The 110,017-nt window shown below is 37.4% G+C and overlaps 18 protein-coding genes and 1 long non-coding RNA gene across 30 annotated transcripts; 9 read left to right on the plus strand and 10 right to left on the minus strand.

Moving 5' to 3' along the window:
• The first annotated feature begins 1,284 nt into the window (after window positions 1-1,284).
• LOC111793833 (basic leucine zipper 61-like) lies at window positions 1,285-4,128 on the plus strand. The gene is made up of 4 exons (XM_023675891.1): window positions 1,285-2,013; window positions 2,115-2,205; window positions 2,285-2,411; window positions 3,613-4,128. Exons 1-4 carry the CDS (start codon window positions 1,496-1,498, stop codon window positions 3,792-3,794), a joined length of 918 nt encoding a protein of 305 aa, XP_023531659.1. The 5' UTR covers window positions 1,285-1,495; the 3' UTR covers window positions 3,795-4,128.
• An 8,094-nt stretch (window positions 4,129-12,222) lies between these two features.
• LOC111792192 (homeobox protein knotted-1-like LET6) lies at window positions 12,223-15,802 on the plus strand. Its single transcript, XM_023673533.1, has 4 exons — window positions 12,223-12,796; window positions 12,900-13,140; window positions 15,036-15,283; window positions 15,376-15,802. Exons 1-4 carry the CDS (start codon window positions 12,614-12,616, stop codon window positions 15,577-15,579), a joined length of 876 nt encoding a protein of 291 aa, XP_023529301.1. The 5' UTR covers window positions 12,223-12,613; the 3' UTR covers window positions 15,580-15,802.
• Window positions 15,803-17,572: 1,770 nt separating this feature from the next.
• Window positions 17,573-21,212, plus strand: LOC111793328 (chromatin remodeling protein EBS-like). The gene is made up of 6 exons (XM_023675167.1): window positions 17,573-17,991; window positions 18,168-18,510; window positions 18,627-18,695; window positions 18,993-19,131; window positions 20,267-20,327; window positions 20,817-21,212. Exons 1-5 carry the CDS (start codon window positions 17,919-17,921, stop codon window positions 20,291-20,293), a joined length of 651 nt encoding a protein of 216 aa, XP_023530935.1. The 5' UTR covers window positions 17,573-17,918; the 3' UTR covers window positions 20,294-20,327; window positions 20,817-21,212.
• A 1,350-nt stretch (window positions 21,213-22,562) lies between these two features.
• LOC111793329 lies at window positions 22,563-24,249 on the minus strand. Its single transcript, XM_023675168.1, has 2 exons — window positions 24,153-24,249; window positions 22,563-23,417 (listed from the first exon to the last, which is right to left on the minus strand). The coding sequence occupies exon 2, from the start codon at window positions 23,349-23,351 to the stop codon at window positions 22,917-22,919; it is 435 nt and encodes a 144-aa protein (XP_023530936.1). The 5' UTR covers window positions 23,352-23,417; window positions 24,153-24,249; the 3' UTR covers window positions 22,563-22,916.
• A 1,093-nt stretch (window positions 24,250-25,342) lies between these two features.
• On the minus strand, window positions 25,343-27,662 carry LOC111793948. Its single transcript, XM_023676033.1, has 5 exons — window positions 27,273-27,662; window positions 26,031-26,152; window positions 25,865-25,956; window positions 25,684-25,770; window positions 25,343-25,598 (listed from the first exon to the last, which is right to left on the minus strand). The coding sequence occupies exons 1-5, from the start codon at window positions 27,629-27,631 to the stop codon at window positions 25,491-25,493; spliced, it is 768 nt and encodes a 255-aa protein (XP_023531801.1). The 5' UTR covers window positions 27,632-27,662; the 3' UTR covers window positions 25,343-25,490.
• A 7,858-nt stretch (window positions 27,663-35,520) lies between these two features.
• On the plus strand, window positions 35,521-40,818 carry LOC111792343 (lysM domain receptor-like kinase 3). The gene is made up of 12 exons (XM_023673740.1): window positions 35,521-36,466; window positions 37,158-37,191; window positions 37,286-37,290; window positions 37,431-37,586; window positions 37,673-37,878; window positions 38,722-38,811; window positions 39,007-39,100; window positions 39,185-39,336; window positions 39,417-39,508; window positions 40,075-40,219; window positions 40,299-40,397; window positions 40,486-40,818. Exons 1-12 carry the CDS (start codon window positions 35,854-35,856, stop codon window positions 40,648-40,650), a joined length of 1,851 nt encoding a protein of 616 aa, XP_023529508.1. The 5' UTR covers window positions 35,521-35,853; the 3' UTR covers window positions 40,651-40,818.
• LOC111792346 lies at window positions 40,779-43,233 on the minus strand. 4 transcript variants are annotated; one of them, XM_023673744.1, is made up of 4 exons: window positions 43,132-43,233; window positions 42,629-42,861; window positions 42,348-42,371; window positions 40,876-41,455 (listed from the first exon to the last, which is right to left on the minus strand). In XM_023673744.1, the coding sequence occupies exons 2-4, from the start codon at window positions 42,837-42,839 to the stop codon at window positions 41,109-41,111; spliced, it is 582 nt and encodes a 193-aa protein (XP_023529512.1). In that variant the 5' UTR covers window positions 42,840-42,861; window positions 43,132-43,233; the 3' UTR covers window positions 40,876-41,108. The 4 variants fall into 4 exon arrangements, with proteins under 4 accessions (XP_023529511.1, XP_023529512.1, XP_023529513.1 ...); XM_023673743.1 differs by lacking the exon at window positions 43,132-43,233 and having other exon boundaries at window positions 40,779-41,455; window positions 42,629-42,965; XM_023673745.1 differs by lacking the exon at window positions 43,132-43,233 and having other exon boundaries at window positions 40,876-41,462; window positions 42,355-42,371; window positions 42,629-42,974.
• A 152-nt stretch (window positions 43,234-43,385) lies between these two features.
• Window positions 43,386-45,141, minus strand: LOC111792344 (putative pentatricopeptide repeat-containing protein At1g10330). The gene is made up of 2 exons (XM_023673741.1): window positions 43,676-45,141; window positions 43,386-43,478 (listed from the first exon to the last, which is right to left on the minus strand). The coding sequence occupies exon 1, from the start codon at window positions 45,115-45,117 to the stop codon at window positions 43,690-43,692; it is 1,428 nt and encodes a 475-aa protein (XP_023529509.1). The 5' UTR covers window positions 45,118-45,141; the 3' UTR covers window positions 43,386-43,478; window positions 43,676-43,689.
• Window positions 45,115-48,617, plus strand: LOC111792345 (protein usf-like). Its single transcript, XM_023673742.1, has 5 exons — window positions 45,115-45,487; window positions 46,624-46,766; window positions 46,885-47,014; window positions 47,088-47,279; window positions 48,136-48,617. Exons 1-5 carry the CDS (start codon window positions 45,155-45,157, stop codon window positions 48,343-48,345), a joined length of 1,008 nt encoding a protein of 335 aa, XP_023529510.1. The 5' UTR covers window positions 45,115-45,154; the 3' UTR covers window positions 48,346-48,617.
• A 1,617-nt stretch (window positions 48,618-50,234) lies between these two features.
• Window positions 50,235-53,064, plus strand: LOC111793788 (probable WRKY transcription factor 31). 2 transcript variants are annotated; one of them, XM_023675829.1, is made up of 5 exons: window positions 50,235-50,675; window positions 50,774-50,872; window positions 50,964-51,461; window positions 51,547-51,660; window positions 52,300-53,064. In XM_023675829.1, the coding sequence occupies exons 1-5, from the start codon at window positions 50,364-50,366 to the stop codon at window positions 52,915-52,917; spliced, it is 1,641 nt and encodes a 546-aa protein (XP_023531597.1). In that variant the 5' UTR covers window positions 50,235-50,363; the 3' UTR covers window positions 52,918-53,064. The 2 variants fall into 2 exon arrangements, with proteins under 2 accessions (XP_023531597.1, XP_023531598.1); XM_023675830.1 differs by having other exon boundaries at window positions 50,235-50,651.
• A 4,826-nt stretch (window positions 53,065-57,890) lies between these two features.
• Window positions 57,891-59,112, plus strand: LOC111793903 (mitogen-activated protein kinase kinase kinase 18-like). Its single transcript, XM_023675972.1, has one exon. It carries the CDS (start codon window positions 57,891-57,893, stop codon window positions 58,980-58,982), a length of 1,092 nt encoding a protein of 363 aa, XP_023531740.1. The 3' UTR covers window positions 58,983-59,112.
• Window positions 59,113-60,900: 1,788 nt separating this feature from the next.
• Window positions 60,901-61,962, minus strand: LOC111793826 (S-type anion channel SLAH1-like). The gene has a single exon (XM_023675877.1). It carries the CDS (start codon window positions 61,960-61,962, stop codon window positions 60,901-60,903), a length of 1,062 nt encoding a protein of 353 aa, XP_023531645.1.
• A 1,880-nt stretch (window positions 61,963-63,842) lies between these two features.
• Window positions 63,843-64,754, minus strand: LOC111792932 (glycine-rich cell wall structural protein 1-like). The gene has a single exon (XM_023674560.1). It carries the CDS (start codon window positions 64,752-64,754, stop codon window positions 63,843-63,845), a length of 912 nt encoding a protein of 303 aa, XP_023530328.1.
• Window positions 64,755-66,559: 1,805 nt separating this feature from the next.
• LOC111794059 (L-ascorbate oxidase homolog) lies at window positions 66,560-71,339 on the minus strand. The gene is made up of 8 exons (XM_023676177.1): window positions 70,894-71,339; window positions 70,687-70,796; window positions 69,294-69,564; window positions 69,109-69,211; window positions 68,228-68,573; window positions 67,373-67,738; window positions 67,204-67,282; window positions 66,560-67,081 (listed from the first exon to the last, which is right to left on the minus strand). Exons 1-8 carry the CDS (start codon window positions 71,035-71,037, stop codon window positions 66,884-66,886), a joined length of 1,617 nt encoding a protein of 538 aa, XP_023531945.1. The 5' UTR covers window positions 71,038-71,339; the 3' UTR covers window positions 66,560-66,883.
• A 6,452-nt stretch (window positions 71,340-77,791) lies between these two features.
• On the plus strand, window positions 77,792-80,619 carry LOC111793746 (transcription factor MYB101-like). Of its 2 annotated transcripts, XM_023675775.1 has the most exons (4): window positions 77,792-78,360; window positions 78,505-78,988; window positions 79,181-79,393; window positions 80,114-80,619. In XM_023675775.1, the coding sequence occupies exons 1-4, from the start codon at window positions 78,034-78,036 to the stop codon at window positions 80,407-80,409; spliced, it is 1,320 nt and encodes a 439-aa protein (XP_023531543.1). In that variant the 5' UTR covers window positions 77,792-78,033; the 3' UTR covers window positions 80,410-80,619. The 2 variants fall into 2 exon arrangements, with proteins under 2 accessions (XP_023531543.1, XP_023531542.1); XM_023675774.1 differs by having other exon boundaries at window positions 78,505-79,393.
• Window positions 80,620-84,688: 4,069 nt separating this feature from the next.
• Window positions 84,689-90,517, minus strand: LOC111792262 (probable beta-1,3-galactosyltransferase 2). 3 transcript variants are annotated; one of them, XM_023673624.1, is made up of 12 exons: window positions 90,418-90,517; window positions 89,060-89,205; window positions 88,170-88,266; window positions 87,971-88,044; window positions 87,675-87,886; window positions 87,514-87,577; window positions 86,272-86,344; window positions 86,051-86,171; window positions 85,783-85,870; window positions 85,574-85,699; window positions 85,363-85,472; window positions 84,689-85,174 (listed from the first exon to the last, which is right to left on the minus strand). In XM_023673624.1, the coding sequence occupies exons 2-12, from the start codon at window positions 89,167-89,169 to the stop codon at window positions 85,026-85,028; spliced, it is 1,224 nt and encodes a 407-aa protein (XP_023529392.1). In that variant the 5' UTR covers window positions 89,170-89,205; window positions 90,418-90,517; the 3' UTR covers window positions 84,689-85,025. The 3 variants fall into 3 exon arrangements, with proteins under 3 accessions (XP_023529392.1, XP_023529391.1, XP_023529390.1); XM_023673623.1 differs by lacking the exon at window positions 90,418-90,517 and adding an exon at window positions 89,451-89,550; XM_023673622.1 differs by lacking the exon at window positions 90,418-90,517 and having other exon boundaries at window positions 89,060-89,436.
• On the plus strand, window positions 85,432-85,888 carry LOC111792264. Its single transcript, XR_002814767.1, has 3 exons — window positions 85,432-85,522; window positions 85,592-85,679; window positions 85,799-85,888. It is a non-coding gene; the product is annotated as an uncharacterized LOC111792264 (long non-coding RNA).
• A 1,879-nt stretch (window positions 90,518-92,396) lies between the features above and the next one.
• Window positions 92,397-105,554, minus strand: LOC111793915 (protein RRP6-like 3). Of its 5 annotated transcripts, XM_023675991.1 has the most exons (17): window positions 104,981-105,551; window positions 103,866-104,292; window positions 103,120-103,364; window positions 102,869-102,967; window positions 102,546-102,629; window positions 102,300-102,386; window positions 101,789-101,906; window positions 100,825-100,997; window positions 100,684-100,728; window positions 99,176-99,678; window positions 98,578-99,076; window positions 97,875-98,085; window positions 97,451-97,754; window positions 96,904-97,071; window positions 96,759-96,809; window positions 96,586-96,677; window positions 92,398-92,824 (listed from the first exon to the last, which is right to left on the minus strand). In XM_023675991.1, exons 2-14 carry the CDS (start codon window positions 104,077-104,079, stop codon window positions 97,002-97,004), a joined length of 2,652 nt encoding a protein of 883 aa, XP_023531759.1. In that variant the 5' UTR covers window positions 104,080-104,292; window positions 104,981-105,551; the 3' UTR covers window positions 92,398-92,824; window positions 96,586-96,677; window positions 96,759-96,809; window positions 96,904-97,001. The 5 variants fall into 5 exon arrangements, with proteins under 5 accessions (XP_023531760.1, XP_023531759.1, XP_023531756.1 ...); XM_023675988.1 differs by having other exon boundaries at window positions 96,586-96,809; XM_023675990.1 differs by having other exon boundaries at window positions 96,759-97,071.
• A 2,187-nt stretch (window positions 105,555-107,741) lies between these two features.
• Window positions 107,742-108,122, minus strand: LOC111792933. Its single transcript, XM_023674562.1, has one exon. It carries the CDS (start codon window positions 108,120-108,122, stop codon window positions 107,742-107,744), a length of 381 nt encoding a protein of 126 aa, XP_023530330.1.
• Between the last annotated feature and the right edge of the window lie 1,895 nt (window positions 108,123-110,017).

Below are 110,017 nucleotides of genomic sequence, written 5' to 3' on the forward strand. Positions count from 1 at the left end.
GAGAGAGAGAGAGAGAGAGAGAGAGAGAGAGAGAGAGAGAGAGAGAGAGAGAATGGTTGGAGTGGGCTGGCAGGCACTTGAATGATAATGAGAGCATCTGAAAGAGTTAGAATTAGGGCATATACCCTACATGTGGGAGTGGTCTGGGGACAAAGCATAAGAAAGTTAAAAGCGTGCAAGCAATTCACATGGGGTTGTGCTACATTATCATCCCTTTTAAACCCCTTCTCTTATTCACAAATCCCACCATCTTCTTCGACTAAACATCCCCTCACCCTGCTCCCACATGGCTTTGCTTTATCATCATCTCCCCCCCACGACTAAACTAACGTTAACAGATCTATTCGAACACCGAGAGCCTCATAATATATTCTTCTCTAGTTCAAATCTGACGGTTTTAAAGGAACAATTTCGAAGAATACAAACCCGCCCTCACCCTCACAATATATTCTTCCCAAGTTCAAATCTCATAGTTATAATGAAAGAGAGTTACAGAGAGAGTTTGAAAGTTTAATTAATAAAAATACTCATAAATTTTATATTTTTGTCTCGTAAATATCCTTAAACTTTCAATAGATTCAATAATTTCTGTTGACTTTAAAAAAAATTTAAAAATACCTTTGAATCCAGTCTGTTAGTAATCATGAACCTCGAGTATAAGTTTCCATGGCTTTGCTTTTGGTTTCCGAAGAAGACTTCATACCAATGAAGATGTATTTCTTACTTATAAACTCTGATTCTCTCCTTAATCAGCCAACGTAAGACTCCCTCCCTACAATCCTCAACATGGTCGGAGTAGTAATTAGTTAATTAACAATAATTAAAGGGCATTTATATTTGTATTCGTGAGGTCCCGCATCAATTGAGAAAGAGAACGAAACATATTTTATAAGCATGTGGAAACCTCTCCTTATCATACGCGCTTTAAAAGACAAAGCCTAAAGAAGACAATAGGAGCTAGCGGTGAGTTTGGACTGTTACAAATGGTTTTAGACCTAAACATCAAGCCATGTGCCAGCGAGAAGAATGAGTTCCGAAGAGAGGTGGACATAAGGCGGTGTGCCAGTAAGGACGCTGGATTCTGAACGGGGTGGGTTGGGGTTGAGGGAAAACCCAAATAGAAGAATATTGACTAGCGGTGAACTTGGGTCGTTACCGTATGAAGGATACCCTCGAAAATCAAAATTGAGGGATCACCATAGCAGCACGTGGAGGGTAATTGAGTTGAAAATATACAAAAACCAGAGGGCGACGACTTTCTAGTTATACCGTTGAACCCCAACTTCCCTATTCCCTTTCTCTTCGTCTCGCCCTTCCCTTCCCTTTCCATGTCCCCCGCTGGACATAGCTGTCCATTCTCCTCCCCCATGTTACCCCCACTGCTATTCCCACATCGGATTTCCTCTCCACAAAATTAACATTTTAAACCCTTTCATCCTCCCTCCTCTTCCGCTCTTCATTTTCTTCCTCTTCTTTCAATTACTCCGGCTGTGCTATGGCACAGTTGCCGCCGAAGATCCCAAACATGCCGCCGAATAATTGGCCGGAAACCTTCCCCCCCACCACCACACTTCCGGTCACCCACCAAAATCCTTCATGGGTTGACGAATTTCTTGATTTCTCTTCCTCCAGACGTGGCTCTCACCGGCGCTCCGTTAGCGATTCGATCACATTCCTCGAAATGCCAATGCCGGAGGATGATTGTCAAGGCTCCGACGCCGCGCCGACGACGGGATCTGGCAACGAATTTGATAGATTTGACGACGACCAATTCCTGTCGATGTTTAATGACGAAATCTCCGCCGCTGTTGCGCCGACTTTGTCGTCGTCGAACACCTCCACGCCGTCCGATCACACCAGCATTAACGACGAAAAAGACGGCCAACAAAGCCGGAACAAAAACGAATCCGACGAAGTACAGAGTCAACAGCAATCCAAAATTCAAACGCAATCCAATTCGCCGGCGCCGGCGGCCTCCGCCGATAGAATAACAGATCCAAAAAGAGTAAAAAGGTGAAATTTTTTCATCTGGGTGTTCAAAATTTCATCTGGGTTTCAACAAAATTGAAAATTTCGAAATGGGTTTGTGATTTTTTCTTCATTTATGGGCTTAGAATTCTGGCAAATCGGCAATCGGCGCAAAGATCACGAGTGAGGAAGCTTCAATACATATCGGAACTTGAACGAAGCGTCACGTCGTTGCAGGTACGTTGCAAAAGCTTTGTTATGGTTAAAAATTACTAACAATGGCGGCGGATTATTAACCAAATGTGGAATTGTGAAGGCGGAGGTATCGGTGCTGTCGCCGCGAGTGGCGTTTTTGGACCAACAGAGATTGCTTCTCAACGTCGACAACAGCGCTTTGAAGCAAAGAATCGCCGCCCTTGCACAAGATAAGATTTTTAAAGATGGTATGTAAATCGCCGCCCTTAATTATCTCATAATCAAACCATAATCCACCTTCATCAAACACATATATATATTCTCATATCTTTTTATCATCAAACTTCATTTATAAACTCTTTTTTCGGGTTAATTAATAAATTAATTTAAAGGGTCTACTCAGAGATGTCTACAAACTTTTTTTTCGGGTTAATTAATAAATTAATTTAAAGGGTCTACTGAGAGATGTCTACCGAGTGAGGTGAGAGATGTCTACAGAGTGAGGAGGAGACGAGATGAATAAGTTTTTCCTATCTGTGTTCCTATTTCAATCTTTCTCGTAGCTAAGATTTCCATTTATTTTGATTAAAATTGGAGCTAGATTCGTGTGAACGTCCGAGGATTAGATTCTTAAAATATATATATATATAATATTCAACAGTTATTTTTAAAAACTCAAATTTCAATACTACAATTTAGGTTTTGCCTTAGTTTGGATATGTTTATGTAAAGTATCTTGGTCGAGATGGGGATTTGGATAGCCTCGAGCCTTCCTTTAGTTAACAAAGAGGAAACTCTTTCCACTCTCTCACATGTCCCGTTAAAATAAGAATTCTTCTCTTCGTTGGGGTGGGCATCTAAGGAACAAATTGATACCTCTAAATACAACCCTTATCTTATTTCTCTATAAAATTTCAATATTTTTATTGCCTCAAAACTTTTTTAATGAAATCAAATACGTATATATAGTTAAGTAGTTAAACTATATTCAAATTGGTCTGACCCAGTTAGTAAGATCGAGCTAAAGTGAACTATAACAGCCCACCATTAGTAGATATTATCCACTTTAGATTTTTTCTTATTTTAAAATGGGTCTATTAGAAATAGATTTCCACACCCTTATAGAGAATTAATGGTAAGATCTCACCTCTCTCTAACATACGCGTTTTAAAACCTGTAAAACTGACGATTATACATGACGGACCAAAACAGACAACATCTCTTTGCAGTGAATTTGAACTGAGTTAGACCCACAGAATGGGGACATAATAATTGTCCATTGACTCGAGGGTAGACAGAAAAGAAGAACGTGGCGGGCACTATAAGGAAAGAGGATATAAAATTCCTTGTCTGCCAGCCAATTCTCATGCATGATCATAATAAAATTCCAGCCAAAGTTTGAATCTTTTAATGTTTCACCCTTAGTTTCAATCTTTTGCATGCATGCAGCTCATCAAGAGGCTCTCAAAAGAGAGATAGAGAGACTAAGACAAGTTTATCACCAACAAAACATCAAGAACAATGACAATCCACCGCCTCCCACCGCCATCGCCACCGCCACCGCCACCGCCATCGACGCCAAGCTTCCGAATGTAGATCAAAAGGGCCAAGTTCTTAACGTCGTCGTTTAGCACACACACCCTCCCCTCAATAACCCATGTGATGTGGTTGGGGCCACTTCAAAACCCTTCCATGATTGAGTTGCAAAGAAGAACATACATACATGTGCAAGGGGAAGTAATTTAATTTTGAAAGGGTTGAGGGGCATTGGAATTGGGGGCTTGTGGTAATTATTTTTTATTCAGGGGTTTTTTTGAAATCATTGGAGGGCTCGAGGGGGTTATTAGAAAATTAGGGGAAGAGTGTTGTTGTGTCAGATATGGGTGTTTTGTTGTCTGATGTGATGAACTTTTCCACTGTTTTTTTCTCTTCTTGTTGTGACATTATCTGTCTCATTATTTGTAAATTATTAAATACCAAAATGAAAAATTATATATTTTTTTTTATTAGTCTCAATTATATTATCCTATGATTTAGTATATTTATTATAATATAGTTAGATCTCACGTCGATTCCGTGAGATGGATGGTGATATGTAATAGACTAGACAGTATTTGCTAGCGGTTACAATAATTTAACTGATATAATTGAAATGATCAGTTTTTTAAATATTTTTTTTAGATGTTAGTACTGTCTAAAGTGACTAAAAATGCCCAATAATTTGCCTTGAAAATAGAATTGGTTCGAGAAAAAATATTTTGGAACGGTTTTTTTTTTATTGAATATCTGGATCAGATTTATCAATTTTAATTTCAATTGTGTGAGATTTCACATGATCGGTTGAAGGGGGGAACAAAACATTATTTGTATGTGGGTGTAGAAACCCGTTGATGCGTTTTAAAATTGTGAGGCGGCTACTTCAAACACGACACGAACTGTAAACTCCTTCCTGCCTGCCTGGACTATGACTTCTACTTTTGAACCTGATGATGGAACAACTCCTTCTTCCGATATTCTATTGTTGTTCGTTGTTATTCTTGAATAATGATGGTTATATCGAAAATTTATTTATCCATTTAGATTTTTTTTTTTAATTTATTTATTCATTGCTTACTTTTAAAATGGGCCTCTCATTTGGGCCTTAGAGAAGATCACCTACTAAAATTTAATTATTAAAAGAGTATTATTATGAAATAAAATTTAAATACAATGTTCTTAAAAAAAAAAAAACGCTAACAATCTATTCAGTATTAACGGGCGGACGTGAACAATATTTGGTCGCTGTGGGCTTGAGTTGTTATAAATGGTTTCAGAGCCAGACGCCGGATGGTGCCAACGAGGATGTTGGACCTCAAGGGAGGTGGATTGTGAGGTCCAACATCGGTTGGAGAGAGGAATGAATCATTTCTCATAATGGTATGGAAACCTCTGTCTAATAGACACGTTTTAATACTTTCAGGTTGATACGTCACGAACGAAAACGAATAATTATTTTGATATAGTGAAAGGTAGGCGTGGGGATGAAATGATGTTCATATCGATAATCGAATAATGGTAATAAATAAATAAGAGTTAGAAGGTGGTGTGGTGGGTACCTGGACATGACTTAAAGCATTCAAATACAAGATCTTGTTTGGCTTTGGGTTTGGAAGGTACAATAGTATCTAACAAGCGATATACATCAAAATTTGGATGTGACACAAAATCAAACCCTACTCTACTCACACCAAAATTTGTCCAATCATATATACTACAAATGTTAATTCACAAAATGAAAAGAAAAAATGCCAATTACTCGGGTTTTACTTTATACTTCCAACGAGCTACGAAATTAATAATCAACTTGAGTATAGATCATTTGGTGAAATGCCTCAGAATGTACTATAGGGGTATACGACTAGTTGTCAACTTCTCCCTACCCAAGGTTATATACCGTGAGCGTTGTTATTTCTATCTTGCTTACTTATATAACGTCTCTTTTGAAAATCTCTCTCTGCCCTCGTTTTCTAAAACCTTCTCTTAAAACCAAGGCTAGAGGCTTAAGCATACGTCGTTTGGCCGTAGGCGACGCAAGAACGAATTGGCTTAGTTTACTTGTTGTTGGAAAGTGAGTGCCGCACAATCGCAAGTCCGCTACTATCAAAAGTGCGATTGTGACAAGTGGTATTAGAGCACTAGACATCTCTAAAAAAATAAGTAAGACATAATTATCGATAAAACGAAGAGTCAGAAGTTTGAATTGATATGATATTAATAACCTCCATTAATTTCCTTATATTCTTAGTAGTAATTTTTGATATGATCGAGGTTATAATTTTTTTTTTTTGTTTGGATTCATTTTCTTACTTATTTCTTTAGAGATGTCCACAGAATGAGGCGGAAACAGGTCTTACCTCCTCTTTCCTTCTTCATCGCTACAAAAATTTTCATCTATCTTTGTGGGAATCGAGGTAGAAAATTTTGTGCGGAAATGTGACACTCGAGTAAACGAGGGATACATGAATGAACCGATACGACATTTAAACGAGAGAGATTCTAAGAATAAGATGATTTAGAAAAGGAAATGAAAGTTACTATCTATACCAACAAGGTGCACATTTCTTTTCTGCAGCTCAATCATAAGAACTTCATAGTTAAGCGTGTTTTACTTGGAGCAATTCTATGTTGGATGTCCTCCGAGAAATATTCCTAGGATGCATGTGAGTGAGGACAAAACATGTTGAAATATCTCGTGTTGATCTGTGGGGAAAGTATTTATTCTTAAGAACCAAGGAGTATGTAGTAACCATGTCGCACACGAACAACGAAGCTATTATGTACCAAATTCATGTTTCGAATTTTGTTCCAAATCTTGAATATAAAACGTTAGATGAAAGCTCAGAACACGTACGACACGAACAAAAGGCTCAATAAACCTTTGAAGTGTCTGCAAAAATGACAGGCACATGCATTTTTAAGAGTTGAATAGGGCAGAAAAAGGTAGAAGAAAAGAAGATAAACATAGGTACACAAATAGATAGAGAGAGGGTTTAGGGTCATTTGCACTCTCTGTTTCCACTCACCTTTTATCAGCTTTTTCTTTTCCTCCTTCAAATTATTTTCGATTAGACGTCGAATACAATATTTTTATCTTTATTTCTTATCTTCCTACGCACCACTATTAAATTATGTTGTTATTTAATAAATATATTTCGAGTACCTGCGTGCCCGACATTCTACTGCATCTCTTACAACATGATCATGTTATTTACTCCTCACTTCTAAGAGTGAAAACTATCCCCCACAACTTCTGTGCCAGTCCTTCAAGTATATTTTGTCTCTACTCACGTGCATTTTAGAAAAATTCGCAACAGGTCACTCACATAGAAAGTGCACATTGTTAGTATAAGCCTATTTTGGTCATTCTATTCTCACGATCGCTCTCAATTAAATGTGTTCTCCAGTTCATTCATGTATCTCTCGTTTACTCGGATATCACAGCGTGCTTGTTCATATTTGATGCGAATATCACTTTGATTATCTTTTTTTAACGTGTATTCAAAGAGTAAATCATTATAGAAAAAGAAATTATTTATTTGTTTTTTTAAATAGCTTTTGTTCATCAATATTCTCCTTTAGACTTTAGAGGCCATATCCTTATCGTTTATTAATTTCAAGTAATGTTTATCTTCCAACAAATTAAAAATTATATCAATGACTTTTATTTTTATTTAACTCAATTTAAAATTCAACTCAAAATTAACTATATTCAAAAATTCAAATTAATGAAAACATGTTTGTAAGATCTCGTATTGGTTGAAGAGGTGGAACGAATAATTCGTTATAAAGGCGTATAAATCTCTTCCTATTAGACGCGTTTTAAAATCGTGAGACTGACGGTGACGATACGTAAGGGGTTAAAGTGGACAATATCTGCTAATGGTAGACTTGAACTATTACAAATGGTTTAGAGCCAGATACTGAACAACGTGTTAGCGAGGACACTAGATTCCCAAGGAAACGAACCATTCTATTAACTTAAGGAGTGAGATATAAGATAAGTATTGAAAATACTCCATAAGAAACCTAGACAACGCACGTACCAATGTTAAATGTATATACCCACAAAGTCATTCATCGAAAATCAATCGACCAATTCAACCTATATGTTTGTTGACCAAGATCGACATTTATAAACCAGATTTAATAAAATTTAATCTGGGTTCCCTTTAAAACGTTTCAAAACACAAAATCAAAGCATAACAACTCCAAAACCTATATCGTAAAGAACCAACTTCAACTTTGTTTTCATAACGCTTATCTAAAACGAATATGACTCTATACGAGGGTATAAAGTCCATGACATACTCGTAAACCTAAGATCGTTCCATCCTATAACCCTATAACTTGTGACCCGGTCTCAAAAATCAAAACTTTGATCAAGAACGTACATCCAATTAGCGGTGAACAACCTTACCTCGTTCCAAGTTAACAGAGCTTAAAACGAAGAAAAACTAAAGCAACCTAACCTTCAAATCGAACCATACCATACCCTATCGAATGTAGATTATCAAAATGAATATCTTTTAGCGTCATATCAAATTACGAAACGTGACACATTCTTCTCATCGTTTTACCCACAAAGCATTGACACGTGTCGAGGTTAGAAAATTTGGTGGTAAAATCAAGCTTCGTCCCCCACAAACCCTAATAAGGTGTCTGCACAAAAAAACACTGCCAAATTTTGAAGTACACTAAGTTTTTTGTTTCCAAGTGAAGAGAGAGTGGAAGAAAAGAAAATAAACACAGAGAGCCATGAGAAAGGGGTCTCTCTGTCCCATTCACCTTTCATCAGCTTTTTCTTTTTCTTTTTTTTTTTTTTTTTTTTNCCAAATAAACTCCTATTTATCTCACAATTTTAATTCATTTATTTCATGTTAGTTCCAATCAATGTTTTTAAGGTTGTAATGTTTGGTTTTTAAGGTTGTAATGTTTGTGTTTTTTTTTTTATTTGTGTTCCCATTTTCTAGGAAATATTCTCAATTTCTGGGGGTTGGACAACAGTCCACTTTGAGTGTAAGCTCTAGTGATTTTGTTCTGGGGTTTCCCAAAAGGTCGGGTAACAAGGAAATAGTATTATTTGATTATAAACACATGATCATTCTCTAAATTAGCTGATGTGAGATTTTTATCCAACACTTGCCACGATCTAATTCTTAGGGCTAAAATAGTTTTGAAGTCGGTCACTTAATTTGATTTTGATTTGATCAAAATTGTGTTTGTTTTTTTTTTTTTCACTCCGTTTGTGATTTCATATTTAATGCAGTAGGAGGATCTAAATTTGTGTATGTCTCGACTTAGCTTCAATGCACACTCTTAGTATGTTGGATGATACACCCACCTCGATCCATCATGACACCACTCAATCTTGGTTCTCGTGTAGTCGGATGGACACCACTTGAGAGTCGCCCATTGTTAGTCTTGCTTGTGGGGTCACAATCTACTTTCTCTCAGTGAGATTGTGACACTCTCCCCCGCTTAATCTAATTAGCGTCTTCGATAACTTTCTCGGAAGCACAATCGCATCGTCCTTCTCGATCGCATCATGACATTTCTCAATCTTGGTCCTCGTGTGGCTGGATGGACGCCACTTGAGGGTCACCCCTTATCAGTCTTGCTTATGGGGTCACAATCTACTTCCTATTAGTGAAGTTCAGACAATCTCTCCCGCTTAATCTAATTAGCGTTTTCGATGACTTTCTCCGAAGCAGAATCGCATCGTCGATTGTGACACAGAGAGTCCAACAATAGGGATATTGAACTTTTTTTTAATATCTTTATTGATCAATATTCTTAACTTTTTTTTATTTTTTAAAATCAAGTTTGCTTTAGACTTTAGAGGGTTGCTTTTTGTGATAGAATATATGCAAAATCTTATTAGGTTTAGCTTACATAACAAATATTACAATCTTATGCGTTCAAAATGGCCACAATATATATCATATTCTCAATTATATTCATTTCAAGTACGACTAATATTTAAAGTACTTTAAATTAACATAATCCTTTATTACACAATATCATGAATGAATGAATGAACTGAGATCACATCTGAATGAAAGTAACTCGAGGATAGGATGGTTAAGAAATGTTTCGTGTTGGTCTGTAGAGATTAGTCTCAAATTATGCTGGAATGACTCGTATTAATTTGTGAAGATAGAGTAGGTAGTCTGACTATGTGGCAAAGGATGTCGGAGAATGTCGGGGCTATTTAAGGTTGTTACATTTTCGGTATTCAATTAAATGATTTTTTGTTTGATATTAATGGTGTGGAAGAGAAAGAGTGAAAAGAAGCCACACAAATATTGAAAATATCTAAAAAGAGTCAATAAAATATTTGATAACATGAATACTAATACTAGCAATGATGTGATTTATTACTTATCTAACAAGTAAAAAAAAGTTATTTACTTATTTATTGAATAACTTTAACTATATTTTAAAAATTAGAAATTTTATTAATTGTGTTGATTGTATCATTTGAACCGTAACTATCTATGCTCGGGATCTGACACCTAATGGCTCCACCAATCTCCTGCGACATGGCCACGTTATTTATCATCGCTCACATATATCCTAGAAAAATTATCAGGAGATCACCCAATATAGAGTTGTTCCAAGTAAAGCACGCTGACCTATGAATTTCTTATGATCGAGTCCTAAAAAAGGAAGACGTACCTTCTTGGTATATGTAGTAACTTTATTCGGGTGTTACACGCCAACCAGTTTTTGCATTGGTTTATTTTTGGATGCAGTAGTAGTCATACATGAAGCGTAACACCTAAGTAAAAGAGGGAGACCCCATCTGAATGAGAGCGATCACGAGGATATGATGACTAAAAAAGGCTTAAAAGAATTGAAAGTTACTACATATACCAATAATGTGCACCTCCTGAACAATAACCCTAAACCCTAAACCCTAAATAGGTCACATAAATACACTTCGGGAGAAGGTAAACACTTTATCATTTTAAAATCTCTAAACTACCTAACTTAGTATCAGATTCGGTATGGCAAACACGGCATAAGTATAGAATCTGCATACCATATTCAACGATGAGAAAGAATATAGAAAAATAAAATAAAAATTAAGATAAGAGATGATTACGATGAGGATTGTGACCCACGAAGAACGTGGAAAGGTACACATCATCGACCTCACGAGGGTGACACGTCTCACGTTCGATAGATGTTCCTCGTTCTAAAACGTCTTACAACACTAAAATTCATTACCCAATCCAAATTTTGAGAACAAAGTTCATTAAGAATGGGATTAAAAGTGAAATATGGCATAAAATATAAGAAATTAGTATGAAAAAAATGAGATATTTAAGGGAAAATGAAGTAAATAAGAAAGAAATGGGAGTGAAAAGGAGTAGGCAGTGAATATATGATAATGAAAACGTGTCGTCAGTGATGGATTGAAAAGATGTGTTGATGAGATTGAGACAACCTCCCATCAATCATAATATTAATGGTTCTTATTTCATTACCAATCAAATCTTTATTTTTTTTTTCTTAAAAAAAACCATTAAACTAACTTGTTTCTTTCACTTTTTTTAACGTTAATTTTGATTCACATTGTTTGTCTATGTGTAACATTTTGAATCATTTTAAATTCCCGAGTAAATAAGTGGTACATGAATGAACGGAGATCACATCTGAATAAGACCGATATTGAGAATAGAAATACTAAAATTCATAATTAGACGTGTTTTACTTTGAGTAATTCTATGTCACGTGACATTTTGAAGTTTTTCTTAAGATGCATACAAGTGAAGACAAAATATATTGGTCTGTGGAGATAGTTTTCACGTTTAGAAACTAAGAGTAAGTAACGTGATCATGTCACAGCGATACAAAAGAATGCTGCGGCACGTAGGTGTCAAATCCATTATTCAAATCCTAATCCAAATTTTGGACAAGCATACAGGTACCAAATTCAGATTATAAATCCTAAACGAAATTTTGGGCATCAGACGTTACATTTTAGTATATATATTTATTTTTTGCACGGTTAATATTTTCTTTCTAAACTACCCTTAACACATTCACAAATGTATCAAAAATACACTCGAAGAGTAACCCCACGTACCAAACTTGAAGAGTTTTTATCCGAACATGATTAAATTACTAACTTCTCAGTTTTTAAGAGCGACCCACATACCAAAATCCTTCCAAGAGGTCACCCGACGTAAAATTTCTCAAACGAAAACATATTTAACTAAGAAATTTCTATAGTTGAGCTACGGAAGAGAAAAATACAACTTTCTTAGTCATCTTATCGCTAAAATTACTCATTCAAATGTAGTCTCAGATCTTTGATGTACTTTTCTACTGTTCAGAATGTCAATCAAATCGTTTATCTACACGGCATAGATCATCTCCCTCTTTGATTCTATCTCATCTATTTCAACCCACGACTCAATAATTCCTGGTTCGGGCAAAAATTAGAAGGGTTAAATACACGAGTAAAGAAACCCGAAAAAAGAAAAAGAAAAAACAATGAAGAAAAAGATTGAAAAAGAAAGAAAAGGAAAGTGAGAGAGTTGAAGTGCACAGAGAGGTGTGTCTCCTCCAATAGCTCACAAAATACCTTTATTCCCATCAATCTCACCACTTCTGGTTATCCATTTTGATCCCTCTTCATCCCTCCACTCACTCCTTCCCCATCTCCTCCTCCAATTCCTCTCTCTAAATCCCAGTCAGAACCAATAAAACAAAATTAACTCACACCCATGGTGCATTGAAACCCAACAATAAAGGGTTCATAGGGTTTGTTCCTACCACTGTTTTTGTGTAGCAATTGACATCTGCCCGTGTGACAATAACCCCAAGTACGACCAAAAACACCCTCTTTTACTGTGTCTCTTAAGCTTAAATAGCGAGTGAAAAGGTTAGCCACACCATCATGGACCGTGGCTTGATCATGTTCGATCATAACAACAACGACGACGACAACAACAACGATAGCGATAGCAACAACAAGAAGATGTTTTTGCCTTACAATGATCATGGTCAAAGTTGTAGAGCTAAACTTATGGCTCATCCGTTGTTTCCTCGTCTATTGGCTTCCTATGTGAATTGTCAGAAGGTGGGATTGTGGTTTAGATTGTGTTTTGTTGTTGTTCATGATTTCATGTGGGTTTTTTTTTTTTTTTTTTTTTTTTTTTTTNTTTTTTGTTGGGTTTTTTCAGGTGGGTGCGCCGCCGGATGTGGTGGCGAGGTTAGAACAGGCTTGTACGGTGGCTGCTGGGAATTGTAGGACGGTGGGACGTGGGGATGATCCGGGGTTGGATCAGTTCATGGAGGCTTATTGTGAGATGTTGAGTAAATATGAACAAGAGCTTACTAAGCCTTTTAAAGAAGCTATGGTGTTCTTTTCGAGGATTGAGTCTCAGCTTAAAGCCCTAGCTGCTTCCTCTTCTTCTTCGGATGGTTACTCTCTTTCTCTCTCTCTCTATTCTAATCATGTTTTTATTTATGTTCTTTGTGTTTGTTTGATTGTTGTGGGATTAATGCGAGATCTTACGTCAATTGGGTATGAAACGAAACGTGCTTTACAAAGGTGTGGAAACGTAGACCTGGAGGGAAAGTCCGGGAGTGAAAGTTCAAAGAGAAACCTTTTTCTATTAGATATGTTTTAAAAACTTCGAGGGGAAGGTGTGGAAAGCCTTTTGTTAGATTATTACGATTAATGTGAGATTTCACGTGAGTGGGGAGGAGAACGAGAACGAAACACTCTTTATAAGGGTGTGTAAATCTCTTCCTATCAGATGTGTTTTAAAAATCTCGAGCGGAAACTTGAAAGGGAAAGTTCAAAGAGAAACTTCTTCCTATCAATGCGTTTTGAAAATTTCGAGAGGAAGTCCGGGAACCTTTTGTTAGATTATTATGATCAATGTGAGATCTTGCGTTAGTATGGAGGAAATCGAAGCATTCTTTATAAGGGTGTGGAAAGCTCTTCCTATCAGATGCGTTTTTAAAACTTCGAAGGGAAGTATGAGAGCCTTTTGTTAGATTATTATGATTAATGTGAGATCTCCGTGAGTGTGGGGAGGAGAACGAAACCTCTTCCTATCAGACGAGTTTAAAATTTTTGAGTAGAAGCCCGAAAAGGATAGTCTAGAGAAGATAATATCCGCTAACAATAGATTTGAGCTATCCTTCCGGGGAAGTTTGGACCTTTTTTATGTTCATGGGTTAATTGCACATCAAATCAGCTCAGAAATGAGTACTGGTCAGCTGGGTTTTTTTTTTTTTTTTTTTTTAACATTAATTTGTGTATAAATATGATGTTTTTTTATTGCAACCATTTTAAGGTTATCCTTTGAAGTAATTGGTCGTGTAAGTGTAGAAGGTTGCTCAAAAGACTTGAAAAACCAAACATGCATTTCTAGGTTAATGCTAAATCTGTTTATGTCTGAATAGGATCCAAGCTTTTCAGGTTGGGTTTGCTTCATCTCCTTACTTTGAATGGTAAAGGAAACGTTTTTTAACCATGGTTAGAGCGTTTTGGGATTCGAACCTAAACGAATAGATGTCTTAACCATGGTTACGTTAGCGTGAGGGTTACAAGTTTAAATCTTTAGGATCCCTATCGAAAGTTCTAATTTAGTACTTACATTTTAGTCCGTGTATTTTTTTTTTTCAACTATTTAGCTTCTGAACTTTAATGTAAAAAAAAAAAAATAGCTCGAGAACTTTAGAATTTATACAAATTTAATCCTTAACGTGACAAATTCCATCTAAATTAAGTGTTAAAAGTCTTATCAATTAGTTTACAATAGAGACTACATCGTTACACAGAAACTAAACTGATAAAGATGAACAGTTTGGAACATCTTTTTTGAATTATACATCGAATTTGACAACTTCTTATTCGTAACCTAGTAATATCACCATTGAAAGTTCGGTTCTTGACTCAATATAGATATGTCTTTAGCTTGATTTCAACTTTATAAAGTGAGAAATGAGATGAATTTCTCCTTTAAATGATTCTATCTTTTGAATATTAATTCCATCCCACGAAGAAAGTTAGGCCTCAAGATGTGGCCCAATGTTTAATTTATTGGTTTTTTTATGATAGTTTAAGTTAGCTTGATTTTTGTGTTAATTTTCAAGTCTAGACTGTTCGGGATTGTTGGGAGTAAGTCCTACGATAAATAATTTAGGAAATGATTATGAGTTTATAAGTAAATGAATACATTTCTATTGGTATGAGGTTTTTTGGGAAATCTCAAAACAAAGCCACGAGAGCTTATGTTCAAAGTAGACAATATCATACTATTGTGATTGTAACTAGCTTATCAGATCATGAATGTTGGTGCTAGGTTATGAGCTGGTCGGGCAAAACGAGTGTTCGAAGGAGATCGAGGTTGTCGATATGAACGAAAACTACATCGACCCACAAGCCGAAGAGAAGGAACTCAAAGGCCAACTTCTACGCAAATATAGCGGATACCTCGATAGCCTAAAGCAAGAGTTTCTTAAGAAGAAGAAGAATGGAAAGTTGCCAAAAGAAGCTCGGCAACAGCTGCTCGACTGGTGGAGTAGACACTACAAATGGCCATATCCATCGGTATGCCATTAGATATTGTAAAATTGATATGACTGCTATGAATCGTCCTATACTAACCATTGTTGGTGCTTCCTTATATACACTAATGGCAGGAGTCGCAAAAGGTGGCGTTGGCGGAGTCGACGGGGCTGGACTTGAAGCAGATCAATAATTGGTTCATTAACCAAAGGAAGCGCCATTGGAAGCCATCGGAGGACATGCAGTTTGTGGTGATGGATGCTGCTCATCCACACTACTATTTGGATAATCTTATATGCAATCCATTCTCTATGGACTGTTCTTCCACTCTCTTCTGATTACATATCATTTTAATGTCGGTGGTTTGTTTATGTTCTAACTCATGTTCATTATGTTTTGAATTGTTCTACATGTTGAACTCAAACCCTTTCTTCTTGATTCTTGGTTTAGGGTTCTTGTATCGTATGTGTTTGTTTTAGTACTAATTTAGCTCGGTTCACATTGTTTAACTTTTCGAAGTTTTATTTTTAAAGTACACTAGAAAATCTCGTTCCTTGATCATCTGTAGCGCTCTATGTTTTAGATCTGTATTTGATATCGGTATGCTCCTAACATTCTGCTGTGATATGGTCATATTACTTGGTTCTCGCTTCATATGAGGCTCGATCTTAATTCTGAGTGATATATAAACTTTTGGGGCGTGAAGCTTATTCTTTGATCTGTATATGTAAGAGTGACTTTTATAGTCGATTCAATAAACTTACCATTTTAGTGATTTGACAAAATAGGATGTTGGAAACATAATTTCACGAGATAAAATTCACTCATTTTTATAGGGTTGAGTAGATGACTCGATCACTTAGGTTTATAAACCATGCTATGGATTTAAACGTTCATAACAAAATAACACAAATGCATCTTCCCTCGTTTCAGTCCCATGACCATCATCATAACGTCATCATCTCTATAAGCCTTATTTTTATCTACAAAATAAGAGCAACATGAGACGGGAATAATTTAAGAAATAACTCAATATGCAATAATTGTATCTAACATGCCTAAATTATTAGGGCTTAGAAACTCTATGCTGAATTCTTTACTATTAATTTGGTTGGTTGGACGATTTATTTGAAGTATGAACGATGCATGCCCTTGTGGCCTTTGCCTTTGTGCGTGCAGAACCTTGTGATTGTTTGATGTCTATTTTATTATGTTATTGTTATGATGTGATCCGTATGCTCACTATGATATGAAGTTCGATATGCTATGTTATGTTGTAATTATATGATATACTATGTTATGGAATATCATATTTACATGAAATGATTAAATTATGTATGAAATGAACAAAGGTATAACTTGCATCATAGATACGTGCCACGGGTTTTTAAACTAGGAGGGCTTCATGCATCTTATATGTTCATGTGTATCGAGATACTTCCCCGCTATGATTAGTACGGACGTATACACTACGATATTATATTACAGTATTTATGTACACCATACCTACTATGCATGTTCTTTTTCTTCCGTGGCGTTCTACAGCGTGAACGTATGTCAATTGAAGGCCAGGTCCAGGGGTACATATACGAGCCCATGTGCGCGTACATGGGCCGCGTGTAGACAAGTACTACACATCCAATTTTGCTCGGACTGGAAGTAGATACCAATGCCATGTCATGGTGTTCTATGAAAGATAGGTCTCAAACACGATTGCATTTCTCAACCTCAATAGTAGGGTCACTTACTGAGTATTTCTTAAAATACTCAAACCACATGCTACTCTTATTCTGTAAGATAAAGGTAAGACACTCTTGCACAAATGACGACATTGCATTGACGGGACACAAGTTAGGATAGATACATTCATGTTATTTTTAGATCTTAGGTTAGATTAGGACATTGTTGTTTGTTTTCTGTCATATTGTTTAAAAACTGTAATAAGAATGTTTAAGTTCACGGTATCATTTATTAAATTTTTTTTTGCATGGAATAATCATCTCATGCATTTAGTGACAACGTTGTATTTAATAAGAAAATAAGGCCGTTACACGATCTATGAATGAAGATTCTCCAATTCGATCCCGATTTATTGTAACGGGGAATGAGTTGGTACCGAGCGCGGAGATGGGGAATTTATCTCTCACCCGTCCCACGCCATTGATATCTAGTTAGAACGATGAATAATCGTAAAAAAAAAAAAATAATAATAAAATTTATAGTATTAAAATTGATGAGGATGCATGGATGAGTCATGAAAGTGGATTATGATGCATATGGGCATGTCATGCATGCATGCCGCATCCCAACAAAATCCCCATTTCCCATTTTCTCCCTCTTCTCCTTCTTCGTCCTTCTTTCTCTCTCTTCAGTCTTCACCTTCTACGTTTAGGGTTTCTGGGTGTGGAACTCAGTCCACAGTGTTCTTAATTTTCTCGATTTGCGCTCAATAATCTCAATCCATGAGAGAAATCTAATCTCGTTTCAACTCGCATTCTCCTTCCGAGTCTGCTTTGCTCTGTTTTCTTTCTCAATCTCGTAGTTTTTTTTTTTTTTTTTTTTTTTTTTTTTTTTTTTTTTTTTTTTTTTTTTTTTTTTTTTTTTTTTTTTTTTTTTTTNTAATCTTCTGTAGCGTTGCGACTCGAACAGTATCTTAGATTATTAGCGGGGTTAATTCATGGCCAAGACTAAACCAGGGAAGAAAGATCTTGATTCATACACCATCAAAGGCACCAACAAAATTGTTCGACGTATTGTCTCTTTGGGAACAAACATGATTTTTGTTCTTCCTCTTGTTCTTTGTCTTCTTCTTTTGTTTTTGTGTTCAAAGCGACACTTAATTGGTTTGCATTTTCTGCAATTGCTTTTGGTTGCTTCTGGTGAGTGTTCATTGATTTTTGGAATTGCATTTCTGTGGTTGTTGCAGCTGGTGATTGTGTGTTAATGAGACCGTCCGACTCCGACAAGCCTCCATACGTTGCTCGTGTTGAGAAAATTGAAGCTGATCATCGCAACAATGTGAAGGTTCGGGTTCGGTGGTATTATCGGCCGGAAGAATCAATTGGAGGACGAAGGCAGTTCCATGGTGCTAAAGAGCTTTTTCTCTCGGACCATTTTGATGTTCAGAGTGCTCACACTATAGAGGGAAAATGCACGGTGCACTCTTTTAAAAATTATACCAAACTTGATAATGTTGGTGCAGAGGACTACTTTTGCAGATTCGAGTACAAGGCTGCCACTGGCGGTTTCACACCAGACCGTGTAGCTGTGTGAGTTCTATGGTGTACCTTGTTCCTTACATGTTTCTACTAGCAATCTCATGTTGGTAATTATATAAGAAAATTTGTGGTTTATCTGTGTTTTGGGTTCTTTTTTTTAATTGCAGGTATTGTAAATGTGAGATGCCATACAACCCAGATGACCTTATGGTTCAGTGTGAGGGATGCAAAGATTGGTAATCTCAACCTACTTTTGCAGCTATGTGCTTTGTTTCCTGCAAATTTAGAGAGGATAATCTGATGCTTGCTTGTTTTATAACTTCGTTATGTAGCTTTTGTTTGGAGATAGTGTCGTGTCGTTCGCCTGTTGCAGGCTATTATATGTCGGTTTTTCTTGGAATTTTAAAGATAGGCACTCTGTTCAATAACTTGTTGTGCCATTGTTAGGGTGATGCACCAAAATGTGAACAAGAATGTGGAGATGAAAAGCCTTGTTTTTTCGTCCTCTCTAAACTAACATATATGTTTTGCAGGTTTCATCCATCATGCATGGGAATGACCATTGACGAAGCAAAGAAGTTGGATAACTTTTTGTGTTCAGATTGTTCCTCAGAAAATGATGCGAAAAGGTCCTCGAATGCATTTCCAGTATCACCTTCTGCTGAGGCTAAGGTAAGGGATGTTGATTCATCTTTACATGTGAGCAATACTGCTAAAATCGTATGACTTATGATAAAATGTAGAGGAGCTGTACATCATTTGGATTTTATGGCAGAATTACTTGAGAACATTATGTGCCTCTTCTGGTGAAACCATTAGAAATTCAATAACTGGTAGCAAAGTGATGATGTTGGCAAGAAATGCCAATAAAAGAAATCTAACATTTTATGCTTTCACTAAATTTTATTATCATGGAGATTTTTTGTGTAGACTACTGAATTCTCGTTATGTGCTGGGCTGAAGTTTGAAGTCCTATTAGGGTAATTCTTGTACGCATTCTGTGAGATCCCACATCGGTTGGAGAGAAGCATTCTTTTAAGGATGCGGAAACCTACCCCTAGTAGATGCGTTTTAAAAACTTTGAGGGGAGCCTGAAAAGGAAAACTCAAAGAGGACAATATTTGTTAGTGGTGGGCTTGGGCCGTTACACATTCTATGAAACTTGCTCCGTGAAACTCGTTGCATAATATAGGTCTTGAACACAATTTGGTTTAGGTTGATTGATAACTTCATTTTAGTCGGTACTCCTTTGTCTCTAACTGGATAGTGGTACTGTATTTATGTTTATTTGGTTAGGTTGCAATCAATAAAATATGTAATGACACATAATTGAAGTTGAATAATTGATGTGCACTAGAAGGCACATTCAAACCTTTTGTTTTGCCTAGGAATACTCTTCCCTCCCGGACTTCCCTTTGTGCACGAGTAGTTCACATTTGGTGCTACATTTTCTTCTTGACGACTTTGGTTGTATTGGAGCTCTAAAGTTTGTCGTTTTTAAGCAACTCGGAGTCGACTATTGGAGCTCTAAAGTTACCATGTTGTTTTAAGTTTTTAAGCAACTCTTGACGACTTTGTTTTAAGTTTCTCTGAGTCGACTATTGGAACTCTGAGTCGGCTCTGAATTGAACATAGTGTAGTATTAGTGAACAACTGATTTGGGACAAGCCCCAATGTTTGTGTAAAAGGGTCAGAGGCAGTGTAACACACTGAATTTCTGTCTCGTGCTCTCTGGTTTTTATTTATTTTGAAAGGATTTAGGCAATGAAACAGAAATATGGATTCTCATGTTGAATTCTCATGCTAGGTGGAACCAAAGCGTCGGAAGAGATGATTGGCTGATGAAGGTTCATGGAAGTGACAAGGAGGTGCGATTTCCTGCGCCTTTAGTTTCTGTTAATGTTGATGTTGTGGAAATGTACAGTGAAGATAAGATATTGTGCTCGCACAAACCAGAGGTTCTTTTTTTTAAAACTACAATGTTCAAATACATTTACGTGTGCTAAACCAGCGGGGCAATACTGTGATCTGTGTTTGTAGTCGTGGCTGCACGATGCGAAAAACTGCGGTTAATTTATTTAAGTGCTTAACTTTGAGAAACATTTGCACGGAAGTAGAAAGACGTAGGACAGAAAGTGTCTGGATTTGTTGTAATTTGCTTAGTTCTGGCTTTTCTTCAGAGTATATTGAACTGTTCCAAGCTCCCCTTCATTATTATTTTTTCTAGTTTCGCCTTTTTGGTGAAGAGAAAGGACAATGATGGGTTGTTTGGAGCGAGCTCGGTCTAGCAGTGGCATCTTTTTACAGCCGCATCCATGAAAGAATGTTAGATTGCTGCTATGCTTCTTATATTGCAGGTGGTGCTTGGATCTTGAAGCCAGAAGAGTATGGAGGTTGGTTGGTTCGTCCATGGCAGCTATAAAGTGTTGCTAACTTTGTGATTTGTGTTTGGACAATGCACAAAAGCTTGCTCCTTCCTTCTGATCTGATCACATTGTTCCTCTTCTAGATAAGATTGGCCATGGTCATGAAGCATTTTCTAGGTAAAATGGTGCACTGGACAGATTTGATTATGTTGTTGACTTCCATTTCCAGGCAATGCAGCCGTTATATAGCCGCCATTGAGCTCTGAAATTCCTCACCAACTTTGATAGCACATTCTCATTCTCTATTTATGATCTCTCATCCCCAATTCTCACCATCCAAAGAAACTTGGTGAATATTCGAGTAAGAACATGAATTTAATTCGTTCTTCTATGGGTAAATTTTATATATACATTCATGTGCCTTTTATCTGTGTCCACGTTCTCTTTCTATTACTGATCTACTGGTAAACTCGAGACGACCCTTATCATCGGAATTAAGAAAAATGGTCGAAACTACCACAAATCTGGGAATTACTCTGTTCAGCTACAGCTTTATTCTAATCTAGTCTATCGTTTTAAACGTTATTATTAACCTCTGTTAGTCTATCAAACTATAAGAATAAAATGGGCTGAATTTGTAATTTAACCATAAGTCTCGAGTTGTAAATAAATAGCAATTGCCATTGTTTGGGAAGTATAAAATCGATACTAATACAATTAATCTTTCTATTAAGTTGATGTTAATGTATTAACAAAGAATGATCGATTACTCGACCTAAGAGGATACCCAGCATGGATTTGCATATACTGAAGGAAAAAAAAAAAAAAAAAAATGTTAAAGAAGAACATGAAGAACACACACTTGGGATCATTCCTTGAGAAGGGTCTCTAAGGCTTCAAAGAAGAGTGGATCCATATCAATGTTGGGAGTTTTGATGGCACATTTCAATCAACAAAGGGATTCCTCTGAGGAATTTTGTAGAGAAGTAGAAAACATCCTGGTTTGCATGCTTCCTTTTCGCAATGAAGAACATTTTCGTCGTAGCCAGTCGGTCGACAATGGCACAGAGAAGGTTGAACAGTTGAAGTGTGCATTCTACTGTTTCTATATCATTTTTTACCTCGAGAAAGTTCGTACGCTCCATTGTCCCATCCTCGGCGAAGAAAATGTTCATAGAAAATTTATCACGGAAGTAACCACACTGGCTGCTGATTGTTCTTCACAGCTACCTGCAGAAGTGAGATTGGAGGACCTTGAGACATGTTTTGGAACACAACCTCTGGATCAGTCGATAGGAGACGCCAATAGATATACGCACGATCACGCAAATCAGGATCATCCGTCTCCACAGTAGCATTATTCAGTAGCATTATTCAAAAGAGCCTGCAAAAGATTTAGCAATTGAAATCATGCTAGTTGAGATAATGAGCTGAATCATCTACTTTGATCCTTATTCTAGCAAAGGTACACTATAGTATAAGCATCTACGCCTGATCCAGCAGCCCCTTAAGGTACACTATATAAGCATCTACAGATCTGTGAGTTATAAGCGTCTACGCTTGATCGAACAGCTAAATTGGTATCGATCAGAGACAAAAAATAGAGCTGATTTGACTCGACACAACCTACCATGCACTGGTAGGTCTCAACGTGATAATCTGGTTGATACATATACTCAATTGACATTAAATTTACGATTTCAAAAGTCGATTGTCTGATCCCCATCTAAGAAATAATTCATGAAAAATAAAATCTCTTCATCTTTTGATCTCAACAATTAAAATGAAGATCCCGAAGGAACTCGTAGACTCTGAAGTTACAACAACCGAGTTTCTAATCGAATATCCAGTTAAATGCCAATTCAACATTGTTACATTGCTGTTCATGCAAATCTGCCTCTCCAAGCATAATCTTCCAAAGGATTTCAAGAATCATAACAACAAGGAGAGAGCCTCTAAGAAGCTACTGATTTGGGGCAAGCCATGAGCACAAACTGCAAGAAAATGTTCATGAAACATATTTCCAGCAAAAAGAGAACTGAGGGCAGTCTAGAAACAAGAAACTGAAACTTTTCGTGGGTGATGCAACGACTAGTAGTCATCACCATATGCTTTGAAACAGTAACGCTCTTGATACGGTCCATTGAAAAAAAGGTCAGCTTCGAACCACTTTGGGTAACGAACGAGGTCACCAGCCACGAAACTCATGTACTGCTTGCTCCCCTCAGGAACTACTCTCACTTCACCTTCCTCAATGTAAACCAGTTGATCTGCTTGCCAGTCCCATGGCAATTTGCACTTCCCTGTCTTCCATGTCGACCACCTCGAAATTCCTAGCTGGGAAAGCCGTTCCTCTGATACCTTACGTTCAACTCTCACATTGTATAACTCCTCAAGAGGTTTCTCTATGCGCATAGCCCTAATTTTGAGAGATCCCTTGATGGTAGAATTCAACTTTGTATGGTTCTTGCTCCCTATATTCACACGGAATGTCGCCATTGTAGGAGCAGCAAGCATACTCGCCATGCTTGACACTATATAAATACTACCTTCAAGAAAAGTTAAAGAAGCCCAAGTGGTTGTTCTGAAGATCTGCAAGGATCAATACAAATTTTGAGGTGTTAAAGTGTTCCACATGTAGAAGCTACCAAAATTACTCCAAAACCTTAACTATTTACTTAATTTGTAAGCTCATTTGCACTTGGGCTCTCTCAGTCTTCGTGAATTTTCTCTGTTCTATTTCTGGGTATTCATACAGAATTTCTAACATCTAATTGATCCTTTATGGTGTCATTCCAGACCGACGAAACTTTCATTATTGATAGTTAAAGTAAAAAATCTCCAACAACCAGGTTTAAGAAAGGCAGTCACAATCCTAGAGAGACGTGTTTTTATATGAATCAGTGCATTGATGAACAAATTTTCCCACCGGAAATTTCTTCAGTTGCATCAGATTCCACTAAAATAACCACACAAGTTCAATCTCAAGTAAGCAGAAATGGCTATTTCCCATCACCGAAAATTCTCCTTCTCCTACGATTCCCCCAAACCAAAACCATAGAGAGTTTAAAGAATGCATATAAGAATCAATATCAAACTGAATCGGCACAGAAAAATTAGTTGCGGAGAAAAAGAAATTCACAAGGAACTATCCTGGATTCTAAGAATTCCAAAGATGGATAAAATCCTCCACCCGGAGAAACGGGAAACTTAATCCATCAATGGAACATACTCCAAAACTCCAACTCCATCAATTGCTAGATTACCAACGCAGGTAAGATAACAAACTAGTGTAATCAGAAACATAAAGAAAATTTGGATAATTACCTGCGAATTTGAAGAAATGAAGACGATTCAAGTTACAGGGTCGAAGCAATCCCTAAAACCCTCGAGCGAAGGTTTATCCAATTCGACAGAATGGCTCAGCTTTTCCACGTCAGTGGCGGGAAGTTTTCACCGGAAACCGGGACTACCAGTTTCCAAATTATTTCTAGAAATCCTTTTTTTAAAATAATGTGTTTATAGGATTAATTTTAAAAATTAAAAATAAATAATAAATAATTATCACTAGTCTAATAAATTTTTAAAATTTTGATTTATTAAATATTTTTTAAAATTACACAAAATTAAAAGATTATAATTATAAAATTAAAAGTTTAATTAATAGACCATCTTCTAATTCCACAGCCATGGTCTTTGTTCATCTCAGACCGCACAATCTTTGGCCTGCGAACACCAAAAGGAAGATCGTTGTTTCATAGACCAAGAGTAGGCGAGCCCCATAACCCAGGTAACCCTTCTCGAACCCAAGAATTCAAGAGTAGTCGCCTCTTCTCGAACCCAGGTAACCCTTCTGCTCGATTACATTATTTCTGATAGAGAGGGGAACGAAGTATTCTTTATAAGGATGTGGAAACCTCTCCCTAACACTCTGTTTTAAACCCCACGAGTGAAAGTCCAGAAGGAAAAGCCTAAAGAGAATAATATATACTCGCAGTTGGCTTGGGGTGTGACAAATGGTATTAGAGCTAGACACTGAGTAGTGTTCCACGAGACCCAAAGGGGGTGGATTGTGAGATCCTGTTAGGAATCACGACTCTCCACAATGGTATGATATTGTCCACTTTGAGCATAAGCTCTCGTGGCCTTGCTTTGGGCTTCCCCAAAAGGCCTGGGGATAGTATTCCTATCTTATAAACCCATGGTCTTCCACTAAATTAACCAATGTAGGACTCACTCCCAATAATCCTCAACAGATCCCACATCGAAGGGAGAAAGGAACGAGTACTAGCGAGGACACTAAGCCCCGAAAGAGGAATTGTGTGATCCACATCGGTTGGAGAGGGGAACGAAACATTTTTTTTTATAAGAGTGTGGAAAGCTCTCCTTAACAGACGAGTTTTAAAACCTTGAGGGAAAGCTCAAAAGGGAAAGACAAAGAGGACAATATTTACTAACGGTGGATTCGAGCGGTGTATAGAGATGGTTTAAATTAAACAAGTACGAGAAAGAGACAAGAACATGGGACGTCTTATATTTTCAACCTCAGGCATAAAATCAACATGGAACATCTATATAAACTTAGCTAGCAAGCAGTGGCATTCTACACTTGTCATTTACAGACATACAAGATAAACAACAGAAGGTCAAGAAAAATTATACAGTTCAGTTGGGAGTCTTAGAACCCAAAATCTTTGAGAGTTCCTTTATGAGAGGCTTCTCTTTGATATCTTCATTTCTGTCCACATGCCATTTCTTCGACATATCATCAGCCTAAAACTCGAAAAACAACCCTGGTTAGATAACGAACACGCAACAGGGGAGAGTGCTGTGTGGATCACAAATGATAATGACATACCCAGACTTTGAGGGGAGCTAGTTGCTCTCTAACCATCCCTATCTTTGGTTCAATCATGCTTCTTCCTTTTTGTTGAATCTCATCGGCCTGCGAAAACGACGTTTCCACGACCCGAGTTTAATGGAAATATATGTGCATATACGAAGATTATGAAGAGATAAGAGGTTGAATCCATGTTTACATTGTTGAGGTCTAGCTTGGACATGGTGAACCCAAAGATGAAGGTGGAGCCACCAAAGACAAGCGCAGTAGATACACCAAATGCCTTTCCAACTACATGGGAAACCAAAGCTCTACTGATTAGGATGAGAGATAGAGAAACAGAGTTGTTTCATTTGGAGGGTTACCATTTGTAAGGCCTTCAGCAGCAGCCTTCAACTTCTTAGGATTAATAGAGGTGTGCTTGTCGGTTCTTAAGTCGTTAGCTGTTGAGGCCACTACTGAGTTTTCATATTGGGGCAATTCCCACCTGAAGATAAGAGAAAAAGGTTGTTGTTATCGAATTCTTTAGATAATGACACTGGGAAGCATTGAACTTAGTTGTGTCCCACAGCCACCAAAACTCTCCTATCTTCCTCAAAGCCATACCAGTAAGTGTTACGAACTGTGAGTTCCCGTATTGGTTGGGAGGAGAACGAAACATTCTTTATAAGGGTGTGGAAACCTTTTCCTAGCCGACGCGTTTTAAAACTTTTGGGGAAAGTCCAGAAGGGAAAGCTCAAAGAAGACAATATTTGCTAGTGGTGGGCTTGAGCTGTTACAAATGGTATAAGAGTCAGACATCAGGTGATATGCTAGCGAGGAGGTTGAGCCCCAAAGGGGGTGAACATGAGGCGGTGTGCCAACGAAGAGGCTGAACTCCAAAGAGGGAGTGGACATAAGTCGGTGTGCCAGCAAAGACATTGAGCCCCAAAAGGGGTGGATTGGGGGGTCCCACATTGATTGGAGAAGGGAACGAGTACCAGCGAGTACGCTAGGTCCCGAAGGGGGTGAATGGTGAGATCCCACATCAGTTAGGGAAGAGAACGAAACATTCTTTATAAGGGTACGAAGATCGCTCTCTAGTAGACATGTTTTAAAACAATGAGGGGAAAGCTCTCTGCTAGCGATGGAATTGTGTTGTTACAAATGATATCAGAGCCATAAATCCAAACACCGGGCGATGTTTCAACGAGGAGGTTGAGCTTTGAAGGGGGAGTGGACACGAGGTGGTGTGTCAGCAAGGACGTTGGGCCCTAAAGAAGGGTGGATTGGAGGATCCCACATCGATTGGAGAAGGGAACGAGTGTCAACGAGGATGTTGAGGCTCGAAGAGAGTAGATGGTGCGATCCCACCTCAGAATCATTATAGGATTGACATCCTGCTTCAATAACCACAACTCAAAACGCACTACCTATTAGACAAACCAGGAATCAGACAACAAAAGATACAGAAGAATCCAGCGCCACCTACTGTATGTTCAATTCAAAGTAAATGGCTATACAGAGTCCCAGAAACCAAATTTTTTCTCAATATCCAGAACAAATGAAGCAAATAAATCCAGTTCATTCAATCAAAGCTTAAACCCTAATCCACTTCAGAAACGAACCTTTTGGGGCCGAACGTAACCTGGGGAAGTGAGAGAAAAGCCCTAAGAGGGTTCAGAGCATCCAAAGATACAGACCGATAATTAGGGTTAGAAGGAAGAACCCATTTCGAAGTAGAGAAGGATCCATTGGAGTTCACCGATTCCTCCCTGAAGATTTTAGATGGCAGAGAGTGCCTCAAAACCTCTGGAAGAATGTCGGCTTGAGATTCACCGTCCGGTGGTTTCCGGGCCGAAGACGGTGGTTGTGCCGGTGGTTTCTGGGCGGCGTTCTTCTGAGCAAGGCGGCCGACCGCTTGTTTCGATTCCTGAATGAAGTATGCCGCCTCCTTCCCGGCCAATCTTCCGGCCAAAAAACTCATCGTTCCCTCTTTTGCGTGTGCTAATTTTTCAAATTTCCGTTGGTCTAATGGCGGGTGATGTGGCAGTACAGCTGTATTTATAGTATTCTAATTTATTTATTTATTGTTAAATTTACGTTTTTAGTCCTCATGGATTTTTTTTAATCTTTTTAAATGATAATATTAAAAAAAATAATTGCATTATGTAAATAAAAGTATTTATTAATTATTAATTATTAATTTAATATTTATATTTATTTTAAAGATTATTACATATTTGTTTAATACTCGTTTTCTCTCTCTAAAATGTCAATAAATAAAAATAAAAATAAAAGGAAAAAGCTTAATGGTCAATATTAACACCTATTAATTAATTAATTAATTAATTAATAATTAAAATGTTGAAAAGTCCAAATTTGTTCTTCTTGGAGGACAAGCACCACAAAAATATCTCATCTTTTCTTGGGCTTGAAGATGAAGATTACCGTAATGTTTTTTTTTTTTATTTTAATAAAAAAATTATATATTCAAAGAAAAAATGGAGGTTTTTTATTTTTTATTTTGTCGTAAAAAAATAGAAATATGTAAGAGAGCAGTGAAAATTTAATAGGGATGTTCATGTGACTCAAGAATCCGACAAACCTCGACCAACTAATTCAAACCATCAAGGTTGATTTGGGTTAGATTTCTGTTTCGGATAGGTTTGTGAATTATCCGTTTTTTGATCAGACAACTTATAAATAGGGTTGCAACCTAACTCAACCTTACCCTACTTTTAAGATATTTTGAGTGTGTGACTGATGTTAGTGATGTGTTGTGACTCGTTAATATTAGATATTTGAGTTTTATAAGATTTTAGTTATTAACGTAAATGTATTGTAAATAAGTATAATTTTTTACAAATAATTTTTTTAAAAAAAGAACAACCCGACAATCTAATTCAACCTAACTCTCTATTTTTCGAGTCGGGTTGGGTTGTAAATATGTCAACTTTTAGTTATTAGGTTTAACTTTAGTGTCGAAAGCTGGAGGCTTGAAGATGATTAGATATACTGTCCTAGTCTCAACTATAAACGATATTGATCAGCGATTGACGAATGTTAACACTTCATGAACAGGATCGTGAAGAATACGATCGCAAGGCTGAAAGTTAAACGAAAGTTACTTATTAACAAAACCCGAAAAGGATTTGGTGAAAGATTGAAAAAGGATCTTATAATGGCATTCCCTCATTTGACTTATGGGTACAAAAAGATGATAAAATTCTATTCAACCACACAATAATTTGCTCGAATGAGTTGAGTTTTACATGCGCGCATATACACACATCCTCAACACAAAAAGAAGAGGAGAAAAGCCTGGTTGTGGACCATTCCCACCACTTCCACCACTTCACTCACTAAATTCCGACTCTAAACTCGAGATTATTCCTTTCAATCTTATAGATAAAGTAGATATTGTTCGTTTTGACTCGTTACATATCGTCATCAGCCTCATGATTTTAAAATGCATCTATTAGTGAAAGGTTTCCACACCCTTATAAGGGATGCTTCGTTCTTCTCTCCAACCGATGTGAGATCTCACATAACGTCGACAAATGACGAAACCAAATGACCCTTTATTAGTAAAGTTGATTACTCGTCAACTACTGATGTGGGATCTTACAAGGAATGCTTCGCTTTTCTCTCCAACCGATGTGGAATCTCACACAACGTCAGCTACTAAATCACCAAGAAATGACGAAACCAAATGACCCTTTTATTAGTAAAGTTGATTACTCGTCAAACATGTCGTTCTCGACTAATTTTGCACTACGAGATGCAAGAGAGAGAAATTAGGGTTTCGGGTTTCGGGTTTAAGTTCTCGAATCTATTAAATGAGCTCTATTGTCATACCTAAGGCTTCAACCTTAGCCTAGTTTTATAGCTTTTAATGACAAAGTTGATGTCTTTGATATATGAAGGCTTTAAGCTTAGCCCTATTTTGGTAACCTTAATGAAAAAGCTGAGATCTTTTAGAGATTCATACGCCCAACATACATTTTATTCCCTCTGAACCATCGATGGCTATGATTATGGATGAAGAAGATGGGTATTTAATTGCATGGTTGTTGTGGGAAATTAAGGGTATTCAATTTCAGCATTAAAAGTTGCAGGTTTTCTTACATTAATGGCGGATTGGGAAATCGCTAAATAAACCCTCGGGTTCATAACTAGTTGCGTAAGACAACAATTACTGTAACAGTCCAAGCTCACCGCCAGTAGATATATGTTTGCTTTGGCTTATTACGTATCATTGTCAGTCTCACAATTTTAAAACATGTCAGGGAAAGGTTTCCACCCCCTTGTAAGGAATACTTAGTTCCCCTGTTCAACCGATATGAGATCTCACCATCCATCCTTCTTGAAGGTCAGCGTCCTCGTTGGCACACCACTCAATATCTGACTCTATACTATTTGTAACAGCCCATTACATATCATCCACTTTGACCCATTATATATCGTCATTGCCCTCACGGTTTTGAAACCCTTTTGTTAGGGTGAGGTTTCCACACCGTGAGATCCCATATTAGAGAGAGCAACAAAACATTTTTTTACAAGGGTGTGAAAACCTCTCCCTAACAGACGAGTTTTTATAACAGTGAGACTGACGGTGATATGTAACGGATCAAAGCAGACAATGTTTACTAACCGTAGGCTTGAGCTATTATGATTACATTCAAAAGTCAATGGTTCGATCGATCTCGAGAGTTTAACGAACATGCATGGCTCGACTTTATGTTACTTTTTTTTTACCATTTGAAGAGAAAGAAAGATGAGATAGCTTGAGAAAGACATTTTCTACATGCAATCACGATGATGATGTTAAAGAGTAATAATTCCACGTAAGTAAAGCAGGAAGAGTTATAATTATAATGATGAAAATTTCTCTATTTATTTAATATACAAAAATAATAATAATAATAATACAAAAATTTTCTACATGGGTTTTCTTACAAATTTTTTTATAGATTAATATCTATCAAGAAAATAATTTTTAAAAATTAAAAAAAAAATTAATACTTTTAATTTGAGAAGCTTGTGAAATAATCATCACCGTTTGTTGTGTAGAGGATTCGAACCTGTGGGGACTCTTCGCTTCTGATCTTCGAAGTCTATGGGTTTGGTTGTCGACGGCGAAGATGGCCGGAAAGTCACTTGTTTTCTCAACGAAATCCTTGGCCGGACGGCGGCGGATGCGGCGGTGGTGGCGGTGGTGGCGGTGGCGGCGGTGGTCGGAGTGAGGAGGAGAAGAAGAATGGCGAGGAGGAGGCGGAGGTGGAAATGAGTCATGTTAGAAAAATGGTGAAATAAAAATGTTTGAATTTTCAGCCGTCCAGATTTGTGATATATAAGACCAGTGAGGGGGGTTTTGTTCCGGTGTATACGTAAACATTTAAAATTTGTTTTTGACTGATCTCAGCCGTTGAATGGAGTTTTGATGAGTTAATCTGGACCGTGGAAATTGGGGGTTTGGTTTGAGAGACATGATGTGGGGTCACATCATTGAATTGTGAAGCGACATGTAGAGGATTAAACACTCACTGACTAACATGAAAAAGTAAATCGAAAGGAAGGAAGCGGAAAAAGACGAAAATACCCTTGTTTTAGGAGTAAAATTACGAGGTCTTGCCATTTGATTTAACGTGAGGAATCAAGACGGATGGGAGGTAGTTTAGTCATTAAAAAAAAAAAGGAAAAAAGTCAAAGATTTGATATGCCAACACACTTGATTAAGGGGGAAATTAATCAAACACATGATGATCGCTAAGCCGATGCTTATATTCTAAAACACCGTCGGTTAATTTTTTTATAATAAAGAAAGTAACGTTGAATCATCGAGCTAATTCTGTATCCATTGATTACGTTATTAACATTCACTGAATGTCATTGAATGTTCCGAAATTGCACGTATTTCAGCTCGTAACGATTGATTATGTAGTGATTGAATCTGTACATCGTACCCGACGCACTGTTAAACGAGCGTCATACGAAATTTTCAAGAACCCTACATGTTTGGTTAGGCACAAGTGCTCAATTAAAAACATACTCGTCTCAGAAGGTTAAACCACCGATTTCTTATGGTTTACGTATCTTATTATGGAAACCCCATTTTCTCTCGAACACGAGTTACACTAAAAAAGGTAACACATCCTAACCCTAAATTCACATTCGAGTCCAGCTTCGTATGATATAGCCTTAGTACATAATTTGTGTTTAGTTTCGATTTAGACCTTATGGTAGTCCAACCTAAACGAAAGAAAATAGAACGGAGCCGATAGAGGGTAAAATGGTAATTTGAGGAGCATGAAGGCGATGCCACGTGGAGAGCAGGCATTGGTTGACCAAGGTTTTAGTAAAAAGGTGGAAAGAAAACTGAAGTGGTTCAGAAACCTTGGTTCCCATTTTGGTTAGTGGGTTTATTGAGTACTTTCGTACCCTAAATGATTCCTTTGTTGAACTTAAAAAATCCCTCCAAAAAGTTGAATATTCTTTTTACATATTTTAATATATTGCCCAAAATAAAATTAAATAAAAACACACATCTTTTTCGAACGTACGGAACTGAAGGTAGCATTCTACTGATGTTAAGTCATGGACGGGTTCCTTTAGCTCTTTCTGTACACCCACATCGAAGATGGACTGAACTGTCTCACGATGTTCTAAACTTAGCTCACGTACCGCTTTAATGGGCGAACAACCCAACTCTTGAAATATATATAAGTTTAGTTTTGATTTTGGAGGACACGTTTGTGCAAATATAATGTATTAAGATTTTGACGTTTTGGAATTTCTCTTAACCGCTTAAAACGTTTGTCAAAACTTGGGCTAGGTCCCGTTCTTGAAAAAAGATTTTAGAAAATGGGAAAAGAGAAAGTTTTAGAAAACGTTTGGAAATCGATTTAAGAAAATAATGTCATAGACTAGCAAGCAAACAAGCAACAACCACGATTTCAATAGCGTATAATCTGAATAGGAAGAATTGATGACTTTAGAATTATTAGAACGTAAGTTCGACTCGAACACGGAAAAATGGAAGTTTGAGAGAAGGAAGTGTAATAATGAACAAGTTGAGAAAAGGGCAACGGTTTGGAAAAAAAAAGTTGAGATCTTTGACCATTATGAACCTTTAGGGTTGAGTAAAGTGGAAGTTGGTCGTGGATGATCAATAATCGTGATGGATGATTATTCACGGTTCAATATTTTTCATACCGTCAGTCCAATTCACGAGTCAGATTGGTCTTTCTTTCAAAGAAAAAGAGATAAAGAAGATCGGTTTTTTACTCATGTTGAATACCCCACGAACGAGGTGATCAATCCCGATTTGAATTTGAATGTTCAAGCATGCAACTTCCCGAACACGAATTTCAAAATAACGAGGCTCGGGATTCTCAAAAGTAGAAACATTGTAGTTTTATTCAATGAAACCCTAATAACGATGACTATAAATGAAAACGCTAATTTGATTGATATTCAAATCATCGTTCTAAATAGAAAAAGACGAAAATACCCTCACTTTAAACAACAATTTACTTCTTATTCTTCGTTTGAAATGGTCAAAGTGGAAAGTTCTTTTCTTTCATAAACATTGCCGACATAATGAAAGTTGAAATTAATGCATTTCAATCTAGAAGAGAATTAATTTTTGTTTAATTAAAAGAAAATTATTATAATTAAAATTATAAACGAGTTGATAAAATATGGAACGATGAAAATCCGAGCATTTAACTGTTTGACCGAATATATATATATATCTTATATAAATTTCATGAAAACTTAGGTCAAACCCACGTGACAAAATATGTGGTACGAAGTTTTCTTGAGTTGACCTCGTGAGAGCTCACAAGTTAAAGAACTCTCTAAAATTGTTGTGTTTAGTTCTAATGGAGTTGAGTACTTATGGCCCTCGATGGAATCCTTGCTACCGTGTTCGATATGGATCTGCTGAGAGACGACAAGAAACTTTATAAAGATTGGTACTTATTTTATTATCGAGATATTTAATATTATTTTAACTCAACTCTATACGATTTCAGTCTAAGTACTAACTTAAGCATCAAAGCATGTTATGCATATTACACGGGCGAGAATATCCTATGGAGAATTGATTAATTGGTGGTGATTCATTCGTGTTATCAAAGATTGGAGTTGCAAATAAAATTTAAAAAGTCTCTCTTTAGGATGGGGACGGGGACAAGAATATAATCTCCGTCTTTAGACTCATTTATCTAACAGGGAGAAATCTCTCTTCAGTCCATTCTTCATTCCCATTTAAACGGGAAATCTCCACCCAGTTCGAGATGGGTTCCCATTGTGGCTATGTGATGTCCCACATTGGTTGGGGAGGAGAACAAACCACCATTTATAAGGGTGTGAAAACCTTCCCCTAGAGACGCGTTTTAAAGCCTTGAGGGAAAGCCCGAAAGGGAAAGCCCAAAGAGGACAATATTTGCTAGCGGTGAATCTGGGTCATTACATGCTCGACCACCATTTATAAGGGTGTGGAAACCTTCCTTGAGGGAAAGCCCGAAAGGAAAAGTTCAAAGAGGACAATATCACCTAGCGGTGAATCTAGGTCGTTATAGGCTCGATCCTATAGATTAAATAAACATGTCTAACTATAACAGTGTAAAATTCTATATTGCATGTCAAGTTAATTCTTCGTTTTGCCACCTCGCCTTCTACCTTACATGGACTAAGGATCATATTTTTCGACCACATACGATTCTTGAGCTATCCCGAACACTATTGTGGTCTAAAATGTGGTACGATATGTTAAGAATATAATAATTTTGTTTGTTTGTTTAATTTTTACTACTATTTGTTATTATTATTTTTAAATATAAATAGAATATGTGTGAGAGAATATTGGATTATATCATTTTAATTTAATTTATTGGGAAGAAATTACAAAATATTATTCCATGGCCATATAAGTTGAGCCACAATGCACTTCCTGTAACGGGTTTGAGATTAATCATATTATAATATTGCACAGAAGTATAAATCGTCTTGTCATTCCAATCCATCAAAATAGCTCAACTATAAAAAAAAACAGTACAAAAAACGAGCTAGGGATTACTAGGAATGTTGAGAGAGTTCAAACCGTGTAAAGTTGGAGGTTTACATCTAAATATTGTTTGAATTCTCGAACGACTTACATTTTTAACGAAGAATATAATATAATATGATTGTTACTCTTTCGATAACGGATATTTCATCTCTTGTAAAAAAAAAAAAGGTTAAATGTTTTTGTAGTAGCTCAACCTCACCGCTAACAAATATTGTCTACTTTAACTTATTGTCGTCAGCCTCACGGTCTAAAAAAAAAAGGTTTCCACACCCAAAGAATGTTTCGTTTTCTTCTCTCACCAATGTGAGATCTCACTATTCACCCCTTGGGGGCCCGCGTCATCGCTAACACACTGCTTGATGTCTAACTTTGATAACAACCTATGCTCACAACTAGTAGATATTATCACAGTTTTAAAACACATTTACTGGGGAGAGATTTTCACATATAAGAAATGTTTTGTCACTCTCTCCAATTGAATGGAAATTTTGCAATTTAAATATCCACTCTACAACTCAGAGGAACAGTGGAATCTATACCATGAGTAAAAGATTTGAACTTTATTCGATCAAACACGACCCATTGAATAAAATCTAAATTACTAGACAAAATTCAAACTCTGATCATTAGCGGGCATAATTTATCATGAATTCATGATGAGCCACTACGGTGAATTGAAGAAGATGAGACGGTTCTAAGTTACAATCACAAAGAGGAAGAGCCAAATTTTGCCACTTCCAAGCGTGTAGCCCCCACCATAACTGCAGCAACAGCCTAAAGAGCAGCTGCCCTCATGACCCAAATTCCTTCCAAACATCTTGACTAACAGCCCGCAAGAACATTTCAGCACTTCGCCAGCTTCACGACCCTTTCATTAATCACCACAGGAAGCTTCATCCCAATTGGGTCACCCATATTGTATTCTATTCTTCGTTAAAAATGTTAGCCGTCGTTTTTTACCAGCTCAAGAGTTCAAACAATCGTAACCCAGTGAAATATCAAGACCCTTTCAGTCAACGGCGTAACGAGGCGCTCTCTTCGAAGCGAAAATCGGCTTGTTTCTTCTCAGAATCATAATTTCTCAACTGGGTTTTCTTCAATCGGTTTGATTTGGGGTTTGTTTCATCCAAATGAACTCCCGATTTGGGTTTTTGTTATTGGTTTTGATATCTGTTCTTCTGGGTGCTGATTCAAAGTGCCCTAGAACATGCGATGTAGCTTTGGGTTCATATTTAGTATGGCAGGGAAGCAATTTGAGTTTGATATCCAATCTGTTCGGCGTGCAATCCCCTGATACCATTGTGAGCTACAACAGAGATAAAGTTCCCAACAAAGACACCATTACTAGCGGCGATAGGATCAACATTCCATTCTCCTGCGGCTGTATTAACGATGCTTTTCTGGGTCATATGTTTCAGTACAGGATTAACAGTGGAGATAGCTACAATCAAATTGCGACCAAATTCTACGCGGGCTTGACTACGGTGGACATGTTACAGAGATTCAATAATTTTGATGTTAGTCGGCTTCCTATAGATGGAATTTTGAATGTAGTGGTGAACTGTTCTTGTGGGGATCCTGATGTTTCCAAGGATTATGGGCTGTTCATCACTTACCCACTTGGATCAAATGATAGTTGGGCTAATTTGGAACGAGATACGAATGTCAGCTCGAATTTGCTGCAGCAGTACAATCAGGGTGTGAATTTCAGCGCAGGAAATTTGATCTTCATTCCAGGCAGAGGTGAGTTTCTTCCCCTTGTTTTCGGTATGATCTTTTGCTGGGTAGAATCATGTAGTTTATGTGTTAGGAATCACGACTCACCATAATGATATAATATTGTCCACTTTGAGCCTAAGCTCTCGTGGCTTTGCTTTCGGTTTTCCCAAATGGCCTTGTACCAATGAAGATGTATTCCTTACCTATAAACCCTTGATCATTCCTTAAACTAGCCAACGTGGGACTCCCTCCCAACAATTCTCAACAATCCTCCCCTCGAACAAAGTACACCATAGAGACTCCCCCAAGGCCTATGGAACCCTCGAACAGCCTCTCCTTAATCGAGGCTCGACTCCTTCTCGGGAGTCTTCGAACTTCGAACAAAGTACACCCTTTGTTTGACACTTGAGTCTTTTTTTTACTACACCTTCGAGGCTCACAATTCTTTGTTCGACATTTGAGGATCCTGTTGACATGGCTAAGTTTAGGGCATGACTCTGATACCATATTAGGAATCACAACTCTCCATAATGATATGATATTGTCCACTTTGAGCCTAAGCTCTCGTGGCTTTGCTTTTGGTTTTCCTAGAAGGTCTCGTACCAATGGAGATGTATTCCTTACTTATAAACCCATGATCATTCCCTAAATTAGTCAATATGAGACTCCCTGGCTATGTTTGATAACTTGTGTGACAGTATTTTCTTGTTTGCAGATCAAAGTCGCAGCTACCCACCTCTGAACATAAGGTAGTTTCATTATGTTTGTGTTCCTTTTGAGTTAGATATGTGCAACTTTTCTGGTTTCTCAACAGCCCTTTTCTTAATCTTTTGTTCTCTGCAGCACAGGTGCTTTGTCTTTCTTAGATGGGCTTGAAATGATTATCTTGAGATTGAGGGAAAGAAGCCATTGATGGCCATGTCTGAGTTATTAGAATTGGAACTTGAAGCTCCTTCAATCTTATTGTTCTCTGTTTGTATATGATCAGGACTTGCAGGTGGAGCCATTGCTGGCTTAGTTATTGGTGTAGTTCTTGGGGTCTTACTTGTAGCAGGCGTCGTTTACATCGTCGTTCGAAGGAGGAAATCGAAAAGGTCTACATTGCTGGTGTCCTCCCAAGATTTATCTTCTCAAGATGGGCATGGTACTCTTTTAACTTTCAAATGTCGTTTTAAAATGGTACGACTGATGATTTATAACTATCGTTTTATAAATCCGCCGTTGTATTAGGTCTCGTGACGGGAAGTTCCATGGATAAATCTACTGAATCGAATGGTCGAGGTGGTGGTATAGCTGCAGTCACAAATATTACTGTGGAAAAATCAGTGGAATTCTCATACGAAGAGCTTGCGAAGGCGACCGATAACTTTAGTTTGGCGAACAAAATCGGTGAAGGTGGCTTTGGATCGGTTTACTATGCAGAACTCAGAGGAGAGGTTTGTTGGTTTATCCCAGTTCATCCTAGAGGGGCTATGGCTCATGAGTTTAAGTTTCCATTCAAATTCTACTATGGAAGTGCTGGTAGTTTTATAGTTGGTTTTGTAGCTTAAAGATAACTCAATCTGTTGAGTGATGCTGACGTTATTGACCTCCCGTCGTCTTTAACATCTTCGATGCTATATCTTTGAGTTCTATGACTCTAAATTGTACGTCTAAGGTGAGATTTTACATTGGTTGGGGAGGAGAACGAAACATTCTTTATAAGGGTGTGGAAACCTCTCCGTAGTAGATGCGTTTTGAGAACCTTGAGGGGAAGCCCGAAAGGGAAAGCCCAAAAAGGACAATATCTGCTAGCGGTGGGTTTGGGCTGTTACAAATAGTATTAGAGCCGAACACCGGGCGATGTGCTAGTGAGGAGGCTGAGCTCCAAGGGGGGTGGACACGAGGCAGTGTGCCAGCAAGGACGCTGGGCCCCTAAGGGGGTGGATTGGGGGGTCCCACATCGATTGGAGAAGGGAACAAGTGCCAGCGAGGACCCGAAGGGGGTGGATTGTGAGATCCCACATTGGTTGGGAGGAGAACGAAACATTCTTTATAAGGGTGTAGAAACCTCTCCCTTGCAGACGCGTTTTAGAAACCTTGAGGGAAAGCCCAAAGAGGACAATATCTGCTAGTGGTGGACTTCGGCTTGCACCGTTACATCTAATATGCTTCATTTGTTGCATTTACTGGTTTTATTCATTAGATGAATATATAGGTGCCTTCACTTGTTGGACTTCCTATTACATTCTCATTTCAAACCTAACCTTACTTTCATCCCTTCACCAATTTTTGTACAGAGAGCAGCAATAAAGAAGATGGATATGGAAGCTACAAGGGAGTTCCTCGCCGAAATTAAAGTTCTAACACGCGTTCACCACTTGAACCTGGTACGTTACTGCCTACTTCTAGACTTACATGTTTTTGTAAGAACGATGATACAAAATTTATCAGAATGCGTTTCACATATTAAACTCGAACTCGTAAAACAGGGAAGCCGTCCACGAAACGATCCACCTTTTCTTGTTTACATGATCATTCTTAATCTCAAGTTTCTGAAATTTACCAATGATGATTAAATGCAGGTGCGTTTGATAGGATATTGTGTTGAGAATTCTCTATTCCTAGTCTATGAGTTCATTGAGAATGGCAATTTAGGCCAACATTTACGTGGCACAGGTGAGTTCATGTGAAAATGGAGAGAAAACTTCACTTTCATTGTGCTGCTTTTGGAGAATTTGATATAACCGGTCACGTTTTCAGGTCGGGATCCGTTGCCCTGGCATACTAGGGTCCAAGTCGCGCTTGATTCAGCTCGAGGTCTTGAGTATATCCATGAGCACACCGTGCCCGTTTATATTCATCGTGATATCAAATCAGCCAATATATTGATTGACAAGAACTTTCATGGAAAGGTAGCTCTCAAGTAATGTAATGTTGAACTGTTTAAACCACCACGGGTTTGCATCTCTTACTCGAAACATATTTTATGCAGGTTGCGGATTTCGGATTAACCAAGTTGACTGAAGTTGGTAATTCGTCTCTTCCCACTCGTCTTGTGGGCACATTTGGATATATGCCACCCGAGTAAGATGACCTTTTTATGCCTCAGTTTTTAGTTGGAGTGAACAGTCCAAACCCACTGCTAGCAAATATTATTCTCTTTGGATTTTTTTCCTTCCAGGCTTCCTCTCAAGGTTTTAAAACACGTCAACTAGGGAGAGATTTTCACATCTTTATAAAGAATGTTTCGTTACCCTCTCCAACCAACGTGGGATCTCACAATCCACCCCCTTTGGGGGCCCAACATCCTCACTGGCACATTACTTGGTGTCTGGCTATGATACCATTTGTAATAGTCCAAGCCTACCGCTAGCAATATTATCCTCTTTGGGCTTTCACTTCCCTCAAGGTTTTAAAATGCGTCCACTAGGGAGAGGTTTCCACAATGTTTCGTTCCCCTCTCCAACCAATATGGGATCTCACATTGATTGTATCTTATTCGTTGATCATTGGTTGGAAGTTTTAGAATCGAGTTTCTAGGTGTTCATCACTCGGTAGTTATTTTCAGCTGGTTCAATCAGCTCCTACTTATAGATTCTGGCTAGTTTTGTGTCTTATAACGCTTTGATTGATATCTACTGCACCTCCAGATATGCACAATATGGTGATGTTTCTCCAAAGATCGACGTATATGCTTTTGGTGTCGTTCTTTACGAGCTTATTTCAGCCAAGGAAGCTGTGGTTAAGACGAACAGAGCCAGCGCGATTAACGAGTCAAAAGGCCTTGTCGCTTTGGTGGATACTCTAACCAATTTTTCGTTCTCACTCTCAAAATCCCTTATAGCATTACTTATGATGATCCTGCATTTTGCAGTTTGAAGATGTACTGAATCAACCCGATGCAAAGGAGAACCTACACAAACTAGTCGACCCAAGACTCAAAGAGAACTACCCGCTCGATTCGGTTTTCAAGGTAAATGTAACACGCCTTTCTGCCATTGCTTCTCGTAAACTGATGCTTGATGTGTGATTGTGAGAATATGGATTTGTTTTGGTTGCAGATGGCTCAACTTGCCAGAGCATGTACACATGAGAATCCACAGCTACGCCCAAGCATGAGATCCATTGTGGTTGCTCTCATGACACTTTCTTCCGCAACAGAAGATTGGGATGTTGGCTCGTTCTACGAAAACCAAGCCCTCGTCAACTTAATGTCGGGAAGGTAGACTCGAGCACCATAATCTTCGCTCGATTCCCACGTCTCATGGAAGCCTGTGTAACCTTATAACTTTCTTATTTGATCTCTTTCTGGACAAACATATATGTAAATTCATGTAGTTGAGAATTATGGATTGCCTATGAAAAGGTGCAACAACGTATCATATGTTCTTGAACTTTCGATTTTGTTTCGAACGAGGCCATTAGGCCACAAAGAAGATAACAAATGAGAGTAACATAACTTTATCAATACATTAGTTGCTTTCAACTAATGCACATTTTCATAGACTTAACTAAACAATGGTAATTGACATTTCGATTCTCTAAAGATACCTGAAATAGTTCATTCCGATCTATTCGAGGGCGTCGAGTGAAATTTAAGTTGCTACCAAAAAATTATATATATATATGAAACAAAAACGAAAGGCGAGGACGGGAGGAAGTGTTACTCTGCTTGGATGCTGTTTTATGCAGTTTGAATATTTCCTTGTTTTTGAATACGAGACTTAGCAGCCCCTTCTTTCCAGCCCCTTTGGCGAGCCCTTTGCTCCCATGTTGCTGTTAGTCTCTTCTGAGCAGCTAATACTGCTTCAGCTTTCTCTCTTGCTTCTTCACATGTTTCCATCCCAGAATTGCACTTGTCTGCTTCTTTTTGATACTGAGATGTCATCTTCTTCGCCTCGAGCAGAGCCATATCAGCACGACGATGACTTTCTGAGGCTTCGGCTTCCTTTAACTTCAACTCCTCTAACAATAGGTCTGCGAAGTTCTTCTCTGTGTCTTGACTCACTTCTGGATCGTGCTTAACACAATCTGCAAAATGTACGAGTATTTACAGTTTGTTGGAAGAAGTATGGAAATTGAAAGAAGAAAAATCTAAACCACACACCTAAATATTGGATCGTTACTCGTGTTCATCATGATTATTAACCAAACTGAAGTGTCTGTGCTTCTTACAAGCTACTCAAGTTCATCATGGTTATTAACCAAACTTAAGTGTCCGTGCTTCTTTCGAGCTACTCAAGTTCATCGTGATTATTAACCAAATTAAAGTGTCCGTGCTTCTTACGAGCTACTCAAGTTCATCATGATTATGGCCTCACATTTACCATAGCACACTATTTCTAGAGGCACTTATGAATCTTGACTTTAAAACGTATTAAGAAAGAAATTGATAGATCATTCATGCTCCTTTATCCATTCATGTTGCTACTTCATTTCATGCACTCAGCCTCACCCTTCTACTCAAGAGTTACCGTAACGGCCCAAGCCCACCGCTAGCAGATATTGTCCTCTTTGGGTTTTCCCTTCCGAGTTTCCTCTCAAGCATTTAAAACGCGTATGCTAGTGAGAGGTTTCTACACCCTTAGAAAGAATGTTTCGTTTCCCTCTCCAACCAATGTGGGCTCTCACAATCCACTCTCTTCAGGACCCAGCATCCTCCAACCGATATGGGATCTCACGGTTACAACCTAAGAAAAACTCAAGGCGAGCCTACCTCGAAAGGCATTTTTACTGAAAATATTGAAGAACCTATAAATGGAGGAAACATCATCCAATGGCTCTCTTAGAACAATGCAATCTAGTTCATGATCAGTAGAAGAGTTCATATATTGAGATCTTTTACATTGTTTCAATAGTCATGAGGAAGCAGAATCATTATAATCACTTGAGAAAGAAAGTAAATTTCTCAAGTAAAACTAACCTGCAAAGGTAGAGTTCCTCAATTCTGCAGATAAACATAATCAGATAAACAATTAGACTACAATCCATAAACAGAAACCATTTCAAAATTCATAAACCCTAGAATCACATAAAACCGACATTATAATCAGAATCAAAGAACAGGGAACCACAAGAAAACCCCCAAAACACGAGATCTAAGCAAGCGAATTACAAAACTAACGAATCTCCGTCGAAATTAGATGAAACCCAGATGAGATCTAATCGGATCTGAGAATTAGAACGAAGAAATTTTGAAGTTACCTTCGGGAATTGAGATGACGGGCTGAGAAGAGCAGTCGCAGAAGCAAGGAGGGCAAGAGGAAGAAGAAGATGAGCGGCTAACGACGGCGAAACCTTCCTTGACATGCCAGTAGAGAGGAGGGCCGAGAATGTAGCCGGCGATAGAGAGGGCGATCAAAGCCAATCCAAGCTTGATGAGCGAGGGATCGCAAGAACGCGCCTGAATTGCCATCGGAGAAAGTGGAAAGGATTTACTGAGAGTGAATAGCGGAATAAATAAACTGGTGATTGGAACGAATCTCTTAATACAAACAAAGAAAAGAATCAGACTTTTAATGGGTATCCAAATCTAACCCCCTCTTCTCAAATTTATTGAAAAAGATCTCTTTTTTATCTTAGAACAGCTGGANATCATTTGTCTATCCTAAACTTCTCAAGCTTTAGCTTTTCATTTTCGATTTGGCTCCCCACCAATAGTATTCTATATGTGATGATTTCATGAGGTTGTAGAGATGATTGATTACCTTTCTTGTGGTTGGCTCGGGTTGGCCTCGACCTTATCACGGTGTGAATCTCTATGTCAATGTCAAACTTCTTAAGTTTTAGCTTTCGTTTTCAATTCGGCTCCCCACCACTTATCTTCTACATGTGATGATTTGATGAGGTTGTGGAGATGCTTGATTACCTTTAGGCTCGGGTTGACCTCGACCTTATCACGGTTTGAATCTCTTCATCGAATCCAAACTTCTCAAGCTTTAGCTTTTCGTTTTCGATTTGGCTCCCAACCACTTGTCTTCTACATGTGATGATTTCATGAGATTGTAGAGACACTTGATTACCTTCGCTATGGTTGGCTCGAGTTGGCCTCGACCTTATCATGAGATTCTAAATGTTATTATGGTTGTATAAATGGGGTTGGGTGGTCTAAGGAAGAACAGCCAAAATCATCATTAAAGGAAGCAAAACAGATTGAACCATGTGTAAAAGCTATGAACTTGGATTGGTTTTGTACATTTTACTATTTCATGCTTCAGATTCTCAAAGCATAGATAGTTAATGTACAAATACCTTGCAGCTCAACGTCAAGAGGAGGATATTGGCACCAAATTTTGCATTGGATCTACTCTACTATAAGCTGGGGCTTTCTGAATACCGGCATCTGCCATTACTCGTCTTATAACTGCAGCCCGACTCCATTTCTCCGCTCCGGCGTTAATACTCGCCAAAGTCACGTACCGTCCGCAATGTCGTGGCTGCATCACAAGCAATCTTCTTCCTACTTCATTTCCCAGTTCAGTGGCTCCATGAATGTTGCAAGCATTCAAAAGGGCTCCCAAAACAGAAGCATCAGGCTGAAATGGCATGGACTCGATGAATTCAGTTGCCTCTCTCAAAAGCCCTGCCTTCCCTAAGAGATCAACCATACAGACATAGTGCTCAGCAATCGGTACAATCGAGAAATCGTTTGACATCGATCGGAATAGCTCCAGCCCCGATTCGACGAGCTTGCCACGAGCACACGCTGTAAGAATCGCAACAAATGTAACCTCGTTAGGACGTATTCCTTCAGCTTTTATTGAAGCAAATAGCTCCAATGCTTCTCTTTCTCTGCCATTGGAGGATAAGGAAGAGATCATTGCATTCCAAACGCAGAGCTCCCTGTTCTTCATTTGGTTAAAAACTGTTCTTGCACTTCCCAACAATCCCATTTTCCCATAAAAATCCACCAACGCAGTCCCTATAAACACACTCAGCTCACCCTCGTTTCTAATAATGTAAGCATGAATTTCTTTCCCACGACAGAGAACTCCCTCCGCAGCTAAATTAGCACAAGAAGAAAGCACACTCACATACGTAGCTTCACTTGGCTTCACTTCACCATTCATCATCATCATCTCAAAGAACCTAATCGCCTCAAGAAATCGCCCATTCCACCAGAACCCATGAACAATACTTGTCCAAGAAACCACATCACGCTTTTTCATGGACCTAAACTTCAAAACAGCAGAGCCCATGTCTCCATTTTTGACAAACGCATCAAGCAAAGAGTTAAACGCAACAATACAAGGGTCAGTAATTTCATCGAACACCTTACGTGCATTACCCAATTCCCGAAGCTCCGCGTAGAAGCTAACGAACGATGTCAGCACAAACGGATCGCTCACAACGCCAATCTTGACAGCATGTGCGTGGATCAATTTACCCAGCAAAGGGGAAGAAATGGTGGCGGATTTGATGATTGAGGGGAAAGTATAAGCGTTGGGTTTAGTGCGGTGGGCAAGCATTTGGGTGTAGAGAATTAGCGTGGAGCAAGGCCGATTGAAGCTCAAATAGCCTCTGATCAGAGCGTTATAGAGAAGACTACTGATCCATTTTGGATTCAAGGGAGCTTGGGGTTTGTTCAAGAGATGATCATCGGTGATTAAAAGGGCGTGGATTTGTTGGATTTTGGTCGAGTTCTTGATAAATCGTTGAAGAAGTTGCAGTAGCCACTCGGAGGAGTATGGCATAACACTAAACAAGTGGAGGATTCTTCAAAGAACCCTCATGTCGCTGTCGAGAGTGGCATCCCCACCGCTAGGCGCTCACAATTGTCATGATCTTCCGGGGTGGACGTTAACGAAACAACGTCGTCGTTTAGTGACCCTTTTAGCCTTTACTCGTTACTTCCCATTTCTGCCTCATCCGCTAAGCTGTTTGACTTCATATAAAAAGAAAAACCCATCGATCAATTTCACGCTCTTTCTGTTCTCCTTCAGGGTCACTTCTCAAAGGCTCAACGATCTTCTTCACTGTTCGCAAGCTGAGCTCCTCAGTTTCTCCATGGCTGCTTCTGCCTCTTCCACTTTCAAGAAGATCCAAATTCAGAGGGAGGGCACTGTGAGTTCATTTCGTTTTTTGCTCTTTGATCTTTTCCCTCGGTTTGTTTTTCGCGTTTGATTTGATATATTGCTAGTTTCTTTATCTGGGTATGATTCTATTTGCTGTTTGGTCTTTGGAATAGATTTGTGGCACTGTTTTTGTTTAATGGGTCGGTTTGATTCTTGAGGATAAAGGGAGTTAACCCTATGGCCTGATAAACTCTAGATGATTTAGGGGTTTCTGGATAAAGATTATGGTCTGTGTTGTTCACTATGAATTAGTACTTTCTTTGAATCAAATGAGCATTGCCTTGCTCTGTTCCTTCATGGAAAGGTGTTTCCATTAGAAATCATGAAATTCTACGATCGTATGATATTGTCAAGAAATTCTACGATGGTATGATATTGTCAAGAAATTCTACGATGGTATGATATTGTCTACTTTGAGCATAAACTCTAATGGTTGTGCTTTTGGTTTCTCCAAAATGGCTCATACCAATAGTGATGCATTCCTTACCTATAAACCTATGTTTCCCCTTAATCAGTCAATATGGAACTCCTCCCCCAACAATCCTCAAAAGTTTAGCGGATTGAAATTTGAATCCATAAAACTTTTCCCTAAATAATTTTGTAACACCCCAAGCTCACCGCTAGCCGATATTGTCCTTTTTGGACTTTTCCGAGGAGTTTTCCCTTTCGAGCTTCCCCTCAAGGTTTTTAAAATGCGTCTATTAGGGAGAGGTTTCCACACCCTTCTAAAGAATGCTTCGTTTTCCTCCCCAACCGATGTGGAATCTCACAATCCACCCCCCTTTGTGCCGGTGACACTTGTCCCCTTCTCTAAGCGATGTCCCCCCAATCCACCCACCTTTGGGCCCAACGTCCTTGCTAACACACCACCTGGTGTCCACCCCCCTTCGGGGTTCAACCTCCTCGCTGGCATATCGCTTGATGTCTAGCTCTGATACCATTTGTAACAGCCCAAGCCTACCACTTGCAGATTGTCCTTTTTGGGCTTTTTCTTTCGAGCTCCCGCTCAAAGTTTTCAAAACGCATCTACTAGGAAGATGTTTCCACTCTTTTAAAGAATGATTCGTTCGCCTCACCAACTGACGTGGGATCTCACAGGTTTCGAATTTTGTTTTGTTTGGGCAGGAATTTGATGCTTATATTGTGGGGAGAGATGATGCCCCTGGAATTGTTGTGCTTCAAGAATGGTGGGGAGTGGATTATGAAGTCAAGAATCATGCTGTAAAGATCTCTGAGCTTGGTTCTGGTTTCAAAGCACTTATTCCCGAGTATGATGTCTTTTCTCCTTACAATGACAACGACGATGATGTCGATGATACAATTCGTTTACTTAGTTCTGCTGCATTCTACTGATGAATATTTTGTTTCGTGTAATTCTCATATCAGTTTGTATCGAGGTAAGGTTGGGTTAGATGCCGCTGAGGCGCAACATCTGATGGATGGTCTTGATTGGCAAGGTGCTGTGAAGGATATACATGCTTCAGTCAACTGGCTCAAGGCTAATGGTTCCAAGAAGGTATTCTACATACTGTTTAGGATACTAATGGACTGTTGTCTAAAATCTTCATAATAAACTTGGATCATGCTAGGTTGGTGTAACTGGATACTGTATGGGGGGTGCTCTCTCCATTGCAAGTGCTGTGTTGATCCCTGAGGTTGATGCCGTTGTTTCATTCTATGGAGTCCCTTCACCAGAGCTTGCAGACCCTGCCCATGCTAAGGCACCCGTTCAAGCTCACTTCGGCGAGCTCGATTCCTTTGTTGGCTTCTCTGACTTGACGGTAGAACCTTTAATATTCCATTTTCTTTCTTCCATGTCATCTCTTAAGAAGTATCTCCATCATATGCTAAGGCATTGCAAGTGCTCGATGCATAATGTTGTTGATTGCTACAGTCTCGTTACCAAATGTGAGATCTCACATCGGTCGGAGAGGGGAACAAATCAATCCTTACAAGGGTGTGAAAATCTCTCCCTAGTAGATGCGTTTTAAAATCATGAGGATGACAGCGATACGTAAACGGGCCAAAGCGGACAATATCTGCTAGTGGTGGGCTTGAACTGTTACTATTGGTATCAGAGCCAAACACCGGGTGGTGTTCCAGCGAGGATGCTGGGCCCCCAAGGGGGGTGAATTGTGAAATCCCACATCGGTTGGAGAGGGGAACGAAACATTCCTTATAAGGGTGTGGAAACATCTCCCAACTATGAGGCTGACGGTGATACGTAACGGACTAAAGGGGACAATATTTGCTAGCAGTGGGCTTGGGCTGTTACAAATGGTATCAGAGCCAGACACCAGGCGGTGTTCCAGCAAGGACGCTGGGCCCCCAAGGGGGTGAATTGTGAGATCCCACATCGGTTGGATAGGGGAACGAAACATTCCTTATAAGGGTGTGGAAACCTCTGCTAGCGGTGGGCTTGAGCTGATACAATCAGTGTTTGAAGTAAGGCATTGCAAGTGCTCGATATACAGTGTTGTTGGTTGTTACGGTCTCGTTACCGAATCTCGCTATTCAAATCCACATCGTGTTTTCTCTTCGGTTAACATATGCTGACAAGAATATGTAGCGATCCGGTGTTTTACGTGATACAATTATACAAGATAAAGGAGTATAATGAGCTCGAGTTCTTTTCAGGCTGCCAAGAAACTGGAGGAAAAGCTAAAAGAATCAGGAGTTCCACATGAGGTTCATATCTATAAAGGAAGTGGACATGCTTTCATGAACCGATCCGAAGAAGGTGTGAAGAGGAGGAAGAACATGGGAATGCTCGACGAGGACGATAACGCAGTCGAACTGGCATGGTCTCGCTTCCAGTCGTGGATGTCGCGATACCTCTCTGCTTAAACTGGTTCGTTTTCGGTTCAATTCCCCCTTTTATCTTAATTAGCTTCCTAGTTCATGGCTCATTACATAAGCTTGTTTGCATTCCTGAGCACTATGGTCTCTGTATTGTGTTGCTTTGTGGAGTATGCTTGTTGAAAGTTCATGAATAGAACAATATGGTCTCTGTATGTGTTTGAATTATGAACTCCTACGGTCCCGAACCGTTCGTTTGTAATAATTTTGTCTCTGAACTTTAACATATTATCATTTAGTGCTTAGCCTTTAACATGTAACCATTAATCTATCTACTTCAAAATTTGTAACAATTTACTTCTTGTCGTGAAAACACTTAGCTGTTGTAGTTTATGAACTCATTTAGGACATATTTGGAAGTGAGTTTGAAATGTTTCGAATCACTTCGAGGTCACTGACTTATGTATTAAAAGTCAATCAATACCCAAAAAAGGGTTTTGCTCTCGGCCAATTATCGGGTTGTTTTTCGTCAAGGTACCATTGATAGCTTTCTGTTCGTGTTTTAGGGTAGTTCCTAATAGCTACTCTCTCTTCAATCCCCTAATATCTCCGTAGGAAAGCGTACTAGGAGCTTGTTGCAGTGTATATATGAGCTTCAAACCGAAATCCTAATTGAGTCATTGAAAGCATCTATAGAAAGCTAAGTCACGGTCACTTTTGCTTACCATTAACCACTCGTAAATGTACCCTTATAATTGATTTATTTAGCTATATGTTGTGAATTTATTAAATAAAAAGTCTTATTATACCAAGGTATTATCTAGCCATATTAAATTTAAAAATAAAGAAAAAATAATTATATTAAAAACTTAGTAAACATAGGGACCAACGCCAGTCAATAAAGTCAACCCTGTCTCCTTCTGTCCACCTCATCTGAACCCCTTTCTCACTCTGACTTGGTAAACCAAATTATTATTTTATTTTCTTAATTATTATTTTTCAACCTAAAAAAAAAATCTAACTAAATAATTAGTTGGATTTAAATTGGGTTAAATTTTTTAAAAATTAAAAATACAAATCCATTCACGGGTTGATTTTTTTTTTTTTTTTTGTCAGGCGAACCCGACCAACTCAATTTTCTTTTAAGATTATTAAAAAAATTAACTTGACATTTGTTACGATGTTATTGATATATCGTGCTTGTAAATATTTAATATTTGAGTTTTATGAAATTATATTTATTAATATAATATGTATGGGGGATAGGAAGAATTTTTTTAATTAGAGTTCGAGTGACTGAATATAAATTTCAAGAAATATGTGAAAAAATATTATTCAAATGATCCTAATATAAATTCAAGTAGCAATGGATATCACATTAAACGAGAATTAAATTATATTTACATCATGGCTAATTACATTGAAATATCTTATACAAGCTCAACGCTAGTAGAACATATCATCATCCGTCTCACGATTTTAAAACGTGTCAAGAAGAGGTCTCCACACTCTTATCAAGAATATTCGTCTTTACAACCAATGTGGGATCTCACAATCCACCCTCCTTGGGGCCCAGTGTCCTAGCACACCACCCGAAACTTGGCTCCACCCTCCTTGGGGCCCAGTGTCCTAGCACACCACCCGAAACTTGGCTCCAATAGCTCAAACCCACCATTAGCAAATATTGTCTATTTTGGGCCGTTATGTATCGTCGTGATTTTAAAACGCGTATGTTAGGAAGAGGTTTCCACACCTTTATAAGAAATGGTTCGTTTCCACACCTTTAGGAAGATGGATGGTTACGTCAAATTTAATATATATATAAATAAAGGAAGTAATTAAAAAAAAAAAAAAAAAAAAAAAAAAAAAAAAAAAAAAAAAAANAAGTAGTGTATGGTCTTGTTCGTCAAGTCTTACCCTCCAAAATTATAGCCGAGTCCATTGAAACGGTTTGAAAGAGGTGTGTGTTTAAGTGTTCAGAGATTTATGGCCAAAGGAAGTGGACTCTCCATTGATTCAGATCTATTCTCAATTCTCTCCCTCAAAACAACCACCATCTCTCCGCCATGGAAGCCGCCGCCCCTTCTCCTCCTCCTCCTCCTCCCCCCACCGCTACCCTCCACTTTCCGGTCAACCTCAACTCCACCCTCCACGAACCTCCTCCCTCTCCTCCCCCCTCTCCTCCTCCCTCTCCTCCTCCCCCACCGCCCTTCTTCCACTCCCACCGCGCCCTCTTCGACGAAATGAACTTCTTCGCCGCCGATGATAAATCCCGCGTTCTTATCTCCGCCGCTGACTCCAAGCTCCGTGCCTCCGACAACCTCAGTCCCACCAAGCTCGAATTTCAAGTAAATGTAGGTCACCCACTGAATTTTCTGGTAATTTTTGTCGAATTTTAGCGATTACCCATTTCAAAAAATGGGATTTTTATTTCAATTATGAATTTTTTTTTGTTCTTTTTCTTTTGAAATTACAGACAGGGTTGAATCTGTTGACCACCAATTACAGCAGCGATCAATCCATGGTGGACGATGGAATTTCATCGAACCCACAAGACACAAAAACAAAAAACGAGGTGAATTCAGAGAAAAAAAAACAGATCAAATTTTCAATTTCTTCGTTTTTTTAATTGAATTTTGTGATGATCATGGTAATTGATCGATCAGAGAGCAGTTCTTCAAGCTGAATTGGAGAGAGTGAACACAGAGAATCAACGGTTAAAAGACACGTTAAATCAAGTCACCAGCAATTACCAATCGCTGCAGATGCAGTTCACAACGCTAATTCAAACCCAGAAGGCAGCCGACGCCGGCGATTCAACTGACGAGAAGGCCGGCGACCAAGAAACGATCCGACACGGCGGTGGCGGAGCGAATAATGGTAATAAGCTGGTGCCGAGGCAGTTTATGGATCTTGGATTGGCTACGAATGCGGACATTGATGAGCCATCGATGTCATCATCGGAAGGGAGGAGTGATCGGTCCCCGGGTACTACCGGAGAAGTGGCGTCGTCAAAACGACATAGCCCGGATCAAGGTTCGAATTTGGGTTCAAACAAGGCTTCTAAATTCATTTCTTCGTCCTCGGGTAAAGACGTGGATCAAACTGAAGCTACTATGAGAAAAGCTCGAGTCTCCGTTCGAGCTAGATCGGAAGCTCCCATGGTATGACAATTTTAACCTAATTAGTTCGATAAAACAAACGAAAAATTGAAACTTTTGTTTACTTTTGCTTGGTTGAACTGTTTAGATCACGGACGGATGTCAATGGCGAAAATACGGACAAAAAATGGCTAAGGGAAACCCTTGTCCTCGAGCTTACTATCGATGCACCATGGCCGCTGGTTGCCCTGTTCGAAAACAAGTAAGTCATACCCTTCTATATCAACAATAGATTATATACTCAGTATAACTCAATCACTTAAGACATATATTTTCGATCAAGAGATCTGAAGTTTGAAATCTCATTGATATGTTTTGATATACTATAGATCGGTAGCTTGAGATTTGTTCCGAGTGCAAACAAAGCTTCACATTAGCTAGACTCACGAGTGATCATGAGTACACGAGAGCTAATGTTCAAAGTGAGCAATATCGATCAAGAGATCTGAAGTTTGAAATCTCATTGATATGTTTTGATATACTATAGATCGTTAGCTTGAGATTTGTTCTGAGTGCAAACAAAACTTCACATTAGCTAGACTCACGAGTGATCATGTGTACACAAGAGCTAATGTTCAAAGTGAGCAATATCAGATCGTGTGATCATGAGTATACGAGAGCTAATGTTCAAAGTGAGCAATATCAGACCGTGTGATCATGAGTATACGAGACCTAATGTTCAAAGTGAGCAATATCAGACCGTGTGATCATGAGTATATGAAAGCTAATGTTCAAAGTGAACAATATCAAACCGTTATCGAGAACATGTTTGGTTCATTTTATGGTTTCAAATCTTAATCATATGAAATAAACATGTTTGGTTCTATATATATACATATAGGTACAAAGATGTGCTGAAGACAAGACAATTTTGATAACAACGTACGAAGGCAACCACAACCATCCATTGCCGCCGGCCGCCATGGCAATGGCATCAACAACATCATCAGCGGCCAGAATGCTTCTATCAGGCTCCATGTCAAGTGCCGACGGTTTAATGAACCCAAATTTTCTAGCAAGAACCCTATTGCCATGTTCTTCAAGCATGGCTACAATCTCGGCCTCGGCCCCATTTCCGACGGTGACATTAGACCTAACACAAACCCCGAACCCTTTATTCCAACGACCCGCACCGGGTCACTTCCCGATCCCGTTCGCAGCCGGTCCGACTCAAAGCTTCCCACAAATTTTTGGACATGCCCTATACAATCAATCAAAATTCTCCGGCCTCCAAATGTCGAAGGAGATAGAAGCGGCTACTCCTCCTCCGTCGCAAAATCCATTGGCCGACACGTTGAGCGCGGCGAGTGCGGCGATCGCTTCCGACCCGAATTTCATTGCAGCGTTGGCTTCGGCGATGACGTCGTTGATCGGCGGATCGCATCATCAAAAGGAGAATGGGAATGGGAATGGGAATAATAATGTTGATAATAACACAACAAGCAACTCCCAACAGTAACATCAAGAACAACAATATGATTCAAAGGTTGTTGCCAATTTTCAGACCCATAAAAAGAACTCTTTTTTTTTTGGTGTAGTTAGAAATTTAAACTATAGATTTGTTCTTGAGGATTTATTATATAAAAATATTTTATTATTTTAATAATATCAAACCCTCGATTCTTTTTTCCACACGCTTTGGATATATTCTTTTTCGGTTTCAAAAGTATAAAAAAATGATTTTGATTGATTGATGATCGTTAGTTGACTTAGACTTATCGATATCTTTGATGTGGTCGTTAACATGTTTGTCCAATTTTGTTTAATGTTGTCGTTCATTTGGGTTTTTGTTCACATTCACTACTTGATTGAATGGTTCGACCATTCCTAGGATGTGAAATGGTCGAGTTAGATATGAAATGAACGCTTATTTTGGATTTGGTTGCTCACTTGTTCCAATGTCTAAAGGAACCTCAAAACGACGACACCAAAAGTAACACCATCACACCAAAAGTAATGCTTGCTAGAGAAGAAAAGAGATAAAATAATATCGTGAGGCTGACAGCGATACATAATGGGCTACTAGCCATGGGCTTAAGCTGTTACAGTGGTATCAAAGCCAGACATCAGATGGTGTGCCAATGAGGACGTTGGGCCCCCAAGGAGGTGGATTATGAGATCCCACATCGGTTTGAGAGATGAACGAAACATTTCCTAGTAGACATGTTTTAAAACTGTAAGGCTGACGACGATATATAACGGGCTAAAACAGACAATATCTGATAGCGCCGCTTGGGCTATCAAGGTCCAATCAGCCAAAATTGAAACTAACTTCAAAGTTTGATCAATTTGTAACTATGATACCAATATGTCAATTCATGACTAAAGACTTTAAAGTTCTAGAGATCAAATAGATATCAATGTTTAAGCGTTACGAGTCGACATGATGTCCGAGTAGATCCAAGAAAGCAAAAGAACAAGGAAAAAAAAAAAGGTATTAATAAAAAGAATGGAACTACGTGCAGCAAATGGCAATGAAAGGGAGTCAAACAAATCGTCTCGTTAATAAGAAGAAGACTAAGTCTTGTGTAAAAGATAAGCATTTGAAGGCTACAGAAAGCAACCTTCTTCTTGTCAACTTCCAACTGTCTTTTTTAAAGCCTCCTAATAATACACTCACAAATGTCAGTTTCTACACTTCTTTTCTCCTATTTTCTCATATTTCTTAGTTTCGGGTCGACCTAAACTCTATTTTAAACTTGAAAATTTGATGAACGGTTGAGCTGTTAGGGACCAGTGATGTGAGATTCCACATTGGTTGGAGAGGGAAACGAAACATTCCTTATAATGCCGTGGAAACCTCTCCTAATAGACAGATTTTAAAACTGTGAGACTGACAATGATACTTAATGGGTAAAAGCGGACAATATCTACTAACAGTGACAATGATACTTAATGGGTTAAAACAAACAATATCTACTAGCTGTGATAACGATACTTAACAGTGTGCTAAAGTGGACAATATTTACTAACAGTGTGTTTTGGTTGTTACAAGTGACCTCGAGATGCTAATATATTATCCACTTGAGCTTTCGTGATTTCGTTTTGATATTCAAAAGGTTTCGTACCACTAGAGATAACGTCTTCGCTACAACTTGATCGATATGAAATACTCATTTGTTGGGTTTGAAATTTGTAAAATTGGGCCTTAAATAGTTATATGGGCTTTACAAACCCACCTTGTAGCTTCATAGCTTTCTTTTTTAAAAATACCCGATAAGTGTCTTCATGGTTGAGTCCAACGTGTAATTACATACAACATGATATATGCTAACACGTTACACTGAGACCTAAAACTGTAAGGTATTAAGGAAGAATCATCTCTCTATAAAGACGGAGATCCTATTCCTAAGATATTGGATGAGCATTAGAGCCATCGAGGTGTAGCAAACACCTACACATTTGAGTGAGCTAAGATTGTTTATAGGGTTCGTGAGCTATTACCAAAGATTCACGGTAAGTTACTCGAATATGGCTACTTAACTCAAAAATCTCCTAAACTAAAGGACACACAGACCAAAACATGTTCGAAGGACTCACGTTGATTTGTGGGGATAGTTTTCACCGAAATGTGACCATGTTGTAAGAGATGTAGGGAAATACTAGGGCACATAGGTCCGAGTCCAAATTCTGAATCCCGAGCGTTTGGTGTTATTTGTTAAGATTGAGGTAAGCGTGACAAAGGCATAAATAAATGTAAATGGTGAGAGTTTGGTGGTATAATTTCAACTTAAACCAAAAGATTCTACCAATAAAATTGTTTGGCAACAACTTATATAAAATTAAATAATTATTAACTCCCAACCAATCTTCTCCCTTTATTCTTAATTCCCTAATAATTTTATTAAAAAATTAAATTAATAAAAATATCTTCAAAATTTAAATTTAATTAATTTTATTCCTTCTTTAAAAAATATTTTTATGAAAATAAAATATTAATATTCTAATTTTTTATTGAATTAGTGACGGGAACGATTCAAATAGAATTTATCATCCAATCTTCTATTTTCACGTTGTTTTTTTTAATTGTTTAAAATAATCTTATTTAGCTACCAAGCACGTTACACTAATAATTAAAATTTCATAAAATTTAAACATAAAATATTTACACGTCACAGACCATCGCTAACATTGGTTACAAATATTAAATATTCTTAACATTTTAAGAGTATGATAAGGTTGGGTTGTAACCCTATTTTCGAGTTAATTCGGTTGACTAGACTAAAAAAAAATGTCAACTCGCAACCTGAACTGAATTTTTTATTTTTAAAAAATTCAACCAACCCAAACTGAAAAAAAAAAAAAAAAAAAAAAAAAAAAAAAAAAANCTTGGGTTGGGTAGTCCCGATTGATCGAGTTATCATGTCATATAGACTTTTATTTTGACAATTTTATTTTTTATTTTCTGATTTCTACCATTTTCTCGTTCCAATTCAAATCACTAGATTGGAACAGTGAATGGAATTGTTATAGCAAGAATGAACAAGAATAAGCATTGACCGAGTTGACCCGAGTTTTACATATTTAGGATGCCTAAAGGTACTGTTGACGTGAAATGATTTAGAAAGATTCTTCTTTCTCGACCACAGTATCTATAGTATTGTTTCTTTTTCGGTCAAATCCGACTTTCATTTTGTTTCTTATAGTCATCGAGCCTGATTGACTCGTTTCTTTTATAATCTTTTTAAAATTATAATATTAAAAAAAAAAAATAATAAGCAAAGCAATGGGAAAATAAAATAAAATAAAATAAGAATACTTAAAAGTCACGCATTAATTAAGATATTGGAAGCATTATATTGCTTAGGTCCAACTAACATAACTAATATCAAAAACCATCCAAATTTAGGGTTTGTTAGCTTTTGAAATTACTCCAATTTTTAGTTGCAGCAGCTAACCACCACCACCACCGTCACAACCGCCGCCACCGCCGCCGTCACTAATAATTTCATTTTTTTCACATTAATTACTTTTATTTTCTTCCACCCTCTCTTCTTAATTAATTTTCTTTGATTTTCCAAAGTTGTAATAATGATTAAGTACTAAATTTTGTGAATTATTGCTCTTAATTCAATACCCACCTTTAATTTTATTTTTATTTTTAATTTTATTTTTAAATTTACTTTTATTTTTATTTTTAATTTTAATTTTAATTTGGTTTGCTTTACTTAGGGTTTATCAATTATATAATTAAGTTTGGTCAATTCATTACAAGACAAAAAGTACTAAATAAATAATAAATATAAGTAACTTTTTCCTTTTATTAAATTATTCTTATACACGTAGGTGTGACCAATAGTAATATTTGACAATTTGAGCTACGCTCGTTACCGAGTCAATTGTAACATCCAACATTTTCAAGTAAGATTAATTTGAGAAACGTCCTACATATTCGACTATGACCTACCGCTCGAACAATCCCAAATCAGGTTACTGATAGTCTAAAAAATTAATATATTATAAGTTTGGTCCTAGGTTTGACTTTGATGCACTAAAGTCAACCTAGCTTTTAGAGTATCACGATCGTTCAAATGTCTATTATATTTTATTTTTCTTAAGATCCCGAATAAAATATTTTAATTAGTTTTTTAAATAAAATATTTCTCTTTACGTGTTTTTTTTTTTCACGAACATGCATATAAGTCCGACATGGTTCATGATTTAAAATTTTGTACTAAAAATGTAATTTAACTTCTATTTAAAGTTGAAATCTTGATACTCTAAAAGGGGAAATAAATCTATTAATTTTGTGTAAATCAATGAAGAGTAGGTGGGCTAATAGTTGAAGCCTTCCATAATGGTTGGCCAAAAAAAAACATGTCCAAATTGATGGTTGACCTTGGATTATTCAACCTAATAAATATATTACCAAATACACTTTCTTCTAAATCCGTTCTAAACCCGTTCCTGTATTTACAGTTTAAAAATAAATAGGGTTCGAAGCTCAACAGGTTGCGCACGAGACTATGTCGATGTTGAGTCGAGGAATGCGCACCAGCTGAGAATGACAGACCTACGAAATCACTCGAGAAGTACTTTGAATCCATTATTTTCGAGTCACCAACAATATCTCCGTACCGAACTAAAAAACACAGGTTGTTAGGTCTATGTTCGATCTCGACAATTTTAATGATAAATTTTTTTTATTTTTTTTTATTTAGAGTTTTGGGTTTAGGTTAAAATCTTCCACTTTCCCATCTAAAGTCACTTCAATTCTTCATATACCAAATTCCCAACGTACGTGCAGTCCATTGAACCAATCAGAACTCGAGTTCACACGTGCGAACCAACAACTATTCTCTAAAATCGAAACGTGTAATTTTCAAACCAAAATAGTCAACTCTCTACAAAAACGTAGACTGCCAAGTCAGCATTCCCAATGCCAACTATAAAAACCCTCCCTTTGTCCCAATTTCACCAAGAGTCTCTACAATGACCTGGACCCGACTCGCCGCCGTCGGCCACGGCTCCTCCGCCACCGTCTACCTCGCCTCCGCCGCCCCTGCCGGAGACGTTTTTGCTGTCAAGTCCGCCGAGCTTCCCGAATCGGAGTTCTTGAAAACAGAGCAGAGGATTCTTTCTTCTTTGTCCCACCCTTCCATTGTGAGCTACAGGGGATTCGATGTAACCAGAGAGAATGGGAAGCTGATGTATAATCTCTTCATGGAGTACGCCACCGGCGGCACACTCGCCGATGAAATTCTCCGGTGCGGCGGCTGGATTAAAGAGACGGCGGCGGGATTCTACACGCGTGAAATTGTGAAAGGATTGGAGTATTTGCACAAAAGGGGTTTGGTGCATTGTGATATTAAAGCTAAGAATATTTTAATCGGGGAAGATGGTTTGAAGATTGCGGATTTCGGATGCTCGAAATGGGTTAATGAACCGGCGGCTATCGGTGGAACGCCGATGTTCATGGCGCCGGAAGTAGCACGTGGGGAAAAACAGGGGATTTCCTCTGACATTTGGTCACTTGGGTGTACTTTAATCGAAATGGTCAACGGTGCTCCACCGTGGCCAACCGACGGCGACCCAGTTTCAGTACTGTACCGGATAGGATATTCCGGCGAGTCGCCGGAAATTCCAAGCTTTCTATCGGAGAAAGCGAAGGATTTTCTGGGAAAATGCTTGAGAAGAAACCCAACAGAACGCTGGAGCGCGAGCCAGCTTCTTGAACATCCATTCTTAGAGGACACGAATTCTGAGTGGTTCGAGGAATCCAAGGAATTAGATTCAAATTCTCCGACAAGTATCTTGGATCAAGGCGTTTGGAATTCGCAAAGTGAGCTGAAAACAGAGGAATGGGACGACGACAGAATCAGACGGCTGTCGATGTTCCGATGGGAAATCAAGTGGGAATCGGACGGTGAGAATTGGATGACGATCAGAGGAAGGTGCGTGGACGGTGAAGATGAAGCGGAATCCATTAGTGGGCGAACCAAAAGCTTGGAATTGTTTGATAGAACAGTTAGGTTTAGAGTAAGTGATGATGTAATTAGTGATCTTGTTTCATTAATTAGTTGAGTTTGGTAGATTTTTAGGAATTCCACATTAACCTACGACATAATGATTTAATCTAAATCCTTAATACCATAAAAAGAATGAAACTTGGGTGCTAGAAGCTCTTCATAACTCCTAATAAAAGGGGAATGAATTTGCTTTGGTCCCTATTCATGAGTATGAAGTAAAGGGTAAGCAACTAAAAACGACATGTTTTAGTTATCGAACATGAAGTGGGTTTGGCCTATTATGTATTGGTGTCGGCCTCACGGTTTTAAAATGCGTCTACAAGGGAGAGATTATCGCTCCCTTATACGAATCTTTCACTCTCCTCCCCAACTAATGTGTGATCTCACAATTCACCTCTCTTGAGAGCCACTGTCCTTGATGACACATTGAATGGTGTCTGGCTTTGATATCATATGTAACTGCTCTCCACCGTGAGTAGATATTGTTTGTTTTAGTCCATTATGTATCGTCGTCAGCCTCACAGTTTTATAACGTGTCTACTAAGGAGATGTTTAAAACGCGTCACAGTAGTAAGAGGAAAATGGCAGCTTTGATTAAAATGAGAGAAAAACACGTGGCAGGTCTTTAGGATTGGGCCGATGAGCCTGATATGGGCTTTTATAATGTAGTTTTGTTTGGGCTGGTACGATCCGGCCCAACCCAACTATTCTTGTATGAGTTTCAAAGGGGAATCCACATTTGGTGATGTTTTCCTACAAGACAACGAGCCTTCTCATTTATATCTAGAATGATTGGATTATCCGCTTTTTAAGTTAATTTTATATGATTTTAATTAACGGTTGACATTTGTAAAATGTTCGTGTAACAGTTCAAGCTCATTTCTAGTAGATATTGTCTGTTTTGACTCGTTACGTATCGTTGTTAATCTCACGGTTTTAAAACACGTATGTTAGAGAGAGGTTTCCACATCCTTATAACGAATGATTGGTTCTTTTCTTCAATCGATGTGGGATCTCACTGTATGGAAACTTCTCCCTATACGCGTTTTAAAATTATGAGGTAACGACGATATGTACCAAAACGAACAATATCTACTAGCGGTGGATTTGAGTTGTTACAAATGGTATCATAGCCAAACATTGGGCAGTGCACCATCGAGAACGCTAGGCCCCCAAAGGAAGTAGATTGTGAGATCTCACATCGGTTGGAGAGGGAAACGAAACATTCTTTATAATAGTGTACATTTTCTATGTGTTTTAAAATCGTGAGGCTAACAACGTAACTAACCAAAAAGAACAAATATCAGTTAGCGGTGGACTTGAGTTGTTATAGTTTGAGTCAACTTACATGCAGTTTGACTATTTTTTAAGAATAATTGTTTTGTCTAATTATATCTGATCGTTAAAAACTTGATCAAATTTCAATATCCTTATTACATTACGTATATGAATTATATTAGGTTAAGAAATCGTTTCGAATTAATCTTGCTCGTGGGTTTTACTATTTTTAGCGTTTAGAAAAATAAAACGATAACTTAATTTATAGAAAGCCACCTTCCAAGTTACTTTAACTCGAAGTATTAATAATAGCATTCGATATTGACTTTATTTAAATATTCTTGGTATCCAACCCAAAACATGAATTATAAAATTCATTTCCCTTTGACCAAAATCAACAACATTTTAGTATGCAAAACGATAATGTCACATCATCAAATCATATCAACAAGAGTGGATTATATTATTTAAAACCCGACGCGTTCATATCATCTTCATCCTCTTTTGAAGGATTATAACGTTTATCATATTTGACCTTCGTAGATCTCGATATCATATCATTATTCAACAACTTCATCACTATTCTAGCATAAACAAGTTACAATCGAATCGACAAAATGAGTGGAATGACAATCCCATTCTAAAAATATTCACGACATCTGATATGTTATGAACCTAAACGAACCCTGAAACCCTCATGGCTCAGCACCGCTACTATCGGAACTAATCTCGGGCGAGCTCATCGGAATCATCGAATTCGTTCTCAAAACGGTAAGAATCAACAAAAAGAGAGACACGAAAAGGGAGAGAAGAGCGAGAAGAAGAGCACAAACATGAGCAGCTTCAACTCCAACTTCTTTAGCATATTCATTACAAGCCAAAGCAAGCAATGAAAGAGGAAAAGAATAAGACCACCACGCCACAGTGAATTTCCTCATACATTTTCTAAAAAGCATTGGCCTTGAAACAAGAGACACAAACAAAAAAACCGAAACAAAAAACAAAATCTTTGAAAATGTATCGAATCTTTTAGTGATTGAGCTCCAAGCCAAGCTCGCCATGCTTGGAACAGCGAAGAACAAGAAGAACACCGGCCGTAAAATGGCTGGCAAGCTATTACTTCCGGCTAACCTTTGGTAAAGTGTCACAAAAAGCACTAAATAATGTGACATTCCGAGAGAAAACATGCATAATGATGTCTCCCGCCACCCCATCACGGCCAACGTCCGAGCTCCGGCCAAGTTTCCGATGACAGAAAGCTGGCTGGTTGGATTAGCAACGGTGGATAAAAATCTCTTTCCTTTTATGAACCATTGGCCATAGATTTTGACATCCAATATAACAATTGGAACTAAAAACACCCACATGAGAATTTCGTAAGGAAATGACTTAAATGGTGAGGATTGAAGCAAAAGAAGCCAAGAAATCCAAGGGGCAAAAAGGTAATTTACTCCCACTCTATGCAAGAACTCAAATTTCACTAATTTGAAATGGAAAAAGCATCTTAGAATGTAAATTAAAGAAAGGGATACCAAAATTAAGAGAGTTAATGACCATAACACCAAGAAAGCTGAATTGGGTAGCAATTGAAGGATCTTTCTAAGTGAATTTTGGCTTTGGATTGGTTGTTTGAGGATCTTCCATAACAAGGCTTGGCCACAAAGGGACATGCTGATTCTGAAGTAGCCTGCATGGAATTTGGCTAAGAATTGGAGGAAAAAGGATGGGTTTTTGGTTTGATTTTCATCCATTTCCATGTTTTTCTTGATGGGTTTCAAGAGATTTGATGAAAGTTTGAAGCTTTGTCAATGGTTCTTATATAGTGATTTTAAAAATAGGTGTTTGCGTGAGTTGTGGTTTTGAGGTAGCCAATTTGGACTTTGTGAGCTCCAAGAATCATTTACAGCTAGGTTTGATTCAATTCAACTAGTTGTACGGAGGATCGTACGCTTAAAAAAATTGTCTTGAGATCTGTTATCATTCCCTATATAAATATAATCTAAATATTTATTTAATCTACGAGATTGGACTGTGTGAAGATCTGTAACAAGGTAAGAAATCTCTACGAAAAATGAGGGACGGAGCAATGAGAGGTTCTCCCGATTAGTTAATCAAGGTTATTGTATTGTCCTCTTTCGAGCTTCTCCTTTAAAATGCATCTGTTAGGAAAAGATTTCCACACCCTTTAGAAAAGGTGTTTCGTTCTCCTCCCCAACCAAGGGAAGATATCACAGTTAGAGAAGGTAATTACATTCTTCGTCCCTGACCCTGTTTTTGTTCCCGTTGCTAACCATTATGGGCATTATCACATTCCGAACCCCATGAGAAAAACATCATAAATATTTGTCTTTTTTTTTTTTTCTTTCACAATTTTTTATTATATCTATTTTTGAGAATTCATCATTATCTAGCTAAGAATTATAAAATTTATATATATATATAGGATGGATGAAAAGATAAGAACCCTAATTTCTTGACTACTAAGTTTATGAGTTTGAAAAATGAGAAGTCAAATTGTAGTGTTATTTAAAGGAGAAAAAACCCCGCCGCCGCCGCCGCCTTACAAATCTAGAACAAAATGTTGCTATCTGATATGAGGAATGAGTGGGATTTGCAGGCTTTTTCATATCCGAAGAAGAAGACACATTTCTTCCTTCTTAAGCAAGTAGTCATAGCCGTCGTACCATTATAAGGAACGTTTTGTTTCCCTCTCAAATGAGTGGATTGTGAGATCTCACGTCGGTTGGAAAGGGAAACGAAACATTCCTTATAAGAATGTGAAAACGTAGTATAAGCATTTTAAACGTCCCAGAAGGGAAAAGTCCAAAGAGAATAATGTCGGCTAGTGATGAACTCGGGCTATTATAAATGGTATAAGAGCTAGTCACCGTGTGGTGTGCAAGCGAGGACGCTAGGTCCCTAAGGGGGTGGATTGATTCTGGGTCTCCAACGAGGTGGATTGAGAGATCCCACTTTATAAAGGTGTAGAAACTTCTCACAGCAGATGTGAAACATTCTTATAAGGGTTAAGAGGGAAAACTAAACATTTCTAAGAAATGTTTACGGGTGAAACATGAAAACCTCATTCTAGCCGACATGAAATCTCTCACTAACAGACACAATTTAAAACCATCACGCTGACGCTGACGAGGATATGTAACAAATCAAAATTAATACATTGCCATTCCTTTAAATATTTCTTCGATACTCCCTCCCCTATTTTTCATTTAAATGAGGATTCTCCACTTTACTCGAGACGGGTCTTTGACATTGAAAGTTAAATAGACATCTCTAGTTGTACAACACCGTTCTCTTAGATTGAATATAGACAAACGTTTCAGTTACCGTCCCACCATTTTAAGATATGGTTATGTCAAATTTACTTCCAATATTCTAATAGGTTTCAATTTTATTGAAGGATTTTGAAACGTTTACAAAAGTCTAAAGATAATATTATAACTTTTGATAGACTACATGATTGCTATAATACTCTTTCACAGTTTGAACTCACTTGTAATACTAATGTAATTTTTGTAAACATTGTTATAAGAAATGTAAATTTGAATTCTGATTTGGTAAGTAATGGGTACATACGATATCATATGGGTATTACTCTTATTAATTATTTGCTAGGGTTTTAACGACGACCACCACCCCCTCCACCGGACCCGGAGCCAACGCCGACGCCTTGACCTGATCCGCTACCAACTCCTATTCCAATCCCTATTCCTATTCCAAATCCTCCGCCGTGACCACCGCCGCCATGCCCTAAACCTCCTCCGGATCCAGCTCCTCCACCGGCTCCAAATCCACCTCCATGACCTGAACCTCCGCCTAGACCACCACCACCGCCTCCGCCTCCACCTCCGCCTCCTCCTCCGCCAGCCCCACTACCAACACCTCCACCAACTCCAAAGCCTCCACCATGCCCTGAGCCACCACCACTGCCGCCACCACCTCCGCCTCCGCCTCCACCTCCGCCGGCTCCACTACCTACACCTCCACCAACTCCAAAGCCTCCACCATGGCCTGACCCACCACCACTTCCTCCACCTCCTCCTCCACCACCACCACCGCCTCCGCCTCCGCCAGCCCCACTACCTACACCTCCACCAGCTCCAAAGCCTCCACCATGGCCAGACCCACCACCATTTCCGCCGCCGCCACCTCCTCCACCGCCTCCACCTCCGCCACCTCCTCCTGCACCTCCACCAACGCCACCTCCAGCTCCAAACCCTCCACCATGTCCAGAACCACCTCCCACTCCACCTCCTCCTCCAACACCACCACCGCCGCCTCCAAGCCCTCCACCCGATCCACCCCCTCTACCACCACCAAACCCACCTCCTCTACCGCCTCCAAAACCACCTCCCCTACCATATCGCGGTCCACGACCTCCATATCTGCCACCGCAGCGTCGGCCCCAACAATCATCATCTCTAAACCTACTCTTTTCAAGCTTGTTATCAGCAAGAGCAAGAGCACTCAAATGGAGCACAATGCAAATTACAAGAAAACCAAGAGAAACCCATTTTGGAGAGCCACCCATGGCTACCTACCTACCTTATTTCTTATCCAAAACACACTTTTAGCTTGTCCTTCGATGCTCACAAGTCTAACCATATATATAGGCTCCACTTTCACCCCATTGGAGGGTTGGCTCTTGTTCATGAGACGCGTTGGAGCGTTGGGAGTTGGCTAAGATCATTTAATGGCATATTTTCAAGTCAAAAGCACACTAACATGGGTCCCATCTTATCTTTATCCCGATCAAGATGATAAGCTGTAACGACCCACGCCTACCGCTAACGGATATTGTCCTATTTAGGCTTCCCCTCAAGGCTTTAAAATGCGTCTGCTAGGGAGAGGTTTCCACGCCCTTAGCCCAGCGTACCCAGCGTCCTTGCTGGCACCCCGCCTTGTGTCTACTCCCTTCGGCGACGCGTTTGCTAGGGAGAGGTTTCCATACCCTTAGCCCAACGTTCTTGCTGGCATACCGCCTCGTGTCTACCCCTTTCGGGGAACAAGCTTCTTGCTGGCACACCGCCTCATGTTTACCCCTTTCAGGGAACAGCCTCCTCGCTGGCACATCGCCCCATGTCTCGCTCTAATACCATTTGTAGCTCTTTAGGCTTTCCCTCAAGGCTTTAAAATGCGTATGCTAGGGAGAGGGTGTTTCGATCTCCTCCCCAACCGATACGGAATTTTACAATCCACCCCCTTTAGGGCCCAGCATCCTTGCTAGCACACCGCCTCGTGTCTACCCACTTCGAGGAACAGCTTCCTCGTTGTCACATCGCATTGTGTTTAGCTCTGATACTATTTGTAACGGTCCAACCAAGCCCATAGCTAGCACATATTGTCCTCTTTGGACTTTTCCATCCGAGTTTCCTCTCAAGGCTTTAAAAGTCATATGCTAGGTGTTTCGTTTTCCTCTCGGGCCGATGTGGGATTTCACATGAGCATTCGGATTCAAAGATCCCATCAGCATCATATTTCGTCGGCAATGGGCAGCAACGACCGTGTCAACCGCACCAGCCCGGTGTGGCAGTTGGGGCCATCGTCGGTACGCAACAATAAATGAAGAACACTCACTAAAAGCTATTCAAGACTTTGCCTTTGCAACTTGCATGCATGAATTGACCTAAAAAAAAGCCCATATTTATTTATATCGCTATCGATTAATCACTCCCTGTGCTCTTCCAATCAACTTGGCTGATAATTTAGCCTCATTTCCACGTTATGTAGAACAAAAACTGATGATCATCACGAGAACACTGAAATGGCTTATTCTTTGGTTTAATCGAGCGGAAAGGCTAGGTAGCTAGCGTTCTCGTGATTGCTCATTGGCTGACTAAGACGATTTCCCTCACTCTCAAGCTACTAATAAGATTGTTTTCAACATTTCTCCAGTGACACTCCCAAATTGATTGCTATCGTTTTCTTACTCAGTGTACATTTCTCAAGTATATTGTGACCACCGCTAATAGATATTGTTCGCTTTGGCCCATTATGTATCACCGTCAACCTCAAGGTTTTAAAACGCGTCTACTAACAGAAGTTTCCACACCCTTATAAAGAATATTTCGTTCCTCCCTCCAACTGATGTAGGATCTCACAATCCACCCCCTTGGAGGCCCTAGCATCTTCGCTGACACACCACTCGATGTCTAGCTCTAATACACTTTGTAACATCTCAAGCCCACCATTAGTAGATATTATCCACTTTGACCCGTTACGTATCACTGTCAGCCTCACAATTTTAAAATGCGTTCGTTAGGGAGAGGTTTTCACACTCTTATGAGAAATGTTTTATCCCCTCTCTAACCAATGTGGGATCTCACATATATATACTCACAAAAACATCATCTCCCGCTTATATATTCATAATCTTCTAATATCAGACAATATCATACAATTGATAGAGCAATATATTGTATTCGAGCTCTCAAAGTTCGAGTACTAAACTTGCACAAGAGAAACAAGCAAGAATCAAAGCAATAAACTGGCGAGCCAAAAAAATGTTGAAACAGAGACTCATAGACAGAACAAACGACGTAAAAAACGACCGAGCTTTCAAGTTGAAGTATAGACTAACATGTTTGACAGAAAATCACCTAAATCTTTGAAAAGATTGATTGCTGACATGAACTTTTGTTGCTTTACAGAGGTCGAGTGTTAGAGACCGACTGCTCGACCACATTTAAGAGCATTGCTCGGTATTGGATATTCGTCTCGCCACGAATTCACCGGCGAATATACACGAAGATACAGCTGCTGTCCCAAGTACTGGCGAACCCAATTCTCAGACCTTATGTTCCACATTCCCACGTTGTCCAAAGGCATGTAAACTGCAGTCCATGACTTTGGATACACCTATAGTTCATAAGAAATGTGTTAGAACCAAACATACCCCGGATCTCGAATGGAGCCAAATCAAGACGTTCGATATTCTAAGCATGATATCGAATCCGATCAGCGACAAACTAGGCTGCTACCTGAACGGTACATCGAGAGATCGTGTCTCGTAAATTGTAAGTCAATCTGCTGGCTGGTGTCCATTCTCCTCCGTCCATCCTGATGAGCGTTGAAACATATGAACCAAATTGGCTTAAGAAATCGGGTTTTCAACGAAGTTGGATTATGAACATAAAAAAAAAAACGTACCCCACGACGAAGAAGTTGTGTCCATCGACGTGCCATGACTGCTCGGTATCTTCAGGATTCTCAAATACAACCTCAGCGTAGCCTCGAAAATCAGCAGCTATGACAGAAGTCTGAAGGTAGGCACCACTACCAGTGGGATAGTCAGGGATACTTCCAAGAGAGAACACACCAGAGATCTTGTAATAGTCAGCAAGTTTAAGAGGAGTATCAGCTGGAATGAAGGACGCACTGTTGACAGCATATCTTTGCTTGCCATTGATGATTGGAGCAGTGCTTTGAAGCCTTATTGTATGAGTGACATTGATTAATCCGTAATGATAAGAACCTTGGGGATTCGGTCTTGGACCGTTTGCTGTCAGATTACGCCTGGTTCAATTAAGGACGAGTCAGAGTAAGTATGGCACAACAGAGTAAAAGTGTAATAGCCTAAGTCCACCGCTAACAAATATTGTCCTCTTTAGGCTTTTCTTTCTGGGCTTTCCCTCAAGGTTCTAAAACGCGTCTACTAGGGAGAGGATTCCACATTCTTATAAGGAATGCTTCATTCCCCTCTCCAACCAATGTGGGATCTCATAATCCACTCTCCTTGGAGGTCCAGCGTCCTCGCTGATACACCGCTTGGTGCCTGGCTCTGATACCATTTGTAACAGTTCAAGTCTACCGCTACATATATTGTCCTCTTTGGGCTTTCCATTCTAGGCTTCCCCTCAAGATTTTAAAATGCATCTACTAAGGAGACGCCACGCTCTTATGAAAACAGAACAAAACATCTAATTTGAGAAAACTAATGAAGCAGCATACATCATGCTAACTACAAGAATGCAATGGAGACAACATTAAAACAGAGGCAGATACCTGAGAGACCGGGCTTGTTCGAGTGACCAATCAGTTTGAATTGTCGGTCCACCGGGAGGAGGTCCAGAGACACTAGCTGCCGCATTACTGTAATGAAGAGTGGAGGTGGTTGTGAGAATTTGGGACGTAAAACGCGTAGATACGACAATGTAGTAATCTTGTGGCGGCTGGTCAGCTGTAACCAAGACAGAGTAGGATTGCCCAAGATGAATATCAAGGGATTCATAAGTGTTCTGGAGGGTATGAGTTCCTTCAACCTCAACCAGAAGCATTTTGTGGCCTTGTATTCTGAAATTAATAGCAGTTATAAGCCCCACATTCGATATCCGAAACCTGTAAGTCTTGCCTGCAAGACAATTTATGCAACAGTTAGTATGAGATACCACATCGGTTGGAGAGGAAAACGAAACATCCTTATAAGGGTGTGGAAACCTCTCCCTAGCAAACGCGTTTTAAAAACTCTGAGGAGAAGCCCGAAAGGAAAAGCCAAAGAAGACAATATGAAAACAGTATCTGCTAGCTGTAGGCTTGGACTGTTACAAATGGTATCAGAGCCAGGCACCGGGCGATGTGCCAGTGAGGAGGCTGAGCCCAAAGAGGGTGGACACGAGGTGGTATGCCCTCAAGGACGCTTGGCCTTGAAGGGGGGTGGATTGGGGGGTTTCACATCGATTGGAGAAGAGAACGAGTGCCAGCAAGGACGCTAGGCCCCAAGGGAGTGGATTATGAGATCCCACATCGGATGGGTGTAAAAACATCTTCCTAGAAGACGCGTTTTAAAAACCTTGAGCGAAAGCTCAAAGAGAACAATATCTACTAGCGGTGGGCTTGGACTGTTACAGTTAACGGTTACCGTGTTTATATTCTTAATAACAATGTACCTTGTTCAACAGTGAAAGTGTTTCCATTTAGACCACGACCATTGATGAGAAGTCCATCAGGGAAAGGAAGATCACTACCACCATCTAAAATGGCTCTCAAATCCTGCAAGCATATGTTCAAACAGCCATTGAAAAAGACATTCCAGCATAACCTTCAAACTGTTTAATCAGGAAACAAAGCTTACAGTGTGGTTTTTTGAGTACCAATCGCCAGCCAGAACAGTAAATTCTCCAGCAGGAGTAGCAAATGGGACAGGAATTATAGAACGGCTCTGAATTTTGAAGCCACCAAAGGCACCAGCAGCCTTGTGGAAGGCCAAAGAAGGGAAGTAGAAGTAGCTACCAATCTGATCTTTCACTTGCAGAACATAAGTGAAATTCCTCCCCGGTGGGATGGGGCAGTTCGTGCCATAAACTCCATCCTGCCAAGAGTTTCTTCTCTGTTGAATCCCATTCCTATTCAGTTTACACAGAATAGCAAGTAAAGACAAAGGTCTAAAGTAGCTACAAATTTGTTATCTGCTTTGACTCGTTACCCATTATGTATCACCGTCAGCCTCACATCTTTAAAACGCATCTACTAGGGAGAGGTTTTCGTATCCTTATAAGGAATGCTTCGTTCTTCTCTCCAACCGATGTGAGATCTCACAATCCACTCCCCTTGGGGGCCCAGCGTCCTCGCTGGCACACCGCTCGATGTCTGTTTCAGCCCATTACGTATCACCGTCAGCCTCACATTTTTAAAACGCGTCTACTAGGGAGAGGTTTCCGCATCCTTATAAAGAATGCTTCGTTCTTCTCTCCAACCGATGTGAGATCTCACAATCCACTCCCCTTAGGGGCCCAGCGTCCTCGCTGGCACACCGCTCCATGTTTGTTTCAGCCCATTACGTATCGCCGTCAGCCTCACGGTTTCATAACGCATCTGTTGGAGAGAGGTTTCCACACCCTTATAAAGAATGCTTTGTTCTCCTGCCCAACCGACGTGGGATCTCCCAAAAGGTAATTAGAACGAGAATGTTCAAACCCAAAGTCACAAACGTCCAGAACTAAGCAACTTTAACTTTGGGAAAACCCAGGACAAAAAAAAATGAAATATTTCCAACATTAAATTATTACAGTAAAAACAAATGACTCTAAACGACACCGTTCTGTGTTCCCCCTGATCCCCACTTGGGCAAATTTTCATTTCCTGTTGTAATAATTTCACTGCACGAAAAACTCTGTAGAATAATGTGCAAGTCTATTAATGATCAATTCAATTCTACGCTTCGTTTTTCAAACATGTCAGCCCTTTTCAAGATTCAAACCTGATCGATTACAAAGCCCACGTCGATTGGGGTGGAGAACGAAACACTCGAGGTGTGGAAACATCTGCCTAGTAGACGTATTTTAAAGAACCAAAGAGGACAATATCTATTAGCGATACGCTTAGACTTGGGTTGTTACAAGAAGACTATGGATTAACACCTAGATGTTCAATGAAAGAACTATGAATCAAACAAGAAAGGGAAGTGGGCATTTCATCATACAAGTTATGAGCAAAAAATGGAAGAGTGTAAACAAAAGAAAACCAACCAAGAGATCAGGAAAGGCTCATCCAAGCTATTGAAGACATTGATAATCAAGTTCTCATTGGTAACCGATTCAATCTGTGGCCCTGGAAATTGCCCATTAATCAAAATACCCTGAAAAAAAGAAAGCAAGAACACAACCAAAGATTCTTGTATCATACATCTCCAAGCCAAACAAGAAATGGGTACCACATTGATACAGAAATGATACCTGTTGCTTCACTCCAAGAGGCCAAATGTCACCATAGGTGACATTCCATGTATAAAACCTATATGGGTCCTCGCCATTGATGCAGCTCAAGCTCAAAACCAAGAACAAGAAAGTGAATGACCAGAAGAATCCGATCCCTCTCATTCTCTCTTGAAACAGGGCTGCGTGGGAGTGAAGAAATGGAACAAAAGTCCAAGAAATGGGGATTGCGATTGCCCTTTATCTTTGAAAAGCTATGGGGTTAGTACTTAGTCGCTAAGGTTTCTTTTAGGCCATGGAATCTCTGGCTTTGAGCTTTCTTGACTGCCTTTGGACGAAATTGTAGGCTATGTCGGTGAGGGTAAGAAGTGCATCAGAGGCTTCCAAAGGGTATTGGGAATCGAAATTACAATTACAAGATTATTAGCTATTAAATTGGGTCACCACATTCAGTTGTCAGCTCAATAATTTTTTTCACCCGTACTGGTTGCCCGAAGGAATTCATTAGCTCCTTATAAGTCAAGTTGAGGCATAAACAAGATTAAAGGTAATAATGATATCATTATGAGTGTTAGAGATAGGCTCGAAGAGGGTCAAGTAGGGCCCTGGGTCATAATCTCAAAAGTTTGAGTTTTGGTATGAGTATCGGCATACGGCTCTGGAGTTCAGTCGTATATATGAAATATGAAAGCTTACCAAATTTACGACCATTTGTCAAAATCATGTCTATGGAGAGGCACAAGTATGTGGACTGTGTTATCGAGAATCAAAACAATGAAATAAGATGCAACATTGCATTTGAAGGACTTTGGCCTAGAGTAGAGACAAGGTCGAACTTTAGGATTTGACCCAGAGTAAGGTAAGTATGCTAGAGTCACAAATAAGTGCGCATACACGTACCAGCAATATGTATGACCAAACAAATCTTAGTTTTCGCATGGGTTGTACTTGGTCGAGGAACAAGAACCTTGCCTAAGATCCAATAACCCGCTAAGCCAAGTGAACAAACCTAGTAGTTTGAATTCTTAAAAGTACAATAGTGACAAGGTACAGTGAGTTAGATAGTTTAGATATACGGTGTGTAACAACCCAAACCAACCCACTGTTAATAGATATTGTCTACTTTAGCTCATTACGTATCGCTTTTTAAAATTCTAACTCGATAGTTTGGATCGAGTATTTAGGTTACTCAACGAGTAGCGGAATTGAAAAACAATAGGCGCCGACAGATCGTGGAAAAAGACATACTTGGACAATAATTGCTTTAGACCATCTTCTTCTCTTTTACAACTGGATCTAAACATAACCTAACCACATCAGTCCCTATCCTTTCAATTATTCCATTTCTAAATTAAATAATAAAAATAAAGCTCTTTTCCAAATTTTTAAAATTATAATTAATTATTAATTTATAATTTTAAAATTTTAAATCAAATAAATTCAGAACTAAATTTGTAATTTAATTGTAATTTAACGGTTAAATTATATTCTTTTAACTTTATAAATTTAAATTTTTGACATTTTTTTAATTTAAAATTCTAAATTTGTAGAAATCTTGAATGGTTCCAAGAAGATAAGATAAAGAGATTACTTTTATGTTTTTTTTCTTTGGCTTTTTCTTTTATTCATCCTTTCCTTAATTGTGTATGAAATTTGTTCTTTATTTTTTCTATATTTTATTATCAATCTTCACTTATAAGTTAACTTTCTTTTCCCAAAGCTCATGACCCGATTTTTCGATTGCTCGTTGATCTGTTTAATTAGGCTTTTCGATCATTGATGACTCACGATTTTCTTTTAACAATCTAGGGTTGATATCGATTTTAGGTGGCTATTGTAATTTTTATCCGTTGAGCAACAACCCTTTCACCCGATTTCATGAATCACGAAAGTCAAGTTTCGTCGTTGCTCAACGAATAGGCTTACCGTAATCAAGCTCTCTTCTGTCTTTGCACTCAAGAGAGAATCTCAAAGATCCAAAAGTATAAGAAAATTTCGATTACAAAGCAGAAAAAGGTTTCATCTTTTCAATTTAAACAAAAATTATGACGGAGAAGTTTTATGATATCTCACATTAGTTAGAGAGAAGAACGAAACATTTTTATAAGGGTGTAGAAACTTTTCTTCAACCGACGCGTAATGAGGAAGCACAGAAGGGAAAGCCCAAAAACCTTGAAAGGAAGCCCAGAAGTGAAAGCCCAAAAACCTTGAAAGGAAGCTCAGAAGTGAAAGCCCAAAGAGGACACTATTTGGATGAGCACGGATTCCGCCGTATAACTCTGAAAAAACGCGTTTTAAAGCTTTGAAGGAAAGTTTAAAGAGAACAATATCTCCTAGCGGTGGGCCTGAGCCGTTACAAGTTTATTTCTCTAAAGAAAAGTGTAGAAAATGAATGAAAAAGTGTTACCGAATTAGGGTTCATCTTCGTGATCATCTGAAGCTGAAGACGAGAAAGAGCTAGAGAAGGAGATATTGACTCGGCTCAACTCCAGGGCTACTCTGATCTTCTCATTAACTCAACCATGGCTGGCTGGATTCAACATCTCCAAATTTTGGCTTCTCTACCACTCATTGACTTTCATTTTTATCCTTAATTTCTTCTCAAACATAAATGTTCGGTTTGTGTTTGTGTTTGTGTTTGGTTAGAGTTACGTGTTCAAATGTGTCTGCTTGCATGTTTACCATCCTAACTTTTGGATCTTTCCAATAGCCCACGTTCACAGCTAGCCAATATTGTCTACTTTATAAGGAAAAAAATGTTTAATTCCCATCTTCAACCAACGTGGAATCTTAGTCCACCCCCTTCAGAGTCTAACGTCCTTGCCGGCACACCGTTCGGTGTCTGGCTCTGATACCATTTGTAACAGTACAAGCCCACCACTATCTCACAGTACACCCTCTAGGAGGCCTAACATCCTCGTTGGCACACCGATCAGTGTATGGTTCTTATACCATTTGTAACAATCCAAATCCACTGCTAGTAGATATTGTCTGATTTTGCCTGTTACGTATTGTTATCAACCTCACGGTTTTAAAACACGTCTACTAGGAAGAGGTTTCCACATTCTTATAAGAAATGTTTTGTTCCCTTCTCCCACCAATGTCGGATCTAACCATCCACCCTCCTTGAGGGCCAGCGTCTCTTCATTAAAATAGATTTATATCCACAATTTATTGAACTAGATATTCATGAATAACGAACAAAGTGGAGGATAAATGATCGAAAGAAGCAGTCACATCAGCTAAACCTACAATGACTTTTTTCTTTTAAAAATATTACATCACACACACTGAAGATGAAAATTCGAATCTTTATAACTGTTAAGAGATAAATATGTTTTTTACTCTCGAGCACGAGATTCGAGATTCAAATCTTTAATCAAACATGTTTTATCAAAATAAGCTAAATGAGTGATTTAATTTATGAAAATATACTAAATAGATATATAAGAAAATTAAGTAGGGACCTCCATGTAGGCAAAGCTTATTGGTAAGGTGGCAGCCACGTAGGCGCCAAATGCGAGGACAACATTTTAGGTATTTGATGTGGACGGGTCATCTAAAGGGGTTAGTTGGACTATGACTAGACTTTGTGGGAGCCCTCTCACACCCTCCAGATAAAATTCAAAATCAAATCACCGCTAGCAAATATTGTTCGTTTTGACTCGTTATGTATCACTACCAACCTCACAGTTTTTAAAACTAGGGAGAGGTTTCCACACTCTCCGACCATGTGGAATCTCACACTGACTTAATCGGAACATAACTGAATTAGTGTATAAAACATCTATTATTATTTCAAATGTCGAAAGTTTGATCCTTATTTAAAAATTGTTTAACTAAAAAAACGATAATAATAATCAATTCAAAGTTTGAATTTTCATCACGGTTTCAATTTATAGCAGTGAAATTCTTAGATTTGATAAGTGAATCAATTGTATAAAAGTTTATGAGCTTAGTTGATACAATTATAGGTCTCCACGTGCATGAACAGTAACGAAATAGATGGTAAAAATTGATACCGTTATGAAAATTTAAGGGTATAAATTGATTTTTGTCGGTATTCGAGCTAGCTTGTATGTAACACCCCCACTATTTTCATTTTCTCCAACTTTTTATAGACTAAAATAAAATTATAGGTAAAAAAATAAAATTAAAATAAAGCGAATTAAATTTATAGGGCCTTTCATATATATATATATATATATATATATATATATATATATATATATNTGGGCCACGATTATACTTACTTCGGCCCAATAGTTTGGGGCTGCGTACAACTGAACTAAACCTTCTCCCTCCGACGGCCCATTTTCAAATTTCGGGCCCATCTTCTTTTCTTCGCGCTCAATTGCAATACTCGAGATATGTTCGAGATATGTTGCAACTGACTCAACCCGACCCAACCCATGAACACTCCCGTACTCAATTGAAATACAATTAAAAATAAATGTGAGATAAATCAGAGAAAAAATGTCTAGGAGATTTGATTTTAATGGAATCAATTAATTGAAACTAAGATTATAAGTTTAAAATAAATGTTACAATTTTTCGTCTCGAACATAATTGAATTGTAAGCATGTTATAAACGGGATGTTTCTATTTTGATTCATTTACATTAAAGACTTTGAATCTACTTCTAAATCTCGAGATCTTACGAAATAAGTTACAACCTAAATTATCGTCCTCGAACATAAATTTAGAATCATCAGCATTTAACGAGTGACGAAAGAATTGAAAGCATATAAAAGCCGTCAATCAAATATTCGATTGATATATTTATCTAAACTAGAAGGTTATAACAATCCCGAAGATTACGATTTAGCTCACACGTTCAAAGCTTCAACTACAAAACTCAATACAAATTCCATAAGAAAAATATAAATTTGAAAGAAGAGCCTATGTATCTCTACAACTCACGCTCACTGTTATCTGACATTATCTGTTTTGATCCGTTACATATCGTCGTCAGTCTCACGGTTTTAAAACGCTTCTGTTAGAGAGAGGTTTCCACATTTCTATACAAAAAAAAATGCTTTATTTCCCTCTCCGACTAATATGGGATCTCACAATCGATGTATGATCCCGTTGTGATGTTCATGATCATAAACTCGAAAATCCATTTTCTTGCCTAAGACGACTTATATAAATGTCTAAATCAAGTATATTTTTATTAACTAAATAATTGATAATAAAAAATAAAATATATATGTGATGTCCCACGTTGGTTGAATAGGAGAACACACCACCATTTATAATGGTGTGGAAACCTTCCCCTATCATACGTGTTTTAGAGCTTTGAGGGGAAGCCCGAAAGAGAGCCCAAAGAGGACAATATCTGCTAGCAGTGGGTCTAGGTTACAAATGGTATCAGAGCCAGACACCAGATGATGTGCCAGCCATCTTGCTGTTCCCCGAAAGAGGGTAGACACGAGGCGAGCAAGACACCGACGATGTGTCAGCCTTCTCGTTGTTCCCTGAAAGGGGGTAGACACGAGGCGGTGTACCAGTAAGGACATTGGGCCCCAAAGGGGGTGGATTTAGGGGCAGTCCCACATCGATTGGAGGAAGGAAAGAGTGCTAGCGAGGATGCTGGGCCCCAGAGGGGAAGCCTGAAAGAGAAAGCCCATAGAGGACAATATCGGCTAGCGGTGGGTCTGGATCGTTACAATATAACATTTCATTTAATATTGGTAACATATAAAATTTTATTTAAACGTAAAATATATTTGTTCTACCAAAATTAAATATAAAATCGTTATATTTTAAAATTCATGAACTAAATAATTATACATCTTAATTAAAAAAATTTAAATATATTAAAGTTTAGGAGCTAAATTGTTACGTCACACTATAGTCATATTATATGTTCGAAAAAGTACATTATAAAAGTAGGAGTTGGAAGGTTTGACTTTGTAAAATTAAATGTATTTGTTTTTTTTTTAATAATTACCATTTATTTATTTATTTATTTATTTATTTATTTTTAGCTAGACACAAAATTTTGACATGTATTTACATACATGCACACTAATTTTAAAAAATAAATAAAAATAAAAATAAAAAGGATGAATTATTTGTATACAACGTGTTAAAAAAGAAATCATGCAAACATAAAAACACTGAAAATTTGCAAATTTTAATTTTAATTAATTAATTCAGTCAAAAACCAATATAGAGTGAAATGGAAAGACATTTACACCCAAGAAAAGTATTTTTTTTATATATAAAAAAAAATATATTAATTACAAAAGAAATAAAATTCCCGGAATAGAATACGCAAAAAAAAACAAGCGTTACGGAATTTATCTCATATTTCCCGGGCGACTGTTATATATATATAAAAGAAAGTTTGAAAAATACAGTTTGGCATTGTATCTACTAATCATCAAAGTGTCAATCGTCCTCGAACTCGCTAGTCCCGATAAAGCCCTCATTGAAGAAAAAGGAAAAAGCATTCCTCTAAAATGAAATAAGTTTCTCGCTGCACCGAGACTTTACTCGTTTTTGTAAATACCCATTAAAAAAAATAGAAATAAATTATTTAAATTCATTAAAAATAATTAAAAATCATTAAAATTGGTTAAAACCAACAATGGTAAAGATAATAATCTCACAATATTTAGGCGTTGTCCAGTGAAATTCTGGGTAAATATTATGCAAATTACCGTTGTAATTTTTATGTAGGTAAATTAGAAGGGTGAAATACCGAAAATACCCTTGAGGAAATATAAATGGAAAGGAGAAAAGATTAGGGGTAGAAATGGAAAGGGAAAATGCGTTGGACGGACGTAGCATTTAGCATGCAATCCGGAGCGAAATGGCAGCTCCGCCCTCTAAATAAAGCCGCGCTTCATGTCTCTTCATTTCTCAGTAACTCTTATTATTATTTTTTTTTTCTTTCTCTCTTAATTAATCAAAAAAAAAAAAAGAAAAAAATCTTTTTTTGTTCTTGTTCTTGGTGGGAACTCTCTCTGAAACAATCTGAATTTTGAAATTCTTGAATTTTTATTTAAAAAAAATTTGTGGGTTTTGGGCGGTGAGGATTAATTGAAATCTGTGGTTGAAAATCAAATTATATTAAGGGCTTTTTGAATCGACGGTCCACGAAGAAACTTTGTGGGCTGGTGGAAGAAATCGTTTTACAAAAATTTAATTATGGTTGAGAGCAACGGTGAGAAGAGGAGAAGCCATGGAGATCATCAAGAAGACGGTGGCGCCGCCGAGCCGGCGTTGAAGAAAGGGCCGTGGACGACGGCGGAAGATGGGATCTTGATAGAGTATGTGCAGAAACATGGTGAAGGAAACTGGAACGCGGTTCAGAAACACACCGGATTGGCTCGGTGTGGGAAGAGTTGCAGGCTCCGTTGGGCTAACCATTTGCGGCCTAACCTTAAAAAAGGCTCGTTCTCTCAAGAGGAAGAACGGCTCATCATTGAACTTCATGCTAAGCTTGGCAATAAATGGGCTCGCATGGCTGCTCAGGTTCCTCCCCTTCCTTATAACACTATTTTTATTACGAATTATTCAAAGAAATTGATGTTTTTTCATATTGTTCTTCAAAAAAATTTGAAAATGTTCACTTTGATCTTGTGTTCTTATTGTTTGGCTCTGTTTTTTTGTTTTTAGTTACCGGGAAGAACAGACAATGAAATTAAGAATTATTGGAACACACGGATGAAGCGTCGCCAAAGAGCTGGATTGCCTCTTTATCCTCTTGATCTTCAACAGGAAGCGACGGCGTTTCAACTCCGGCAACACCAAAACCACCGCTCTTCTACCACCACCACCACCAACGTCTCTGTTCTGCGACAGAAACTTGAATTCGACAACAACATTCAAAATTCTGTGTCGGTTTTCAATTTTTCTTCAACGATGAACAATCCCCAGAAGAATTTCAGTGATGGGTCGTTGTTTTACGCAGCACCCACCAACCAATTCAAGTTCTTTACTGAAAACAACGGCGGCGGTGGATTTCTGCCGCTTTCCCCTGTTTCGCCGTTTCCTCAAATTGGGCAACAACTGGTTAATAATAACAATTCCCTTTCGCCGTTGCCGCTGCCGGTGCTGCCGTCGCAAGCCGCCTTGCAATTGAGTTATGGAGGTTATATGGGTAATTATAATTCGGGTTTGAATTCGATGTTTCTTGGAGCTCCGTTCAATCACCTTATTCCGGGATTGGAAACAGAGCTTCCTTCAATCCAAACGCCGCCGCATTCCACTACTCCGGCCTCCTCCGGAACCAGTGGCGGCGATGGGATCATGACGGGGGCTAACAGTGGATTACTTGACGTTGTATTGCTAGAGGCGGAAGCTCGATCTCGTAATGGGAAGCAGACGAAGGAAGAAAGCTCCTCCGGCGGCCAGTTGAAACGGACGGCGGAGCAAGGATCTACAGAGGAACAAGGTGCCAATAATTTAAATGTAGGATCAGTTGTAGGAAGCAGTGGCGGCGACGCCGCCGTCCCCGCCGGAGAAAATCATTCCGACGGTTTCAGCTCAACCCATTCGTCATCTCGTAAGTTCATCTAAGCTTTTACGTGATGGTTGCTTATTTAATTTCCAATGTTTGCTTTTTTATTTATTATTATTATTATTTTAATTGATATTATTATTTAATTAACCTATTCAATTTAATGAGCAATATTAACTTTTAAAAATTTGTTAAAATAAATCATATTTTATTGTACGGAAGTAATAATAATTTAATGATATATTCTCATTTTTTTGGACAATTTTTTTCCAATTTTTTAAAAAATAACCTAATTGGAATTTGATTTAATGTATTAAAATTAAAAGAAAAAATTTGAAAAAATTACCAAATTTAGAAATTATTTTTTAAAAATAAAATACCATTTTTCGTGTATTTAGACATTTTGTTCTAGCTAAATGGAAAAACATTTAATTTTTAATTATTCTATTTATTTTACAAAACAAATATATATATATATATATTGTCCATAATCTTAAATTTCAAAATATTATGTTTTTACTTAATTTTAATTTAGTCCATAGATTTTAAAATCTTATTTTTTCTATTTTTATGTTTAGTTTGTATTTAATCCCTAGATTGTATGAATTTACACTTTTATCCTTTGTGTTGATTTTTTTTGGTTAATTAATTTAAATATTATGATTAGAATTTTTAAGTTAATTAAAAAAAAACAAAATATATAATTAAATTTGATACTAAGGAGTGAATTGATATTATTTGAATAACATTTTAAAACGTGTACAGGAAAGAGACAGAGAATGGAACCTCTAGAGGAGATGGATTCAATGGTTGACGATGACCTAATGAGCCTACTCAGCAACTTTCAAACGGGAATGCCAGTGCCGGAGTTGTACCCCAATAGCAACAACGATGACCTTGGCATCAACACGCACAACGACTTGTCGTTGTGTGAAACGAATGGCAATCGAGACGAAGATGAGCAACAACCAAACGTAGGAACGACTGTGGCGGTAGCATCACCGGTCCTCGAATGGAGCCTTGGGTCATCTTGTTGGAACAACATGCCGAGTATTTGCTAGGGGGTGGCGTACTCCTTCAACAAGCCAAATAAAAAGAATGAAAAGTTGTGAACTTTGTGTGTGAGGTTCATGCTAGGGTTGGGATGATGGACCTTACTTGGTTTCATTGGGTTGCTTTTTGTGTTCAATCTTTAGTTTGAAGGTGTTGTGTTCATTAGGTAGTTTATAAATATCAACAAAAAAAAAAAAATTAAAAAAAGAATTGAACTTGCTCGGCTTGTTGTTACGGACATAGTTTCGAACAACTGATCATACCTAAACCCTGAACTCGTAAAATATGATAAAAGAACGAGCGTTTAAAAGCGTGTTTATCCACTGATTTCGAGCATCTATGTAACGGCCCAGATCCACTGCTAACAGATATTGTCCTCTTTGGGCTTTCCCTTTCGGGGATATTGTCCTCTTTGGGCTTTCCCTTTCGGGCTTCCCCTCAAGGCTTTAAAACGTGTCTGCTAGGGGAAGGTTTCTACACCCTTATAAATGGTGGTTTGTTCTCCTCCAACCTGTCTTCTTTGGGCTTTCCCTTTCAAACTTGCCCTCGAGGCTTTAAAACGCGTCTGTTAGGTGAAGGCTTCCACGCCCTTATAAATGGTGATTTGTTCTCCTCCCCAACCAATGTGGGACATCACAATCTAAACGTTTTTTTTTTTAATTATTGAATTGAATCATCACTCGAACGTTTTGTATAATTTGTGAATCCTAAATTTGACCTCGTCTTTTAAATTCATTTCAATTTTCTAATTATAAAAAGGGTGAGAGTCAAATTTATAAGTAATAATTAATGAGTTTGGATTGCTTATTAATTTTGGAGTCACCACCCTCACTAAAGGCCACAAAAAATGAAACCCTAATTGGAGAAAAGGGTGAGAACTATTTTGGAGGTGTGTGAATGGTCAATGGACACTCATGTATTTTGCTTTTTGGAGAATACTCTCATTCAATACATGTTATCCCGGTTTTATAATCTTACCTCAATCTCGAACACAGTAACGAGTACCTTAAATTTCGTACATTTGTAATGCTTCATTTAAGGTTGTCTAACCCTAAAAGAATCAATATCAATCGTACTAACTCGAAAGGAAGAAACGAACCGAATATAGAATCACTGTGTCTTTTTATATTGGTTTTCTACTTCTAAGTTCGATGCTCATTTTGAACGTACGTTGTTAAATACCGAAACATAATTTCACTGAAGATTATGTGTGATATCCCACATTGGTTAGGGTGGAGAACGAAACATGTTTTATAAGGGTGTTGAAATCTTTCCCTAGCAGACACGTTTTAAAGTCTTGAGGGAAAAGCCCAAAAAGGACAATATCTGCTACTAGTGGACTTGAGTCGTTACATTATTATGTCTTTGATTGTATATCCATTGTTTACTCATGTATTAACCTTGTGGCCCCTTAGCTCGACCTCGTTAGCAACTTAAGCTTCTTTCAATTACATATCTACTTAGCCTACAATTTTTATACGAAACTATCATAAAACAAATCCTTAGAATAATAGGTCCCGAGTTAAATTTTTACCAATATTAATTAAATTCGAGAGCGTCAAAATTAATAATAGGTTTAAAAAGTTGTACTTTACGGAAAAAAAAATATTGTAATTTAATTTTTATATTAAAATTTAGGTTGAAATTTGAATTTTAGTACGTTATAATTTAATTTTTTGTACTTTGAAATTGTTATAATTTGATTTCATTGTAAAAAAAACATTAAAATTTAAATATTGTTATTTATTATTTAGTCTTTGGGCCACATTCTATTGCTTAATGGGCTCCGGCCCATTGGATGCTGACGCTCATCATTACACTGAGTCCAGTGAGTAGTTGGGCCTTAAAGCCCAATGTCAACAAATTGAATTTATTACATAACAATATTGAATGTTTATATTTTTAAAAAATGTGATAACTTTGACCCGTTGACCATATTCATATTTTTAAATATATTAGGGTTTAAAGTATATATTTATTTTTTAAAAAATGGCAGTATTTTATATAACGTTTCAAAATTATCATTGGAGTAGAAAATCCGTTACATTATTTGAACAAAAACTCAGCATAACGAAACATTTTTTTTTTCATGTTTAATTAAATCAAGTGTTTCTGTCACCGTCATGTCATTCTAGGTCACCGTCATATCGTTCATCAAACATTCTAATAGATTTCTGTACGTGAGATCTCACATTGGTTGGAGAGGGAAACGAAGAATTTTTTATAAGGATGCGGAAACCTCTCTTTAGCAGACACATTTTAAAACCGTAAGGTTTACGACAATATGCTACGAAACAAAGCTAACAATATCTATTAGCGAGAATAGAGAATTGAAATTAGTCTAGAATGAGTTAAAGTATCGAGTATCGTCAGAGGATGATAGACCTATCAAATGATTAACGAATCCCAATGCATAACTATTTTAATATCAAAATATGATTCAAACCTTTATTTGTCTACTTGATCCATTTTAACTAAACATAGAAAACATTAATCGAAGAACATAACCCTAAACCCTAAATTCTAAACTGAACTCGTAAACCTTGTCTCATCTCAAAACCCTAAAAGACCCGAAACCCTAAATTCTCTCTCTTCCCATCATCTTTTAAAACCCTAAAAAAACCCTTAAATCCTAAATTCTAAACGTAAACCATGTCTCATCTCAAAACCCTAAAAGACCCTAAACCCTAAATTCTCTCTCTTCCCATCATCTTTCAAAACCCTAAAAAAACCCTTAAATCCTAAATTCTAAACTGAACTCGTAAACCATGTCTCATCTCAAAACCCTAAAAGACCCTAAACCCTAAATTCTCTCTCTTCCCATCATCTTTCAAAACCCTAAAAAAACCCTTAAATCCTAAATTCTAAACTGAACTCGTAAACCATGTCTCATCTCAAAACCCTAAAAGACCCTAAACCCTAAATTCTCTCTCTTCCCATCATCTTTCAAAACCCTAAAAAAACCCTTAAATCCTAAATTCTAAACTGAACTCGTAAACCATGTCTCATCTCAAAACCCTAAAAGACCCTAAACCCTAAATTCTCTCTCTTCCCATCATCTTTCAAAACCCTAAAAAAACCCTTAAATCCTAAATTCTAAACTGAACTCGTAAACCATGTCTCATCTCAAAACCCTAAAAGACCCTAAACCCTAAATTCTCTCTCTTCCCATCATCTTTCAAAACCCTAAAAAAACCTTTTAAACCCTAAATTCTAAACTGAACTCGTAAACAATGTCTCATCTCAAAACTTTAAAAGACCCTAAACCCTAAATTCTCTCTCTTCCCATCATCTTTCAAAACCCTAAAAAAACCCTTAAACCCTAAATTCTCTCTCTTCCCATCATCTTTCAAAACCCTAAAGAAAACCCTTAAACCCTAAAATCTCTCTCCTCCTATTTCATTGTTTCTCTCTCTTCCCATCATCTTTTAAATGCAGCATTAAAAGTTGCAGATTTTGTTTCTTGTGGCCTTAAATTTACCCAACCTCCCTCCTACTTGGTTGTTATGCTCTTTTAATGCTTCCATTTCCCTTCTCAACTCTCTTAAAATATATGCTTCCCAACCCCTTTCTCTCATGCATCATTTTAGTATCATACCTCAAGCTTTTCTTAATTCCCTCGAAAAAACATGGGTTTGGTTGGTCGGTAGAGGAAAACAAGAAGAAAGGTGCCCTTTGTTAATATTTTCCCGACGTTCTTTTATTTTCTTTTTTATTTGATCGTCATCTTCTTCATTTTTATTTGAGAAATGTTGAATTGTGTATGATAGCATGTCGAATCCGTTAGATTTCAACTTTAAAATTTTTTTTCTCTTGAATTATTGGATTTGTTCATAAAATTTAATTAAATTTTAGATTTAAAATAACAAAAATAATTATTCTTCTCTCTTTTTTTAGGGCTCTTTTGGACAACTACTGTCAGAAGTTCGATTTTTTTAGGCGTCCTATTTGGAAAACTCGATTTTGAAACTTTTTATATTTTTTGTTTAATGGGGTTGGTATTTTTTCTTACGATTTTGTTTCAAACGGGATATTGGTGCGGTTCAATAAGAAGACAATGCCCAAAAAAATTATTGGGTTTTGTTTTTTGATTGAGCCGTGCCAATATCACATTTCACGCATGTTTAGTGTCCACTTCTTCTTTTGGTAACGTGCACGGTAAAATAATTTTAATATAAATTTTTTTTCGTATAATTTTTTATTTTCAAATATTTTATGCTCCCTATTATTATTTGTTTTTGTTTATTTATGTCCGTACAGATCTGATTAATTGCATCATTAGCATAATCATTAATGGTAATCATCGTATAGATTATTCCTTAAAAGACATTATAATTAGTTGAGAAATTAATTAATTAGCAACTAACCATTCATTATATTATTCAAATGAGAAGAATTGTGTTTATTATGAGGAGCTTGAATTCCTTGAAGCCCTTCTCTTGCTCTCTCAGCTGCCTACTTTTGGCTAATACTCTCCACAGCCTCACATGGACTTGCCTTGCTCACCAATCTCTATCTCTGTATAATGATAATACGATACAGATTCGGTACAAAACCCGGACTTGCGAGCGAGCTCGTACACCTTCACGAGTTTGGAACGAGATGAAGCTAGCACTGTGCCGTTTTAAAAGGTGGCACTCCACAATGTCTTCTCGCCTTCTCCGCATCGACGATGGACTTCCTTAATCCTCTCGGCCGACTTGCAAATCCCACTGCAGCTCCAGTCGAATGATGCGACGCAGACGTTGCCTGCTTGTGCCTTCCATTCACAATCTGTATCAAATAACAAGCTTAACCAGAGCTCTGCATGTAACGGCCTAAGCCCACCATTAGCAGATATCCTCCTTTTTGGCCTTTTAGGGAGAGGTTTCTACAGCCTTATAAAAAATGTTTCGTTTTTCTCCCCAACCGATGTGGGAGAGATAACTTAACTAGTGTCTATTATCAGAAATGGGAATTACCGGGCGGAGTTCCACAACAAAGTCTCCGATCGTCGATGTGCTCCACGTCAAGTCCAATAAACCAAGATCCTAAGGAAACATCTTCATTGGCATACTTGTGAAGAACATGCCTGAGAATTCCACAATTATGAAGCAATGCAAATGTGTGATAACTTGTGAGGTATGAATTCCGAGATCAATGGTTTCGAGAAAAAAACGGATAGAAGCTTACTGGTGTATCGATATGTAGGTCGCTAAATCCTTCGAGATGGCATACAACTGGCCTGTTGCATGGCGGAAATACTTGTTACCTGCCTCACCGAACTTCCAGTGTTCAGGTTCGTGGTATCGAACTCCCCTACGATACATAGTTTGGTTAAGAAACCAGAGGTTTGCCAGTTTTGACATTCACCTAGAGAAAATGGTAAGGTTAAATCTTACTTTTGTGACAGGACAGGCCCCGATTTCATGCATCCGATGTAAACCCGTCGTTTCGATCGATGTCTGACTAGCGTTTCTCCTAGTGTGGCTGAGACCAAATGCAAGAACATGAGCTTATTGTATCATGACAATCAATGTAGATATCTATCAGGAGATCGTGTATAAAAAACGATATCAATTCCTATGCTCAAACATAAGTCACTGATATAGATTCGCTCTTATAACAAAGCTCGTGTTCATCAGTTTGACAAACAATCCGTTTGCTTACCTATATTTACGTGAACATCGTCGTCAACCTTAACGTAGAAATCTGCATCCCACGTTGCAACGGCTGTAGCAAAATATGTCTTTGTCTTGGCAGACAATTCGAGGTACCCTTCAACATGGTCCTGTGTAGATAAACATGGCACGGTTGAAGATCATGTCGTTTTAAGAAAGCGTCACGGGCAATAGAAATGAAAACTTTGTATTCGAAACACGAATCGCTACCAGTCTAAGAAAATCTCCATGCTTTTTGTCCTCTACTTCAATAGCTCTGTCAAGGATACCTCCGGATGTGGCACTGCCCATCAAGAACAAGAAGCTCATTCAAGCTTTTCCGACATATTATGTGAGATCCCACGTCGGTTAGAGAAGGAAACGAAGCATTCCTTGTAAGGGTGTGGAAACCTCTCCCTAGCAGACACGTTTTAAAACCTTGAGGGGAAGCCTAGAAGAGATAGCCCAAAAAAGACAATATTGGCAAACGGTGGGCTTGGGCGGTTACAAATAGTAATCAGAGCCAGACACTGGGCAGTGTGCCAGCGTGGATGCTAGCCCCCAAGGGGGTGGATTGTGAGATCCCACATTGGTTAGAGAGAGGAACGAAATATTCCTTGTAAGGGTGTGGAAATCTCTCCCTAGCAGACACGTTTTAAAACCTTGAGGGGAAGCCTAGAAGGGAAAGCTCAAAAAAAGACAATATCTGCTAACGGTGGGTTGGGCTATTACAAATAGTATCAGAGCCAGACACCGGGCGATGTGCCAGCGTGGACGCTGGCCCCCAGGGGGGTGGATTGTGAGATCCCACATCGGTTAGAGAGGGGAACGAAGCATTCCTTGCAAGGGTGTGGAAACCTCTCCCTAGCAGACACGTTTTAAAACCTTGAGGGGAAGCCTAGAAGGGAAAGCAAAAAAAAAGACAATATCTGCTAACGGTGGGTTGGGCTATTACAAATAGTATCAGAGCCAGACACCGGGCGATGTGCCAGCGTGGACGCTGGCCCCCAGGGGGGGGATTGTGAGATCCCACATCGGTTAGAGAGGGGAACGAAGCATTCCTTGCAAGGGTGTGAAAACCTCTCCCTAGTAGACACGTTTTAAAACCTTGAGGGGAAGCCTAGAAGGGAAAGCTCAAAAAAGACAATATCGGCTAATGGTGGGCTTGGGCGGTTACAAATAGTATCAGAGCCAGACACCGAACGGTGTGCCAACGTGGACGTTGGCCCCTAAGGGGGTGGATTGTGAGATCCCACATCGGTTAGAGAGGGGAACGAAGCATTCTTTGTAAGGGTGTGGAAACCTCTCCTTAGAAGAAGCGTTTTAAAACCTTGAGGGGAAGCCCAGAAGGGAAAGCCTAAAAAGGACAATATCTAGTAGCGGTGGGCTTGGGCGGTTACATATTATAACAAGAAAGTCCATGGATCTTGTTGCTAATAGTTCTTGTCGAACGATAAAAAGTTACATACGTACCTATGGCCGATGACGAAGCGAATTATAATCCCCTTCTCCTCCTCTAGTTTCTTCCTCTTTTCGCCTATTTTTCAAGTTTTCAAGTACTCTCATCAGCACATAATGTAAACAAGAAGAAATGAAAGCACAAACCGAAACATAACTGTCACGGTCTACTTAACCTTGAGGTATCCACGTTGCCCGAACCGAATCTCGTCTTTTCCTGCTACTAAAAGCAGTATTGATCCCTATAACCATCAAGTATCTTCTTCTCCCAGATGACGGGGAACTCTTTAGATCGTCCGATGAAGGCGAACCACTCTGTATCGACTCTTGTGCTGCCTTGGCAGCAGCCAATTCCATCTCCAAATTTGAAATGGTCTTATCTAATGTTCTGCATAGCACAATGACATCAAAGTAAACTTGCAGTTTGGATTCTTCGTGATAAATTCGTAAAACAGTTTCGGGTTTCACTCACTGTATGGCATTGTGAGTCTTAAAGACTTCTCCGAAAACGTTTCTCGACACACGCTTAACGTCCTTCTCATCCAACTATAAGACAAACAAATCAGAAAACTAAGATAAAGATAACAGGATAAAGAAAAGTAGCAATGTAGCTACTTTCTTGGACATGTATGCTTTGGACAAGTTACACGAACAGCTTCGAATATGCTTACCGATTTCGAATCGCAACCTTCTGAAACTAACTTCAACTTTTTGGCTTCGTACGCCGTAGTTCGAGTGATTCCTCTAGGTTCAGGAACAGTCCACATCCTACAAGCAAGTTTAATATGATCTTCAGTTAATATTCAAGCATATCTCTGTAATGTCGTGCTCAGTGCCCTGCGTCCTCATTGATATACCGCCCGCCTAGTGCCTGGCTCTAATACCATTTGTAACAGCTCAAGCCAACTACTAGCAGATATTGTCCCCTTTGGACTTTCTTTTTAAAACGTGTTTACTAAGGAGAGATTTCCACACCCTTATAAAGAATGTTTCGTTTCCTCCCCAACCGTTGTGGGGTCTCACAATCCACCCCCTTCAAGGCCCAACACTCTCGCTAGCACTCGTTCTTGTGGGATCTCACAACCCATATTTGATTCTGGTTCTTAAACAAAGCATTAGAGTAGTCTTCCCGACAGAGATGAATCTTAAACTCCTCGAAACAGACCTCTTTTTTACCATAATTCACGGTGAAAGAAGAACACTCAATCTTACAATGAAATCAAATCCATAAATCTAAAACATCATAGTATTCAGCTAAGTGTCAGATTGAAGATGGAATATGAATGGCAGATCTTATTGCATTGAAGAAATGATGAAAAGAAACAGTTCTTCAACCTCAAGACCAAAGAAGAAGGGCTATAAATACTGTCGGCTGGCATTTAATAAACGAAAAACAGCAAAGTTTCCCCAATAAACAAAGACCCAAAACCAAAAAAATTGGTCAAATTAGAACCCAAAACATGGAAATCCAAGAAAAACATCTCAATCATCGATCAAACTCCACAGCGATAAGAACTCGGCTAATTTAACAAAAACCCATCAAATTTTCACAGAAACGAACCTGTTCGTGAAGATCATCCCCAGACAGAAGCTGCTCAGGCAAAGAAAAACAGCCCATCTCTGCGAAACAACGCTCCGTGAAGATTGCTCGGCCTTAACTTTCCAGGACATCTTCAACCCAGATTCTATTTATGCTGTCGCTAACAACTTCTCACAAGAAAACCCCATAAACATTCGATCAAGTTAAGACCCAGATGAAAAAATGAACAAAAATTCAAAATAAAACAGCTGGGAGATCGAGAAATTTTGAAATTAGGGTATAGAACAATGTTTGAATCAGAGGATTAAGAACAGAGAATAGTATGAAACAAATTTGTCTGTGTAGAAGATCTCTGGAAGCTGAAGGGAAATGAAAAAGCAGAGAGGGAAGAGGGGAAGACTCACTAACTAACCTCTCGCTTAATCCAAACCACCAAACTGTTACATAAAGTGACATAAATACCCTTTGTCAGACCTTCATACAAAAAGGTTTAGCAGAGAGAGAGGTGGCTGAGTTCCCATCAAGCATGGTGCCATGGAGATCATGTGGTGCCATGTTCCTTTCAATCTATATGCATTTTTCTCACTAATTTCATCAAATTTATTTAAAGAAAGATTCAATTTTCAGTATGAAGGTTATATATTGGCTCGTGACACAAATTCATTTTCCATTTCCAAAATCGACCTCCATTTTTTGGGATCTCGTTGGTCGGAATATAAGTCGATATGTCTCCATCTTGTGTTTTAACGACGGGGTAAGACAGTCAAGCTACTTGCACTTGTCTGGTCCGATTGTTTAACAGCTATTTCTAAGAGACAGAAATGTAAATAGAAAGTATCACCTNTTTCATATATTTTTTTTAATTTTAAATTAAGTTTTGAAAATTAAATAATTTTTTTTTATTTGGTTAAAAATTGATTTTTTTTTTTTTTTTAACATATATGAAATCATATAAAAATATATAAATAAAATAGCTCTTTAAATAGGCTGAAATTGAAATTTAACAAAATAAAATAAAATTGCACGTGAAAGAAGGACAAAAGAAGGAAACGTGGCAGACCGTGATTGGATGGAAGTAAAAAAAGCCTCCATGGATAATGAATCACGTGACATGTCGTCCCAATGTCACGTGGATGCTGCAAAAGTTTTCTCTAGAGATCTACCCCATCTTATAGGACACGTGTTATCATTCCAATAAATTATACTAGCCCACCATTTTTTTTTCTAAATTATAAATTTAGTATTATAATTAATAAACATTTTAAAACCACAAAAATCTTATAAACTTGTTTAATGATATTCTATTTAATATCTAATAATTTTTTNCTGAAGGGAAATGAAAAAGCAGAGAGGGAAGAGGGGAAGACTCACTAACTAACCTCTCGCTTAATCCAAACCACCAAACTGTTACATAAAGTGACATAAATACCCTTTGTCAGACCTTCATACAAAAAGGTTTAGCAGAGAGAGAGGTGGCTGAGTTCCCATCAAGCATGGTGCCATGGAGATCATGTGGTGCCATGTTCCTTTCAATCTATATGCATTTTTCTCACTAATTTCATCAAATTTATTTAAAGAAAGATTCAATTTTCAGTATGAAGGTTATATATTGGCTCGTGACACAAATTCATTTTCCATTTCCAAAATCGACCTCCATTTTTTGGGATCTCGTTGGTCGGAATATAAGTCGATATGTCTCCATCTTGTGTTTTAACGACGGGGTAAGACAGTCAAGCTACTTGCACTTGTCTGGTCCGATTGTTTAACAGCTATTTCTAAGAGACAGAAATGTAAATAGAAAGTATCACCTGAAAAAATCTCACGGCTAGATCCTCCTCCATCATTCGGGACCAACTAGGGGTAGTACATAAATATTCACCCGTTGTCCATTGACTATGCCTTTCGACCTGATCTTAGGTCCTAACTCACCCTCCGTGGACGAACCTTGCGGAGGAACCCTTAGGTTTTCGGGGCATTGGATTCTCACCAATGTTTGCGTTACTCAAGCCGACATTCTCGCTTCCGCTTCATCCTATTTGGTTGTACAACATTTTTAGCTCGAAGTCTAGATAAACTTGGAATCTACTCCTTGGAACTATTCCATTAATTTAAGATGGTTGTTTGAGATCCCGAACAATGGAAAACAATTATTTTAAAAGTATATAGTAAATAGAAATGTATTATTGGTACTATAATGTATTTATAATTACTTTTTAAATATTAATTTATATAAATATATATATATATAGAGGATATTTTTAAATTAGATTATTTTATCATATAGTCAAAGAATAAATGAAAGTCAAACTCTCTCAAAGTTGAGGATATTTTAGAGAAACCTTTATTGCATATTTTGGAGTTTCTTTAAAATTTGAGTTTCAAATTCCAAATATGTAATAAAAAGTAAATAAAGATAAAGCGGGGAAAAGCAAGCAAAAGGCAAAGATTGACCAACAAAATAGATATAAATTCTTTTTCCAAAATTATTAAAAAAATTAATTAATTTATTAAAAGATGACATTTTTAAATTTTAAAAATTTATTAGATATAAATTTATTCTTTTCACTCTTTTTTATTATATATTTTTCATATATTTTTTTTAATTTTAAATTAAGTTTTGAAAATTAAATAATTTTTTTTTATTTGGTTAAAAATTGATTTTTTTTTTTTTTTTNAAAATTCCTTTGCATTAAAAATAAATAAATACTTATGTAATAATCTCGTCATGAATTATTGGTTTTATATTTTTAAGTATTGTGACAAAAATACATATTTAATAATAATTTTTTTAAAAAATAAGATAAATATGATATGGAGATCTTCCTAGTTCAGTGTCAAAGCATTGAAACTAGACATGGTGTACTAAGCTGAGTACAAATCCCAAAAATCATCAAACCCAATAGTCCAATTCAAAATAATAGGAAAATTAGTACAATATTTGGTAAGTAAAATTTAAAAATTTATAATTTCATCTTTAAACGTTGATAAAGCGCCACACATTTGAAACTCTTTTAGCATAGCGGGTTCTAACAAGAGGCACACATGACGGGCTAGTAGCTCCTATAATTACGTCGTTGTACCTGAATTATGAGAGCCCTCAAGTACATAGATAATTGAATGTGCTCCTTGATGCTTGACCCCTGAATGTGGATCATATTAAGCTTATGATAATTTTATCAAACATATGGACTAAACTCTATTTTTCTTCGAATTATAAGAACACAACTTGTAATTTAACCTAAAAATTACAAATTTAACACAATTCTAAACTCGAGTCAAATAAAAAAATTTAAAAATACACATCAACCTATCTCAACTCTATGTCTTTAGAAGTGATTTACATCTATCAATAATATATTACAAACTCAATCACCAATGATACACTAAAGTAATTTTAAAAAAAATTACGAAAACGATAGTCGACGTTGTCTCCTATTATGCTTTTCCTACCTATTAATCAATAATTTATTCAATCTCTAGTCGAGAATACGTCATTTATGCAAAAAGAAACCTATAGTTTCAATACATATGCCATGAAAACGCAGTAAAATCATATGGAAACTTTAACGCCATGAAAATGCAGTAAAATCATATGGAAACTTTAATAAGTCTCTAATAGGTGAAACTTAGAAGAGAACTAAGGTTGGCATTCTAATCTTCCAGCACCACACCCACTCTGATTGCTACGTTTTCTCTGCATACCCACCAGCTTGTTGCACAGCCTTTTACCCATCGAGCTGCCCATTCTTATTCTAAGCCTCTGCCTTTTTCACTTTTTTCTGGCTCCTATGGATGGTAGAAATCTTGTCAGTTTGGAATAACATAACAAATAGAGAAGAATCTCTTGCAAAGTTTTTAAACCAACACAGATTGCATTGTCGTTGTTTACAGCCTGCAGAGAGATCACTGTTTCAATCACTTACCCTGAAAAGACATCTGATAGCCAAATACAACAAACTACACTGTTCAAGGACACCCTCCATTCATTTTTGTACATTCTTCACCAATTTCAACTAGAATTTGTATGGTTTGGTTTTCCAATTCTATCTAAGCATCCAACTAGAGATAGATATTGGTTTAATTCTATTTCAATCGTTTAAACTATAGAATTTTAACGGCTAATGTAATAGTTCAAGTCCACCACTAGCAGATATTGTCTTCTTTGGGTTTTCCCTTTAAAAGCTTTCCCTAAAGATTTTAAAACGTTTCTGCTAGGGAGAAGTTTCCACATCCTTATAAAGAATACTTTGTTCCCCTTTTTCACCGATGTGGGATCTCATAATTCACCTCCTTCGTACTCAACATCCTTGCTGGCACTCGTTTCCTCTCTCAGATCAATGTGGGATCTCAAAGTTAATTTTGTAATGGATTTGATCATAACAGTCTTATGTTCAACCGTTCGTGGTAACAAATTTATAGTTCTTAAGCTAGCTAATATGATTAAACTCTTAATAATGATGATTTCAAATGTTTGTTAATCATTTTGGTAGAGATTTTGTGGTGTGTTGGAGACAGCGTAATCCAATTAAGAAGAAGAGGAATGAGCAGCCAAGTTGTTTTGGAAATGATATCTAATGAGGGGATTAAGAAAAATGATGGGTTCTTCCACCATTTCTTTTAGTTGCTTTACCACGCAAATATCTCGTCCTTGTTGGGATTTATTTACTTTCAATAACATCCACTAGTTTTTGTCAATTGACACAGCTTAATTATCTGTCCTTTTGTAGGGTATGCTTCTTAAAACTCTAGAATAAAGGGTGAATTTATTGAATCAATCAAATTTGGACCCATTTGGTTTATGATTGAAAGAGACTTTAAATTAAGGAAATTTCCTTTTTCCTCTATGAGTCCAATGGTGTGGATCATATCTTGACAAGCTGTATTATGTTCTAAGTTAAAAAATATGTTTTATGCGTTAAAATTATTGACTATTTATTTATATTAGAATTCAAGATGTTTAGAGATAGTATTGAAGATTTTAGATTCGTTTTCCAGTGGAAAACTTAAATTTTGTTTTTTGTTTTTGAAAATTAAGCTTATAAACATTACTTACCCCTTTAAGTTATTTTTATGCATACAAATTTTGAGAGAAAAAATTATCTTGTTTTTGCTTTTAGAATTTAATTCAAAATTAAAAGATTTTGTTAAACGGTTGAAACAGTTGTGAAGAAGAAAAAAACACATAATTTTTAAGAGCCAAACAATTTTCAAACAAGACCCTAATAGTTTAAGACGTTCATTTTTCTAGAGCTAGCTTTGAAAATTGAGTTGGAGTCTAATGAGAGTAATTAAACCTCCCTATTCTCTACAAAGAAATTTCTACTCCAGCTCTACAAGGCTGCTAATCCTTGGCTTTATTCTTCCACAAAACAAACTAAATAAATTTGATTAGGACAACAAAACTAATATTATATAGGACACTAAAAAAAGACAAAGATAGTCCGAACACAGAAAAAGAAAGAAAGTATCTGATATAACAAAATCCATAAAAACGTCAAAACCTATTTGTTATGTAGGTTTTGTTAGCTCCACCTAGGTAGTTTGTTCATATGAAGCTAGATGTTGAATAAAGGCAATGGATAAGTTTGTACAAAGTCCTAAAGATGGAAAACCTAAAGAGTAGAATAATGATCTATGAAAGGCAATGATAATGATGATGGGTTTTGAGGGCATAAATAGGTATGGAACAAAACAGGAGGGAGTGGGTCACAAGCCACGAGCGTAGGCCCCAAAGACAAAGCCAAGGCAGCAAACGCCATTTCCATCTACATCCACTCACCATTACAACCGACAGCCATGTGGCTTCCTTCGTTCCTTCCTTCCTCTAACCCTCACCCTTTCCATCTCATACTCTCTTATAATCATACTTTTTCTAAAGTCTTCTAAATCCTAAGACTTTGGAATGGGTCAGATGGCTACATGTGGGAGTGGGTGGCTCACCTAACATGATACCTATATCTATGCTCTCTTCTTCAAAAACATGCCAACAATAATTTGAATGATAGACATGTAACAATTGGGAAACATTTATAAATGTAGGTAAACATAAATAATAAGAAACACGAACAAGTTACACTATTTAATTCTTTTTTATTTTATTAATAGTACTATTGAAGAGAGAAAACAAGAAACAAAGAACATGGACAATAAATGAGAAGCAAAAAAACGAAAATAGTACTAAACTGGTTTTAAAAGTATAGATTTGGTTCATAAGAGACTATAAAAAAAAACAATATTCATAGACTCAAAACCCTGACCTCAAACTCATTCTTTTTTTTTATTTCTTCTTTTGGTCTTTAATTTTTATCAATATTGCAATTTGGTCCCATTGACTTTGTAACATTAGACCAAAAAAAAAAAAAATCAATGATCAAAGTGGGTGAAGTTTCAAAAGCGATGGACCAAACTAAACAAATAAAACGAAAAGACTTGTACCATATATTAACATTTTGTCTTTGTTTTTATTTTTAAAATTTGACTAAGAAAGATGTACAAAATCATGAAAAAATAAGCTTAATTTTAAAAAAAAAATTAAAATAAAAAACCAAACAATTATCAAATCAAGGCTTAGCTACTGATCTGAAATCTACATCTCTTACAATATATGGTTGGCCAAAGGTACTTTACCTTATGATTGTTAGGTTGTTGCTCCTACACAAGTTGAATTCAATTGCAAAGGCCCTGCCATTATTGTTAGAAAAATAAACTCCACCCCAAAATCCTCAGTTTGTTAGACTGTCCTTTTCTAAGAATGGCTAAGAAAATAGTGTCTTAACTAAGCATTCTTAATGTCAAGATTTTGATATTTACCAGTTTATACAATGTTGACTGATAAGGTTATAAGCTCCACGTTAAATGAAAATTTTCTATTTTATTTTTTAAAAAGTAAACACGTTTGCCAAGAACTTTCAAGAGTTCTTCGTAATCTAATCTATTTTTCACAGTATATTTGGTATTCTAACAAAAGTTCATATGTAGAAAAGGAATCTATAAAGATTGGAATCTATAAAGATTGTTAACGTCAGGCATAATCTAATATGATAGATAACACTCTGCCTGATGTTGACATCTAAACCTTTGACATCTAAACCTTTGAACAGAAATAAAAATCATCTACTATATATCCTAAATAATTTCTAATCTTGTTGAATATTCTCAATTTGACCATTAAGCTTTTCAGGTTCTCAATTTTACTCCTAATATACATACAATTCTAAATTAGATCCTAAACAAACAAAAAGAAAAGTTGTTAATAAAAAGTTATATCGTTAAATTAGTGTTCTAAGCATGTCCCTAGAATGTTATTTGACATCAATCTCTACCTGCTAAAAGAAATACTTATTTCTCCTAAGTTTGGATGTTTAAATGGCATACACACATATCTAGGTATGTTATGGAAGAACAGCATTGAGAATTTTCAATACATTACAAAAAAACAAGAATTTCAGAAGGTTAAAGACCAAATGAAGAATTACCAAAAAGATTAATGTGAAATATTTAGAAGACTATTAACCTTGTATTAAAAAGACAAAGGGTCAATCGTTTACCTGGAAATGACTTCAGTAATGAATTCCATTTAAATTGTAGGTAAGCTCTACTGCAATTCCCTTCCTTTGCAAATTATATCCGCTAAGCTATGCTAAATAATTCAAGACTGCTTAGTCAAAAAAATCCAGAGCCAAGCATGAAGCCAGTTAAGAAAGAGAGATGAAAGTCTCACAAGATGGGGACAAGGACAATGCCGCCATCTTAATCTTTTAATACAAAAAATCTGCACAAAGTTGAATAAACCAACTTCCTCAGTGCAGAGACATTAAAAAAATAACAGAAACATAACGTGCACCATTCAAATGGAGAGATTTTACTTGTGGGAATGACGAGAAGATAATCTGCTAATTCCTAGCATAGAATGTGATGCTGGCATTACATGCAACATGAGAATTTTGCAGTGCTTCAAATTGTCCTACTCAATAGTAGGGGAAAGTTGCTTTATAGAATTGTACACACTGAATTCGCCGAAGTCCCTTTTACCACTGGAACAAAAAAGAAGTGGAACTTTCTAGTGTCCACAAATCAGACCATTCCAATAATACTGTCAATATGAACATAACAAAACTTCAAAAAAAAATTGTAAATTTGTAGATGACATGCGGAAGGAGATAGGGAGATTTTTATGGATTAAAAAACTGTTACGTAGTACTCTAATTTACGTTGGAGTGGAGTTATTAACTCTGCCCAGCCCCTCACCCCAAACACTCTTTGAAGTGTAATTGGTACTGAAATAGTGCAATGACTTACAAGGTAAGAAATGATCATCATTTTTATATAAGACAAGAAATGTTAGCATAAAAGAGACGTGCATATGTGCTCCTATTTTGAAGTTTGGAGTTTAAATTAAGTAATTCAGTGTACCTGTGGTTGACATCCCAACCAGCGGGTAAGAAACGAGGTTGAATAGCAGCAACAAACACTTGTCTCCACCTTTGACAAAACTGTCGGATGCCATCCTCGCCATATTCTGCAAGTAGATGATCCACTACTTGTTTACCATGTGGTCCATGTCCCAAGAGTGACAATTTAGGATTGAATTTAGGTTGAGCAGTTATGGCGGAGCCGTTATCAGAAACTTTGACCTCTCCACAAGGCAAACATGTTTCGGGCACGGTACCATTATCTGAGTTCAAGTGATTGTTAACATCTGGATCTGCATCTGCATCTGCATTGAATTAGAACAGAAAGAATGACTGCTTGAAGTACTTATTTTCCGCCCTTATGAACAACATTTTATCTTTTGCAAAATGCATGTATCAGCAAAAGTGAACTAGTCTGCACATACCAATGGATGAGTTAGTCATAGTCGATGAGTCAATGCTACAAGCACCATTCTGATGCTCAGCATCTGGAAAAATATGCTGTCCTGAATGTTTCAAAGCTATACCCTTTTTCTTCTGAAGTCGTCTTCTCTCATGAGGGCTCATGCCAACAAGCAGAGCCTTTTCCAAATCTTCTTCAGATATCTCCCTCCGCCCATAGTATCTCATAACAACCTGAAAACACAACAAAGATAGGAGAGATGAGGAAAATATATAATTTGAATTTCAGAGGGATTGATAATCAACAATTACCGGGTGTTACTGAAGATTCTACAAGAATGGGAACTACATAACTAAAAACCATTGTCTACAAAGGGCCAATACCTACAGCATACTAATGAATGATGTTAAGGACCTTCTTCACCATCTCAAACTACTGATGGAGAATATGAAAACATGCTAATTACTACAATTGATGATTAATTTAATCCTATAGCACCAAGAAAATCTTGAATGATAAATTTCTACCAAGATGGAGCACTATTAAATGATTAAGCATTTGATATCATGAAACCAAAGATCTTTTCAATGGCTACGATAGCAGATGACTCGAGTCAATTATTAATATCTCAAGTATTGAACTGCATGTTTATTTATAAATCACATGGACACATATACATACACATATACGAAGACTATCTCAATTGCAAAGTATACAACACATACAAGCATGAGTTCCTCTTGACGTTTTGGTGGCATCCTTGGTCCATGCCGCAACAGGGCCATAGCAGCTGTTCTTAATTCTAAAGGTGACACACCTTCCTCCTGAAAGTTGGTGGCCGAGTCAGATGACTCAACTAAATCAAAGGCCTCCTTGGTATCAACCACCCTACGAACGAAAAGTGGAATTCCAAATTCTGCAGCAAGATCTCTCTTGTGCTTCTCAGCAGCAGCATGGGCAACTTCATGACAATCCACACAAAGTAAGACAATATCATGGGAACGATGACTTTTTAAATGCTCAGGAAAGTGTATTCTGTAGCATGAGGGGATTATTCGATAACGTAAATAGTGGTTTCCTTCACCGCAGCCAACACATATATTCTTTTTGCTCTGGATATAGAAGTCATTGCCCTCATCTTCTGGACGGCCTTTAGGTTCAAAAAGAATCTTTATGGCAGGAGGATCATCATCAACAAGCTCTGCCAACTCTCGCCGCAAATACCTGTTTAAATACAAAGATAGTTGCATGTTGCCAAACACAATTGCATAACCAGCTTTAATTATAGCTTGCATGAAATAAAACTAAGAGATGCTAACCAACCATTCAAGTTTTCGCCGATCACAGTAGCAAAGCAAGCGCCCATCATTTGCATAAATCCTACAATTATGATAAACTGGAGATTTGCAGGAGAACTTCTGCACAAAAAGCTCTCTAGAAGCTTTCTTAGACATTTTCTTTGCGTTTCTTCTATCATTTTTCTTAGATATTGTCATCATTTTTAGATTATACTTGACCAACAGCGCATAATTAAAAATAGAAAGGGGACAACTGCCATTAGAACCTATGCAGTTTTGTAAAATCCCCAAAAAGATATTATCCAGGTCACCAGACTTTTCACGGAGAAGACAGTGGAGATCATCCAAATGGCTACAAACAACAGGGGAGGGACCTGGAAGAAGCAGACTCGGGCTCAAATCCACATTCAAATCAGCTTGTGCAATAGTTGCATATAACTCCCTCGTATTTTTTGACATTTGAGTAGCAAGAGCTACAATAGCCTGATCTGACAACACATATCTCAGGCTCTCATCATGAACTCGAGCCTGAAATGAAATGACAATCTCAGATTCAGGTAAGCAGCCATAACGGAACTTCCGTTTGCTAAAAAGCAACAATCATAGTTAATTTACTTATTATGGTCCTTATAAGCAGAAGGAACCAGTAGCAAAGGTGGTAATGAGTCAGGCTCAACGATGAAATAACAAGTCTAACCTTCACGACGTCTAATTTTTAGCCAAATTGGAAAGAGGCAATTGAGATCATTTCTCTTTCAAATGACAGCCGTCTTTTAGAACTAGAGACCATATAAAGATTTTGACCTTTTTGGAATATGTATTCCTGCTTATAACTCTAACCACCTATTTTGAAAAAAGATTTTCCCTATTTGTAAGATGACTATAGAACAACATAGTCAAGTATGCTCCTTTAACGTCCAATCTTCTTTCATTTTAATTTTCTTTTGTTTCCTATCAAAAATAAATAAATAAACATCCAATCTTCATACAATAAAATTTGGATCCTCACTAAGGTATCATGATTAAACTTCCAAAGAGTTCATCACAGAGACCCAATCTTCTGTCTCGCCATCTGGAAGGTTACTTCTCAACCTAAGCAACCAACTACTGTGGGAGTATTTACAGTAAAAGGTCAATATCAACTTTTTAGAGGTGGGCACATTAGATTGGTGGTGGAAAAGCCTACGGTTGCCTAATAGAAGTTTTCTTCGACCATACCATTATACCAATTTTGAAATGAAAATTCTCTCCCATCGAATATTTACATTTATAGATGAAATTTTAGGGGAATCTTGCGAGTCTTAAAGCACTTGGTGAACCAAACCCTAGCGTCCATCCTATAAAGAATTAACACAAGCTATTACTAAGTACCAAAATGGTTCCTTCTCAATTAGAAAACACGAAACCCCCTTAGACATAAAATACCTAACAGAGTAAGATCAAATTGATAAAAATTCAAAATAAAATAAATATAAAAAGCTTAGAGAATAAGCAATTATGTTCTTCATTTTTTTACGATGATTAACTACTAACCATTAAGTCTCGCCAAGCACATAATCTCCTCACATGATCCTGAAACTGAAAGTTCAAAGTCAGGTAATAGAATTTCAAAATTTTGTTTTGTGGTAACACTTCAAATGATATAACATCAAAGTTGTTGAGAAAGCAGCTCACTTGAGTTTTAAAGGAATTTAATTGACTGTTTAGATGACGGTAACATATTGATGATGCAGCAGACTCTCCAGGAGAACCTTCAGTCTCTTTTGTGTAAAGTTGCAAACAAATCATGTTTGAACGCCGACTAGCCTCAAGAAGAAAATTGAATTTACCATCGGTGGAAGAGTTTTCTGATACATTAATGCATTTAGATATCTAATGATACGGGATGATATATAATTTGAAGGTAGCCAACCAAAATGTTAATTACTCTGCCTCTGGCCTTAAAGGCTAAAACTGAGACTACAAAATGAAATTAAGTTTTTTCCCGAATGTTTGGAGTAATCAAAGATGAAAATGTCAAAGTCATGATATGAGAAATGGGAATAGGAGAAGAACGAGCAAGAAGTAAATATTGATATATCGATATCAACCAAAATATCAAGATCTCAAACTTATGGAACATGGATGCTGAGTATCGAAGAACAATCCTAAAAAAATAACGAAATCATTGTAGTTTATAAGAAAAATAAAATTGAATTGATAAATAAATTTTTAAAGCCACTCAAATAAATTATACATAATTCTACATTTTGTCCACCATGCCATAAAAAGAATGCGCGTGAATCAATTTCTAAAACCATTTTTTAATTGAAAATTTTCACATTTTCAGAAGATGGAAGAGAAATGTGGCTCACCGATATTAAGACATTAATGTTAAAAAAATATCGATGATAATATTTGCACTGTTGAATCTATTATGAAAACTGCACAATGTTAAGTTAACAAAATCTTTTAATACATTACTCGAGTGTGGCCCTATTTTCTTCCTTATTTTTAGTTATCATCATGTTCATCTTCCATCCATTTTTATTTCTCCACATTTGCAGTACAACTTATACAAAAAAAAAAAAAAAAAAAAAAAAAAAAAAAAAAAAAAAAAAAAAAAAAAAAAAAAAAAAAAAAAANATCCAAGACATACCATTAACCTGTTTCAGCTCAGAAAGTAAACAGTTTGCAATATGTAGGAGGTAGTGGGCATCTGTCCTAGCATACCGCACCATTTCTTCTGATAGGGGTCTTTGTCTCCAATCTTCTCGCTGACCATTAATGAGTAACCACAAATAAGCAAGACGAAAAAGGCTGTTATATGTATAACAAGATAGGATATGATCAATCCTTACCTTATTTAAGTTGAGGCTGTAAATAAAATAGGTTTAATAAATTTACACATCATTTGAAATAGCTCTATGGCAATCTTGGACAGTCAAACATGCAACTAGTGCGACGGTACTATTTTCAAATAGAATAGAACATGACGATAGACATGTTATAAAATGCTTGTTTCACAAATTCTTACAAGTATGATCAGGAAAATTAATATTTCAGCATCAAATGCCTACAACCACTATAGTTATCTTACATACGAAATCAGATGATCAAGATGTTGATTCTCATACAACATAGTGCATTTTTAAGACAAGATGTCCAACCTGCAACATTTTGTTCGTAGCTACCCCACAATAAGTTTCAAGTAAGTAGGCTAGTGACTTCTGAGGTTTTGACAGCACTTCACAGGCCTACATTGTAACAACAAGCACAAGATGAAAACAGGGAAAAAAAAAAAAAAAAAAAAAAAAAAGAAATACCTCTCACTCTTTCACACATGAGAAGTGCAAAGCTCTATATTTCCTCCTTATATAGGTAATATTTCTTTCCTTTAAAATGCATATCCTCACCTTCGCAGTGTCAAATAAATTGACTACATATATGTGGAAGTCCCTTTGTAGCCAGAGAATGTCATTATCAGCACCATGAAACACCTAAACACAAAAAGTAATTTAATGGGTACCTTGCATTCATAAACTAACAAGTTTTCTAATATCAAATAAAACATTAACCCAAAGAAGAGAATCAATAGAATTCCTCCAGCTGATGCAACTGCTTCACTTTTCTCATCAATACCAAATTGATGGGGTTCTGAAACATTGCTTTTAATCTAGATACCAAGCTTGTCAGAAATCAAATCCTTAAACCAGTACCCAAGCACATATTTCGGTACCTTGCAAATATGACTATTGGCAAAGACGGGACGTAGAAGACTCATCGAATCATGTAGAGCTATAGTGTCAACCAAATAATCTTCCTTGTCTGTAGAAATCTGCTTCAAACAAAATAAAAAACAAAAACATGAACGTGAAAATTAACTAGACGGGGATTGCAAGGAAAGACTCATCAATTTACGTGTACAAAGGCCCTTAGAGATAGAGTGTGTGTGTGAGAGAGAGAGAGAGCGAGAGAGAATAAATTTACCTGTACTAAAGCAGTGAAGCCTAGAAAAGATCTTAGACTGTGCTGCTCGGTATCAACAGCAAACACCGTTTCTTTATTCAACACATCCACGAGTTCTTCCAATTGAGAAGCGGTCTCAACCCAGATATAAGTGTCACTCAAAGTAAAATCGTTTCTTTCACTACTAATAAAATCAAATTCTGACGAAGAATTTTCCAACAACGATAGTATTTCTGATTCGTAGGGATAAGAGTTTACATCATTGTCTGCAAAAAAAAAAAAAAAAAAAAAAAAAAAAAAAAAAANCAACCCCCTTGTAAGAACATTGAGAGCTACCATTGCAAAATCTTTTACGAGAAATGGAGCTTGAAGATTGACGAGAAGACAAATGAAAGCCATTCATGAAAGAATTGTTGCTAATAATCCTAACAACAGTAAATTTCAAATACTTATGACCACTTTTTCGCCAACTATTAAATTAAAGAAACAATAAAAAGAATCTTCCAGATTTTCATTCCCTACATCCTATTGCTCCACGGAAATTATTCAGCTTAAAAAGCACATAAATCATCATTTCCCAAACAAACATTTCTAAATGCAATTAACAACTTAGATTAAGGTTGCTAAATCCAATAAAAAACTAAATCATAGCTCCTTATCGTATCGTTCATTCATTAAACTCTCCATTTGCTTCTAATAACATGACTCATAGTCTCAGCAGCTAAACACAATATCATATTTGCAATAGAGTAACGGACTAACTTCACCTGTATTCATATCGAGCTTCAAATGCTTGAACGCAGAATAAGAATTGTCAGCCAAGACGCGTTTAAATGCGTACTGAGGCTTTTGATCATCTCGCAAATAACACGAACTACGAACGCTCCTCTGCTTCCGGCGCCGTCTGGCCGTAAAGTAGATTGTTAGCGCTGCAAGAGACGCTACAACTAAAGCGATTTTGGCCTTGCGATGAAGCTCCATTAGAATCAATGGCTCCGTTCTCGTTTTTTCTTTGTTCTTTTTTTTTCGCCTGTGTTTCTCTGATTTGGAGCTTTGATTTCTAATGCGGCGGCAACGGTTTAGACTCCGGACAGGATGTTTACATCGTCCTAAACGGCGCCGTATGGATGTCCGTCACATACCTTTTCGACGTGCTGCTCCTGTCGAGGTGAACTCTTTTTGTCTTATCCGCACCTTGACGACAAGTCGTTCAATAATTCTTTCCATAGAGATTCAAAAAAGTTTTACTTTTTTCCTCATTATTTCTTATTATAATTTTCATCTTTCAAAATATTTAAATTTTTAGCAAAATTTCATAAACAAAAAAATAAATGTTTCAAAACTATATTTAATTTTTTAAATCTTAGCTTAAATTTTAAAAACATTTATAAAATATAACAAAACAAAAATACCAACTTTAAAAAAAAAGAAATAGATATCAAGCAAAATAAGTCATTTGGTATGTACATTTATTATTCGATTATGTGTGCTTTATCACTTTTACATCAAATATTTTTTATTGATATTTATATTATGTAGAAATTTGATCTTAGACTTTTAAAAAATATCTAATAAGTCTCTAAACTTTTAAATTTATGTCTATTTGATCCCTAAACTTTAAAAAGTTTTTACCCATATTTCAACTTTTAATTCGACTTATTCTATATTTTTTAAAATTCACCGTCTAAAATTCAATTTATTATAAACGTTTTGAAGAACTTATTACATAAATATTGGACCCAAAATTAAAAACAAATATAATTTCAAATATCATAAAGAAAAGGAAATGTTGACTTAAAATAAATAAATGCAATCAATACTATAAAATACTAATTATTAGCAACTTGAAAATCATTTATGTAAGTTAAAAATGGGTTCTTACTCTTGAGTGGAGAGCTATCACTTTTAACTTCTCAGCTCAAGTTCTTAACAACTGTTCTGTTCATGAGAAGTTAAGAGATCAAGCAGATTATAAGATGAAACTTTATGTTGCAGGAAGAAAAAATGAAGCTTAAGAACAAATCAGGGCCTAAGTGGCCAATATTATCAAACAAAGGAGCATTAAGAAATGGAAATATACTGAAGGCAACTGAAGTAGCAAAGGAATTATCAACATTCTTGCCGATTAGCTACTGCCATGGAAGGTTATTGCCATGAAGAACAAATCATGGCTTGACTGGCTATCATTGTTAAACAAAGGAGCACTGAGAAATGGAAATATATGGAAGGTAATTAAAGCAGGAGAAGAATTATCAACATAGTAAACGATTAGCTACTGATAGAAAAGGTAATTGAGGGATGAAACTTTATGTAGCAGAAGATGCAATGAAAATGCCCCTCAAAGAAATTGTGGCCTAACTAGCTAACATTGTTATACAAACGAACGTTGATGATATGTAACTCTTGGGATTTTATCTAAAAACCTTGTTAAGAACGAGATCTCTAGATCGAAATTATCCAAGAACCTAAAAATGATAAGGAATCAACTCAAGAGAAAGTTTTGGAACGGATTATCTTGATGATCAAGATCAAGAGTGAAGAAAACTCGTTTCTAAACTCGTGATTCAAATCACTCCACAAAATAGCTTGATCAAGACTACTTAAATGACTCTAGCATGCAAATCTAAATACAAGAAAGGCAATGGAACAAGCACATGGCTTAAAAGCATAATATGCAAACTTCATTTTTAATATTCATATCCAAAATCTTCCTACTAAAAGAATAACATGAATGACTATTTATACCCTTAAAAATAAACCTTACAATAACCTATTGGTTAATTGAAAGGGGTAATTTTCATGGCCATCAATACCATAATGACCACTAAGTGTACTTATAATCTTAAAGACAAATAAAATCTTCTTAAATCTAAATCATAATATGGATCTTGTCATGGAATCATTAACACACCTCATTTATTTCTTATCTAGGGAAACATATGCAAGGAAATTAAAGCAGGAGGGGAACTATTAATGTAGTTGATGATTAGCTACTGTCATAAAAGGATATTAGGAGAAGAAACTTTATGTTGCAGGAAAATGCAATGAAAATTATCAGTAAAAACAAATCGGGCGTTATTAAACGAAGTGGCATAAAGAAATGAAAATAAATGCAAGGCAAATAAAGCGGGACGCGAATTATCAACATAGTTTAAGATTTAGAACTGACAAAAAAGGACATTCAGAGATGATATGAACATGATCCCTAAAAACAAATCTTGATCAAACTAGCTAACATTGTTGAACAAAAGAGCGTTATGAAATGGAAATATATGCAAGAAAATTAAAGCAGGAGAAGAATTATCCATGTTCTTGATGATTAGCTATTGCCATAAAAGGATATAAAAGGATGAAACTTTATGTTGCAGAAAGAAAACGTAGCCTAACTAGCTAAGATTGCTAAACAGAGGAGCATTACGAAATGGAAATATATGCAAGGCAATTAAAGTAGGAGAGGAATCATCAACTATGCTGATGATTAGCTACTACCATGAAAGGATGAGACAATCATGTTGCAAGAAGATGCAATGAAAGTTGTTCTTAAAAACAAAGTGTGTCCAAACTAGCTAAACTGTTATATAAAGGAGCCTTACAAAATGGAAATATAAGCAAGGCAATTAAAGCAAGAGAGGAATTAACATCATAGATGATGATTAGCTACTGCCATAAAAGGACACTGAGGGATGAAACTTTATGTTGCAGGAAGATGCAATTAAGATTCTCTGTAAAAACAAATAGTGGTCTAACTAACTAACATCCTTAAACAAAGGAGCATTCAGAAATGGAAATATGAACAAGACAAATGAGTCAAGATAGAAATTATCAAAATCCCACTTAATACTGATTATGAAAACTGAACATCCGATGCATACACTGCCGATATGGTATGGTAATTAAACAATGGAAAATGCAACTCTCCAAATAACAATACACAGTTGAATCAGGATCTTTTCCTATTTATGATCGGATGAAAGGATCAGTTGCATCATATTGATATTTGGCAACCACAGTACAAGCCATACCATTAAAGAACATTAAACTCAGACTTGATTTGAAGTTAGAAAGTCAGGGATTTGGATATGGTAATTTGTTTATCTCAAACTTTGCAGACTACAAACTCAGGCTAAATGTAATAAATGTCTTGATGCAATTTCTAACGTCAATATATCCATAGCCAAAAACCCATGATCCACATGCCAATAAAAAGCAAACTGATGAGCAAACCAAGTAAACAAGAGAAAACAAACCCGCATTATTGGAGAAATTTGCTGGAGTTGAGTTCAGTCGTAGACTAGAGTTGAGTTCAGTTTGAAGTCAATGTGAAGTTCGGTCAGAAGTTCAACATAATCCCCAAGCTTTAAGGTCCAAAATGAGACCTAGATTAGAGTAGTTCAATAGAATCCCAAATATATTGACCAAAAATTAAGTAGAAAAAGCCCTACTTGAAGTCTCAAGCACAATAGATCGAAAATATGAGAGATCTTATTATATCAATTCCGTTAATATCAAGAAAAATTTTCACAGAACTCATCAACGAGTACCTACAAAAGGTATCATGTATTACACATTGATATGAAATTCACAACGAAAACATCGATTCACAAGGTTCAAAACTATTCCATTCGTCGACACATCAACACTATTCACCCCCCTAACACTTCAATAACCGGATCAGGCGGAGAATCAGGAGTCAAATTCGTCGGACTAGAACTAAGAAACCACAACGACTTAGCAGCCAAAAGTTTCTTCCTCTGCAAGCAGAGTGGACCGTACACCCTCCCAGCAAAGCAAGGAGAAGCATCAACAATGTTCACCTGAAGCAAAGCGGAGTCGATCGGTGCAGTCGGCGGCGAAAGCGATGAGGAACGAGTGGAGTAGATCTGAGATACCAAATTGACGCGATTGAATCGAGCGATCATCCGGGAATTCCGAATTTGCGCTAGAGCACCAGGCTTTAGATACTTATGGAACGTCTCGGAGTGAGATTTGGACGATCGGGAAAACGCTCTGGATCTTCGATTCATGTTGCCGGAAATTGGAAGGGAAGAAGGGGATTGGGATGAGGAAAATTGGAGATTGGGGTTTGGGGATTTATGGAGTGTGGGGTGGGCGGGAGGTGGAGGATTGAGCGGGGACAGGCGGGAAAAGTGGTGGAGGGAAAATAAAGTGGGAAGGGAGAAGCAAAAAAAAATCAAGAGATTATATAATTTCGTTAAATAATATAATTTTATTATATTTATTAATTTACTTTTTATTAAATCAAATTAGTAAAATAATTATATTTTGAATAATATGCTTTAGATTTTTTATTTTTTTAGTTTATTAAACAATTAATATTAATATTATTCTCAAATATATGAATTTAAAAAAAAAATAAGTTTTTAGCTGTAAATAATTTGCATGATAATTAAATTGAAAAATTAATTGTACGTTGTTACATTTCAAAATATTAAATATCATGCACGGTGGCCGCATGTCGAATGTCTCGATCATGTTTATATAGGACATGTTGTCCATAACCGCATGCCTGTTCCAAACCCCTTTTACATGCTTTCATCTTAGCTATGTATTTATTAGTTCTTGTTGTGGTCAATATGGGGGTGTATGATTGGTCACTAAAATTTCCTAAAGTGTACAATAGGAGGATGTGACTAGTCGTCAATAATTCATATCCGAGTCATATGCTACCAAAGTCGTTGTTGTTGTCTACTCACTTTCAGCTTATAACATTGCTTTCTTTATAACACGGCTTTCAACATATTTCCTCACTCACATTTTCCAAAATAGTTATCTCAAACCTGACTTGAGATTCGAGCGTACGTCAATATTGTTTGCGAAGTCCAAATTTCACACGGTTGACTCGTTTCCTGAGTTAAAACAACTATCGCAACACTCATCTCGTGTAATAGATCATAAGACATCTAGATTTGATGATGCTTCTATTTTGGAGCGGTGGAAGTTTTCTTAAAATGTTTTTAAATCCTAACTAAATTTAGTATATTAAATAAATAAATAAATGTAGTTTTTTATTTTTAAAATTCATACTCAACCCTCGTTTACTTAATCAAATTAATTTTAATTGGTTAATAAAAAAATATATAACAACATACTACACGAATTTTAATACAAACCATTTGATAATTAAATAGTTGGAAAAAATACTAAATGAAGAGCTTATAAATGGGCTCCACATTTGCATTTTATTTCCTTTTTCAAACTCTTTGGTTTCCACTTGCAAGCGGGGCATAAATAATAATAATATTATTAAAAATGGCCAGGCATTCCACGTCATGACTCATTTGATATATAAAATATAAAATAAACGTAACGACCCAGGTCCACTGCTAACAGATATTGTCCGATTTGGGCTTTCCTTTATGGGCTTCCCCTCAAAGCCTTAAAACGCGTCTACTAGGGGAAGGTTTCCACGTCCTTATAAAGGGTGGTTTGTTCTTCTCTCCAATCAATGTGAGACATCATAATCCACCCCGGGTGGTTTGTTATTCTCTCCAACCAATGTGGGACATCATAATCCACCCCGGGTGGTTTGTTATTCTCTCCAACCAATGTGGTGTTAGGCTATGGAGCCTGATACTTATTTATAGCTTGGTCAACGGTTATATCCGGTAAAGCTATATTTGGTAAAGCTATATATAGTAAAGCTATATATGGTAAAGGCTAAATCTGGTAAAGCTATATATAGTAAAATATACCCTATATATATCTGGTCCGGTATAGCTTTGAAAATGTACTTTTCTATTCTCTGTACTCTCTTGTTGTACATGCCTGAAGTCATCAATAAAAAATCCTTTTAGCCAGAGTTCTCCTTGCAACTTCTCTCTATCCTTCTCTTTGTGTTCATCTAGATCGAGCGTGTGCGTTGTTGTGCGATCCTAACAACTGGTATCGATCCTAACAA

Source organism: Cucurbita pepo, chromosome LG04 (genome assembly GCF_002806865.2).
Source record: "Cucurbita pepo subsp. pepo cultivar mu-cu-16 chromosome LG04, ASM280686v2, whole genome shotgun sequence".
Taxonomy (NCBI): Eukaryota; Viridiplantae; Streptophyta; class Magnoliopsida; order Cucurbitales; family Cucurbitaceae; genus Cucurbita; species Cucurbita pepo.

What these genes read in the sequence shown, in the direction of transcription:
- LOC111793833 (XM_023675891.1), top strand. Translation starts at nt 1,496, where the DNA reads ATGGCACAGTTGCCGCCGAAGATCCCAAACATGCCGCCGAATAATTGG. An exon ending in GATCCAAAAAGAGTAAAAAG is followed by an intron (nt 2,014 to 2,114) that starts GTGAAATTTTTT and finishes TTATGGGCTTAG; the next exon opens with AATTCTGGCAAATCGGCAAT. An exon ending in AGATAAGATTTTTAAAGATG is followed by an intron (nt 2,412 to 3,612) that starts GTATGTAAATCG and finishes GCATGCATGCAG; the next exon opens with CTCATCAAGAGGCTCTCAAA.
- LOC111792192 (XM_023673533.1), top strand. Translation starts at nt 12,614, where the DNA reads ATGGACCGTGGCTTGATCATGTTCGATCATAACAACAACGACGACGAC. An exon ending in CCTATGTGAATTGTCAGAAG is followed by an intron (nt 12,797 to 12,899) that starts GTGGGATTGTGG and finishes GGGTTTTTTCAG; the next exon opens with GTGGGTGCGCCGCCGGATGT. An exon ending in ACAAATGGCCATATCCATCG is followed by an intron (nt 15,284 to 15,375) that starts GTATGCCATTAG and finishes CACTAATGGCAG; the next exon opens with GAGTCGCAAAAGGTGGCGTT.
- LOC111793328 (XM_023675167.1), top strand. Translation starts at nt 17,919, where the DNA reads ATGGCCAAGACTAAACCAGGGAAGAAAGATCTTGATTCATACACCATC. An exon ending in TGTGAGGGATGCAAAGATTG is followed by an intron (nt 18,696 to 18,992) that starts GTAATCTCAACC and finishes TATGTTTTGCAG; the next exon opens with GTTTCATCCATCATGCATGG. An exon ending in CACCTTCTGCTGAGGCTAAG is followed by an intron (nt 19,132 to 20,266) that starts GTAAGGGATGTT and finishes TTCTCATGCTAG; the next exon opens with GTGGAACCAAAGCGTCGGAA.
- LOC111793329 (XM_023675168.1), bottom strand. Translation starts at nt 23,351, where the DNA reads ATGGCGAGTATGCTTGCTGCTCCTACAATGGCGACATTCCGTGTGAAT.
- LOC111793948 (XM_023676033.1), bottom strand. Translation starts at nt 27,631, where the DNA reads ATGAGTTTTTTGGCCGGAAGATTGGCCGGGAAGGAGGCGGCATACTTC. An exon ending in GTTACGTTCGGCCCCAAAAG is followed by an intron (nt 26,153 to 27,272) that starts GTTCGTTTCTGA and finishes TCTTATCTTCAG; the next exon opens with GTGGGAATTGCCCCAATATG. An exon ending in TAGCTCCCCTCAAAGTCTGG is followed by an intron (nt 25,599 to 25,683) that starts GTATGTCATTAT and finishes TTCGAGTTTTAG; the next exon opens with GCTGATGATATGTCGAAGAA.
- LOC111792343 (XM_023673740.1), top strand. Translation starts at nt 35,854, where the DNA reads ATGAACTCCCGATTTGGGTTTTTGTTATTGGTTTTGATATCTGTTCTT. An exon ending in CCAACATTTACGTGGCACAG is followed by an intron (nt 39,101 to 39,184) that starts GTGAGTTCATGT and finishes TCACGTTTTCAG; the next exon opens with GTCGGGATCCGTTGCCCTGG. An exon ending in TTTGGATATATGCCACCCGA is followed by an intron (nt 39,509 to 40,074) that starts GTAAGATGACCT and finishes CTGCACCTCCAG; the next exon opens with ATATGCACAATATGGTGATG.
- LOC111792346 (XM_023673743.1), bottom strand. Translation starts at nt 42,839, where the DNA reads ATGGCAATTCAGGCGCGTTCTTGCGATCCCTCGCTCATCAAGCTTGGA. An exon ending in CGTCATCTCAATTCCCGAAG is followed by an intron (nt 42,372 to 42,628) that starts GTAACTTCAAAA and finishes GTTTATCTGCAG; the next exon opens with AATTGAGGAACTCTACCTTT. An exon ending in GAGGAACTCTACCTTTGCAG is followed by an intron (nt 41,456 to 42,347) that starts GTTAGTTTTACT and finishes TACATTTTGCAG; the next exon opens with ATTGTGTTAAGCACGATCCA.
- LOC111792344 (XM_023673741.1), bottom strand. Translation starts at nt 45,117, where the DNA reads ATGCCATACTCCTCCGAGTGGCTACTGCAACTTCTTCAACGATTTATC.
- LOC111792345 (XM_023673742.1), top strand. Translation starts at nt 45,155, where the DNA reads ATGTCGCTGTCGAGAGTGGCATCCCCACCGCTAGGCGCTCACAATTGT. An exon ending in AAATTCAGAGGGAGGGCACT is followed by an intron (nt 45,488 to 46,623) that starts GTGAGTTCATTT and finishes TTGTTTGGGCAG; the next exon opens with GAATTTGATGCTTATATTGT. An exon ending in TTCAAAGCACTTATTCCCGA is followed by an intron (nt 46,767 to 46,884) that starts GTATGATGTCTT and finishes TTCTCATATCAG; the next exon opens with TTTGTATCGAGGTAAGGTTG.
- LOC111793788 (XM_023675829.1), top strand. Translation starts at nt 50,364, where the DNA reads ATGGAAGCCGCCGCCCCTTCTCCTCCTCCTCCTCCTCCCCCCACCGCT. An exon ending in CTAGATCGGAAGCTCCCATG is followed by an intron (nt 51,462 to 51,546) that starts GTATGACAATTT and finishes TGAACTGTTTAG; the next exon opens with ATCACGGACGGATGTCAATG. An exon ending in GTTGCCCTGTTCGAAAACAA is followed by an intron (nt 51,661 to 52,299) that starts GTAAGTCATACC and finishes ATATACATATAG; the next exon opens with GTACAAAGATGTGCTGAAGA.
- LOC111793903 (XM_023675972.1), top strand. Translation starts at nt 57,891, where the DNA reads ATGACCTGGACCCGACTCGCCGCCGTCGGCCACGGCTCCTCCGCCACC.
- LOC111793826 (XM_023675877.1), bottom strand. Translation starts at nt 61,962, where the DNA reads ATGGAAATGGATGAAAATCAAACCAAAAACCCATCCTTTTTCCTCCAA.
- LOC111792932 (XM_023674560.1), bottom strand. Translation starts at nt 64,754, where the DNA reads ATGGGTGGCTCTCCAAAATGGGTTTCTCTTGGTTTTCTTGTAATTTGC.
- LOC111794059 (XM_023676177.1), bottom strand. Translation starts at nt 71,037, where the DNA reads ATGAGAGGGATCGGATTCTTCTGGTCATTCACTTTCTTGTTCTTGGTT. An exon ending in CACAACTTCTTCGTCGTGGG is followed by an intron (nt 67,283 to 67,372) that starts GTACGTTTTTTT and finishes AACGCTCATCAG; the next exon opens with GATGGACGGAGGAGAATGGA. An exon ending in TCTCTCGATGTACCGTTCAG is followed by an intron (nt 67,082 to 67,203) that starts GTAGCAGCCTAG and finishes TATGAACTATAG; the next exon opens with GTGTATCCAAAGTCATGGAC.
- LOC111793746 (XM_023675774.1), top strand. Translation starts at nt 78,034, where the DNA reads ATGGTTGAGAGCAACGGTGAGAAGAGGAGAAGCCATGGAGATCATCAA. An exon ending in GGGCTCGCATGGCTGCTCAG is followed by an intron (nt 78,361 to 78,504) that starts GTTCCTCCCCTT and finishes TTTTGTTTTTAG; the next exon opens with TTACCGGGAAGAACAGACAA. An exon ending in CTCAACCCATTCGTCATCTC is followed by an intron (nt 79,394 to 80,113) that starts GTAAGTTCATCT and finishes AAACGTGTACAG; the next exon opens with GAAAGAGACAGAGAATGGAA.
- LOC111792262 (XM_023673624.1), bottom strand. Translation starts at nt 89,169, where the DNA reads ATGTCCTGGAAAGTTAAGGCCGAGCAATCTTCACGGAGCGTTGTTTCG. An exon ending in GGGATGATCTTCACGAACAG is followed by an intron (nt 88,267 to 89,059) that starts GTTCGTTTCTGT and finishes ACTTGCTTGTAG; the next exon opens with GATGTGGACTGTTCCTGAAC. An exon ending in GGCAACGTGGATACCTCAAG is followed by an intron (nt 87,578 to 87,674) that starts GTTAAGTAGACC and finishes CTTGAAAAATAG; the next exon opens with GCGAAAAGAGGAAGAAACTA.
- LOC111793915 (XM_023675991.1), bottom strand. Translation starts at nt 104,079, where the DNA reads ATGGAGCTTCATCGCAAGGCCAAAATCGCTTTAGTTGTAGCGTCTCTT. An exon ending in CTACGAACAAAATGTTGCAG is followed by an intron (nt 101,907 to 102,299) that starts GTTGGACATCTT and finishes ATTAATGGTCAG; the next exon opens with CGAGAAGATTGGAGACAAAG. An exon ending in GTCAAGAGGAACTCATGCTT is followed by an intron (nt 98,086 to 98,577) that starts GTATGTGTTGTA and finishes TTGTGTTTTCAG; the next exon opens with GTTGTTATGAGATACTATGG.
- LOC111792933 (XM_023674562.1), bottom strand. Translation starts at nt 108,122, where the DNA reads ATGAATCGAAGATCCAGAGCGTTTTCCCGATCGTCCAAATCTCACTCC.